The following is a 144,179-nucleotide window of genomic DNA, read 5'->3' as shown; positions in this document are numbered from 1 at the left end:
CGAAGGGAGTGCAGCTCCGAGGCACGCCCTTTCGGAAAGGCCCAGAAGGCGGGCTCAACTGTAAAGGTAGGTTTGGCCGTGGGGGCGCGTCACTGGTCGTAGGAGGGACCCTCTGGGTAGTGTCCTCGGATTGAGCTGTTGGACCGGCGTCCTTGTAGTTGGCACTTGGGTAGGAAGGGCCTGGTGTGGCGAAGGCCCTTGTTTGCGGTCTCCCGGTTTGAGAACGTTGTGGTTGATACAGGAGGGGGCCTGGTGTGGCGAAGGCCCTTGGTTGCGGACTCTCGGTTTGAGGACTTTGTGGTTGGTGCAGGTTGAGGCCTGGAGTGGCGAAGGCTTCACATTGCAACCCCGGTACTGCGGTGTTGTCACTCGGGGGTTCGCGGCCACCAGCCTGCGACGGGAGACGCCTCCTTAGTTGATCCAGGTGGCGTCTCCATTGGGATCCATCAGCCAATTGGATCCTAAAAGAACATGGGCCGGTCAGGGCAACGATAGAACCTGGCACCCATCTTGGTTCCCCCGCAAAGGACCGAGCCCACACGGAATCCCCTAACTTAAAGGACCGGGGAGGGAGAACCCCCAGATTGCTCGGCTGATCCCCTGAATAGAGCGGGTGAAGCCTATCCAGGGGAGTCCGCAGGCGCCGGCCCATCAAGAGCTCCGCGGGGCTTTTGTTGGTAGCTGGGCAGGGGGTGGAATGTTGGCTTAGCAGGTAAGCCGCCACCCTCGCCTGCCAGTCGCCCCGGTCCATGCGGCTCAGCGCCTCCTTTGCTGAGCGGACCGCCCGTTCTGCCCGGCCATTGCTGGCCGGGTGGTACGGGGCTATGGGCGCATGCCGGATCCCTTGCTCGGCCAAGAACTCCTGGAAAATGGTGGATGTGAACTGGGGCCCATTGTCCGAGACCATCACGTCCGGCAACCCATGGGTTGCGAACAGTTTCCGTAGAGCCCTGACCGTACTCTCGGCTGTGGTAGAGCCCATGAGGACTAGCTCCACCCACCGAGAGTAGGCATCCACCACAACCAGGAAGTTCTGGCCGTGGAAGGGACCAGCGAAATCGATGTGGAGGCGAGACCATGGGCCTCTCGGAGCCTCCCACTCACGAGCAGGCCCGGCAGGGGGGTTGGGCCTGGATAATTGACAGGTCGTGCAGCGGCCTACATGGGCCGCTATCTCTGTGTCCAGCAAGGGCCACCAGACATAGCTACGGGCCAATGCCTTCATTCGTGCTATGCCCGGGTGGTCCTTGTGGAGCAGATCCAGAACTAGTGGCCGGAGCGCGGTGGGGATCAGCACCCGATCCCCCCAGATGAGACACCCCCCGTGGAGAGAGATCTCGGCCTGGCGATTTTTAAAGGGCTGGAAGCCCTCAGCCACTTTGTCTGTTGGCCATCCCCTTAAAACCCAGGAAGAGACCTGGGACAGGATCGGATCGGCCTTCGTGTGGGCCGCCACGTCTGCGGCGGAGATTGGGAAACCGGAGGCGGCAATGGAGAGGACAGAGAGAGATGGGACGGGGGCGGTGTCCGTCTCCGGTAGTGGGCAACGGCTGAGGGCATCGGCATGCCCCAGCTGTTTGCCCGGACGGTAGAGCAACGTATACGAATACGCTGCAAGGAACTCCGTCCAGCGAGTCATGCGGGGGGATAGAATGGTGGGGGTCGGCTTGTCCCCCGCCAAAAGCCCAAGGAGTGGCTTATGGTCGGTGACAAGAGTAAAGTGCCGACCGTAGAGGTAGTCGTGGAACCTCTTATTAACATTTACAAACTTAAAAATGGGAGGTGAAAGGGCCTCATAAGTGGAATAGCCTAGGGCCTCTTTTCATCTAAATCCGGCCCTGCTTACGACAATGTTTTAGACTTAACTGATGTGAATTGTAATATCCTTTGGTTTGGAAGATACTTTGGGTTTGCAATTATTGCTCTATTCCTTGGTTGCTGCTGGTTGGATAAGAGAAAGCTATAACCTAGCAGGCCTCATTAAGCCCTTCAGATAAGATCACAGGGAATCGTGGGAGTAGTGTGTTTTTGAAACTGTAAGGATAGGAAGCACATCTAACATCAACATGTAAGTTTTAGGCAATTGATATATAATCAAAACCTTTCTGGTGATACAATACATCCTTCAACATTTCACACTGATGAAATGAAATATAATACATGAGATGGGTACCTTGGACAAGCATAAGATAACAAATGATCCTGTCATTTTGTAAACACAGTACAATATTTAATGCTCCCAACTCTAAGATACTAAATTAAAGCTATAAGATTATGTGGCATCCCTGAAAAAAAAATATAAGCACTATAAGCTTGCATTGATCTGATCTGAGTTGAGAATTAAATCACTTATTCCAATTAGATCAAAACCAGCTTCAAACTGATTTTATGTGATGATTGACACAAGATTAAATCCAAGCTTTTTGCCTTAAATATGTGTGATAACCATTACATTTTTGTCATCATGTTTCTGCAATCTGATACAATACATGAAAGACTTTTTCAAAGCCAGTCATAGTTTTTCAAAAACATGTTGTGTATTTTATAGTTTAGACCTGTGCTAATGAAAGTTAGTGCACATGGATATTCTCCCTTGTCTATTCTAGCACTAATATATATATATACAGTTTTCTTCCTTCCTTGGCTACCCAAATCCATTTGCTGGTCATGTGGAATTGGGAAGGGTAGGTTCCATGACCAGTCTTTTCAACTGCTTCCTTCCTCTGCTTTTAGCACTAATGTCATTATAAAGGAAGAGAATGGAAAAGATTATATAAAGGTTTTCTAATTAGCAACTAGTGGTCAGATGAACTTGGAAATGCCTGGCTGGATGAAATGAAGTCTGTTGAGCAAAATGTCAACAAATTTGCAGAGATCAGAGGCCAATAATTAATCAAGGCAGACTATGGGTAAGGCAAAGATGGGGTCAGCCTCACAGCAGAATACATATCTCTGCTGACTCTTATGTTGATATTTTGAATTTCTCCTAAAACGCAACCTTGCAACAACAGAGTGCCAGGTTGCTTTTTCCTCCCAAATACCTTTTGCTCAATAGAGACTCCTTAGAGATTTTCTTCTCACTCCAATAAAAAACAGGCAGTAGGTGGGGGAATTGGTACTGTAATGATAAGTACCAGAAGCTAGGCTGAAAAATTTAAAGATGGATAATTAAATTTTAGGGGTAATTAAATCTTTTTAGTGTGAGGGTAACCTAGGAATCTCCCTGTTCCAATCTCTCCTTGATAATAACCTCATCCATTGCTCTTAGATAAACCACTATCATCCATTCAGCCTATTCTGCTAGGCTGATGGGAGTTCTGAAGAGACTCATTTTAGGGAACAGGAAAATATACCCTGCAGGTTCCCATGTATGATTAAACAGGAAGGATTACTGAGATAATCTTTGTGAGGATTACATCAGAGAGTGCTACAATAATGTTTTGGTAATATTCTGCTGCAGGTAGAATTTAGAATTAAGAAGTAGATTCTTCTTTCCTTCCCTGGCCTATAAAATATTCCTATAAATAGATCTCCTTGTAAAGGAATATTTTCCTCCCTTTAGCTTATTCTTAAATAATCAATTTCTTACTTCATTGACTTTTACTTTGTCCTACCATATAACCAAATGAACTTAAATGTGCTAGTCGATTGTATTAGAAAGTGGGGCTTAGCTCAAATGTAAGAAGACATTTCTTACCCTATAAATTTTAGTAGGTTATGTGTTCTGCTAAAATAATTTCCTATTTTATTATAAAATAAACATTAATTTTAAGTTGATTTGGAATAAAGCCATTAGCTTTTGTGTAATTCAGAATGAAATTACAGAAGCAATCAAAAGTAAAATGTGGACCACTCTTTCTGCTTGAAAATCATCTTCCTGAAAGTGATGTTGTGATATATTAAACACCACAAGGTCAGCAATGGGGCTGAGGATAGGATCTTGCCCAGCTCTTCTATAGATCTGGATTTTCCACCTACTGTAAATATTCTTGTTAATAATTGATCTTAGATTTCCTGTTTACATTTTATATTGCAATACTACCCCATGTCCTGTGGCATTTGTCGACTAAAAAATTATAAGCCGAAAAGTGGTAAGTTGATATCATCTTGCTTGGTGTTCATGCCTAAAAAAATACCTCTTTGGGGTAACAGAACTTTCTTCAACTTGTTGCATTACCAGGAAAAAAGAGAAGAAGCAGGCAACACCCGAGGGGTGCAAACTACCACATTCCCAATGAAGGTCATGGAGTGAGTAACCAAGTATTTATTTTGGATTCAAGTAAAAAGAGAATATCTCATTCATTTAAACTGTACAACTGATGGAAGAGGAAAGACTATCTTGAATTGGGAGAGAGAAATGATTGCCTGTGCCACTTAACAATGAGGACAGTTTACCTGCCATATGAAGGGGTTACAATTACACGAGCTAATGCATGCTATGTAGTTTGGGCAGAGTACAAGGCAGTGTTCAGTAAGGAAGCTTATTGCACTGATCAGTTCTGCAGACACTGAAGTCTGTTTCCAAGGAGAGACCTTGCAGGCAGCAACAAGGAAAGGTATCAGTTCAGTTCAAGAACCACATAGGCTGATCTCTCTCACCCGCATTTGGATAACAACAATGGGAATGTCACCTACTGTGAGCAGTAAGATTTCTGTGCCTTGGCAAAGAAAATAATCTCCTTGGTCATAACCATACACAAATGAAACATTAAAAGTTACATCTAATTAGGGCTGCTTCAAGAGTTTTGCTATCTGAGATTAGTACAAGATCATACCCCCTCTGATTCATATGCCAGCTAGATTCATAATTGATTTTCTCTGACGAGGAGGTTGTCTCTTCCATTGTACAAACTCAACAGAGACGTGTAGCACAGGTTCTTCATTAAGCATCATCTGCTCTATTGCTTGAGGCAACGTCCTCAGTCTAATGGTGGAAGAGATCATGAGCTTCTTAATGATCCTCCACACCTTTCGGGCAAAATAGTATTCTAATCCAGTCTGTAAAGGACTGTTTTCAAACCACTCCTTTATTTACATTTGTGTTAAGAGACATCTCAGGATGATTGAAAGGAGATTCTGGGCCACAACCAGTGGTGAAATTCAATTTTTTTTTTACTATCGGTTCTGTAGGCATGGCTTGGTGGGAGTGTCAGGGGAAGGATATTGGAAAATCTCCATTCCCATCCCACTCTGGGGCCAGCCAGAGGTGATATTTGCCAGTTCTCCAAACTACTCAAAATTTCTGCTACTGGTTCTCCAGAACCTGTCAGAACCTGTCAGAACCTGCTGAATTTCACATCTGGCCACAGCTCTCATTTTTGTTTAAAAGCACTGAATGTTATTTCTTTGCTAAGCCAATGCTGTTTACATACCTGACGAACATCATTGCCATCAACCGGGTACAGTAGTAGTAAAGGAGTACCCATCCTATGTCTTGACACAGATGTGCCCATGGTTATTCATCCCAAATCATTAATACTTGGAGGGGGACCAAGAGGTATTTTACAGTGTTTACAAGCATGTGTTGCGAAGACCTACAATCTCTTTCTGAAGTGGAAACTCAGACAGGACTGTAATTATGGTATATACAAATAAATTAAGTGGAAAATGTTTAGCAGCAAGCAGGATGAGCATACACCCCAATTCTTTGAGCAAGGAGTACTGAATCCCAGTCATTCCCTCAGGGCAGCCTTAGCATGGGCTTATAGTGCTACATAACTACATAGCAGCTCAAGATGGCTAATGGAACACATTGTAATGAACTTCATCTATTTTTCTCTGGTTTTCAAAAATCTAGACTAGTGGCGAAAGGATGGGGAATTTGTTGTCTCCTACATTTTATCACTTCTGTTAGCCAGGCTGGTATGAATTAACACTTGGAAGACATGTCTGCCACTCCTTCTGAAAGCTTTTTGCTCATTCTTCAGCCTGAAGCTTCAAACCATTTCTTGTTCTGATTTTGGTTCTGTCCTCTAGAGGGCACGAGCTCCATAACTGTTGTTACAACTCACTAATGATGTTATGCATTGGGAGGGGGAAATACTCAGTAATTATTTCTAAGCTTCTGGACTTAGTGGGCCATGTAACCTGTCTCTTTATTTTCCTTTCATGGAAGTTGGATGAAATCACATGCCTGGCATCTTACACAGCTGAGCAACATGATGTGGCTGGCAAGGAATCCAGCCACTATTAGCTGAAGCAGCAGACAGAGCCACTGCTAAACCAGGCTAGGAGGAAACGGAAGCTGTCCGTAACAACTGATTTGTTGTTTATGATTTACTTGACACTTCCCTCTTTCACCCAGCATTCCTTAAAATTTGTAATTATTTGTACCTAATTCTTTCTCTTTAGTACAGGTAGTCCTCTACGTACGATCACAATTAAGCTAAGTGAGACATTTTAAAAGTGAGTTTTGCCCATTCTATGACCTTTCTTGCCACAGTTGTTAAGTGAATCACTGAAGTTGTTAAATTAAATCTGGCTTCCCCATTGTTTTTGCTTGTCAGAAGGTCAGTTGCCAAGCCTCTGGGTTTTGATCACATAAGTATGGGAGTGCTGTAATGGTTGTAACTGTGAAAAAAGGTCATAAGTCACTTTTTCAGTGCTGTTGTAACTTCAAAGTCATGAAATGAACTGTTGTAAGTGGAGGACTATGTGTACTACCATGAATGTGTTTGACAGGTGTGTGTTTGCTTTCGTTTTAGCTAGCATGATTTGGTGAATTTCCAATACTTTGCCATAAAATATCACAGCTATTTTCCGTTCATGAAACATAAAAGCACAGTCCTCCTACCATGTACTAAATTTTGAGCAGAAGCACAGAATCATAGACAGCCAATGGATCATCTAAAGGCCAATTGTTTCAACCTCAGAAGAAACAATATTCTCTACTGAAGCTTTTGCACAGAGCCCAGCGTCTTTGATTATTTCATTGTGGCTTTGAATGGCTTTGCTAACTTCTCCCTGAGAGTTTACCTGAAAAGCAGCATTTTGTGCTCGGAGTTTCATTAGCCAGGTTTGAAGCAGCAACTTAACCCTTTGTATTCTACAGTACCTCTTTTAAAAAAAACTAGGGGAGTGGGTTGTATTGCTTCTACTCTACCAGAGACCCCTTTTCTCTAAAATGAGAGAATGGTGGGTTATCACTAAGATGCCAAGGGAGATAATTATGAATTTAGAATGAGTCCCCTTTCTATTTAGTAAAGGAAGAGACTGGCTGCTAGATGGCCATCTGGTTCTAAATCAGAGATGGACAACCTGGATTTTTGGGGTAGTATGTAGCTGCCAGGCCTTTGTAACCTCTAAAGTTCCCTAAAATCAACAATAAACCTCCTTATAATGGCAACATATTTTTTATAAATTTACTTGCCAAATAAAATGTAAATACTAGCCTCTGGTAGATTTAAAGCACACATTTTATTTAACTTCCTATCTCAACAGACCAGAATGAGAAGGGCTGAAAAGCCCATCTCAGTAGCCTTCAGTCGTATTATTATGTCACTGTCAAGATTCTGTGGCTCTTGACTCAGCTGCCAAAAATATCTTGAACAAATTGGATGCCCATGCCTCTTCTCAGCTAAGTTTTAAGTTCAACATACAACATCCTACCTGTAGAGCATTGCTCAAAGGTTCTTTCCAGGCTACCACTTCTACATGCTCAAAATATATTTGGGGTTTTCTAACTACTATACTTTACACTTCTCTGAAGAACTTTTAAAATTTTCCTTTTAATCATGTGTAGCTTGGGTTCTTCAATGGTGTCTCTCTGTTTCAGGTCTTTTCTGCTATTAAGAGTCAGCTGTGTGATAAGACAGATTCATCATTTATGCAATAACAGATCTTTTTAATCACATAGCAGGAATGAAGTCATTCAACTATAAGTGACAGAACAGCTGTAAAAGCACTTTTGTATCACAGTTCCCTGTACTTTCGCCTTGGAACCTGAGAAAGTGCTGGCATTCTAGGAAATGGGATACCTTAAAACTTCAAATGGCTGTTGGTTATTGTTCATGCAAGTTCATCCCACAGACCAGGAAACTTAGAAAGCTACCCAACATAAAAGTTGAGCAGAGGTTCCTTCAGTTCCGCATTTTTATTCTGTCATTTAGTCACTTCTGATTCTTCAGTATGCCATGGACCTCATTTTGTCAAGATTGTCTACCCAGAATGGCAGTGGTTCTTCAGACCTCAGGTGAGAGTTTTCCAGTCATGCAGACTTCATTGTACATATTCAGTCATGTGAATGTTTAGGAATAAGAAATTAGAGTGAAATGGTCCAGCCAGTCTTCCACAACCTGGTGCCCTCCAACCGTGTGACTGGTGTAGTTGGTAGTAGCAATATGTGCTTCTTCAACATTGTTTCATGATCCTTTAACAACCATCCTTTACATTTTGTGCAACAGAAACATATACAGAAAGGAAGCACCTCTCATTCTTAGGATGTAGCTTGCACTGCAGGGGTGAGACTAACTGGATTTTTCCAACAAGGTGATGTGAGGTGTGCAAATAATGTGTCACCTATTCAAGGCAGCAAGCGGAGATGGGTTAGCATAAAATCTTCTAGAGTTGCACCAAGGATATTCAAATATTTTGATCCATTTTTACATTGCTATAAAGAGAAAATTCCAAAAAGAATAAAAAAAGCAAATTAATCTGTACTGCCCACTAGCCTATTTAGTCTACAGGAAAAATGAAGATTTATGTGAATTCAAGAAATGAAAATATAAATGAAAACACCCACTATAGGTAAGCGAGTTAAAAGTAACATTAGTCAAAATGACACTTTCCAGATGTATTAAAAGCTGGTAAAAAGAGAACGCCAAATACATGTATATAAAATTTAAATAAGGGGTTTTCCAGAATGGCACAACATTTGCTCAGAAAAGAATGGCATCTTTCTTTGAAGTTTTGAGCTCTTCCTCTTTTTACATATCCTTTTATTTAAGGATAGAGAAACTTGTTCCTGTTAGATTCTGAAGCAACCCCTCCCCCTCTCAATTATTCCCAATCCACTATTAAAACTTTCTCCCAGTTGCAACTGAGGTTTGGAACATAACAAGATCTGAACGCATCACTAGTCCTTTATCAACAGCCGGTACCTAGAAAAGAAAGGTCTCCTTCACAGGACTTGTCCACTGCCTACCCTGCTGTTGTGGCTGCAGGTTAGATGGGAGGTTGGAGGATACAGATCAGTGTTTCTGAACTTCGGCAACTTTAAGATGTTTGGACCTAGAATTCTCCTCTGGCTTAAAGTTGCTAAGGTTGAGAAATACTGATATAAAGAGAGATGGGGGGGGGGGGGAGAGAATTCATATTCTCTCTGGCTTCTTATTTATTTGAAGCCAGAGAAAAACTGGCGGAATATGATATTTGTCTCATTACAATATGAGGCACAAGAATCCATCTGGATTTGTGTTTCAACTTGAAGTTATATAATGTTTGGATTCACTATTAATTTCATTAATTAAATAATAATAATTTTATCCTATAAAAATAAATTACAATCTTTTCTTTCAGTAGACACTAACTCAGGGTCCCCAAATTTGGCAACTTTAAGACTTGTGGACTTCAATTCCCAGAATTCTCCAGCCAGCATGGGGAATTCTGGGAGCTGATGTCCACAAGTCTTAAAGTTGCCAAGTTTGGAGACATCTGGACTAACTGATCATTTCAGAATTTGGGAAGGAATTCCCAGGCATCTGTTCACATTGGTTGACATCTGTAGAATGGTTGCCTCTCTGCTCTTCTTCTTCTGACCTGTATTGTCTGCTTTCTGACCTTTTTCCACCTCACCTTTTACTTAGCAGTCATGGTTTCAGTGGATCTAAGTCAGGAGCAAAATTACTAAATGGAATACACGCTTGTAGACAAAGAGCACAATCTGTGGTCTGTTGCAACTCCCTTGGCATGTGTGCTTTGTGTGTTTACAACACTGGTCCCATACAAAGTGATAGTGTTTACTGTGCAACAAATAGAAGATATGCTCATAACATCTCCTTCTTTAGCGCTACCATTAGCAGTTAGAGTTATATACCACCCCATAGTGCTTTACTCTATGTACTCTGAGTGGTTTACAATGTCAGCCTATTGCCCCCAACAATCTGGGTCCTTATTTTACCAACCTTGGAAGGATAGAAGGCTGAGTCAATCTTGAGCAGGTCACAATTGAACTCCTGTTAGTGAGCAGAGTTAGCCTGCAATAATGCATTCTAACCACTGCACCACCATGACTCATTTTACTCATAATCACAATATTTAGTAAAAAAAAAAGTGTCCTGCTGACATCTATTTTTTCCTTTAACAATATAATAAACTTATAAAATCATGGATAGGAAGAATGATTTGGCCCCCACATATCTAAGTTGCACAAATGGACAAAATTTGAAGGTAGAATCACAATACATAGAGATATATCACACGTGTAGAGAGCATAGTCACTCCTGCTGTCTCCTTTCCATTTATGTTTACACAACAGTTATATACTTTCCAACTGGTGAACTTCATTCCCCAAAGAAGGTTTAGCCCTTTTCCCAACATCAACCTGTTATAATTTGCTGCCATCGGCAGATGGGAAAAAAAGCTACCTGGAACAAGCTTGCTTAGAGGCAAGCCTTCAATTCGTACACACACACACACACACACACACACACACACACACACACACACACACACACCTTGCCATTCAGCTAATGATTATTCCCATATGTGGCCTAGCAAAGTGAGTGGAATTCTATTGGCTGCAGAAGAAGGATGAAAGGCTGCATCTGGTCCATAGTTTACCTGTATCTGTTTATTAGATTTATATCCTGCCTTTCCTCCAGGAACTCAAAGCCGCATGCATCGCATCCCTCCTCCAGTTCTACCCCCTACTCTCAACCTCCTGAAGCAGGCTGGGCTGAGAAATTAAGTCTGGACTAAAGTCACCCAGTGAACTTTCATGTTCGAAAATGGGTGGACTCCTGGGGTCTCTCTGGTCCTTGTCCAATACCTTCACCATTACACTGACACGGGATTGGGTCATATCCACTAGCCTACGGTAAAGCAGTGTTTCTACCTTGGGAATCTTCCAAATGCACGGATTTAAATTCCAGATTTCTAAGCCAGGTTTACCTTTGCTAAGAATCTTAGGATTTGTCATTTATACATCTGGAAGGGACTTTGGTTGGGAAGAATGTGGTAAAGAAGTAGTAGGAATGTTGAAAGGTCAAGTGGGAAATGTGCTGCTACAAAATGGAAGCAACATCAGTCAGAGATGCTACCAGGAGAGGACTTCTGGTCAGATGTGCCAGGCACTGGAGAGCAGAATTCAGCAGGACTGGTTGCTGCAACATGTTTTAAAATGAAGTAAAACCAAGCAACTTATGTCTGCTTATGCAACTGCTCTCAGTCTGGCATAAAGGAAACAGGCACATAGCTTAACACTAATCTCATTTTCTGGCCTATTTTCTTCTGAATATCAGCTATTGCCCCCAATTTCACCCACATCCCAAGCACAGTTGCAAGTAGATGCTTGTCGACAGTGTATAGTTTATTGGTGGGATGGGGTGGGGGGCTGTTAAGGGAGAGCAATTCTCCAGCTGAAAGATTGTTTATTTCAATAACAGACAAACCAAGATCCAGGTTTGTATTGGGCTAGAGAGGAGGGAAAGAAGGAGCACAAGGAAGGATGGGAAGCAGTTGTGTTATAGGCCAAACCAGCAGGCACAGAGTAACTCTATTGATTTAACCAAGCAAGCAACTACCAGCAAGAGCTACCTTCTTGGTTATAGGCGAGCTCCTAGGAAAATGGCCACCATACAGAGGTGACAAGCATTAGTGGAGCCTCTGCCCTCTCTGTTTTCCCAGAAAACATGCAAAGGGTATATTGGTAGTGCCAGTGTCATCAGCTGGGCTAGATAATTGATGCTCCCACCTCAGTTTGTTTCCAGTGACCCCCCCATGAGAAAACTGGATGAGAGGATATGGAGGGAAGGAGGAGAGGGAAGGCTGTCATCCATAAAGGCTGCTTCTGTCCTTTATTGGCAAGGCTTAAAGTGCATAGGAGTAAAAGCAGAGTCCAAGGCAAAGTGAAAGGAGAGGGGCTGATGGCAAGGTCGAGCCCAGCCAGCTCCCTGAAGAAGGATATCCACCGAAAAAGGCCACTTGAGCTACAAACAGAGAAAAAGAGAAAAAGAAGCAGAAAGGACAGAACACTTGTTAGTGGCACTTAGCAAGGAGACGGCCTTTAGGGGAAAAGATGCAGGGCCACACATAGAAGTCCAAAAATCCCATCCACCATCTTCTAGCCATGGAACTGCCGGTGATAGCTGGGAAGCAATAGGTAGAAGGAAAGCAAGCACCCTTGTCTCCACCTGCCGTTTCCCTCTGGCAAACCACAATTGGTGAGTAGCAGCTCAGCAATGATTAGTAGTTTCCAGAATGTTTGATACCAAATTTTCCTGGCCTGGGAAAAGTATCTATCATTCTTCTCTTCAGCTTAACAAGGGTACAGAGCAGGAAGTATTACCCTCTGCAATAATTTGTTATCAGTTAAGGTGAATTTAAAAGCTTGTTGGTTAATTTGCTTCCTGCTCCAAGCATTCCTTCCCATCTAACAAAGAATTTCAGAATTCACTGCCTGATAGCTTCTTATGAATTCTCTAGATGACTTTGGGAAGTAGCTCCAAAGGGTATTACCTTCTGCCCATGTCATCACTCACCAACACAAGCAGTGCCGTCCTCATTGGGTTCAAAACCCCGGTTACAGCGCTTGTTGCTACGGCAACGGTACCCACCATATGTGTTGATGCAGATGGGTCTGCCTCTTGGACACACAAAAGGAAATTCTGCACACTCATCCATGTCTGTGAAGAAAGGAAGTGAGAGAGGGGGGGAGAGAGAGAAAGCATGGGAAATAATAAAAGACAGACTCAGTGCCAGCAGTCTCAGAAATCAGCCACACTGGTGGGCTTGGATACCAAAGAGCGTCATTCTACTTCAGGGAAACCAGGAAATGTCATCCCAGGAGCATTTGCTGATTTTTCTCTTGGTGGGTGACTCACCAACACAGCGCCCATTCTTGTGCTGAGAGAATCCTTGGCCACACTAAGAGGGGAAAAAGGAAAAACAGATCATCAGGAGACCATTGGTCTTTAATCTCATTTTTGTCATAGGTTTTTTAAGGGATTTATTCCTAAATTTGTGTAGTTGCAGTTTCTGCCTCAGACCATACAGTATCTAATACAGGAAGTCCTCGACTTACAACCATTCGTTTAGTGACTGTTCAAAGTTACAACAGCACAGAAAAAAGTGACTCATACTTACAACCATTGCGGCATCCCCATGGTCATATCCTCAAAATTCGGGCACTTGGCAACTGGCATGTATTTGTCAATCACCCGGGATGATCACCATTTGTAACCTTCCCAGCCAGCTTTTAACAAGCAAAATCAATGCAGGAAACTAGATTCACTTAATGACCACACGATTCACTTAACAACTGCAGTGATTCTCTTAACAACTGTAGCAAAAGGTTGTAAATGAGGCAAAACTCACTTGACTGTTTTGCTTAACAATGGGAATGTTGGGCTCAACTGTGGTCATAAGTTGAGGACTACTTGCATACAGCACCCAATCTTGAGGGGTATTTTTGTTATCCCTTCTGATGCTCTTGCACAATAAATGTAAAAGCCGGTGCTTCCTATGCAGCAGCAAAGACTTTGTATGGAAATCATGGCACACAGCAGATTTTCTGGATAAAAAGGAGTAGCAAGAGAAAAAAAATCTGCACTGGGCAAATATGCATTGCACTGTCAGTGCAAATTTGAATCTCTTCACTATTTATTGTGAATGTAGTTGATAACTCACAAACCAGTATTTGCAAATGGGAAGGTTGTGTTGTTATGGTTGGTTGTACATTCAGCCAGATGCGTAGACTCAGTTTGGGCTTTCCGTCTACCTATCAAGTTCTTCCCAAATGCCTCCGATAGCAGATGATGTTCTTCAACAATATTAAAGGTATTGTCACAGGCTATAAACTGCTCCAAACAACACCCCCACTTTTTCTGCCCCCATGTTCCTGGGTCTTTTTCTTTTCCCACCAGAAGCCCATATTTCACTATCCTGGGTCGCTGGATATCTTACTGAAATATTTTTGGAAGGTAAAATTGGATGGAAAATCACCCCTTTTATCTTCTTTTTTTAAATTATTGTAATACCTCCAGTAAACAAGCATGATATTGGTATCTTGTTTCTTGGAACCCATTTTAGTTTCATTGCTTTCATTATGGAGAACATTACTTCACATTTGTTACACTGAAACCCAACTTAAATTGGCTTAATTGTGAAGCTGACCGATGATCTCTGGAGAGCCAGGGATGGAGGTCATGCCTCCGTCCTAGTGCTCCTTGACCTCTCAGCGGCCTTCGATACCATGGACCATGGCATCCTTCTGCGACGACTGCGGGAAGTGGGGGTGGGAGGCACTGTTCTACGGTGGTTCTCCTCTTACCTCTCGGACAGGTCGCAGTCGGTGTTGGTCGGAGGGCAGAGATCGACCCCTAGGCCCCTGAATTATGGAGTGCCGCAGGGTTCGGTCCTGTCCCCCCTCCTGTTTAATATCTACATGAAGCCACTGGGTGAGATCATTCAATGGCACGGGATAAAATACCATCAGTATGCGGATGATACACAGTTGTATCTGTCCGCCCCGTGCCAACTCAGTGACGCGGTTGACGTGATGTGCCAGTGCCTCAAGGCTGTTAGGGTCTGGATGGGGGTTAACAAGCTTGTACTCAATCCGGTTAAGACCGAGTGGCTGGTGTGTTTCCCTCCTACTAATTGGCCAAGTTATCCATCTCTCAGGCTGGGGGGTCAAACAGTACGCCCCTCAGACAGGGTTCGCAATTTGGGAGTCCTCCTGGACCCACAGCTGACTTTCGAACACCACTTGTCGGCTGTGACCAGGGGGGCATTTGCCCAGGTTCACCTGGTGCACCAGTTGCGTCCCTACCTGAACCAGGAGGCCCTCACAACAGTCACTCGTGCCCTTGTGACCTCTAGACTGGACTACTGCAATGTGCTCTACATGGGGCAGCCCTGGAAGAGCATTCGGAGACTTCAGCTTGTCCAGAATGCAGCCGCGCGAGCGATCGTGGGTGCACCTCGGTTCACCCACATAACACCTATCCTCCGCGAGCTGCACTGGCTGCCTATTGGTCTTTGGATACGCTTCAAGGCATTAGTCGTCACTTATAAAGCCCTTCATGGTATTGGACCTGGGTACTTGAGAGACCGCCTGCTGCCAATTACCTCCAATAGACCGATTAGATCCCATATATTAGGCCTCCTCCGAATTCCATCCGCCGGCCAATGCCGACTGGCGACTACCCGGAGGAGAGCCTTCTCTGTGGCTGCTCCGACCCTCTGGAACGAGCTCCCCGTGGAGATTCGAACCCTCACCACCCTCCAGGCCTTCCGCATAGCCCTTAAAACCTGGCTGTTCCGACAGGCCTGGGGCTAAAGAGCTTTTGCCCCCCCCCCTCGAATGGTATGGTTGTTGTGTGCTTTTAAATTGTGTATTGTTTTGTTCATCTTTTTTATCCCTTATCTGTACCCCCTTCCCTGACTTGGATTGTGAGCCGCCCTGAGTCCCCTTCGGGGAAAAGGGCGGCATATAAATGCAATAAATTCAATTCAATTCAATTCAAGCTTACCTCAAGAGGAACTAAAATGGTGGGTGACCCTGGCGTATCTTTGGGGTAGAGAATCTGCAGTACGGAATTGATCTCAGTGCTCACTACAGCTCTGCTGATAAACTTGCCATCTGGCCAAGTCACTTCCAGGCTCTTGGGTTCATCCTGTCCTACAAGGAAAAAGCACAGGGAATTGTTGAATAATGGAGAAAACTGCAGCCCCCACAGAAAGAGGAATGGTTGTTAGAAACTTTCCTTCCTTCAGATTCGTGCTTAGTTTTCCTCCTCCCAAATTTTAATAGCTGTTCCCCACAGAGATGAAAGAACTTGAGATGAGATGGGGTTGCGTTGTTCCATCAACTACTCTGTGCAAGACCAGCAGGGATGTGGAATATTTGGGCATTATAGTCTCCTTGAATTTCTGGGCCACTTGGCTTCACTTACAGCACAATCTAACCTGGCAATGCCCCACTAAACCAAGCCACCTCAAGGATGCAGAAGAGTAATGAGGTGTGAAGAAATGCAGTGCCTTCGGCAAAAAAACAGCTGAAGGAGCAAACCAGGGCTTCGCTGTAATACAAATAGTCTACTCTCTGGGAATGCAAATTACTGTGAACACCCTTTATTCTCCTGAGGATGAATTAGCTATCATTAATAGATAAGATAATAACATTAACTTGCTAAATATTTTCAAAGAAAAGGATTATGATTGGGTAATAGGCTTTATTGCAGCAGTAATTTAGTATCCGTGGATCCCCCATAAAGTAGGAAGCTGCTAGAGCTCTTAAAAAACTTGCTGCTGAATTGGCAGATTTGGGAAAACATTTAAAAATATGAAATGTATTGTAATGAAGATTCTTCAGTATGTTTGCTCGACCTTAGCAGTATTGAAGGAATGTAGGGACAAGGCTCTGAACTGAAAGGCTTTGAAGGAATAGAAAGATAACAATATAAATTAGTGAAAGGACAGACCTAATGTTTTATCTAGTTTGCAATCCCAAAGGTGCTTTTTCAGAAGGAAACTGGACTTTCTTGTTTTTTTCTTTTGAAGATGTTTCACTTCTTCATCCAAGAAGCTTCTTCAGTTCTGGCAGGATAGTGGCGAAGAAGAAGCTTCTTGGATGAGAAGCGAAACGTCTTCAACAGAAAAAACAAGAAAGTCCAGTTGCCTCCTGAAAAACCACCTTTGGAGCAACCATGACCTGGATGACCAAGAATCTCTACAGACTTCTGGTTTGCAGTGTTTCTGGTGATGTTTGGTAAGTATTAGGAAGGATGAGAGACAAGGAAGATCCATAAAAAACCCCAAAGAACCTAATCTGGTCACAAGAAAACAAAATAGAAGTCCATATTAAGGCAATACTTTTCTTAAGTTAGGGTTTAGAAAATAGCATGCAAGCTTTTGAGTTTCCAAGAATAAAAAAAGCAGGGTGAAACAGAGTGGGGGAATATTAATTGAAGTTTGTTAATAATTGACCCATGTTTGCAACAATTTCAGGGTCATATGGCACTATCAGTTTGCATATGACCCTATCAAATTCAGAGGTGGTGTTAGGTTGCACCAGGTTTCTCTCTCTCAAATTTGATTTAGAAGAAGAAATAAGTAATATATATTACAGGTAACCCTCAGCTTACGACCACATCTGAGTCCACAATTTATGTTGCTAAACAAGACAGTTGTTAAGTCCCATTTTACTACCTTTCTTGCCACAGTTGTTAAGTGAATCACTGCAGTTAAGATAGTAACACGGTTGTTAAGTGAACCTGGTTTTCCCCAGTGACTCTGCTGATGATCACATGACCCCGGGACACTGCAACCATCATAAATACACACCATTTGCCAAGCGTCCAAATTTTGATCAGGTCGTTAAGTGTGGCAAACAGTCATAAATCATTTTTTTCCAGTACCATTGCAATTTTGAATGGTCACTAAACAAAGAGATGTAAGTCAAGGACTACCTGCTTTGGTCTAGTAGGCAGATGGCTGGAGCAGAAGAGACCTGGGGCCACACACCACTCTGCAAGCCCTGCCTCTCCTCCTCCTCCTCACTCACCCAAGCCGAAATGGGCAACAGGCTCCATCTCACACAAGTACCCAGACCCTCCATCAATGATGCGCAGATGGGCACCACTGTGCCGTGTGAACAGCACAACTTTAGCACCACGAGCAAATGCCCCAAAGCGTGTACGTGGAATCACCCGCAGCCAGTTGTTGCCAGCGCCCTGTGGAGATGGACAGACAGACTCAGCCAAAGGATGAAGTGGTCATGGAACTGAGGAAGGACTTTCATGCTTGTTGACATATAGATTTGACTTCAGACACGTTAAGAGAGGAAACTTTCTAAACCTACCTCATTGACTTTGAAGACTGAGAGTGGTTGTGCCATGGATTCCCCATGTGAAAGAATTAAATCCAACTTCCCATCACCATCAAAATCTACCACCACTCCTCCTAAAATGATATAATCTCAGTAAGGAAATGTATCTTTGGTCATCACTTTTGTGAAAGGGCCACATTACTTAACAGCAATATTGAATGATATAATGCCCGACGTGAGAAAACCAGAAGACAGTTTCTTCTTCTCTGAGCTTGATTCCATTCAGTTTCTCTGCAGTGGTATTTGCTGTGACTCTTTACTCCGGAGATACTATTTTCCCTAGTGCCAACTCCTCTATTAATAAGAGCCCTTTCCACTCCTGATATTCAGGAATTAAGTCTCCTGACTGTTGATAGGAATCACACACAAAGGTCATTCTCCTCTTCCTTCATATGCTTTAAGGGCAGCCAATCATGGGAACAACCCATAGGCCATGGGGTCAGGCCACATGGATGTTTTGTCTCTGAGCCTAATACAAATAATTATGCTCTTGTTACGATGCATCACAGGAACCCAGGTGAAGACTTGCCAGTCTCTCCCTTTCTCCCTCAAACACCTGCACTATTTGCATATGTTCATTGAGTGTTTACAAAACACAGATTTAATGCAAACTGATCATATAAATACACTGTTATTTTGAAACCATTACACTCACAATTTGACATTTCCTAACTGTGCCCACTGCCAACAACCCAGATATCTAGATTTTCCTGGCACAGAGAGGGGTCATTGGTGCACAATTCATCACTGGCAGAAGGTCTGTCCCAACCATTGCCAATAGGTTACAGCAACCTCTTTTATATCTGCTTTATTCTTGCTAAGTGATGCATGATAATCATGCTGCACAAAAGACATGACAATGATTCACCTGTGCCACGCCCCTCTGGTTCCACAGCATCGCCAGGGTTTAGTTCTTCAATAGCTGGGTCGGCATGTTCTCGGCGGATAACCCTGCAGCAGAAAAGGACTGCAGTAATGAATGTTGTCCTCCCTGAACAGGACCTTAATTTTGAAAGTCTATTTCTGGTGATCACCACCCTGTATCTACAGGCTCGATCTCTAGGCTGTATCTGCTTTTGCCACTGTTCTTTTCTCTGGAAGAGACCTTGCACATTTGCAAAATGATAAATTTGGCACGGACTCCCTAGACTTGCCATATGCTGCTGCTATCACTTTATTAGTCAGAGAAATGTAAGCAACTCTGTTTAACAAGCCATTGATTGCCTACAATTAATGGGAACTGTGCATAAGTGCTAATTAGTGAAAGCTAGAATCTCCAGGGATTGGTCTAGGAGAACAGACTGCTGTATCAGTAGTGAGATAGTCACAACATTGTCAACCGTATAAAGAGTGGCTGGAACTAAATGGGATATTTTCCGTTCTGGTGGAACCATCTCACTCCTGTGGATTATGACACAGGAGAGTAAATGCTGTTGTACAATGGATCAAGAATTACCCCTCCCAGCTGCCTCCTCTCATGTTCTCAGTTTGCATGCACAGCTTTTTAAAGACAGGGTGATTTCCACCAGACTCTACGGGGAAACCTTTCTTGCAGTATCCAGGGCCAAGCAAGATAGGGAGCCCACTGCCCTAGCCTCTGGTGGCCATGTGGCGCTCACCCACCGGAAGAGGCGGTTGGCAGACGAGCCACGATACGCGATGTTGTTGAAGAAGACCTCCAATTCCTGGTCATTGTCAAAATCAGCAGCGATGACGGTGCGGACAGGTGATGGCATGGACAGTTTGGGCGTGGCAATGTCCTGGGGGAAGGACGGGGATTAGTGGGGCAGGGCTTGGGCTTGAGCAGGACCAAGAGGAAGTAAAGATTAGGAATAGATTTAGGGGGTTGGAGACTTTGTTGCTGGGCTAAAAGTAGGAAGCTAATTGTAGCAGGCAATATTAAAAGTCTATATAGTTTCATGAAGGAGTGTTCTGCTGATGGATGGAAACCAAGATGAGGAAAATGCTGCCAAATCTACATTGCAAGAATAAGGAACATTCTTGAGCTGGGAGATAATCCTTAAAAATGGAATTTCTGGTCATCCAGTTGGGATATAGACATCAGTCTCTTTGGTGATTGGACCTAATCTACGTACTCCATTATTTCTTACATTATTTTATTATCAGAGTCCCCACATCCCCTTTCCCTGCTCAGAGCCCAGGACATTCCAGGCACATGCCGGTGTTGGACTTCCCTTTTCCAGACGACACTTACTCGGAAGCGGATACGCCCACCTGCATTAACCTGCAGATAGAGCCGGTGTGGTCCATTCCAGTTACCATAGATTAGGTCAACTTTGCCATCACGATTGAAGTCAGCTAGGGCCACTCCACGACCATGTTGGTAGGGATCATCCAACCCTACAGAGGATGACAGGGAAGTCAGCTGGATGAACATTTCCATGTGCTATACTGAACCGAATCTTATGCTGTTTTGGACAATTTAGGCTCCATGGTGGCAGAGGACAGAAGAGGGTTTTTTGGCAGCTAGTTTAGTTGAGTAGGCATGTGAAGGGCTGGCAATCTGCTTTTCACCTTCTCCCCCACCCAAGCTCCTTCCCACCAATGTGTTCCTATTCCCTTGATGACATGGAAAGAATGTTTCTAAAGAGAATAGTTGTCATCAGCAGCACGGCGGTGATGGATGCCAGGCTGACATTTCGTTAAACTCCAGTGATCATCAGCCAGACGCTAAATAACTGGTGGTTGAGCCTGGATGCACTTATAACCCCCTCCTTCCCCAGAAGTAGGGAGGCTGGGATAGGGGAAAAACATCTCAACTCTAGTAGGATTTCAAGTGTCCAGCAACTACATAAATCATTTTAATCTTATAAGACATGCCGCCCCCAACACCCTCAGCCAGGCTGCATACTCACCAGTGCTGGGTGCTACATCTATGAAGGTACCGTCGCCCTGGTTCTGAAAGAGGAAGTTGGCTCCATTCTCATTATCACAAAATATGTCAGGCGCAGCTTCACTGAGAATGGGACCCACTGCTATGCCCCGGCCCCCTGGGAACAAGAGGAGTGAAAGCTCCAGAGCACTCCAATCACCTGTTCCCCGTGAAGCAGTAACCGCACTGGAAATAAATCCTAGCCTGAATATAAGACCAAAACCCCAACAATGGATTCATTCTCCTATTTCCCATCTCTGTCTACAGTGAATCCTACAAATTGATAAAACACTGAAATTCATTGTGAGGTTCCCTATTTTACTCTGAAGCTCTATAATTCTCACAAAAAAATTGGTAAGAATTCAGGGCCTTTCAGACTGAATGCTGAGCCAAGACCTCTGAAGATAAATGGGACTCCAGTCAGAGACTGGCCCAGCATCCTGTGAGGCAAGTTTTCCCTCCATCTCAGAGGCCTGTTTCTGGGAGCCACAACTCAGCTGGTGGCTACAACTGTGTTTCCCTAAAGCAGCAGATATGCTGTTATGCCTGGGTAGTGTAGGATTTTAAGAAGGGAACAATGGAAGATTCTGAAGCAAAATGGAGAATTCTCCTTTCTTTCCTGCTGGAAGCCATTTTATTTTTTCTCAACAATGCATTATGGAATGGAGAATTTCAGGAAAAACAAAAATGGGCTGCTGTTCAGAGGAAATGGAAAAAAACATAAATTACATTCTATGGCACTAAAAGATAAATTTATTCTGAACCTTAGAGCAACACAACAAAGGAAAACCTCATGGAGGACATTTTGTAAGAGTTCCTTCAAACCTGGAGTTCATTCTGATAAAAGGTCTCCCCAGTTTATATCCTCAGGTCTTCTTCAGCAATATAGCAACTTTCTGCTTCCCTCATACCTGTGAATTTATTGACTCCAGCTTCTGCAGCCACATCATTCAGTGCCACAATGCCATGTTCTAGGTCACTGGCAGCTGTATCCATTTCAATGAGGGCATGAGGACCAACTCTTCCATTGGCATAGTTAGCTATGTAAATGGAATAGCGGCCAGACCCCTGCAGGAAGGAAGGGAGTAGAATCACTGAGAACCAGCGTTCCAATGAAGCATTCCCATCCATTCCCCACATTGGATACAATAGCTAGGTTCACATAACATAGGAACCCACCAAACCAGAGGAACAAAACACAATCCAATATTATGCCCAAATGTAAACTGTGATGGTATAACACAATAATTTGATTCATGAAACGGCTGAGTTTCCAAAACAAGATTAGGCCACGAAATATTCCAGCCACGGTCTGGCATATTGGATGCCTCCAGTGGATAGCAGTTCCACAGCCGTGATAAGGATAAGTCTGGTAAAGAAAACACCATGCCAGACCCTTGAACATACAAGCAAAAACAGTCCACTCAGACATGGTTGTTTTCTTATCCTTGCTAGGGGGCTTCCAAAAGGAACATGCCAGGTCTTCACGTGTCCATGTTTGCCCCAGGCTTCTTTGTCAGCCACCATCTGCCCCCTTTTGTTCTCCCATGGCGGCACCCTGATTTAGCAATAATCATTGGAAAACAAACCACGCAAGTTAGAGAGAGAAGAAAATGCAGGTGACAGGGGCATAAATCACCCAGACAGGCTGTGTTTATCAGCAGCACGGCACTCGCCTGGCACTGCAGCCCCTGATGGGAGTCCTGACAGCTGTGGGGGAGGGGGCAGAGCCTGGTCATAGGGAGGCTGGGTGGAGAACAAGGCCTCTCCAAAAACATTTTTTTTCCTCTTTACGCAGCTTAGATTACGCTTCTTTGGTTCCAATTCCTTTCTCCTGCATATATGCCAGAGACCAGTGATTCTGAGATGATACTCCCAGCGAGTCAACCTCATGCACTCACCAGCCTGTCTACGCATGCCACGGAACGCCCAGCAAACCGGCTTGCCACACCCCGGTTCACCTCATCACTCAAGATGTCCTCCCAGCGCCCGTTGCGGAACTTGAATAGTTTATCTGTATAGGTGGCTACGCCTGGGAAAGAGAGAGAAGACATCAAGCATCTTATGGCTTCAGGCTGTACTCCATCTCAGTACATTCTTTCTCTTGTCAAACATGGGTGTTTCTCTAGAACAGAGACGGCGGTCCCTTCGACACCAAGGGCTGAAAAGGAAGCGCAGGTGGGCACGCGCTTGTCTGGGCCGCAACTGGGAAGAGGCATGTGTGTGCTAGAAAATAAACTTCTGGTTTCTGGCACATGCATGTGCTCCGGCCAGCTAGTCTTTTGGTTACTAATGCGCATGCATGCGTGATGATCAGCTGGCCGCATGCTCACACCAGAAAATGGAAGACGAGCTTTTCCAGTTTTCGGTACTGCCGCACACACACAAAGGCCAGCTGATTGTCACACATGCATGCGTGCCAGAAACCCTGAAGAGGAACAGGCGACGCTGCGCATGCCAGGCCCCATGGCTCCATGTGCCACTTTAGGCATGCATGCCATAGGTACACCATCACCTAGAACCTCAGCTGAGTCCTTAGGGAAAAGGGCTCCAAGATTCCAGGGATCAGAGGTGGAAAGATTTGGCATAAGCCCCTCCTGAAACAACACAATTGCACTATGCAGGTGTGAAATTTGTATGTAGGTGCAGATTGTGCATGTGACTGTCAAACAATCCCTGTCCAACCTTGTCACTACAAACTGAATACTTTTTTTTTCTTGTCCGCTTTGAGCATCTAATTCCTGACTGTCAGCCTTCACAGGTTCACCACCTCAACACCCACCTTTGGTGAGTCTCTAACTACTAGCTAGTATGCAGGGCTGTGACTGGGACTGCACTGCCGTGAATGCAGCAACTCCAACAAAGCTTAAGTGTTGGTAAGGGAGGTCCAGAAGAATACATTCATTAAGGAAAAATGTGCCAAAGCAGCACAGAGCCATGTACATCATAAAGGGAAAAGGGAAAAGAAAAAATCGATGGCCAGACCCTGACGCCGGGAGTAATACGATTGGCTGATTTAAAGAGTGGGAGTTTTTGGTAGCAGCAAAGCTATAATTAGGTGTGTCAGGAAGACAGATAAGCAGAACCAAAAGTAGATCAATAAGGCAGGTAAAGGGCCCAGTCCAACTCTGGAAGGAGCAGGGCCTTGATGGTGTTGTTGTTGTTTTCTAGGGAAAGGGCCCCAGAAATCTAAAGAAGGGCTTTGAGCAAGTGGGGGTGGGGGTTATGGAGCAATCGTTTGTCCAGGGCTCCCACAAGCTATTCAGAAAGAATCTAGAAGCAGCCAAAATCCAGCATGGAATCTTAGCAGAAAAGCCAATGGTCAAGCAGCATTTCCCAGAAAATCCCACAAGCCCATCTGAAGCTCAGAAAAGAAAAGGGTCCTGTTATTCTCACTGCAATTCCTATTAAGCAAGGGCTAGGCCATAAAGATTTCACGGGCAGGGTACAGACGCGGACTAGTGCTACATATGTGACTTTGGCAAGAGCGTATCGTAAAGGAGTCTAGTGCCAGCCTAGCAGGCAGATACTCATCCTCCCAAAGGAAAACAATATATTGACGGTGGAGCCACAGAGGCCTAGATGCGTCAGAGGTTTGCCATTTTCCCTCTGTCCTATTCACCTCAAGGAACATTGTCCCAGAGGTGCTCCCTTCATCCCCTGCAATTCTAAGCCCTCAGAGCTGCAGTCACTGCTGGCAACTAGAGAACTGGCAAAACCCTGAGTCAGCAGTCAAGTCTCTCCCCTCCCCCACCCACCCCGTCTGCCAGCCCCACTGCTGCCAGGGAATCGACAAAATCACTCAGCTGGGAAATTAACTCCAGGCTTGAAACATCTCACCCTGGTGGCCAGTGAAGGTCAGGAAATGAACGCCAGTGGGACAAGGCTAGCAGGTGAGGTCCCAGAGTAAACTATGCAGAGGGCAGCCTACAGGACACCAGAAACAAGAAAGAAAGATGGCTGAACAGACTCCTGGTCTTCATCCAGCCACATCACTATGTATCCCCTCTGAGAATCACTTGTACGTTTCTGCCACCTCTTTTGGGTCAGCAAAACTAGTCAGCACTGGTCATGATCTACAATGGGATGATTTCCAGACATATGGTATGTTGTATATCATAGTTGGATGGATATCAGAAGATGAAGGGAAAGGCAAACAACATTAAAAAGGTTTGATGCGTTAATATGGTTGTCAATGGTAAGGTAAATGTCAAGGACGGATGACTTTGACACACACCAGAAAAGGCATTATTGGTGTTTAGGAAGTAAATTTCCTCCCATCCATCTCCATCAATGTCACAGGCTGTCACACCAATTGCATTGCCCTGGCGATCCCTCAGTCCATAGTAGGGGGAGCTGTGTTCATCCACTGCAAGATTTAACAGCCGGCCCCGTGCCTTGTCATACTTCAGCACCAGGTTGGGTCCGTTGTACCTAAAGGAGCAGAGAGTAAGAAATGAAGCAAGAGTGAGCAAGAGTGGTTTCAGATATTAGCACCTTCTCAATAGTTTTTTCTCCCCCCCCCCCCATCAAAGTGAAGTTTTCTATTGTTACTAATGTAGTTCCTCAATTAGGCAACCAAGCATTCCCAATATCTTCTTGGAGAAGAAAAAGGAGTGGACTTTAATGAAGAGAACAGTGGTGGGAACCAATATGCTTTCCATATTTTCTCATCGTTTGCACCGCTCCGCCTTATTAAGAAGCCAGTAACTCAGCCTGAGTTCTAGCACACTGGATTAATCACCTCCCTGCCTCTTTTCTGCCATAATGGATTTGTTAGATTTTAATGAGTCACAAGGCTCTCAGCAACTGCCACAGCTACCTTTCCAAAAAACTGTCCTATTTTGTGAGAAAAAGTCAACAGAGAAAAAGGAACAGAGTCATTGTTTTCCTCATGTCTGCTGAACACATCACACATTTATAAAAATGCTTTGAAGTAGAGATTTATTACATTAATCTGGTAAGATTTCGAGACACATAATTCACCAAAGTTGATTAAAACCCTTCATAGGACAAAGGACAAAGTTCAGGAGGAGTGATGCTTATGGAGTTTAGGATTATGTTTTTAAAAAATATCAGGAAAATCTGTTTTTTCATCCAATGTAAGACAAAGCCACATAAAAATGTTATGCCACTTATAGTTATGCATGTTTAAATCATTTTGTTTTACCACATAGCTTATACTGTTCCCTTCTTCAGATCAGTGAGATTCATTGGGAAAAATAGGTTAAAGAAGGAGGGCTGGATTTTGTGTTTCCTATATTTATAGAGACAGAGTTCCTTTTCTAAATCTTTTCTGACATGCTGAAGGATTTAGGGATTAAGTCAGGCACCACTGGGGCACCTCAGGAAAATGGAAACCAAATGGTAAAGGCCCAAAAGAAATTTCTTTCTTCTCTTATTTCAGACAACTAATGTATGCAAGATGCAAATAGAGGTTTCCCCTCCTATTCAGGAATCAGGATTTATCTGGGGCTGTATTGATAAAAGGCATATTACATGGACTTTGACCTAAAGCCCTTGTCGGGAAGAGACACTGGGAAGATCTCTGATGCAGCACTGAAAAAACCCTAAATTACTGCAGTATCAGATCAAGAAGACTGCTTTTATAGAGTACTTATCTGTCTTATTAATGGATTTGGCCAACGTATACCCTTCCTCTAGTTGTGTAGAATTCTGCTTGTTTGATTAAGGGAGAGTTCTGAATTCTTTGAGACATCCATCCATGTTAACATCACACAATGCAAAGTTGCAGAAACGCCTGAGTGGTTTCATCTGGCAGCTAATGATGTGTGACTCTAATGTGGTTAGCATAGAGTTTGCTAAGGCTGAAAATGTACAGCACAGAGAGAAAATACAACAGAGGAGGAGGGCAGGGAGGGGAGCCCTAGTAGCTAGTAATAAATGTAGAATTTGGTAAAACCTTGAGGGCAATATTTGAAAACCCAGGGGAAAATATCTTGTCCTCAAAGGAGATCAAGAGGGGAGCCTTTCAAGAAACCAATTCATGCAAAGGGCAAGCCTGCAATCAGAGCTGAATTTTATGTGTCAGTGGGTCTATGAAATGCCCTTAGTAACACATTTTGGCTACTCTTCCAAATGTATTTTGAAGTGAGGATTTTGTAATCTGAAGTAGGAAAACTGCCTTCAGAAAACATGCTGATATTTTAAGCTGTGTGTCTTGTTCACATTTGGTGCGGTCTTGTTGTCTTCGGGTCTTTTCCCGATTGAGATTGTGTTGGCAACATTTCAGTGAGGTCAGACCTGCATACTGTTTGTTTATTAAACGTATTAATACAAACATATTAATCTCCAACGGATTCCAAAGAAAAACAATTACCAACCTAATCCAAAGGGAGACTCCCTCAAAAACGGAGACACAGAACAGGACAACGGCATCACCCTCCTCCCTTACATCAAAGGCACCACAGATAAAATCAGCAAAATTGTCCACAAACACAATATCAAGACAGCCTTCAACATTGACCAAAAAATAGCCAACATCTTAAGAAATCCCAAAGACAAAATCCAGCTAGAAAACCAAGGAGTCTACGAAATACCATGCAAAATCTGCCCTGCAACATACATAGGACAAATGAACAGGAGAATAAATGCACGCATCGCAGAACACAAGAACACAATAAGAAAAAAAGAAAAAACTTCCTCCCTTTTCCAGCACCTTAAAGCTACAAGAAAGGAAATTAATTTCGAAGGAACCAGGTTAATCTCCAAAACTGAACACTTCAACAAGAGAATAATTATGGAACCTATCGAAATAGAGAAACACCCCCACAGCATGAATAAACACAACGATACCTCCTGCCTACCAGACATCTGGAAACCAGCCCTAATCAACAAACGAGCCCCACCCACCACCCAGGCTGTTACAACATGAAACAACAATGGACACACAGCCAGCACCAATCAGCACCAATCTACCAATCATGATACAACCACACAACCAATCAATCCACTTACTGAAACAAAGCCAGCACTCCACACACCCCCACCAAGATTTATAGAAAGACAGCAGCTCCAACCACGTTTTAATCCCAAAACCCAGGCTGAAGATGGTGAGTGAGACCTCGCTGAAACATTGCTAAGACAATCTCAATCTTACACGGGAGAAGACCCGAATACAACAAGACCAGTATATATGTATATGTATATGTATATGTATATGTATGTGTATGTGTATGTGTATGTGTATGTGTATGTGTATGTGTGTGTGTGTGTGTGTATGTATGTATGTATTCTTCACCCTTTAATAAAAGTAGATTCAGAAAACACTGTGATTTATATTATGGCTGAAATATTAATATAATAATTATGGACGGAAACTATTCAAGGAGAGAAGCAGCCTAGAACTAAGTACAATGAGAACAATGTCGGTGGAAATTTTCAGTCATCCAGGTCATAGTTGTCTCCTCAAATGTGCTTTTTCAAAAAGCAATTGGACTGTTTGTTTGTTTTTCTTTGAGGAAGAGGAAGAAAAATGTTTTGTTTCTCATCCAAGAAACTTTATCACTTGTGATGGCATGGGGGATGGAAGGATAAATACTGACAGTTGATGCCTTCTCTCATCAGAGGGGGAGGGATAAGACACCACCTATCTCCAGTCGACAACGCAACCTTTGCAACAGTTCCAAGAAGATCCCAAACCAGTTGATTCAAGTGACCCTGAGGGAAAGTGGCCTCAAGAGTTCTCAGGGAGAGTGCTAACAACCAGATGATGCAAAGAAATATAATCCTTCCATTTCTACCACCACTACCCCCATTCAGTCAGAACCTATCCTTCCATCCCCCCCGCCTGATGAAGTTTCTTGGATAAGAAGTGAAATGTTTTGTTTCACAAGCAGTCCAGTTTCCTTTTGAAAAAGCACCTTTGAGACAACAATGAGAACAATTAACCAGTGGAATGGCTTCCTTTCAGAAGTTGTGGTGCTCCATCAATGGAGGTTTTAAAAAGACTAGATGGCCACTTGTCTGGAATGGTATAAGGCCTACAGAGGTTGGACTAGAAGACCTCCAGAGTACCATCCAACTCTGTAATTCTGTTATCAGTTATAGGTGTGCTGAAATACACATTTGCAAGGCTTCTCACCTATAAGACTTTAATACAGGCAGTGCTATATAGGGTTCTTCATACCTGTTTTAACTGAATTTAGCTCTCCCATGATTAAAATCTGCTCTTATTTTTTTTTGAGGAATACATTCCCAACATAAATATCTGTATTTATGTTGCTGTAGTATTGTACAGATACCATTTTTTAAAAGAGGCAGTTTGGTATAGAGATTTAAAACATCAGACTAGATACTAAGCCAGTGGTTCCCAAACTTGGCAACTTTAAGACTTGTGGACTTCAACTCCCAGAATTCTCCAGCCAGCTGGCTGGAGAATTCTGGGAGTTGAAGTCCACAAGTCTTAAAGTTGCCAAGTTTGGGAACTACTGTACTAAGCGATTGTGTGTTCTAGTCCTCCCTTAGGCTGGGCGATCTTGAGCCAGTCATTCTTTCTTAGCCTTAGGAAGCATGCAAAGGCAAACTGCTCTCAAAATCTTGCCAAGAAGATTGCAAGGACATGTCCAGGAAGTCATCAGGAGTCAACACAGACTTAAAGGTATACTTACAAATTAAATTGGATTTAAGAATAAAAAATAAAGGAACAGTGAAAATAACTGACCCATCTAACATTCATAGCTAGTGACCTATTTTATTGTGCCTGAGTCCAAGTCCAAGTTGGCCATCCACCATGAACTTAAAAGAACAGGGCACAACCAGAAATACGTATTTCATTTAGTGTTGATAATCAGCCAAAATACAGACTTTGGCAATGTGTTCAAATATGTGAAACTTCACACAGCTCAGGCAGATCTAATTAATCTTGGAGATCATGCCCCATTACATTCAACATTTTAACTGCCAATCAAGAAAGGAAAATAACAAAACAGTTATTTTGTTTCTTGCATGCCAGACATCTGGGAAAATCTAAGGACCTGCTACAATTCCAAAAGAACAGCAACAAAGCCACAGGCGATCACATGCTTCCATTTTCTCCAGTTTTGTGAGAGAGAATGTGGCATGTGTTGTGTGTTATAAGCCAGTGGTCCCCAACCCCCGGTCCACGGACCGGTGCCGGGCCGTGGAGTACCTGGCACCGGGCCGTGCAGCGACCGGGGGCCATGATCACTGTTCCCTCTAAGGTGCGCGCCTGCGCGGCTGCGCACGTCACAAAAAAAGCCCACGCAGCAGATTCTATCTGCCGCGCAGAGTTTTCTGTAAAGCAAATGTGGGGAAGTCCTTTGCAGGCGGCTAGAACTGGCCGCCTGCAAAGGACCTCCCCAGACTTGTTTTGATGAGCTGCCAGTCCTCTTGCTTCTTCTCCTTCACCGGCAAAGCTCCCGCTGGCGCCCTGCCCATGGCAGTGGCAGTGCCTCTCCCTCCAAGCGGAGCACCTGAGCTGGCTCCCGCGTTATCCCTCCCCCTTCCTCCTCTGCCGTGCTTTTGAGGCCGCGGGAGCTAGTAGGAAAGCGGCGGAGGTGGAGGCAGGGATAACCCAGAGCCCAGCTGAGGTGCTCCGAGCGGAGGGGGAGGCACCACCACTGCTGCCATGGGCGGAGCCGCCAGCGGGAGCTTTGCCGGTGAAGGAGAAGAAGCAAGAGGACTGGCGGCTTTGAAATGCAACCCCCTGGTCCCGCTGGCCGCGGATTTGATTCGGCATAAGTGGGGGCCGAACGCATGCTGAGCCGACTTTGCGCAGTGAGGCGGAGTAATTCAACCCCCCCCAAGAACGTGTGTGTGTGTGTGTGAGAGAGAGAGAGAGAGAGAGAGAGAGAGAGAATTGGATCAAAATTGGTGGCCAAAGGAATGGAGGGAGGGAAGGAAGGAAGGAAGGGAGGGAGGGAGGAAGGAAGCCCTGCCCCCTGTGAAAAAAACTGAAGATGGAGCAGTGAATGAATAAACCATAAAAGCAACAAACAGTTAATGCGTAAGTAAGCTGAGGAGCAAGTTCTCAACTAAGGAAGCAATATAAGAAAGAAATATAAAAAGCTCAATATGCCAAAACACTTATTTTAGTCTTCATTTAATTACTTGTATTGTAGTCTGATGTAACATCTTTTTAAAGTTAACGTTAGTTAGAAAAGATAGGGTACAAAACTTAAATAATAAAAAAATTGTACATTCATTTTGAAAAATAAATGCAATACTTGATTAATTTCATATCTTTATTTAAAATAGTTTTGGTTTAATCAAAACAATCTGATATATAAACAATCAATGTGTCGTCGCGAACAACGCCCTCCACCCCTGCGCGCGCTCAGCGGGCCACGGTAAAATTATCAAAGGCTGACTGGTCCGCGGCGATAAAAAGGTTGGGGACCACTGTTATAAGCCACATGATACATATAGCAAAAGTGTGGAGAAGAACAGGAAACAAATTGTTCTTTGTTTCGGAAGTTAAAGTAAAAAACATTTAATTTATGTGTGGGTATTGCAAAGACCCCTTTGCTATACTGCTTCACAGAATCATAGGGCTGGAAGGGATTTTGGAGATCATCTAGTCCAACCAACTGCTCAATGCAGGAATCTTTAGACCATCTCTGATAAACATCTCTCCGCTCTTTTCTTTAAAACCTCCAGTGATGGAGCACCCCCCCCCCTTCAGAAGGCAGTCTGTTTTCCTGCGGAATAGTTCTCACATTCAGCGCATTCTTACTTACTTACAGTACTGGATCTATCTCTGCTAAGTTTCGATGCACTGATTCTTATCTTATCCTCAGATGAAGATAAATCCATACTCTCTGCCCAGGGGTGGGTTGCTGCTGGTGTTACTGCTGATTCGCTTCGCACATACCGTGAATTGCTTGTGCATGCGCAGTTGCCTGTAAACTGTTCTGCGCATACGCAGCACATTTAAAAATGACTAAAAAACAGGCATGGGCGATTGGGGAACCAAATTCCCACTACTGGTTTGCCCTCCACTACCTGGCAGAATGACTGTGGGGAAAAGATTGAAGAAAAAAACTACAGAAATTCTGCACAATATAACTGTCAATATCTAAGATTCCTTAGAAGATATTCCTGTTTACAAGAATCTCTAACATTGGAAGATGAAGATAGATGAGCACTTCAGTCATTATTAAGTCAGAAGGTTACAGGAACTGATCGATATCTATAGAAATATGACAAATAATCTGCCTCTTGGAATCTTCCAACTACTTGACTAACTTCAAGATCTCCCATATTCTTCTTCTAGAAAGATCAGTGGGGAAAACAACTTACATGTAATAAAAGCCACATGTCTGGATTAAAATTGTTTTGGGTTGTTCCAGCATCTCTTTCAGAATATTCTTTAATTTATTTAATCATTGCAAGATTTGAAATGCGCTATATTAGAAAACATAGCACTGGCAATCCTAGGGTGGGAATCTTCCCGCAAAAGATTGCACTTTGCGATGCAAAGCTGTCTAAATATGGGCAGCTGCAGCCCACGGCTGAATGAGATGCTTTGCTATCCTTTATTAAGAGCAATATCAAAAGGAAATTAGAAATACCAGGTATATTAGATCTGCAAATGATACTTGCAAACTTTGCATAGACCATCTTCTGGTGGCAGCAGTTCTAATATATTTCTCATTCTTAAACTAGGAAATCCAAGGTATGGGTTTTGAGTGCCCTGGCATGGGAATATGCTGCTACAGCTTGTAGGGCCTCCTGTGTGCCAGGCCTGCCCAGGTAGTATTCAGTAGTAAGATCTCCCCCTCTATGATCAAATGCCCCTTCCACAAAAGTGACATTGTTGTATCTTTTCACTACCAGATTACATTTTTTGCCATCTCAGAAATTTAGGTGACTTGTTTATTACTGTTATTATTTTTTTTAATGTATTGCCTTTTAAATATGTTATGATGTTCTCTTTTGCTTTTATTGTATTCTGTTCCAATTCTGTCAAGAGGCTTTAAGCCTAAATACCAAAGAAGTCATTGTGCCCTAAAGATGTATGTGTGCATGTTGTTGTTGTTTTTTGGGGGGTGGGTGGGTGGCAATTACAGTGCATCTAAGACCAAATGTGAGGAAGTGTAGTAAAAGCAGAAGTGAGTCCTTTTCAGGCTGCAAATAAATCATATCTCAGAGGGAGGCTCCAATTGCTTTGCTTGCTCCTGTTAAGATCACAACTAAAGAACTAATACAATGTTTCTACTTTAGTAAGAATACTAACAATGTGGTGACACTTTAGGACAGAGTGATGGAGATGTCGCGTCTGGAATGCACATCCATGAAGGAAGGTCAGAGGAACGAGGGGAATAAAAAGGATGGATGGATTCAGGTGAACATATAGATTAATGAGTTAAGTTTGCCGGGTAAAGTTCCCTTCTAAGAAATTGAAGCAATCAGGGATTAATCAGGAACAGGTTGAATATTATTCTTACCCAGAGGAATATCTTACTGTAAAAGCCCCACCCCCACTCCCTTTCAAGTGGATGATCACTTCCAGCATTCCCAGTAAATTTGGTTGAATTAGCATTCTGGTTAGCAATTCTAGGATTGTAGCTCATTGCACCTACACCCCATCTTTTGGGGGAAAGCTACAACCTTTCCCATTTGAGCACTCTCAAGATGTTTTGAATTATCTTCCCCATATTTTCCAATCATACGTTGAATGGGTCTTATGGATTTGTTATTTGAAATATCTAGAGGGGACTAAATTAAGGAAAACTGCAGGGTAGCTATCCTGTAAAGAAGTCTGCAAATCTAAGGAAACGTGACTTGGTGGTAATTAAGATTGGGAGAAATGCCTATTCCCACACTTAGAATTTCATATCATTTACAAGGATTATCCATCATCATTATTTTAAGTAATTGCAATATTATTAAATATGAAATGTGCAGCCCAGTTTTTAGTCTCCTTGTGTTAATGCATCACTTACAATCATTCAAAAGGGACCATTAATTTCTTTTCGTAATGTTTGAGAATTAGAATTGATTTCTCCAAATTTGGAGCCCTTATCATTCCTAACTACTAGGTGGAGTTAGGGGTGAGGCACTACAGCCCAACAATTGGAAGGGCAGCAAGTTGAGGAAGCCAGTGAGCTGGTCTACCTGTGACAACAGCTTAGTCAGAATAGTCAGTTCATTATCTGATACTTAATATGTTCTTGACAGGATTATAGAATTCCTAGATAGAGGTTATGAGGAAGGAGCTGGACTCATACCGTTCTAACATAGAGTTCCTTTGTGAGGGAGATGTGAGGTTTAAACAAGTGATAAATACATAAGGTATTGTTTCCTATGTGATAACTTGCCTCTTCTTAATGATACATTAAAGTAGCCCTGGCAATTATGAACACATTCCTGATTGTTCATTCATGGGAAACTTCCACTTCTCCATATCCACATTTGTCAAGGCATGCCCAGCATGATCACCCTAAAGGCAAAACATGCTGTTTCTCTTTGAGCAGCTGGCCAGGCTGGTTTCCATTTCCTTCTATCCTTCCTCTTCAAGGGACTGTCAGATTAGGGATGCAAGGAGCACACAGCTGAATGCCTGCTCACTCCTGTGCACCAACTCAAGCCAAGCACACTGTCAATAACGCGATGAAGCACTCTCTCACTCTACTGCAGCCAATTAACACAATGTCAAGGTGCACGCTGAGGCCGTCAGAAGAGGGAGAGAGAAGGTTGCCTCTCCTCAGAATGAGAGAAAGTTTGTTTTTCTTCAGGTCAAACCAGGGCGCTCTTCCACATGTCTTGACTTGCCTAAACTTTTCCTCACCTATGAGAAAGGCCTGTCTATCCACAGTTTTCTAGGCTTAATAAGATAATCTGAGTTCCAAAGATCACAGACTTTGTATAAAGCAGCATTCCCCAACCAAGTTTTCCAGTTACGTTGGCATTACAATTCCCAGGATTTCCAGGCAGGAAAATCCTAGAAGCTGTCATTACAACACAATTGAAGGCCATCAGGTTGGGGAAGATGAGCATAAAGAATTGAGAGGAAAAAGCTTCCCAAACTGAAAGCTTAGCTAATTAAGGTTTGTGTGTGTGTGTGTGTGTGTGTGTAAGGTTGGTGGTAAATAAATTGTGCATATGTATATGTGTGTGTGCACCAGAGTATAAGACACACCAAGATTTTGAAACAGTAAATTTAAAAAAAGTTTTTGCACTCTGCAGGCCTCCCAAACCCTCTGCATGCCCTGTTTTTCATGAAAGAGAGTTTGAGAGGCCTGCAAAATGCTCCTGAAGGCTGGGGAAGCAAAAACGAGCAAAAAATGGCCATTGTTTGCTCGTTTTTGCTCTCCCCAGCCCCCAAGAGCACTTTGCAGGCCTCCCAAACCCTCTGTGCATCCATTTTTATGAGAAATAGGATGCACGGGGGCGGGGTTTCGGGAGGCCAAAAATGCTGCATTCAGTGTATAAGACGCACCCAGATTTTCACCTTCTTTTCTGGGGGGGGAAGGTGCGTCTTATACTCCGAAAAATATGGGTACATACATCTACAGAGATTGAACACTCCAAAATAAGTGTTGATGGGAGAGGAGAGGTCAAGTCTTGTCTTGCATTCCTTTTAACATATATATGAAACTCTCAAGAGAGAGGTCATTCTTTAGTTTGGGGTGGGGTATTATCAGTACGAATATGGTTGTATGGCTCCACTTCAGCCAAGAAGGAGATATAGGAACAGCTTTGACCTGGTGCTTAGAGGCTAGAACTAGGTTCCAATTACAGGTAGTCCTTGAATTACAACCTCAATGGAGCCAAAAATTTCTGCCGCTAAGTGAAACATTTGTTAAGTGAATTTTGCCCCATTTTATTATCTTTCTTGCTGCCATTGTTAAGTGAATCACTGCAATTGTTAAATTATATGTTGCATGTCCTCCCCCAGGACATGAAAAAATGAATTTTTTTGCATGCTGTGCCCTGGTCTGGAAAAGCTTGCCTATCTAGTCTGGGTGGCTTCTTCTCTGTGATCATTCAGTAAGGCTGAAGACCGTTCTTCCATAGAGCCTGTGTAGCAGCATGTGGACTACAGTTTGTGGAGCAGTTTAATGTTTTACGGATATGAGCAACCTTTGAAGAGGTGGCATACAGATGAATCCAAATGGAAAACTGCTAGCCATGGAGATGTGAATCTGTTACTGAAAGATCCTGGGAGACCACTGAGGTTGAATGCAACTTCAGGGCAACTGAGGTCCCTAGCAGCCCAGTGGGGATGAAGGAGAAAAATGTGGATCCCTAAAACGATCCTAGTAGTCCATGTGTTTAAAGCAGGCTTGCTATCCTGTCTTTCTGCTATAGGGATGGTATGAATACATGGAAAACAACTTAGGAAGAGCTAGGAAAAAATGAGAAGGCTCAATGAAATGAATGTGGTTACGGAAACCATTTCCCTGTTTTCTAGGGAATCCTAGACAGAAGAGCTTTTCAATGGATAGATGTTCTTTCCAGCTCAGTGCAACTGAGACATGTTTTATGTCAGTCCAAGTTATACAAGCAGTGGCCAGCTATAAAGAGACCATCCTCTCTGGCCCCTACTTCCTAGGTCATGATTGCAGCCTGGACAGGTTGGGGAAGCTGGGGTGGGAGCTGAGAAGGCTACTGGCAGAGGCAGTTAATCAGGGAAGTGACCATGTGGGACACAATTAAGCTGTAAGCTTTGGGGATGCAACTGTACAGTAGTTCCACTGAAAACCCACATACACATCTGGAATTGAATCACTTCACAGATGCTATTTTTGGCTTATTCCAGACAATCCATATCAATCTTTACATGTCCTAAGAACAAAGTAGAGTATGAACATGTATACTTTTCCTTCCTTTTACAGCCTTCGCCAATTTAATGCCCTTCAGGGGTTTTCAAAGACATTTCCCATAGGTCTCAACCAGCAAAACCAGATCGCACTAACTGGGAATGTTAGTTTTAATCCGGAACATTTGTAAAATCCCACAAATGTAGCAGTGTCCAAGTTCTTCTGAGAAACAGGGTCTGAATTCACCCAATGTATTCAACTTTAATGTGATTTGTTTAGTTTTGAATTTATACAATATAGGCAGCCAGCCATTGTGATTATAAGGTGATTTAGGCCTTTTCTTACATGTGAATTGGACCATTATGGCTTGTTCAATATACCATGATGAAAATAAATAATAGTTCGGCATGGCTTACAAACAAATCTATATATTTGATTCTTACTGTATGGCAGTACACGTACTAATTCATATATTGGCAGTTAGCCAAACCTGCCCGGAGTTGCTTGAGATTGTGAGGAAGGCAAAATAATAATATAAATGTAAATGTAAATATAAATGTAAATATAAATAATGTAAATGTAAATGTAAGTGTAAGTGTAAGTGTAAATATATATATATATATATAAATATGGCAAGGGCAGTCCCAATAGTAATAGGCGCCTTGGGTGCAGTCCCAAACAATTGGAGCACCATTTGAACACCATGGGCATTGACAAATTTGCCATCAGTCAATTGCAGAAGGCGGCTTTACTTGGAACTGCTTCCATCCTGCGTCAATATCTGTAACACTGTCAAACATCCAGATTTGCCTATCCCAGGTCCTTGGTAAGGACTTGATAGGTAGACAAAAATGCCAAACCCAGTCTGAACATCTGGCTGACAGTGCAATTACTACTACTACTACTACTACTACTACTACTACTACTACTACTACTACTAATAATAATAATAATAATAATAATAATAATAATAATAATAATTACACTGTGTTTTTTACCTTTTGTATGAGACCAGCCTTTGGGATGTAACCATCTTCCTTGCATCCTGTGAACGCTAGGCTATTCTTTCTCCTTAAATATGGCTCCTTGTGGGGTAGCGGCCCCCCCTCCCCCCAACTTCCCATACATCTAGCAATACTTAGCATTTTTCTTGGTACCCACCCAGCCACGACAATCTCGAAGTCTCCATCCTGGTCTACATCGGTCACAGCCACACCATAGTTGAGCTGAGTCGGGTTGCTGTCATAGTCAGGGGGAAGGATTTGATCCGTGACTGCTGTGAACATGGGTTTACTGCGCTGGGATCCTTCACCAGGCCAAGGAAGAACCAGGCTCCACAACAGCAGTAGCAGCAACCTTGGCACCTATAAAGAGAAGCATGTGGCTACATCACCCATTCACTTACTAGCTGGGATTTCTTTTTTCTTAATGCAGGAATTCTGTAACAGATTATAAAACTAGGGAAAATAGCCATAGCACTTAGACTTAATTTACTGCTCCATACATACTGCTTTACAGCACTCTCTGATCGGTTTACAAATGTTGGCATATTGCTCCCAACAATCTGGGTTCTCATGTTACCAACCTCAGAAGGATGGAAGGTATCAATCTTGAGCCGGTCAGTATCAAACTCCAGGTTGTGGGCAGAATTTGCCTGCAGTACAGCATTCTAACCACTGTTCCAGCAGGGCTCAAAATCTAGCTTTCATTTCACTGCTACTTACCCATGCAAATAAGCATTGGCAGGGATCTGATATAACCATCTTGATAAATTCTTAGAGGTAGCATTGCCACCAACCCTTACAGAATCGGGCAAGCAGTTTTGGAGACTTTGGTATGGTTCTGAATTGGTCAGCAGTTGCCTAATGCTCAAGTACCAATAGAGAATGTTGTACTTTATTGTGGGCAGGAAACCTCTGTTTCTTAATCTTCTGAGCTTTAGGGGGGAAGCATTGGAATGCTAGATCTATGGAAAATTTCAACTATTATGAATAGCAGGATGTGCTGACACTATTGTTCATACCAAACATCTAATTTCAGGACTGACAGTCAATTCAGCTGTCTCAGAATTCACTCTGGGATGTGAAACCATATTAGCTTCAAAGTTACACATCCCTGCTGAAGAGAAACAAAAATATACTAGGTTAGACCATTAGATCTCACATTCATTCATCAGAATTAAAAGGAAGAGAAAGGACCTTAGTTCATTCCTTCAAGAAGAATGTCCCATCTCTCTCCTTTGATTCCATCAAAGAGTAGGAGTTGATTTTGTGGTTACCCTGAGCTAGAAGATGGGAGAGAAAGGATCTATCAAAAAGAACCAGGCAACATTGTGATTTTAACCCAAATGCAGTGATGTGAGCAAGTATTTCAATAGCGTCACATTTCTGTTTTAAGTTGATCACACTCTGCTTCATAACTTTCCAGTAACTTTGATGAAGATCAGACAATCCTGAGGGCCATCCAGTCTCTTTCCTGAGGTAGGATCTTTTCAACATTAAAGCACTTGGACAGAATGCCTGTTGATCTCTCCTATGGAGCAGTCCATGTAAAAAAAAAAAAAAGATGGCAGCAAAAAAAGCATCTTGTGCCAGAAATCAGCTTTCGGTTCAAGATAGACTCCGAGATATGATAGCCTCTTTTGCTTCATGAGAAGGCAATTTTGCAATGAGATTCGTTAATCCTTAAAACGGATGAACATCTCTTCCCCTCATTTGTAAACACAACAAGGGTAGTTAAAGCTTAGCAAGAAAACAGGCACTTTTTCATTTTGTCAGTATCCACATATGAAAACTCTTATAGTTTATGTTAATAACTATCTTTCCTCCCCCAGCCAGAGCTGTCAGTTTGGAGTATTCTTATAATCAGTATTGTAGGTTAGAATCAATAGTCCTTTTAAAGTCCCTTGGAATGAAAGTGTGAAGGGGGAGAAGCCCACCGTTTCATCATGTTTTATCCATCCTGATTGTGTGAATAAGAAGGCTGTCAAAAGGCATTATGGAATAGGTAATCTGTCTTGTGAACATTTCTACAGATAATAACTCATTAGCTCTATTATTGGCCTTTTGGGACTATCTTAACCTCTCTTCGCAGTACCCTGTGGTATTAACACTTCTACAAAACAGATCTCAAGGTAAGCTCTTGCAAATCTTCTTGCTGGCTCCAAACCCAGAGGTGGTCTTGAACAATTGTGAGTATCCACTCTACCTACACTGATAGGCAGAAGGTACTACAAATAGGCATGTCCTAAGCTTTTCCTCCTCCTGCTGGAAGATCAGCAAGCCTCCAAGACTTTCCATGACTTCATTGAAATCACCATATGCTCAAAATTATTCTCTGAAGAGGCAGTGGATGAAATTTATCTATTTCATTATGCTTTGCAATAGAATTTAGGGCTGCAGAATTCAGGATGTGGCCTGAAATATAAGAAACCTACCCAAAACAAAACAGAAAAGCCTCCGTAAACTTGGTTATTCCTGTTTATATAAGAGAGGAGGCCCTGGGTGCATATAATTACAATTAATAATGATTACTATGAATAGTTATGATGTAATAATATCAGGAGCTATCAGGTTTGGTCCTCTCATCAGGAAAAACTCTACCTATTCACTTCAGAAACAACGAAGGAGCCATTCATAGGTATCTATAAGTCAAATGACCAGGTAGGAAGTTCAAGAGCAAATGCATCTTTCTTGTGTTCTTCCACAGCAAAACAATCCATCATACGAGGCCGGTAGCTGGTCCTGGCCTCCAGTTTAGGCACAGATTAACTCTTCATTAAATAAGTTTCCATAAACATAGGATGGTAACAGGCGCCTGGTGACAAAGACAACGTGTTCTTCTGTCGCGCTCCCAGCATTTGGCTTGAGCTAATTAAACTCATACATCAGTGTGCATTTCTAGATAGATCATTAGGGAAATGGCCATTAATTAAGTTGCCTTCCTAAACACGCACAAACATGCACTCAGAGCTTGCACCTGTGCGCGGGCAGTGAAGAAAATGTACTTGATCCTTGTAACCCCTGCTGTTCCTCTTCTGGGATTTCAGCTTTCCCCTTGGACCTTGGAAGACCTGGTTTTTATGCTCCTAGCGCTTCAGATAAAGTTGCTGAACACATTACAAAATCCTTACATGGAAAATAGTTCTGTTTAGGCTTATTTTGAACAGTTTCCCATAGCCATTGAAGAAAACTGATTAGGAACCACGATCCTATATGTCATCATATGCTATAGCTACTATAAAGCATTTCATAAGAAAAGACATACAGATTAAAAATTAATCTTAACCCCAGCCCCAAATTTCATTTTTGCATTGGTCTACTTTTCTAATACAAACCTATTCAATTTTGTGCTTGGTATTTGCATAGCTTAGCCCCTCCCAAATATTGGAGCATAATTCTCATTAATCTTAGCCACCATATCTCTCTAGATTGGGATGACTGGAGTTTGGACGCCAATATATCAGAAGAATGTCAGATAGGGAAAAATCTGCATAATTGTTATTATCTCCATTTAAATCCATACGTGATCTAGTCCCAAGTCAGCTGGTGAAGTTTCTAGTTCTGGGTGAACAAAATGACATCCAAGTACAGGTAATCCTTGATTTACGACCTCAATTGAACCCAAAATTTCTGTTGCTAAGTGAGACATTTTATGACCTTTTTGACACAGTTTAAGTGAATCACTGCTGTGTTGGTAACCTGACTGTTAACTGAATCTGATGTCCCCATTGACTTTCTTGTCAGAAGGTTGTAAAAGGTGATCACATGATCCTGAGACACTACAACCATCATAAGTATGAGTCAGTTGTCAAGCATCTGAATTTTGATCATGACCCCATGACCATGGGGATGCTGCAACGGTTGTGAAAACAGTCATAAGACACTTTTTTGAAATGACATAGTAACTTTGAACAATTGCTAAATGAACTGTTGTAAGTCAAGGACTACCTGTACACAAACCAACTAGTGAATGCTTCCTTCAGTGCTACTGAGTTCCTTGACTCAGTGGATACTGCTATTTCTTTTTCAAGTGAAACATTGAACCAAAAAGTTGGCATATAGCAAAGCAAGAGAACAGTCTCCAGCATCATTCCTATGAGCGCCTCTGTCACCTACGATTTTCAAACTTAGAAAACAAAAATGCTAGGTGGTAGCTGAGGGCTTTGTTTAGAGAAGGACCTCCTGGACGTCCAGAATAATCTCGAAGCAAAAGTAAAGCTGGGCGTGGAACAGAGTATTTTGGATTAGAAATGGAGCCAAAGGAAGTGGCGGGGATCAATCTCACATTTGTCTTTTTTTAAATTGACAGTTTGGTGACTATGGCAGCCATTTTGTAATATTGTTCATGATATGACTCAAAATTCCCAACGTGTCTACTGGACTCCAAAGGTTGCCTTTCCCTGTTTTGTTCTCAGATTTCAAGAGTTTACTTCCTGGGTTGGGGGCGGCAATTCAGCAGACACCGCCGATATGCCTGCAAAAGTCACTATTGGATGCCCATGGAAAGGCTGCAAGTATCAAGAGAGCAGCATGACACAAGAAAGGAAAATCAAGGAGAAACTCTCCATCCCCATGTTCAGACAGGATTGCATAGAAAAGCAATGGACTAAAGCGAGGCGTTCATGTGCTGCCTCCTATGTTGTTTTTGATCGCTTCCCTTGCCTCTTCAAGTCGGCTCTGATAGTGGAAGATATGGATAGGTTAAGAGGATTCAAGATTGAATCCACTTACTTCTTGAACCAAACCAAGATCAGAAACACTCTTAGGTGTCTGTTAGAATTACAAGGGACGGATATGGTTTTCAATGTCCTTGGCAGCTGAAAAAAAAATAGCGGGCGCCATTTTGTTCTTGCTGTGGACATTGATGGAAATCATCTGCATGACTCCATGCCCTGTACCTTATGATCTTTTATTATACCAGGGGTCTGCTCTTACACAGAGAATGCCGTGTGGACAAAATGCCCATTCTGAACACACACACCCCCGCTGCAACAAATTTGCCCCAAAACACAAGACTGTGATAATAATCCGCTTTTTGTAGTTGTCTTCTAGTTTTCTGGTCATGTGATTCCAAATGCTGACTGGATGAAAAGCTTCTAAAAGAATAGTGTTTAGAGCAGGGATGTGTATTCTCCAACTAGAAAGAAGGCGCTTCAAGAGGGCATGTCTGCAACTGCATATTTCCATGACTTTCATGATTTCCTAGGGTGTGGCTGATCACACTGCTATTTGTAGCCATATTTGCAGAAACCAGTAGGGTTGGTGACAGCGGATTTCTTCTGTCGGAAAGAAATTGGGATTTGCATAACATTCTAACACTATGCAATAATCCGCTAATAAATGCATGCTTTGATTTCTTGCCATTGGTCAGAGGAAAGGATAAGAAATTGCATGTGATTTTCTCAGTTGACACGTTCGCCAGGCAAATCCTGTATTTTCAAATGAGTGGCCATAGCAGAACCAAACATTTAAGTGGACCATTGTTCTGGGTTAGCAAACAGTTTCTACTCCATACTTTCTGCTGTTTTCCTAAATGATAGTTGAGCTCCTACAGAACCACATCACCAATATAATATAGATGCTTTTCCAAAAGCCACACAGTGACACGGGGTTTTCTGTCTCATTGTAGACTAGTGACATCACTCGTTCACAGAGTTGTTGTCCAAATGCAATTCCTGTATCTTTCTCGGTGACATCATGTCTGTTCAGCCAATGACGTGTGCTGATATCAACCTAGTTAAGAAATGTCACAAGATGCCAACCCACCAAATTCTTGTTCAAAGTGCAGGAGGGCAAACGGGTTCAACCAATCAAAAGCATTGACATCATAAAATTCAGGTTTGAGCTTCAGTAATGACCAAGTATTGCTTCTGGTTCCAAATGTTGTTGTTGTTGTTGTTGTTTTCTTTCTGAAGCCACTAACAAGAAAAAGCTACTGGCTTTGTCTGCATTGCTGTTTTTCCAGAGTTTGCTATTCCCAGACCAGATCCTGCATTAATACTGCAGCCAAGTGATATTCTTTTCCCCCCACAAAATCAAAGAATTTGGAACCAGACCTATCAGATATTCAGGAAGCAGCCAGAACTCCGGGGCCCATAGAGTTACACTTCAGAGTTGGAACCATGCCTTTCCTCGGCCATGTCAAACTGCAGGGTATCAAGCCAACCTCAACACTGGCATTGCCACTACTAGCAGCTGCCGCCACCAGCAGCACTAGTGCAATCTGGAGAGCAGCAGTCACCTTGGCACTCCGTTTTTGCTCGCTGCCGGAGGCGAGCACTCCAAGAAACGGCTCCCTGCTCAGGAAGATCCAGCGTGCCATTAGACAGCCGATAGCGGTCTCCACGGCGGCTCTTCGGTGCATCCCCAACGCACAAAAGTGCTCCCCGGTCCCCATCACATCTATCAAACCTTCATTTCCACTTCTTCCTTCCTGGTTTCCGAAGCTTCTTGACACGGCCCCTCCCCACTACTCGATCCCAGAAACCCACCCCTCAACCCAAAATTCCGCCCGCCAGTCTCACGTGGCTCTCGACTATGCTTTACATAGCCTCCTCCCGTCCCGCATCATTCGCCAACTGCAACTTTTCTTCCCACCCAAAGTCTCCATCTCTTTGGGAATTTGGAAAAACTTTGCTCCGGTCGGCTTGGGCACAGCAGGGCAGGAAACAGTTGTACTCACCGGGCAAATGGATCGCTGGGGCAGCTCCATGCCTACCAGCTGGCCGCAAAGCATCCGGAGCGGGCAGGCGGGCGGACTGCCCTGTTCAAGTGCGGATGCTTGTCGCGTTAGTGTCCGCTCTCCGGCCACACCGCTCGTTCGGTCTCGGCGTGCGCGAATGTGTATCTCTCCGGCTCTATCAAGTCAGCGGAGCGAGCGCCTTCTTAAGTAAAGGCTTGTGCCCGCGAGGCGACCAATCGCTGCGACCCGAGCACAGCAGGCACCCAATGGCAACGCCGGGAGGTGGAGTCGCCTGGCACTGATTTACTACCTGGAATTGCAGGGGAAGCGCGGCCAGGCAGCGCCGATCAATACGGAGCCAAACTGTGACGGGCGGTGAAGCTGGGGTCTGTGTGTATGTGTGTGTGTGTGTGTCCCCATCCGTCCGGCCGGCCGTGCATGCATGGTATTGGGGGGGGGAGCAGCTTTCAAGAGCAGGCGTGTAACCTTTACAAGGGAGCAATACTGCTCCGACGACACCAACCTTGGCCACAAAGGAGAGCAGCCTATTGAGTGGGCGTGGGTATCGCAGGGGCCACCTGTCCTGCGTCTTCTGGAAGCCAATTTTGACCGGACTATCTTCTATCCCGTTTCTTTTACGTCAAGAAAATGATCAGAGGAAAAATGCCCTGGCTGGAAAGTGGAGAGGCTGCGTGCGAGGATGAACGAAGTAAAGCCGGGGACCCTCGCATCCCAAGGATGGAAGGGCGGATGGGCTTGACAAGACAAGAGGGCTATGGCCTTGGAGGGAGCAATGCTGGCGCCTCGTCCAGTTACAACCCCCTCCTCCCCTTCCCCAACTCCCAGGCAGGACCCTCCGCTCTGTCCAAAGTCCCCGGACATTCGCTCTCGTCCCCTGTTTCCCATTGATCCTAACACCCCTCTTAGATGCCCCCCCCCGATTATCTTCACCACCCATGACCCGATGCCGTGTGTCTCCACTGCCTCACAAGTTTGGTGGAAGATGAGAAAACCTGGCTTCTTCTCTGTTAGGGAGAGACAAGGGGAAAAGGTGGAAGGCAGGACCTTGGAGTTCGCTGAAGTTTCCATTCTTCCCGTCCCAGCTACTCCGAGGTTCCCTTAAGCAACAGGCAATGTATACATTTTCATCTTGAGGGCCAGAAGGGGAGATGCCTGTCTTCTTCCTGAGTCCTTACTTCCTTTGGCAGACCCTGATATCCAGGTTCTCAGCACTGTGCCCACCATGCCCAGTAACCAAGCAATATTCAGTTCCTTTATTTTTGGCATTGCTGTTTGGGCAGCCTAAGCACATTAGTTTTGATTCTCTGTGTTGGAGAGTATATTATTCAATGTCTCTGCATCATACTGTGACATGGTTAGGTGAAGGATGCTAGAAGCACACTTCTTCTATGATTTTGCATAGTTTGCTGTTCACAAAGTAGAAATGGTCACTACTGGAAGCACACTTTCCTCTTCTAGATGGGCAACTAGTGAATAGGAACATTTTCATCTTGAGTTTTTTGAAATTGTCTCCTGATGCCAAAAAGCAGCATGCATTCCCAGAGGCCACATTGGATTAAAAGAGTGTTTGAAGGGATTCTTTGAGGCCACATATGCGGCTACTATTGAAAAACCTTCCTAACCTGGCATCACTAGATGTGTTGAATTATGGCTGCCTTTAGTTCCAGTTGATGTGGGCATTGGCTGGCTGTACTACAACTGCTGCTGCTAGAGGAACTTTGGGGAGAAGAATGAATGCCTCTCCAGAATTATGTGTCCAACCAGTGTGGTGTGAAGTCTCTTTTGAAGACCAGTGGACTTCACAGAAGAAACAAATCAATAAAGAAAATGGCCATGATATAAAAACAGGAGAACAGATCCCTGATCCTTAGGAGGTTGGTTTGGTACCTAACTCATTAATTACACTGCAGCTTCTTCTTAATCAAATATGGAGTTTAATGAGGGACAACACCCCACATCTCTAATATCAATAGCATAGCAAAATTAACTACTGCTTTTTTCCATCACATAAACCATCAGACACCTTATTATATGCCTCATGTATTATAATTTCCCACATAAACATACAAAAAGCATTTTTATGTTTGGATGATTCAAGTACAGCATAAGAATTCTTTTTCTTTTATACATTAGAAATACATTGACCAGATGTGTAAAATGTCAGTGGCTGAATATATGCAATGGAAATAGTAACAGATCATTCATTTCTGAATATTGGAAGCTTTGAGTGAAATATAACTAGTATCTCTTTTGTAATACAGTTCCATTTGCAAGTAGTCAGCTGCCAATGCTAATTTACCCAAATTTGCTTCTCTTACAAGTATGCTATGTAAATTTACAATCATAAACACCAGATAATAATATGCCCTTTCAAAGATATCCCTGCAGTTTTAACCATATGCAGAGTCACTGATCTTCCCCCACTTCTAATCTAGCCATCAGACATTTCACTCTTATATATTATGATAAAAACATGTGATTACCAAGGGGTTAGCTCATTAATCTGCTGTAGCAAAAACAATAGTATTGTAGTGTTAGCTTTATTTAATTGACTATAGTCCACTTCATCAGATGCACGACTCTAGAGAAATAAAACTGTATGTCATGCTGTTACATGCAGAGACATAATAATTAAGAATAGATTTCTGATAACATGTATCTAACAAAGTAGACATTATGAGAAACCTTATGTTGTAGTATGGTAGTCCTGAAAATGTTAGAAGGTTTCTTGTTATCAATATCCATGAAATCTGTATGAATTTTGGATGTCTTAATGTTTTCTCCTTCAAATTTTCCTAAAATCAGGAAGATAGCAGCTTTCGATACCATCGACCATGGTATCCTTCTGCGACGACTGCGGGAGGTGGGGGTGGGAGGCACTGTTTTGCGGTGGTTCTCCTCTTACCTCTCAGACAGGTCGCAGTCGGTGTTAGTTGGAGGGCAGAGATCGACCCCTAGGCCCCTAACATATGGGGTGCCGCAGGGTTTGGTCTTGTCCCCCCTACTTTTTAACATCTACATGAAACCGCTGGGCGAGATCATTCGGCGGCACGGGATAAAATACCACCAGTATGCGGACGATACTCAGTTGTATCTGTCCGCCCCGTGCCAACTCAATGAAGCGGTGGACGTGATGAACCAGGGCCTTGAAGCTGCTAGGGACTGGATGAGGGTTAACAAGCTTGTGCTCAACCCAGATAAGACCGAGTGGCTGTTGTGTTTCCCTCCCACTAATTCGGCAAGTATTCCATCTCTCAGGCTGGGGGGTCAAATATTACGCCCCTCAGACAGGGTCCGCAACTTGGGAGTCCTCCTGGACCCACAGCTGACTTTTGAACACCATCTGTCAGCTGTGACCAGGGGGGCATTTGCCCAGGTTCGCCTGGTGCACCAGTTGCGCCCCTACCTGAACCGGGAGGCTCTCACAACAGTCACTCGGGCCCTTGTGACCTCTAGGCTGGAGTACTGCAATGTGCTCTACATGGGGCTGCCCTTGAAGAGTATCCGGCGACTTCAGCTAGTCCAGAATGTGGCCGCGCGAGCGATTGTGGGTGCACCTCGCTTCACCCACATAACACCTATCCTCCGCGAGCTGCACTGGCTTCCGGTCGATCTCCGGGTACGCTTCAAGGTGCTACTTACCACCTTCAAAGCCCTTCATGGTATTGGATCTGGGTACTTGAGAGACCGCCTACTGCCAATTACCTCCACCCGACCAATTAGATCCCATAGATTAGGCCTCCTCCGAGTCCCATCTGCCGGTCAATGTCGACTGACAACTACTCGGAGGAGAGCCTTCTCGGTGGCAGCTCCGACCCTATGGAACGATCTCCCCGTGGAGATTCGTACCCTCACCACCCTCCAGACCTTCCGCACAGCCCTTAGAACCTGGCTATCCCGTCAGGCCTGGGATTAAAGACTGTAACCAACCCGAATAGTATGAATGTCATGCTTTTAATGATGTATTGTCTTATGCGTCAATTGTTTGTTTCCCTCCCTTCGAGTTGTAAGCCGCCCTGAGTCCCCCCAGGGAAAAGGGCGGCATATAAATAAATTACTCTAAACTCTAAACTCTAAGATTTTAATGATCTAGTTGAATTAGAACAGGGATCCCCAAACTTAGCAAATTTAAGACTTCTGGACTTCAACTCCCAGTTCTGGGAGTTGAAGTCCAGAAGTGTTAAAGTTGCCAAGTTTGAAGACCTCTGGATTAGAATAACCATTAATACAACTGTTGGTGGAAACTAAAGCCTGAAAATTGCGTAAACTCAGCTATGGTTGATATTCAATGGTGGCCAAATGGAAATGTTTGCTTCTCATATTTTCTGTCCTTATAAGCTGAATTGCAAGCATAATGGACTACTCTCTTTTAGCAGAGCTACTAGAGAACAGAATTTTTCCCTAGTATGTCAAACAGCTGATTTTGCGGGGCAAATTTATGAACTCCTTCCTCTCAGCTAGCTAGAATACAAACACAGGGATGATTCTTGAGAAATTTTGGGCTGTTTTATACCAGGTAGAATTTCTTACAAAAATGTAGAGGGGGTTGAGAGATGGGATACATGCACATATGAAAACAGATGCCCCTGTAAGGGAACAGGCCATACTTACACTGGCCAAATAGGCATATCTGCTGAACTGCCCAATGCATTTTTATCATCTCTTACCTAATAACTATTTCCAAATAGAAAAAGGCATTTGTTAAAAGTTGTGGTTCGCATAGCACCTTATTTGCTTTGAAAGCAGAAAAGGTGATTGGTTTAAAGCCTTGAGAGAATACCCTTATGGAACACAGCTGGCACCATATACAACTTGTAGGAATAATTGAACTCATCTATGATGGGAAAGACTTGACTATACAAGTTCAGAACATCATTTCCACCACCTACCCAATTCTCCACATATGAATGCAAGTAGGAAGTCAGTTTGGTGTAGTGGTTAAGGCAACAGGCTGAAAAGCAGCAATGAGTTCTAAACCCACATTAAGCAGAGCCAATTTGGTGACCTTGATCTAATCTTTCTCTCAGCCCTAGGAAGAAGGCCATGGCAAACCACTTATGAAAAACCTTGCCAAGAAAATTGCAGGGACTTGCTCAGGCATGATTGAATGGAATTAAAAAAGGAACAACAAAACTAGTGCATTAGCAATAAATGTTTTGCCCTAGGTTATTTTTTCCCCAAAGTTAAGGATAACACATCAGTTCAAAGGCAACTCCAGATCTCTGTTAATCAATGCCAACTGTGTTCAAGAGCTGAGCTGAATTATTTCTCTCTCAGTTATGGTATATTTGAAACTATCATCACCACCACTGCCACCATTATCACCATCATCTCTATATCTGTATAGCCCATTTCCCTGACTCAAGACACCTCCCAGATCAGGTCTTTCAAGAATAAAATGGCTTAGAACCCTCCCAAGTCTTCTCATGAGGAGCCATGGTGGTGCAGTGGTTAGAATGCATTACTTATCTGTTCTGCCCCCCTCTGTCCGGTAATGAACGCAGACACAGGCTTAGCTGTTTGCCACTCTTTATTCACAGCAATTATAATCCTGTTGGCTGAAAGCCCAGACACGATTCACTGGCAAGATGTTGGCAGCAACCCAGACTCCAACAGACACGGGAACACAAGGCAGACCAGACAAGGAGTTCTCCAGATTATTACAGTTGTGTCCTGCAAAAGGACTCCTCCCAAAGTCTCTTCTTATATACTGTCTTGGGAGGGGCCAAGCCACAAACACCTGGGCTTGATTATCTCTTATGAGTCAGTCTCTGTAATTGCTGCCTCTGTTTCTCCACCCTCCATTGCCTGGCGTCAGGGACAAACTCTCTTTGATCTTCCCCACTGCTCCATGCCGCAGGTGCCTCCTGGTGGCCAACCAGCCTCTCTGGTCCCTGCTCTGAGTCGGAACCCTGCCCAGGGTCCTCCACATCTTCCATAGCAAACTCATAGGGGTCCTCACTATCGGAGTCCATCGGCAGCTCCAATGGCTCCTGCTGGGTCACAACACTTATCAATAGCACTTAGACTTATATACTGTGTCACAGTGCTTTAAGCCCACTCTAAGCAGTTTACAGAGTCAGCATATTGCCCCCAACAATCTGGGTCCTCATTTTACCAACCTCATAAGGATAGATGGTTGAGTCAACCTTGAGCCTGGTGTGAAAATGTTGGCAGCTGGTGATCAGCAGAAGTAGCCTACAGTTCTGCACTCTAACCACTGTCGGCTGTGACCAGGGGGGGCTTTGCCCAGGTTCACCTGGTGCACCAATTGCGGCCCTATTTGGACCGGGAGGCACTTCAGACAGTCACTCATGCCCTTGTCATTTCAAGACTGGATTACTGTAATGCGCTCTACTTGGGGCTGCCGCTGAAAAGTTTTCGGAGACTGCAATTAGTCCAGAATGCAGCCGCGCGAGCGATACTGGGTGTGCCAAGGTACACCCACATCATACCTATCCTCCGCGAGCTGCACTGGCTGCCCATTGGTCTCCGAACACGATTCAAGGTGCTGGTTATCACCTTTAAAGCCCTACATGGCCTAGGACCTGGGTACCTACGAGACCATCTTCTGCCACATACCTCCCTTAGACCAATAAGATTGCACAGGATGGACCTTCTCCGGGTGCCTTCGGCGGGACAATGCCGGCTGGCGGCGCCTAGGAGTAGGGTCTTCTCTGTTGCCACTCCGGCCATATGGAATGAGCTGCCCCCTGAAATTCAGGCCCTCCCCACTCTCATGGCCTTTCGCAAAGCCATTAAAACCTGGCTTTTCCGGCAGGCCTTCTGATTGGGTGTTTGTTGCGTTCTTTTTTAACTTCGTGTGTCCTATTGTTTTTAGTTCCTTTAATTTCTTTTTTATTTCTGTAAGCCACCCGGAGTCCTTCAGGATTGGGCGGTATAGAAATTTAATAAATTCAATTCAATTCAATTCACTGCTCCACTGCAGGCTACTTCTGCTGACTGCCAGTTGCCAGCAGTTCAGCAGTTCAGTTCTCACTGACACATGGTTGACTCAGCCTTCCATCCTTCTGAGGTTGGTACAATGAGAACCAAGATTGTTGGGGGCAATATGCTGACTCTGTAAACTGCTTAGAGAGAGCTGTAAAGCACTGTGAAGTGGTATTTGGAACGAACTCCCTGTGGAGATTCGTACCCTCACCACCGTCCAGGCCTTCCGCACAGCCTTGAAGAACTGGCTAGCCCGTCAGGCCTGGGGACAAGGATAGTTGCCCCTCCCGAATGATGAATGTATGTTGCTTATTACTTTTATTATATGTGTCTATGTCATTGTTGTATTTCCCCTCCCTGATTTTATGTGAGCCGCCCTGAGTCCCCTCAGGGAAAAGGGCGGCCTATAAATGTTAATAAAATCAAAATCAAATCAAATCAAAATCAAATATATAAGTCTAAGTGCTATGGCTATTGCTATAAGATAGCTGTTTGGTTGGGAAGGTTGTATACTACTAGATAAATGTTTGAAAAATGAAGAAAGGGTATTATTGAGATAATATACAAATGGTTATTTTCATTCTCCTTTTATGTGGACTTGGATAGGAGAAGCATTTATGATGCTATCAAACTGATGGCAAGAGAAGATAGAGCATTTGTTGCTATTGTAGTTGTTCCAAGCATTTTGTGGTTGGCAACAGGTTTTAAGGTACTCATAGAAAATCTTCTGAGGATGGAGGAATAGAAGCAGTTGGTGGTGCGGAAGAGCCCTACAGACTGTGATTTTCATCAATCTCATTTTCATATTCTGCTATTTTCATCTCTACTTCATTTGAGTATATTGAACAGGGGTATTTCTTATATGTTGGCTCTTATTACTTTTCAGTCAAAGGATGTGGTCAGTGGATGAGAGGCTTACAATATATGGATATTTTGGGGACACTTAAGGAGACTTAGAAAGGGCTTGAATATAATGGAATGGGGCAAAAAGAAAAATGTGACACAAGCACAAATCTGGAAGTGCACAAGCTTTTGTGGCGTGAATGACTCTTCTCACAGTCAAATCACAGAAAGAATAAATCAAAGATTGTGTATTTTCTTTCACTAACTTTGGTTAGTAGACATGGAGTTAGGTGAATCCCTCAACTTCAGGTCATTATTCTAACAAGAGTAAATATTTAAATCTTCAAAATATGCCCCAAATGTGGGAGGAGCATTTTAGCCCTATTGATTCCAGTGTTATATACATAGTTTCTTCTGCTAATTTCTTCGGTCTTCTGTTAAAAAAAGCTATTTTTTAAATTTATCAGCAGTGAGATCTGTGACCTTGAAAAAAAAAAAGGAGTCATGTTATTTTGCTGTCTATAAATGAAATACAAAACTGCATTGGAGGGGGCATATTTCTTAAAGCACTTCCAAATAAGTAAAATAAGTAAAAACTAAAGTTAATTCAAAATTTGCATCACTGGAATGCAGCCCTTAATTTCACACATAAAGTCCAGTATAGCCCCTAATCCACCAGACTTACTCTGATTTCCTGTCCTTGTTCTCTATGGCACTTTAAAAAATACTTGGACAGTGATACCTTGTGTCTGCTCAATCTTCTTTTCTAATAATTGACTATCTGAAGTTCTGGATAGCCTGAAAGTTCTTTCACCCTGTCATGGGGTATGTCATCAAGTCCCTGTATCATCTTCATTGCCTTCCTCTGAACTTGCTTTTATTTATCAATATCCTTCTGGAACTGTAGTATCCAGAATCATAAACAATATTCTGGCATGGTCTCATCCATGCAGAATAGAGGAGAATGAGGGCTTCTCTTTCTTTGATACAAATCATCTTCTAATTCAACCTAGGACTGTATTAGCCTTTCTAGCAGCTGTCTCACACTTCCAATTCATGCTCACTTTGTTGTCCTTAACCATATCCAAATCCTTCTCAGAATAGTGCTTCCAAGCCATGAATCTTCATCTTATATGTGTGTGCTAGAGTTTGCCCTCTCTAATTGTAATAGCTTAGACGTCTCCCTGTTGAAGGACATCTTATTCCTCTTATCTCAGTCTTCCAGCCTATCCAAATGAGATTGCCATCTTGATCTGTCATCCTGGATATTGGCCAGATTTCCCAATTGTGTGTCATCCACAAATTGGATAAGCAGCCCATGAATTTTGTTATCTAAGTTGTCAATAAAAAAATTGATTAATACTGGACCTAAGACATAACCTTGCAGGATCATACTGGATATTGCTGTCCAACCTGATGTAATCCGTTTGAGTGTGGTTAGTCAACCAACTGTAGAGTCATCACAACCACAATTTAACAACTTGTAAATGAGAATGTCATGTGGAATTCTGTCAAAGGTTTCGCTGAAATTGAGGAACATCCCATGCAAAACATTTCTCTAGTTCACTAAAGTACTTTTTTTTAAAAGAAGGAGATGGATGACAGATCCATGCTGACTCTTGGGAATCAAGCATTGTCTTCAGGATGTTTACAAATGGCTTCTTTTATAAATTGTTCTAATATAATTTCCTATTTCTTCTCCAATTCAGGTATAATCTAACATTCTGAATCCTCTTGTAAACTGGTCAAGGAATATGTCCAATGCTACCGTATCCCTATACAGAAATTAGCAAACTGCTCTCATGCAGGTATTTATTTTAAAGCTACTTGGACCAAAAAGAGGCCACAGAAATTGTTCTTGGCTCTCAGGTAGGGCCCAGTGACTTATAAACACATTTTTACTGAATTAGGAGCATTGCTGAGCAAATGATACAGGGTCTGGGATCTGGTGAAGGATGCCCTGAAAAGCATCTTGCTTGGGTTCTAAATTCACATTAAAGATGTAGAAGAATAAACAGTGCTAATGATATTGGCAGTTTATACTAAATTGGGAGGTGTCAGAATAGCAGAGAGTACAGCAAGGAGAGAGAGAGAGAGAGGAGTGACGATAGAAAGTGTAGCAAATGTCGGAGGGCAGTAAATGGAAATGCGTGACTTTTGTGAAGGCATTGAGACAATGGAGGTGCGGACCAGGGAGCTGGGAACAATGAACAGGATATTAGAGTTGAGCTGGCAGGCAGATATGGCCATGAAAGGCCTGGTAGAGCCTGATGGAAAGGTAGTGTGAGTGGTGGGGAGGGTGAGGGTTTGTATTTTGTGTTGTGCTGTCAGACCAAATATGGCAAGTGTATTGAAAGGCTGCATACATCAACACCGACAAATTGTAAGAACTGTAGAGATGTTAGGAGCTTTGTATGATTTAATTGTGACTCAAAAATGAAAACACCGTGGAATGGCAGCTGGGACTTGCAGTTTCCTCTTAAACGCGTTCTCACTTCATCACATTATGGCAGTGGAAAAGATTCTTCAAAGTATAAATATTAAGTTGGCGATAGTTTGTCAATTTAAATTGCTCCGCTATTTTCTTTCTGTAAGTGCAAATTAGTGCAATGAATATTCCAAGCTTGTGATATTTCAGACATTATTTTGCTCAAAACAGGACCATTTGTCCAAAATTGAAAATGACTTCACCTTACCAATTTATCTTATGATTTTAAAATAAAGTGACCTAATAATCATTTCTGTGCTGGGTTTTTAAAAAAACACACCAAAAAGTCACTTGTTCTAAAAATCAGTGTTTCTCAACTTTGGCAACTTGAAGATGTCCGGACTTCAGCTCCCAGAATTCCCCAGCCAAGTCCGGACATCTTCAAGTGAGAAACACTGTTCTAAATGTTGCATTTCATACTTTGAATAAACTGAAGGTTTGGGTACTAGAGAATGACACAAGTCAAGAGAAATCTCAGCTTGAACAGAAAAGGAGCAAACAAACATTCCCTTTTGGATTAGCTTGTTATTTTATCTCTCTGTCCCAAGATGCAAAAGACATATTAGAAATCCAAGCTTCAGGCTACTCCAAATGTGCTGAACCAACTCCCATCAGTCCCAGCTGATTGGCCATGGCAAGGGACTAGAAGAGCTGTAGTCCAAAACATCTGGAGGGTGCTACATTGCCTGCCTCCCCCTTTTTTTAAACAAGATGATATACTTCTGCATTGTATCAATATAGTCCAGATGTTCTTCATAGTGAGAGATTCAAAAGAGGCATTGGACTGTTGAAAGAAATGTCCTTCTGGGTTCGGCTCCAAGTGGTGAAAAAGACACTGGAGACATGGAGGCTGCTTGGAAAGATGGTTTTAATGGTGGGCAGGACCACATGGCTTGAATCCTGATCAGAAAAGGTGATCACATGCTTCAATGTTGGTGGAGAAGAAGAGAAGGGAAGGAAGGACTGAGATGCTGAGTCCCTGGTTTTATGCCCTCTCTGACCTTTGATCTTGAGCTTGTATTCTGATTGGTTGTCAGACTCCCATGGGGCAATGCAGGGGCAACTCTCTAGGCTGCGTTTTGAATCCAGGTTTGGTTGAGTTCTCAGATGCCATGTGGTGAGTTGGGTAAAGTGCCAATATTATCATGCCTTAATCCCATCCCCATGGAGCTGAAGTGGAGAACTCTTTATTATGTAAAGGGACTAGCTTGGCCTTCTTCATGGCCCATTGACAAAGTGGGGATGGGCAGGAAGCTACAGGGAGCTATTCTGTCTTTTGAAACATGTTTCTTCCTTTTCATATCCAGAGAAATATTCTGCCTTTTCAATATTTCCTAGGATATTTCATTTTTCTGGGAGAGGGCTGGGTGATAACTTCCTATTTCCTATTGCTATTTCCCCCATAATGCACATTAATATTAAACTGCATAACATGTTTTCTTCTCTCTTCCCAGAATGTCTTATTTTTAATGTTTTCCAGTTACTGTATTGCACAGATGTTCTTGAACAAGAAAAGCTACTCAGAAAGACATATAACCCATGGAAGAAGGTTATGCATATAGTTTGCATTAATACCAGTAACATTCATGATCAAGAGGAGAAAGAGACCTAACTGAAGTTTCCCAAAATCGCTATCAAAGAGACTTTCCTCTCAACGAATCCAGAACCTCGCTGTGTGTATAGGAGGCTGGGTACTTTGCCAGTACTCTTCGATTTCTCCTGCTTTTGTTCTGTTGACATGGCACACCTTGACCAAGGTTTAGGTAACCAGCTCTATCACAGTACAGGATTTCCCCCCCAATCAGCTAAAAGGGTATCATCCAGGATAGGTGCTTCTTAGATAGGTCTGCAGCACAATGAGAAATCATGTTCACTAAATGTATCTCTTTTTAGCAACTATTATAGGCTTGCTCTCTCCACTAATGCTACCCCAGCTTGCTTCTCTTCCATCTTATTCTTCTGCTTTCCCCGCCATGCTGCCCATTCCTCATGACTTGTCTCCCCATTGTTCCCTTGGTGGGCTATGCCTTGGGGAGCTATTTGAAATCTTCCTGTCGCCACTCACCAGGACATTGCTCAAAATGTGAATTATTCATTCTCACTAAAAGCCCTTTTTGCTGTCTTGCTTTTCTCGAGTATTTGCTATTGCTGTGTAACCGGAGCTACTGCCATACAGTCCCTTTTTCTGTGGTCACCTCCCCACCAGCTAACAGTCATGAGGAGGGGGCTGGGAGTATCTGGCCAGGCACCAAGGTGTGCATTTGCCTAGTTAACTTCAAGGTGATTGTTGACTTCCCAGGAATTTTAGAGACAGCAACAAAAAACCCTATCTCTCAGGAAGGCATAGGTCATTAAATGGAATGCCTTTTCCATGATGGGCACCATCATGTTGGATTTTCCTCAAAAGTTCCAAAGTGTTTCTTTTTGTTGATCTAATGAAGAATAGTACTACTAAAGAACTGCCGACGTGGGCTTGTCAAAAACAGATCATGCCAGACAAACATTATTGCACTCTTTGACAAAGTGACTAAATTAGTGGACCACTGAAATGCTATAGACATCTGTATACTTAATAAGGCATTTGACAAAATGGACCATAGTGTACTTCCTGGCAAGATAGAAAAAAGTGGGATAGACTGCATCACCAATAGATGGATTCATAATTGGCTAACCAGCTCTATTCAGTAGAATTACATTTACATAGAGGGAAGCATGCAGTGGGGTGTCCCAAGAGTCTGTCTTAGGCCCAGTATTCTTCAACATTTTCATAAACAATTTATACGAGGGGAGAGAAAGAGAAGTCATCAGATTTGCAGATGACACCAAACTGGGGGGAATAGTCAATACTTTGGAAGATAGGCTCAAGATCCAGAAGGATCTTGACAGACTTGAGCACTGGACCCTATAAAAATGCAATTTAGTGGTGAGAAAATAAGGCTTTACACTTAGGCAAGGATAAAACAAATGCACAGGTATAGAATAGGTGGTACCTAGTTCAACAGGAGTAACTGAGGGGGTTCTAACAATCCTAGTGGACAACCATGTAAGTATGAGCCAGCAGTGTTCTACAGATGCCAAAAAGACCAATGCAGTCCTTGGTCTGCAGAGGGATTGGAACAGGATTACATGAAGTGCTAGTACCACATTATACTGCATTTGTAAAACTATACTTGGTATACTGCATCCAGTTTTGATCACCACAATACAAAAAAGAAGTTGTTGCAATTCTCTGTACTCTTTTTAGAGCCTCAAAGATGATTAGGGGACTGGTTGAAGAATGGAAACATGAAGAATGGTTACATGACCCGGGTATGCTTAGTCTAGTGAAGAGAAGGGCTAGGGGTGACTTGATAGCAGTCTTCCAATATTTGAAGGGCTGCCACAGAGAGGAGAAGGTTGACATATTCTCCAAAGCACCTGAGGGCTGGATAAAACATAACAGTTGGAAACATATCAAAGCGAGATCCAACCTAGAACCAAGGAGAAATTTCCTGATCGTGAGGTCAATTAACCAGTGAAATTACTTACCTCCCAAAATTGTGGGTGCTCCATTCCTGGAGGTTTTATGAAGAAATTGGACAACCATTTGTCTGGAATGGTATAAAGTCTCATGCTTAAGCAGGGGGGGTTATACTAGAAGACCTCCAATGTCCTTTCCAACTCTGTTTTATTGCTTCTGAACAGCTCCTATCACCTTATCATACCATGATAAAATCAGCCTGGATTATGACCTTAAGATAGTCAAACTTCTGCATTTGATCAGCAGTTTGATAGCACCTTTTCCAATTAATGAACTTTATTAAAAGGTTTAAATGCACAAAAGATCATGCTACTTGGAAAAGGTGCTCCTGGACTCCCAGGTTGTTGTTGTTTTGGGCCACTAAAGGCAAAGTTATCTCCTTCTATCTACATGGGAAGTTATCTTCTGCACATGCTACATTTTGGGATGGCTTCACCTACGAAACTAAGAAAGTTTGCTTAGAGCACCAAGGACCTTATATTTGTTTGTGTGTGCCTACTACACTTGTGCAAAAAAGATTTTTAGAACCGCTTACCCAGATCAATAGTCAGTTCTTTCCTTTACTCTTTTACTCTAAAAGCCATGGCACACAATGAAAAAGGGATGCAGAGTAAGTAGCGAGAAAACAAGCTTGCTTAAGTGTAAAACCTTATTTTCTCATCACCAAAAACAAGCTGAAATATGCACAATATGCTTAAAAGTTATATAGTCAGTTAACCAAGAGAAGGAAAGATTGCTGCTTGGTTGCACTGAGGAGGGAAGATGGCATGAAACAGCCCTGCTCTTCCTCTCTCCTGCAGCACATTGGAGTTGGTATTGCTAAAGGCCAATTATAATATTAACTGAAAAAAGGTGGTTGCAAGCAATATAAGGCAAATTGGGAAGAACCGAGGAACACTGTGCAGCTGCCTTTTAAATATATTGTGGCCTATATCACGGGTGTCCAACGTGTCATGTTACACATCGTGACATATCACAACGTTTTTTGCCTTTGTGGAGCTGGGGTGGGCGTGCCCTGCACATAATGTATCCGGCCCATGGGCTGCCAGTTTGACACTCCTGGTCTATACAGTATTTCCAAAGCGGGCAGAGCCAAGCGTTGTGCAGATTCTATCCATAAGTACATGGAAAGAGTCTTAAGAATCAGCTATGCTGAAGCCCAAGCCTCAAATTTTTAAGAAGTGTCCAAATAAATATGGGGACCTGTTCACTTTCTCATTCCATTGCCATTCATGCTAGAGCAGTGGTTCCCAAACTTGGCAACTTTAAGACTTGTGGACTTCAATTCCCAGAATTCTCCAGCCAGCAGAGCTGGCTGGAGAATTCTGGGAGTTGAAATCCACAAGTCTTAAAGTTGCCAAGTTTGGGAACCACTGTGCTAGAGGGTTAGTATATGCAGGAGGAAAGGAACTAAAGGCCACCCTGGCTGAGGCAATGAGGTCAGGCTTTTGTTTCCTTCTCATATATTGGGATAGTGTTTGGGACAGGGTCTTTGTTTATAAACCATATTAAAAACATCGAAGTTTTCTTCGGTTTCCTTCCTCAGAATATCAGAAACCATGCCCTTAGTATCAGTAATTATGCCCAGAGAGGCGCACAAAAGAAGTTTGGAGTCCATTTGGGGCCATAGATTGTCCCATCTGTGATACACACTGTGATAGAAACTGCTAAAGACGAGGTATTTTTATATGAAGTTGCTGCTTAAAAAGTGCCGTTAGTCTATTTGCTGTGCATTGTTTGCCGATTAGCACTTTGTAGCATTTCTTCAATGGTTCCTTTAGCCCGATCTCTGCTGCAGTGTTAACATGTACAGTTATGTGGACTGAATGCATGATAAATGAATGTACAGGTAATGAGGAGTGAGAATCACCTGGCATGAATAAGCAGCAAGCAAATAGATGTGGGTTATGTACACATTAATGTAATATCTAAACACATAATGATTCCTTTATATGTCATATTCAGGACAAGTAATATTGTAGTTAGATAAATATTCTTTTTTTTTTTGCCTTCCTTTCACCCTAATTTTTTATATTCTGAGAATAGGAGTGTATTTTCTCCTTAAGAATTTCCCCCCTTTCTCCATGTGAACAGAACAAGGGCAAGGACTGCCATTGGAGATATTAGAAGAGGTGGTACATTTACTTCTTTTTCAGATATGCATATCTTGTCACAAAGTTCAATGCCCACTGACCTCTCTATACTACGTGATGGCCCGATTCCTATGCCAAAAAAATAATAGAGCTCTACTATATTAAATAAGGGGATGTGGTGGCTCAGTGGCTAAGTTGCTGAGCTTGTCGATCACAAAGGTCGGCAGTTCAGCTGTTCGAATCCCTAGCGCCCCGTTACTTGTCCCAGCTTCTGCCAATCTAGCAGTTCGAAAGCATGTAAAAATGCAAGTAGAAAAATAGGGATCACCTTTGGTGGGAAGGTAACAGCGTTCTGTGCACCTTCAGCATTTAGTCATGCCAGCCACATGACCACAGAGACATCTTTGGACAATGCTGGTTCTTCGGCTTTGAAACCGAGATGAGCACTGCCCCCTAGAGTCGGGAACGATTAGCACATATGTGCGAGGGGAACCTTTACCTTTACCTGTATTAAATGGTTAAAGGGATTAAAATGGGATTCTCCCAAAAGGCAATGAAAATGAACTGATGAAGACTTACTGTTTCATCAAGAGTCTTTTTATCAGGAAATTACGGGAGTGTGTTGGTGAGTTGGTGCCAGAGATAGCAAATTCATTCCAGGACACTAGAAATAAGGGGCAGCTAGTGGCAAGCTGTTGCTTGAGAATCAGCATTGGATCAGTGTTCATAATCCCATCAAGCTTCAGAGAATTTGGAGCCCACTGCAGGACTGTCACGTTCCAGCGTTCACGGTGCATACAAACAGAGATTCAGTTTGTTTGGTGAAAAACTTTTATCTCTATCTAAGAAACTACATGATAACCAGCACTAAATGACAATGATACAAAGGTAATCAAATCCAAGTCAGTTCTAACCAAGTTAACACCAGCACCCATCTATATATACCATTACACCACCCAGCTCCACCCACAACGCTACCCAGATGACACCCACCCACCATCACCAATCACCATGACCCACACCCTCAGCCACACCCCCACTCAGTGTCATCATAGCCTCTTTCCTGGTTAACCGCATCCCAGCAAAAGAGTTACATCAGAGTAGGCAGTTGCACCCGAGTAGAAGAGCCACATGCAGCTACAGGCTCAATCGACATCATGAGAGGCAACATCAACGTGGCAGCGTTAGTGGCGTATAAGCATGGCCGAGCGGACATGGTGATGGACAGGTTCCCCCTGGATGGCAGCCTGAGGGCTGACAAGGACATTTTCGTCAAAATACATGTTATGTGTGCTGTGATGCTGCAAGATGGCTAGCACTTCTCATGTTTGGCATTTCATTCAATAAATGAAATTCAGTACAGTATCTTAGTACTCTACAGCTAAAGAAATGTGATTTTGGGAGTAAGAAGAGCATCAGTGTTTGTCATGTTTATCAACGTATTATAGACTTTTGCAAATTAAGCTTGGTATTTTGAAATCTGCTTTTCATTATAACTTCAAGGAAGAAACTATTTAAAAAACGCAGGCTAAAGTTGTGTTTTGAACTGCTTCTGAGATCCACTTCTAATAGCAATAATTTCTTTATCCACGGAGAAGCCAGAATCGCTTGTGGCATGAAACAGAAATCCAGGAGTTGAGTTGAATTGCATGTGCTTACAGAAACCTTTGGAAAATGGCATAGCTAGAAGACACATGAGTTACCATGAAAGCAGGACAGAAATGACCTACTCACTGAGCTTCCCTTTACTGATCCTCTTGAAAGATGGATTACCACACAATAGATCATGTTGATTAATCATTTCCAATTTTTGTCTACCAATAATTTTTGGGTTTCAAATGGATGCTACCTGACATAACCGTCCCTCCCAGTCAGGGCCGGTGCACACTGATAAGGAGCATCTTTTTACCACTATCTGGACTGAAATGAGTGCAGCCAAATACTAGACATAATGCATTGTAACAATCTAACCTATCCCCTCCCAAAAATAAAGTCCATAGATCTGGGCTACATCAGTAATGCCAGTCGAATCACACTTGTTAACCCTTTCTGCAGCAAGGTCACAAGCACAATCTGAATTTGTGTGACTACATCATTTTTTACAGGTAGAGAAGACATTTCCAAAAGCCCAGTTTCCAAGTGCAAATATATTTACTGGTCCTAGCTCTAGATCTTGCCTAGATGAAAGCCCACAAGTTCTGCATTTCTCATGCTTGGGGTCTGTGTAGTCTTTCGTATAGAGTTGCTTTGTCACTATTAGTGTATTTTAAGATCTTGTTGTTATTTCTCCATCACGGCCCAGCCCATCAACATATGAGAACAGCTTTGAGACTTGAAACCTGAATTCAGAGAGGCTAAATACATCCTTTTGTGTTATTCTACACAGCTGCTGCTCTCATCTCCTCATGTGCTTGGAGCTTGGGAGTTAACCCTTTTTGCAGCAAGGTCACAAACACAATTTGAATTTGCTTGACAGCATCATGTCTGTATCCACCAAGATGCTCTAGGGATGTACTGGCCGTGATGTTACTTGGAGACAGTGATAATTAGCCTTGCTCATAGAATCTGCTCAAGCTCCACCAGTTGGTACCTACCCCAGGAGTCCAAAAAGGGAAACTCTTTGCTAAAGAAGAACTAAGAACTAAGTGTCATGGTTTGTACTAACAGAAGGATGAATGGCTCTTTACAGTCACAGTGAATAACAGCAACAACTATGTCTGAGAACATTCTATGACATTTTTTTTAAAAAGTATTTTATAAGCAATATAAAGTGATAAAGGTAAAGGTTCCCCTTGCACATATGTGCTAGTTGTTCCTGACTCTAGGGGAGCGGTGCTCATCTCCGTTTCAAAGCTGAAGAGCCAGCGCTGTCCGAAGATGTCTCTGTGGTAATGGGGCCAGCATGACTAAATGCCGAAGGAATGCACACCTTCCCACCAAGGTGGTTCCTATTTTTTTTTACTTGCATTTTTACATGCTTTCAAATTGCTAGGTTGGCAGAAGCTGGGACAAGTAACGGGAGCTTACTCCCTTACGTGGCACTAGGGACTGACAAACTGCCGACCTTTCTGATCGACAAGCTCAGCATCTTAGCTACTGAGCCACTGCATCCCTTATTATAAAGTGATAGTGCTGTTTAAAGGCATGACACCTCCCACATACCCAGAAACAATTATTAAACAAAACGAGATGACCATTGAATGCTAGAGAGGACAGGCTCCTAGCTGTTTCTATGATGTTTCCTTTGTTGAACCATACATCTTGCTCTGAGCCCTCTAAACCAGACCATTGTTTCAAGCACAATTGTGAATTTCACTCCTTTGCTGGTACCAGATTCGACAATATCTTCATATGAGATGGGAAATCGGCACCATTTTTGTCACCAACAACAAAATGACTAGGATCATTCCTAGCAACTGGAAGTTCAGCTTTTCATTCTAGATGTATTATCAATTTACTTAGGGAAATTGCTCTTCCGCTTTTGCTTTTATCTTTGGAAGTTAGGTTGGAATCATCCGGAGACAAGGATCTGTCTTTCTTTATATTGCTTTATCAAGAGCCATGATCAGAACATCAGTGTAACAATGAACATTAATTGGAGGCCTTTGTGTTACAACAAATCTTGGCAGATTAATCCCTGTAGACCTTGCTCGTAATTGGTTGTTCTTTTATTTTATCCTTGTTGAAAGTGGTCTAAATTTGCTAGCTCCAGATGAAATGTATTTTTTTAAAAATTAACATTTGCTTAAACAAAATAAAAGAGTGCAATCATGTTACAGAATCAAGGGGTGGAATTTAGCTGTCTAATCTGAGATGCTTTGAAATAAGAAAATCCAGATCTATTTCAAGAGATGAAAAAAGTAAATTTTACACAGCCTGTCCTAGGCATCTTTGTATACTGCTTCTAAAATATAACTTAAACTAGTCTCTCTCTCTCCTTCTTTTACTCTCCAAACTGATGAGAAGAAAGGCTTTGAGCAATCAGACCAGTGGAAGATCAAACATGTCCTAAGTCTAAACATGGAAATTGTGAGATGTTTTCTATTTTAAGGAATGACTTTAATTTCACCAGATACAGATAGTCCTCAATGTATGACCACAATTGAGCCCAAAATTTCTGTGGCTGTGAGACGGTGGTTAAGTGAGTTTTGCCCCATTTTACAAACTTTCTTGCCACAGTTGTTAAGTGAATCACTGCAGTTGTTAAGTTAGTAATATGGTTGTTAAGCCATTCTGGCTTCCCCATTGACTTTGTTCGTCAGAAGGACACAAAAGGTGATCACATGACATTGGGATATTGGAACCCCCATAAATATAAACCAGTTGCCAAATTATGATCATGAACAGTCACTAAACAAACGGTTGTAAATTGAGGACTATCCATAGTACCTTCAAAAAAAAAGACACTTTTCTTGCCATACAAAATTATTGTTACATTATATTTAAACAGTTTTTATTTTATTTTAAGGCACCTCCTCCTCATTGAAACTGCCCTGTACAATGCTGGAGAACGATGTTCTCAACTTAGAGCACTTCTGATTTGGCTATCTGACGGCTGCCCCTTTTCAAAAAAAAACCCAGGGGTTCCTGTTGTATTATGGGGCAATGGTTGATGGCCCTAAAAGGCCTTCTCAAACAGCGTAGCAAGACTGATACACTATATTGCCAAAAGTATTCGCTCACCTCCCTTTACTCGCGTATGAACTTACAGTATTTAACCTGTGATTATGTCTTCCCAACTGAATTGCTGTTAGTATTTTCCCCCGCTTTGGATTCATTGTTGAGTCACTGACTGCATTAGCGCCCATAATGTGGCTAGATATTTCCTTAGTCTACTCCATGCTTCATTCATTTTTATTATCCTACAGATGCATATCAGTTACGTATAACGTGACTTCTCCAAATTGATGACTTTTTCATTATTCTTTGTGCTAATTATAGTTAGTCTGGATTTTATCAGTCTGATTTTCATTTATCTGTTCTGTATTAATATGAGCATTGGGTAGAGAATTTGTAACAACATCCATTAGACATCAGTCAGCAGAGATCTGGAGCATGCATGCGGCATGTCCATATGGGAATGCATGGGGCAGGAGAGGTTGAGGGGAGCAGGTAGTCCTGCAAGTAGCTCAGTTCTATGGTATCTAAAGCTTTACAGGCAATAACCAGGAAACTTGAATTGCACCTGAACATCTATTGGGAGCCAATATAAGTTCATATGTGAGTAATTTTGTATCTTGGAGCGAAGGGAAGGACGCGACAAGAGTTAAGAGGAAAGTGACTTTATTCAGCTCATAGTAAACTGCGATTCAACGTGGCGTGTTTCGCGCCCTACATTTATACCCCCGGGTTTGAACGAGGAGCCAATGGGGCGTCGAGTAGTTCGGCCAATCAGGGCGAGGATTGAACCGGCTCCGCCCGGGAACCAATCAGGAAGGAGTCCTTTGTTCGCGCGCTAGTATTTCCCGCGCTAGTATTCAACACCCCTCCCCCCCCAGTCAAAGAGTTCTTTTGGGAAGGGCAAACATAGTCTTGTAGGTAGGCGGGGCGGTGGCGTTCTCGCCCTGATCTTCGTGGCTCCCCGGCGGTTGTTGACGGGGGGGGAGCCGCTGGCGGAGGCGTGTCCGTGGTGGGGCGGTGAACCTGCGGTTCGGGCCCGCGGGAGAGAGCTGGCCCCGGGTTCCCTGTCCAATGTCCAACTGTCTGGGGTGGCGTTTCCGTGGCAACCGGAGTGTCTGATTGCGGTCCCGTGCAGTCTGGTTGGGGTGTAGGTTCAGAGTCTCGATAAGGGCTTCGAGGAAGGGGGTAGCCGGTTGAGGCGTGCCTGTCCGGGAAGTTCGCATCGGCTTGCCTCTCGTTCCCCGGGTGGAAGCGGTCCGATGGGGAAAAAATCAACGATGTTGGCTCCTGGTGTGAGCGGGTGTCCGCGGGGCTCGGGCCGTCTGTTTCCGCGGGAAGGCGACGCCTTAATTGGTCCACGTGGCGCCTCCATTGTGTTCCGTCGGCCAGGCCGACCCTGAAGGAACAGGGGCCGGTCAGAGCTGTGATGGTTGCGGGAACCCACCGTGGATCCCCGGAAAAGGAGCGGGCCCATATCGGATCCCCTAACTTAAACGCGTGGGAAGGGAGGGCCCCCAGGTTGCTCGGCAGATCCCCTGCGTAAAGTGGATGGAGCCTGTCTAGGGAGGTTCGCAATCTCCTACCCATCAAGAGCTCTGCGGGACTTTTATTCGTCGTTGGGCAGGGTATGGAGTGCTGGCTCAAGAGGTAAGCCGCCACTCTTTCTTGCCAGTCGCCCTGGTCCATGCGGCCCAAGGCTTCTTTCGCTGAGCGAACTGCGCGCTCCGCCCGGCCATTACTAGCTGGGTGATAGGGGGCTGTGGCCGCGTGTCTGATTCCTTGCTCGGCCAGGAATTCTTGGAACGTGGTGGAGGTAAACTGGGGCCCATTATCGGAAACTATCACATCCGGTAACCCATGGGTAGCGAACATCTTACGGAGGGCCCTCACTGTACTCTCTGCTGTGGTGGAGGTCATGATCACCAGCTCCACCCACTTGGAGTAAGCATCTACCACTATCATAAAGTTTCGGCCGTGGAAGGGACCGGCGAAATCAATATGTAAACGGGACCATGGGCCTCTAGGGATTTCCCACTCGCGAGGAGCGGCTGTGGGGGGATTCGGCCTGGAATTTTGGCATATTCTACATCGGCCTACATAATCTGCGATTTCGGAATCTAACAAGGGCCACCACACATAGCTACGGGCTAACGCTTTCATTCGCGCTATGCCTGGGTGGTTTTTATGGAGTGCAGGCAGGATTCGTGTCCGCAGGGCTGTGGGGATCACTACCCTATCCCCCCAGACAAGACACCCCCCGTGAAGGGCGAGTTCGGCTTGTCGCATTTTGAATGGACGGAATTCTTCCGCTACCTTTTCCGTGGGCCACCCCCTCAAAACCCATGAAGCAACTTGAGATAGGACGGGGTCAGCCTTTGTGCAGGCTGCAACGTCCGCGGCCGAGACAGGGAGGTCGGATTCGGCGATGGACAGAACAGAGAGCGCGGGCACGTGGGCTGTGTCCGTCTCTGGCAGAGGGCAACGGCTTAGAGCGTCTGCGTGCCCTAGCTGTTTGCCCGGACGGTATAACAGCGTATACGAATACGCTGTTAGAAACTCCGTCCACCTAGTCATTCGGGGGGACAAAATGGGGGGAGTTGGCTTGTCGCCCGCCAGTAGCCCCAAGAGGGGCTTGTGATCCGTGACCAGGGTGAAATTCCTACCGTAGAGGTAGTCATGGAACCGCTTAATGCCGGAGACTGCAGCCAGGGCCTCTTTATCGATTTGGCTGTAGTTCCGCTCCGTGGAGGAGAGTGTCCGGGAATAGAAAGCTATGGGGGCTTCTGAGCCGTTCGGGAGGATGTGGCTCAGAACCGCTCCTACGCCATAGGGGGAGGCGTCGCAAGTCAGAATTAGAGGCATCCTATCGCTGTACTGGATTAGGACTGCCGATGAAGTTAAAATATCCTTTATAGCCGCGAACGCGTGTGCTTCGCGGCTGCCCCATTTCCAGGCCGCTGACCGGTCAAGTAGTCGGTGTAGCGGCTCAGCTAGTGACGCCTTGTGGGGGATAAAAGGGGCGTAGAAGTTTAAGAGCCCCAGGAATGCCTGTAATTCCGCCCTAGAGGTAGGTGCGGGCGCGTTTTTGATGGCGGCAACTTTGGAAGGAGTGGGGTGGATGCCTTGGGCGTCAATGAGGAACCCCAAGAATTCAACTCTGGGAACAGCAATTTCGCATTTACTGCGCTTTAATTTCAGTCCTGCCTCCCTGAAACGTGTGAGGACCTCCCGCAGTGTTTTCAGGAGTTCCGAGTGACTGGGGGCTGCGACCAGGACGTCGTCGAAGTAGGGAACGACGCCTGGGAGCCCGTGGAGCAACCGCTCCATGAGGCTCTGGAAAATCCCAGGGGCAACCGAAACGCCGAATTGGAGACGGCGGCAACGGAAAGCCCCGCGGTGGGTGACGATGGTCTGGGCTGTGGCCGCATCGTCATCTACGGGAAGCTGCTGGTAGGCCTGTGCCATGTCTAGCTTAGCGAAAATGCGGCCCTGTCCTAAGGAGTGGAGTAGGTGCTGCACTACGGGAACCGGATACGGGTTTGCCTGCAGGGCCAAATTGATGGTCGACTTGTAGTCGGCACATATTCTCACCGATCCGTCGGGTTTGACCGGAAGGACTATGGGGGTTTCCCAACGGGCGTGATCTACGGGCTCGAGTACCCCTTGCTCAATAAGTTTGTCCAGTTCTGCGTCTACTTTTGCTCGCAATGCGAAAGGAACCCTGCGTGCCTTTAGTCTAACGGGAGCGACCTGGGGATCGAGGCAGAGGGAAATGGGGGTGCCCTTATAACAGCCCAATCTCCCATCGAACACGTCTGAGAACTCGTCAAGGACGCTATCTACGGCGAGGGGAACTACCCTGTGTACCCCTTCTATGGTGAGGCCCAGAGCGGAGAACCATTCCAACCCCAGGAGAGCGGGCAGGTTGTTCCTAACGACTAAAACTGGGAGTTTCCCTTTAAAATTCCCGTATTCCACCCGGATGTGGTATATCCCGGCTGTGGGAATCCCATTCCCCTGGTAGTCTAGGAGGGAGACCCGGGCGGGGCGCAGCTTTCTCTGGGGAACCCCGGGGCAAAGGCGGGAGAACAAAGCCCAAGATAGGAGAGAACGGGATGAACCGGAGTCCACCTCCATTTGGCAAAGCTGACCTTCGAGCCGGACGGCGGTGCTTATTTTCCGGTGGCCAGCAGGAACGTGGGATGCCTGGTAGACCACGCAGTCAGCGCTGGAGGGCTGGTAGGTTGAGTAGCAGTCCTCAGTGCGCTTCGCGGGACGCGGTTGCTGGCGGCGTTGCGGCGCCGGGCGCTGGTTGCTGGGTTGCATGAACGACGGGGCTGGCAGGGGAGCCCGGCATACTCTGGCGAGGTGCCCTTCTCCTCGGCAGCGGCGGCAAACGGCAGAGCGGTACGGGCAGGCTGCGCGGCTGTGGCGGCCGCCACATCCGCGGCAAGGTGCGTTTGATGCTGGCTGAACGGGCGCCGGCGGTTGCTGGGGTGGCCTCTGCTTCGGCTGCATCCTCATCTGGCCGACGATTTCCTCCTCCTCCTCCTCGTCTTCGGCAGGGGAGAGATCGTCGACGAGGTTCGTCTGGGTGGACGGCCCCGCGGCGGGTTGTGCGGGGGGGTTTAGCTGGAGGCGTTCCATGTCAGCCGTGGATTGTTCGGAGAGTTCGGCTGCTCGCGCTATCTCCACGGCTTGCATCAGGGTAATCTTGTGATTCCGGAGTAATCGGCCGCGTAAATGTGCGTCGCGGACCCCACACAGAAACTGTTCCGCAAGATTCTCCTCCAGGTCTGCGAAATCACACTGGGCGGCCACGGTGCGCAAAGCCTCCAGGAAATGGCTAATGGACTCATTGGCCCTCTGTACTCGGCGGCGGAAAGCGAAACGGCGTGCAAACAGAGAGGGTGAGGGAGCGTAGTGGTTCCTCAGCCTGGACATCAGCTCGGCCCACCCAAGTTTGTAGGCTGGCCTCGGGGCGGCCAGGGCTCTCGCAGAGGCGAACATGGACGGCTCACAGCAAGAGAGGAAGAAACTGCACTTCTCCTCGTCGGTCTGAGCCTGGTTTTTCGAGGCGATCAGGTAGCACTCGAATCGCTCCATGAACCCGTCCCATGATTCTCCGGTGGCTCCGCCGAATGGCGCGAAAGGAGGAAGCGATGACGCCATCGTGGTGTGGAGCCGGAGAAAGAGAGAGAATGACGGAGAAAATTTCGCGTTCGCTGCCGGCGTTCTCGGTCCGAGGATAGCGTGCTAGCCGGTTCAGACGCGGTGGCAGCTGGCTGTTCTTCTCCGTGGTCGCGGGAATCGGGATCCCACCTTCGTCGCCAGTTTTGTATCTTGGAGCGAAGGGAAGGACGCGACAAGAGTTAAGAGGAAAGTGACTTTATTCAGCTCATAGTAAACTGCGATTCAACGTGGCGTGTTTCGCGCCCTACATTTATACCCCCGGGTTTGAACGAGGAGCCAATGGGGCGTCGAGTAGTTCGGCCAATCAGGGCGAGGATTGAACCGGCTCCGCCCGGGAACCAATCAGGAAGGAGTCCTTTGTTCGCGCGCTAGTATTTCCCGCGCTAGTATTCAACAAGTAAAGGCAGGTGAGCGAATACTTTTGGCAATATAGTGTAGCTCCTTCCTCGTGAGTGCTCATCCTTTCAGTCACCAGGTCCCTGAGGCCTTTCTAACTGCAGTTACAGATCAGCAGATAATGAGAGAGATAACAGCCAGCAGACCCAGAAAAGTCATCAAAACTGAATCAAGGGTACTCTAGAGCAGTGGTCCCCAACCTTTTTATCGCCGCGGACCAGTCAGCCTTTGATAATTTTACCGTGGCCCGCTGAGCGCGTGCAGGGGTGGGGGGACGTTGTTCGCGGTTTCGGTGGAATACGTCGATGACCAGCGCTAGTAGCGTAGCCTTGCGCAGGCGCAGTTCAGTATGGCTAGCGTAGATAGCGTAGCACAAACTGCGCCTACGCAAGGCTACGCTACTAGCGCTGTCTACGCTAGCCCTACGTAGCTGCGCAGGCGCTCTTAGGTTTTTTTCAGGAATCGGCCAGCGCTGAAGCGCTGAAAAGGAATAAGAAGGGCGGCGCTGGACACAGGGGGGCGGTGGGCCGCTGGTGACGTCAGAGTGCCACCAGCGGTCCAGTAACACCCCTTGTGCCAGTTAGCCCTAATTTGCATACAGAAAGAAACTATGGCCCCCGGCCGCTGCAGCGATCATGGCCCCCGGCCGCTGCAGTGATCATAGCCCCCGGCCGCTGCGCGGCCCGGTGCCAGGTACTCCACGGCCCGGCACCGGTCCGCGGACCGGGGGTTGGGGATCACTGCTCTAGAGAAGAACGCATAAGCCCTATAAGAGACACTCAAAAAGGATGGCATGCAGTGGCTGATGTGGAACATTCCCACCACCACAGATAGGACTCTATAAATTAGGTACTGTGGCCAATGGATATGGATAATTATGAATAGAATAGAAATAGGAATAGGAATAGGAATAGGAATAGGAATAGAATAGAATAGGATTTTGTTATTGGATGTGTAATTGGACACACAAAGAATTTGTCTCCAGTGCATAAGCTCTAGATTTCCAGGGGCAGAAAACTAGATTGCTAAGAGCAGAAACCAAGAGGTCTCCTAAACTATTATTTTAAATATGCTTTGTTGCATACTTTTCCAGTCTAATGCTCTCCAGATGTTCTTGACTGCATCCAGCTGGGGATTCTGGGAGAAGCAGTTGGAATAACTGGATGGCTGTTTTATAGAAATATATTTGAAATCATTGAATCCGAGGAAGCATATTAGGATCAGTTTTTGCCTTTAAAAAAAGGAAAGTCCTTGTCTCGGAAACATGATGACAGTCCACTGATAGGGAAGCTATATTAGACCGAATTCTCACTTCTGTGCAACTCCTAAAAGGATAGGTGTCTTCTTAGTGGATGGATTTGGCAACTCTGCTGATAGAATGGGGAATATCATTCCCCCTTCCTCATTCAAGGCCTTACTTGCCGCAGGAGATTCTGTTGCTGGGCTGAAATAGCTACATAAATCCAAGCAGAGTTTTCTCCAGGATCCATGAGGATAGAAAAAGAGTTGAAACTGGCATCAACCTTCCCTTCTGCAGTGTCTTCTGCTTAATAGGCCTTTCCTATCAAGTACCAAAAGTGGTCAGATTTACGGCATCATCCTTTACCCAAGCGGTCATTTTATTTAAAAAATTCTCATGCTTCAGGCTCCTCACCCTCCTTTGTGCCTGGATGCCAATGAATTTTTAAGTTTCCTTGAAATTCTTTAGAAGCAAAAGGTTTCCAGTGAGTGTGCATGGATCATGGAAGGACAATGGCCTGTGTAGATTGAAGAAGGATTGAATAGCAGTATAATTGCCCCCCTCTCTAGCTGTTCAGCACTCAGGATGCTACAGTGGTATTCAGAAATGTGAGGGAGGGGAGGGGAGAATCTGCATTAGAAACTTGGTAGTAAACAGTTATTCTGCTACTGCTGCTATGGAAACAGCAGCTAAAATCAGAATAATGTCCATAGTTGGACTGACAGGAGACCCCACAGTGTAGGCTGAATTGCCCGGGTCTTTTGAGGGCTTTGAGAGCTCTGGTAAATATTAATTCAAGCTTTTCTCCAACACGCCAGGTTGTCCTGCATAGCAATAGGGTGATGCTAAGAGTAAACCCTAATATTCCCTCTTTTCAACTTATCAAGTTCTCTCCCTACATACAATATTGGTGTTAGAACAGGCCTAATGATGGCCTACAGCTGCAAAATCCTTTTTTTCCCTTGCACTTTTGTAGCCACTTGCAATGGCAATTGCTAAAAATCAAGAACACGGTTTCCTGCCATAAAGCAAATCCTAAAAGAAGACTTAAAGGAAGCAGTTTGGTCTAGTGGTTAAGGCAGCAGATTAGAAAGCAGGAGACATGTGTTCAAGTCCCGCCGTAGTCACGAAAGCCAGCTGGGTGACTTTGGGTCAATCCACATCACAAGGTTGCTGTGGGGATGGGGAAAATAGGAGGAGAAAGATGTGTTTGATACATTAGCTACCTTGGGCTGTTTGTAAAAAAATAATAAAGGTGGGATACAAATTAATAAATAAAATACTGTAGAAATGTTTTAGAAATAACATTGTTAAAATTCCCAAATTCCCCCTCCCACAACTATAAGAAGAGAGGGGGGAAAAAAACTTCAATCATTGTCTACTCACATCCACTTTTGTTGCATCACTGCCCTGCTCAGGTATTTCTTTCAAAAATGTTGATGTGTGGCTCTATCAATACCAAAAATTTTAACTTTTTTCCCAGCAGTCTTCCACAATATTCCTAATGTAAGAACTACAGTAACAATTCTGGACAGAAGTGATTATAGAAGAGGAAGTCAGGCAATCTTGATAAGGTAGTATGATTGAAAAAGTGGTGTTTCCCTACAGGACTAAATGAAGGAATCCACCAGAAGTCGCTGCTGAAATTTCTGTTCACATGTGAGACAATGCTGATGTTAGAAGAAAGCCTCTTTTGCCTCAACTCACTGGATACGTTCTTTGATGTTTCTACCTTCAAACATGGCAAGTCAGATTTAAATGTGAAGGGAACATGTATACAGCAGCCCATTAAACTAATTATCCATTTAACACCAGCCCTTTCACTTCTCTGATAACCTGCATACATACCATCCAAACTATGCTAACATCACACGAAGAGATGATACAACCTGATTTAAACAAATATTGTTTGAATGCTGTCCCACTAAGATAAGATTTCTTCTATCTCTGACATCCATTATGAGGTCTCACAGAGAAAAGGAATGGCAACTTCATCTTTTTAATGACAGGAAGGGTTTATTCCTGGCATAATGGCCAGAGGTTAGAGGCCATGCATGAAGCAAAGGACAGGGGACAATTCCTAGCAGAAGGAGCATGGAAGCACAAATGTGTCTAAACTTCATGCATCTTGCACAAGACCAGGCTTCCAACCACTCCCTTAACCTCCATAAATCATTTTCTAATTTATAACATGAATAATTGATTTTGCCGTAGCAGCCTCAACGATAAATCTCCCATGCACACATGCATAAGAAAATAATAATCCCTCTTGGAGTGATTGGGGCTCCCTCTATTGATTACCTGTGCAGAGGGGTTCTTACGCACGATTCATGTTCCAGTACTCATCTTGCAGTACTGCTGGCTGATGTGTGGGGAAGAGAGAGGAGACAGATCTTGCTAGACCAGAAACACACTTACAACTCTCTAGGCATGTGCTGTTTAAGGTCACAAGATTCTCCAGTAAGGAAAAAAAAGTGGATGTCCAAGGGAACTGGGGCAAGAAAAGATCTTGCATTTTTGATTTTCCCAAGACTTTATTTTGGTAAATATTTGTCCCAGGAGATGCCTTTGCCCTAAATTTATATTTAACCTTCCATGGGGAGCTGGGATGGGATGTTGTGGGGCCATAATAAGGAGTAGGAGAGGCTGTGATTGAAATACGTGTGACCACCCTTTTTCTTTCTATCCTTTGCCGGAAGTCTACAATTATTGCAGAAATCTTTTCAAATTAAGCTGTTTTGCAGATTTTTCTTTAGCTTGAATTTGAGGCTTATGAAATGGGTGCTATCAGGGCCTCCTTTTGTTTGGAAATAAGCACCTGCTTTGCCCTTTAATTCCACGTGCTTGAGGGCTGTGTGTCTTCTTATTCATGATGGAAAGATAATTCTGTTCATAACCAATAGCATCATTGGTTATTATTGTACTTCGGTTCCTCACATGATATGACCTGGTGGTAAGAATGGACAACGGGACAGAACCCAATCTCACCTCACATATTTTAAACCTCTCTGATCCTATTCTCCTTTAATAGTAAGTTGAGAATTGGTTGTTCATTAAAAACTACTGGCTGGTAGGATAGTGCATGGCAGAGGAATTTCCAGTCCCCTGTCCTATTCCAAAGTCTTTGCTAACCTTAAAGTGTCAGAATCTTTATAATAAATCAACAGGGCAACCGCTTGCTTACAGTTTCTGCAAAGATACGGTCTAAAGTTGGTTCCTCAGCAGAATTCATCCTTTGTGCACACACATGCATGAGCACCAGACAAGCACAAAGCAAAATACAAGAGATGCATGCTTCAAGAAGCTTGGATTAAGATCCTCGAGAAAGTGAGAATTGTTTGAAAAATGCACACCAAGTGGCATATTCTATTGATCTCATTATAATGTACTCCCACATAAAGTGTGCTTAGAAGATAGCAGCCATGGACAGTTACTTCATTGACTGTTTCTGCCTTTTTTTTATATACATTTTCTTATTTCCTTTGCAGCATCCAACAGTTGCAGGTTCAGCAGGCAATTATATACTAACCATAATTTTAGAATTTTCATAGGAGATGATCAGGTAATCTTCTCTGTTCCATATCCTTTAGATTAACAAATAAATATTCCCTATGGAGCTACAATATCCCAACCTATTCTGCGAGTGCCCCTAAACGTGTTCTGGTGGTCTTGAAGGAAACAATCCACATTACGCATAAAATTTTCCCTTGCACATATGTGCTAATCTTTCCCGACTCTAGGGGTGGTGCTTCAAAGCCGAAGAGCCAGCGCTGTCCGAAGACATCTCTGTAGTCATGTGGCCGACATAAATGCCGAAGGCTAACAGAATGCTGTATGCACCCTGTCATTACTCTTAGGAAGAGGGTATAGTACTGGTGTAAATGTGTAGTACTGTAATGCTGCTTTTAACTATTCTGCCCCTCACTTTTGTTGTTGTTGTTGTTATTGTTGTTTATTCCACTTTAGCCTGTTTTAATGGATCCATTCACATTGACTAAAGTTTGGATTTAGAGATGTCCCTCTTTTATTTCTTGGCTTAATTGGATAAAAGTGTCAGGCATATATACGACCACTGTTTCCTTAGTTGTTGCAGGCAATCTTCATTCCCCATCCCCACCCATACACACACCTAATATTGTATTGAAGCAAAAGTTGTTGCAGATAGAAAAACATAGAAATAAACACAAATGGAGTAGTTATATAAATTTTAAAGCAGATGAGTACCCTTATCCCATTTAATTTGGTCCTCTACAGGGTTATGCAAAAGGACAAGTGGGAAGGGAGAGATTTAAAGCAGAGAATGGGTGGGCAGGTATGCGTTCTAGCTGGGCCTTTTTCCTTAAATTGCTTTTTCTCTCCTGAAGCTAGTTATTTTCAGTCATTAATGGCTAAAATAATTTCAAAAGGAGATTGAAAAGAAAGAAAGATGTGATTATGGGGGTGGAGAGGTTACAGGCATACACACCTGCTCATGTTGTGCTTTGAATCCTCCACTTCCTGCTTTGTGAAAATTCAGCAGCATCTGCTGCAACATTTTTCTTGTGGTGGCCCCAGTGTTCAACCTATTTGTCCCAGCATCCTGGTCTGTGTGCCTCTGAGTGCAGCCATGCATAGATGCTTTCATTACTTAGCAGAGGGCTCTCCCCCCTGCCCTTCCAGCCCAGGTCCAGAGCCCTAGAAAGTTGCAGCAATGTCACATCAGCCCTGCCAGAAACTAATAAAGCAGGAGAGTAACCGAGTGAATCTCTACACCTTTAATATGCAACATTAAAAGGTAATGGGAAAATCAATCCCAGCAACAGCAAGGCTCCCTATGTTGCAAGTGCAACAAAGACACAGGTAGTGTGCGTTGGGCCCTGCCAAGGGAGCTAGAGGGGCCAGGTGCTGTGTGTTTCAAGTTGTGCCAAGTTTTGTATCCCATGACTAGCTGGATGTTCATAAAGTGCCACCCCTTCAAAAGTGTGAACAATGAGGTACATAGCAGAAAAACATGTACCCATTTATCATTATTTTAGATACAACTTTTTTCCTGTTTACCATCATCTGTTAAATGGTGGGTGCCATCCTAAATTACACCCAGGGATGTATATTTGAGGGGGTAGCACTAGCAGGTGTTTCTGCCTGTTTGGAGGCACAAAGCTTCAATTGCAGGGTTAGATGGTAATTCTGCAAATCCTGGCCAAAGGAGGGAGCTGGGCTCTCTTTACTCAGCCCACCTCCCACTTTACAAACTTAGCCTGGTTTTGGAGCACAGAAGGTGCCTGTCTGACTGCTGTTGTTTGGGAGCTGTGCTTAAGAGTGTTTATTGTTTAACAACTAGCAGAATGATATGGACTGAAAGTGGGCCATTAATTTTTGCCAATTTCTTCCCAGAGAACCAGAAACTGCAAATCAGATATTCAGCAGTTCAGTTTCAGACTCATTCAAATTCGTTCAGAATTTATCCACAATGAAAGCCAGGATGAAAAAAATGACTTTGAAATTAACATGGGTGACTAGAATATTTTCTTTCCCTCCATCACTCCGCCTCTTCCCCTTGTAGGAATGCACCCATGTATCCTTGTGTCCTGACAAGCATTTGAAAATGCAAAGTAACTAAGAGTAGGAAGTATATTCATATTCCAGGGGTGAAGAGCAGGGATTGTTACTGTTATTACATCTTCCCTGGCCTAGAAGAATAGGTGGGCACTTATCATCTGCATCAGTAAAACTTCCCTGCTTAGTAAATTAAACACAGCAGAGAGCAACGCACCAGCTAGTATCGCCTGTGCTGGCTCCTGCCAAAATACAAGGCACAGCACCTGGTACCTACTGCTGTGTGCCCAGAGTGAAGCTTTTTTCTCCTATTGTGCATATTCTGTACATCCTCCAATAATATAAAGGAGCGTTAGATTGGCAATTCAAAAGAAATAAGTGAATATATCATAATAATACTGTCTTTGTTGTCTCAGCTAGTCGCCTACTTAAGACTTGTCTGTCCCACCAAAGCGAAATTTTCTTGGAGGCATTCTGCCTATCCCTATGAAAAAAAATGGGGCAGGTGAATATCTCCAGCTTTGATAAATTGATTATGTGCCATCAAGTCATTGTTAATTCTTAGCGTCCATATAGATAGATTCTCTTCATAATGACCTGTCCATAATCTGGTCTTTTAAACAATGGTGAAATTCAATTTTTTTTACTACCGGTTCTGTGGGTGTGGCTTGGTGGGCAAGGCAGGGGAAGGATACTGCAAAATCCCCATTCCTTCCCCAATCCTGGGGAAAGGATACTGCAAAATCCCCACTCCTGGGGGAAAGATATTGCAAAATCCCCATTCCCTCCCCACTCCTGGGGGAAGGATACTGCAAAATCCCCATTCCCTCCCACTCCTGGGGGAAGGATACTGCAAAATCCCCATTCCCTCCCCACTCCTGGGGGAAGGATACTGCAAATTCCCCATTCCCTCCCCACTCCTGGGGGAAGGATACTGCAAAATCCCAATTCCCTCCCCACTCCTGGGGGAAGGATACTGCAAATTCCCCATTCCCTCCCCACTCCTGGGGGAAGGATACTGCAAAATCCCAATTCCCTCCCCACTCCTGGGGGAAGGATACTGCAAAATCCCCATTTCCTCCCCACTCCTGGGGGAAGGATACTGCAAAATCCCCATTTCCTCCCCACTCCTGGGGGAAGGATACTTCAAAATCCCCATTCCCTCCCCACTCCTGCGGGAAGGATACTGCAAATTCCCCATTCCCTCCCCACTCCTGGGGGAAGGATATTGCAAAATCCCCATTCCCTCCCCACTCCTGGGGGAAGGATACTGCAACATCCCCATTTCCTCCCCACTCCTGGGGGAAGGATACTTCAAAATCCCCATTCCCTCTGTACTCCTGGGGGAAGGATATTGCAAAATCCCCATTCCCTCCCCACTCCTGGGGGAAGGATACTTCAAAATCCCCATTCCCTCCCCACTCCTGGGGGAAGGATACTTCAAAATCCCCATTTCCTCCCCACTCCTGGGGGAAGGATACTTCAAAATCCCCATTCCCTCCCCACTCCTGGGGGAAGGATACTTCAAAATCCCCATTCCCTCCCTACTCCTGGGGGAAGGATATTGCAAAATCCACATTCCCTCCGTACTCCTGGGGGAAGGATACTGCAAAATCCCCATTCCCTCCCTACTCCTGGGGGAAGGATATTGCAAAATCCACATTCCCTCCGTACTCCTGGGGGAAGGATATTGCAAAATCCCCATTCCCTCCCCACTCCTGGGGGAAGGATACTTCAAAATCCCCATTCCCTCCCCACTCCTGGGGGAAGGATACTGCAAATTCCCCATTCCCTCCCCACTCCTGGGGGAAGGATATTGCAAAATCCCCATTCCCTCCCCACTCCTGGGGGAAGGATACTGCAACATCCCCATTTCCTCCCCACTCCTGGGGGAAGGATACTTCAAAATCCCCATTCCCTCTGTACTCCTGGGGGAAGGATATTGCAAAATCCCCATTCCCTCCCCACTCCTGGGGGAAGGATACTGCAAAATCCCAATTCCCTCCCCACTCCTGGGGGAAGGATACTGCAAAATCCCCATTTCCTCCCCACTCCTGGGGGAAGGATACTTCAAAATCCCCATTCCCTCCCCACTCCTGGGGGAAGGATACTTCAAAATCCCCATTTCCTCCCTACTCCTGGGGGAAGGATATTGCAAAATCCACATTCCCTCCGTACTCCTGGGGGAAGGATACTGCAAAATCCCCATTTCCTCCCCACTCCTGGGGGAAGGATACTTCAAAATCCCCATTTCCTCCCCACTCCTGGGGGAAGGATATTGCAAAATCCCCATTCCCTCTGTACTCCTGGGGGAAGGATACTTCAAAATCCCCATTTCCTCCCCACTCCTGGGGAAAGGATACTTCAAAATCCCCATTCCCTCCCCACTCCTGGGGGAAGGATACTTCAAAATCCCCATTTCCTCCCCACTCCTGGGGAAAGGATACTCCAAAATCCCCATTTCCTCCCTACTCCTGGGGGAAGGATATTGCAAAATCCCCATTCCCTCCCCACTCCTGGGGGAAGGATACTTCAAAATCCCCATTCCCTCCCCACTCCTGGGGGAAGGATACTTCAAAATCCCCATTTCCTCCCCACTCCTGGGGGAAGGATACTTCAAAATCCCCATTTCCTCCCCACTCCTGGGGGAAGGATACTTCAAAATCCCCATTCCCTCCCCAATCCTGGGGGAAGGATACTTCAAAATCCCCATTCCCTCCCTACTCCTGGGGGAAGGATATTGCAAAATCCCCATTCCCTCTGTACTCCTGGGGGAAGGATACTTCAAAATCCCCATTTCCTCCCCACTCCTGGGGAAAGGATACTTCAAAATCCCCATTCCCTCCCTACTCCTGGGGGAAGGATATTGCAAAATCCCCATTTCCTCCCCACTCCTGGGGGAAGGATATTGCAAAATCCCCATTCCCTCTGTACTCCTGGGGGAAGGATACTTCAAAATCCCCATTTCCTTCCCACTCCTGGGGGAAGGATACTTCAAAATCCCCATTCCCTCCCCACTCCTGGGGGAAGGATATTGCAAAATCCCCATTCCCTCTGTACTCCTGGGGGAAGGATACTTCAAAATCCCCATTTCCTCCCCACTCCTGGGGAAAGGATACTTCAAAATCCCCATTCCCTCCCTACTCCTGGGGGAAGGATATTGCAAAATCCCCATTCCCTCCCCACTCCTGGGGGAAGGATACTTCAAAATCCCCATTCCCTCCCCACTCCTGGGGGAAGGATACTTCAAAATCCCCATTCCCTCTGTACTCCTGGGGGAAGGATACTTCAAAATCCCCATTTCCTCCCCACTCCTGGGGGAAGGATACTTCAAAATCCCCATTCCCTCTGTACTCCTGGGGGAAGGATACTTCAAAATCCCCATTTCCTCCCCACTCCTGGGGAAAGGATACTTCAAAATCCCCATTCCCTCCCCACTCCTGGGGGAAGGATACTTCAAAATCCCCATTTCCTCCCCACTCCTGGGGGAAGGATATTGCAAAATCCCCATTCCCTCCCTACTCCTGGGGGAAGGATATTGCAAAATCCACATTCCCTCCGTACTCCTGGGGGAAGGATACTTCAAAATCCCCATTTCCTCCCCACTCCTGGGGGAAGGATACTGTAAAATCTGCATTCCCTTCCCACTCCTGGGGCTAGCCAGAGGTGTTATTTGCCTGTTCTCTAAACTACTCAAAATGTCCGCTACTGGTTCTCCAGAACCCGTTGGAATCTGCTGGATTTCACCCCTGATTTTAGGTCTTCCTAACAGTGTACCTAATACCTCTGTCCAGCTTGCTGCTGGTCGTTCTCTTCTCTTTCCTTTCCCCATTCCCAGCGTTAGAGCCTTCCCCAGAGAGCTAAGTGTTTGTATAATGTGTCTAAAGGAAGATCATTTGAGGCTGGTCAGTTGTTCCTCAAGTAAGAACTCTGAGTTGATTTGTTTGATGATCCATTTGTTTGTTTTCTTGACTGTCCAACTGTATTCTCAGGAGTCTTCTCCAATCCCAAAGTTCAAAATGTCAATATTGTTCCTATCCTATTTCTTTATTCATTTCTATAGAGCATCTTAGGGAACACCACAGTTTGCCCAATTCTGATCTTTGTAAGTATAGACATATCACAACATTTGAATGTCTTTTCCAAGCCTTCATGACTGCTTTACCAATGTGCGAATCTGTGGTGTATTTCTTGCCTGTTTGTTCTTTTCCTATTGGTGGTTGGTTTTAAAAGGCAGAAGCTATGTACCACATGCCTCTAGCAATTCTCAGTCATCCTGGTCATGGTTATCCCAAAAGTGCTTTTCCAGGAGGCAACTGGACTTTCTTGTTTTTTCTTTAAAGACGTTTCATTTCTCATCCAAGAAGCTTCTTCCCTACCATCCAGTCAGAACTGAAGAAGCTTCTTGGATGAGAAGTGAAACATCTTCAAACAAAAAACAAGAAAGTCCAGTTGCCTCCTGGAAGAGCACTTTTGGGCTACACACCACATTGGCATCTTCATTATCAGTACTAATACTAGTTCTTCTACCTGTTGCCATTAGCTTGGTCTTCTTTATATTGAATTTAAATCCCATTTATTTCACTTTGCTTCTTGATTTTTATTACTAGAGCTTGCAGTTCCTTTGAATTTTTGGCTATCAAGGCAGGACCATCAGCACAGCACAGATTATTGATGTTTCTTCCTCCAATTTTCTTCTCATCTCCTCCAATCCAGCTTTCCTTAATATATAATCATTATAGAGATTGAATAAATAATGGCAGGTCTGCAGCCTTATCACACCTCTTTGCCAATTTGGAGCCAGTCTATTTCACCATGTTTTCCCCGAATTCTAATTTCTTGACCTATATATACATTTCTCATGAAAACAATGAGATGTTCTGGGATTCCCATTTTTCTGTGACGGGCACAATCAAGGGCCTTTCTATGATTAATGGAACCCATGGTGACTTCTTTTTGGCATCCTTTGGCTTTTTCAATTATCCCCCATGCATAAAGTGTTCCTTAGGCTTTTCTAAAGCCAACTTGAACATCTGGCATCTCTATTCCCATTTCCTCCTCTAACCTATGTTGGATGATTCTAAGCACTATTTTGCTAGCATATAAAATTAAAAATTTGGCTTTTTCAGCAAGCTGGCCTGGCCTGAATAGAATAGAATAAAATAAATTATTAATTTTAAATGGTCAATTTTAATTTAATCCTAAATTTGATGTAAATTGTCAATTGAAAGTTATTGGATTTCCTATTTAATCTTTTTAAAACTTTTGTCATGTGTGTTTTTATGTTGTACGCTGCCCTGAGTCCTTTGGGAGAAGGGCGGCATATAAATCCAATAAAACCAAACCAAACCAAACCAAACCAAACCAAACCAAACCAAACCAAACCAAACCAAACCAAACCAAAAATATTGTATAATATAGGCTGCACCATCTGCAAATCCAGAATAAATAACTGGCAATGTTCCTGATAGAAAAGTGAGGTGAAGTACAGTTGCAGAAATACTGAACAGGGTTGGATACACGTGGCATGCTCAGGACTATGATAATTACTATTTCATTACCTGAGAGACAGATTAATTAACTTTACTGCCTCTAGGAAAACTAATATGCACACATCGTCTTATCAATAGATCCTCAGATTTCAGCGATCCAGGTCATTTTTTTTTTACATTTTTGTGTTACTGGATTGAACAGTTTTGGGACCTGACATTAGAATACTAAAGCACTTGTAATAACAAAGGTGTGGAGTTGTACTTGTCTCTTCTCTCTGATGAGGAAGGGACACAGGGAGAAACATTTTACAATTTAATGATTTTTGACCTTAGCTACTGTCTTGCAATTGCCTCTGGTCGATGAATCAACAACATGATACAAGATTATTCTTGTAACACAGGAATAGGTCCAGTAATTAAGCATAAGTGGAGCCGATTCATGCTGGTTTCAAGGAGCATTGGGACTTTGTATGGTTCTGGGCCCTAGAGGCTGTCAGACATAACTATATAGTAGCAGCCTTACATTTTGCTTAGGACAAGACAATATGTCTTTCTCCACCATCCTTTTCTTATTAGTTCTAGTGTGATCTTGTTGGCACCATTTCACTGAGGCTAACTACTGTCCTATAGTTGTGATTAATTTACAGTTAAAATCAATAAAATCACAATTGTATAACACCAAACAAGAAGTTAATAGAATAAGAGCCAAACGATGTGTAAAATGAATAGACTTAGAAAATGAATAAATTAATGATTTCCAGTATTAAACCTGGAACTTTCTTGTGGCTATTACAATCCCACAAACCTTGGCAGCCCTCTTGCATGTTTCTGAAGATGGCTCCACTAACGAGAAGAAATTTTTGCTTTTTCTGACCAACTAAATGATTGACTAGCACAGAGGTCATTAATTCAGAGTACTAGGCTTGATACAGAGAACAACATATATATGGCATCAATTGCTTTAATGCAAAGGGAGATAGGCAAACTTGAGATAGCATGTTATATAACTCCCTCCACGAACCATTTTTCTTTTCTTTTTTCAGGAGAAGGCAAGAACACAGTCCTCCATTACCACAAATTATGTACTCAAGTTTTTCCACATTTGGGGAAATTGCATGGTTCTGTAGGAAGTTATCACCCAGCCCTCTTGCAGAAAAATGAAATATCCTAGGAAATATTGAAAAGGCAGAATATTTCTCTGGATGTGAAAAGAAAGAAACATGTTTTAAAAGACAGAATAGCTTCCTGTAGCTTCCTGCCCATCCCCACTTTGTTAATGGCCCATTAAGAAGGCCAAGCTAGTCCACTTTACATAATAAAGAATTCTCCACTTCAGCCACAGGAAAGCATGATAATATTGGCCCCAACTGACCATATGGCATCTGAGGACTCAACCAAACCTGGATTCAAAACACAGCCCAGAGAGTTGCCCCTGCATGGCCCCATGGGAGTCTGACAACCAATCAGAATACATTTCTTACACAGGAACAAGAAACAGAGAGGTGGGACTGAACAGGTTATAAAAAGCCTAGCAAGGCCCTCCCTCAGCCCTTCTCTTCTTCTCCACCAACATTGAAGCATGTGATCACCTTTTCTGTTCAGGACTCAAGCCATGTGGTCCTGTCCAACAATAAACCATCTTTCCAAGCAGCCTCCACGTCTCCAGTGTCTTTTTCCCCACTTGGAGCCGAACCCAGAAGGACATTTCTTTCATCAGTTCAGCACACTCACATTGTAATGAATGAGTCTTAACTGGAGAAAAAAAAAAACCTTCTTGTTCATGGTATTTCCCTTGTCAGCTAAGTATCTCCCCAAGCATTGATGTGTAATCAGTGTAAACAGGCAAGGTGATAGATCTACCCCATAAGCTGCCATTACAATTGCAATAACTTTCCTCCTATTTCACTGTAAATCTAGGCCAAGAACTTGCTTCTTATCTAAACAAGCTCCCTCAAACTTCAGCATCATCAAGTATTAGGCTATATACCAGAGTCATGCTTTGCTTCTAAGAAGAAACACATCTATCAGATAGAACTAGTTGGGCTAAAGATTCCTCTATAAAGGTTTACTCCAACTGGGAAAGATGTTTTATAAGTGTTCACAGAGGAAAAGCCAAATTGCAAGTGCAAAAGAGCACTTAACACATATGGGGAGACACAGTTCTTGTGGATTGAATTACCTCTAAAGCTCTCATGTCATTATCATTATAAAAGCAGGACTCTACTACACAAAGCATAAGCCTCAACATCTTACATCTGAGCATTTTGATTTCAGAATGATACCCACTACAGCTAACAAACTGAATTATGGCATTCCAGATCTTGGGGCTTGAACTATTGTGTACCTATACAGTTTTGGTCTCTTCAAAGTTGAGTATGTTTAGATGGCGGTATCTAGATATCCCACAAATCGTTTAACTTGTTCAGTTACAGATACTATTATGTGCACTTGTAAAAGCAGCTAGCTTGCCTCTTAGTAAATAAAACTTCTTGTGAAAGTGGGTGGCCAATTTTTCTTCATTGCAAATTGTTGCCAAGGTTGCAAGCTCTGGCCGAGACTCTTGTGTGTCAGAGATAAGATGTCTACATCATCAGCCTAGAGAAGGAGAGTTCGTGGTTTATTTTCTGACTTCGGGTGAAATTTATCATTTATTTATTTAACAAATTCATAAAGCTGCCCAACTCACACATAGGTGACTCCAGGTGGCTTACAACATTAATTGCCTGTAGTGTGCCATGACTGATTCTGGATAGCTTACAGTCTTCCAAAATGATAAGGTTACAATTAAAATTAGCAATATAAGCATAACAATTTAATAATATAACAGGATAATAAATAACAACTTCCATGCCAAGTAACAAGATTGTCTAAAATGATTCCTAGAGCCCCAAAAGGTTTTAGTGACTGTTTGAGAAACCAATAGAGTAGAGAAATGAAGTTCCAGAGAAAGGAGTCAGAAATTGGGAAACTTGGTTTTAGACAGAGCTTGAAGGATAGCATTCATAGAAAGTTGAAAAAGGAGACCAAGCACATCCTTAATAACTTTCCCAATTGGTATTGCCAAACCTGCCAAAGGTGCAGGTAAACTACGGTACTTTACAGTATATAACATTACAGTTCTTTCTGCCAATTTCAACCATAGGTTCTCCGTAGCTATTGAGCTAAAGATTGCCTTCAAATTAATGAAAGTGGCATACACTGGGGTTGGCTAGATTACGATGCTGAATACTGAGAATTTATCTGAAACCTTTTCCACAAAGCTCTTCTTGTAAAGGTGTATGAGATCTTATAGAGCCAAGTTAAAAGCCTCTTGCTCAAATACACCTTGGCACGGAAAACAAAGCATAACTTCAGCCTATGCAGTGTCAAATTAGGCAACTATCCAGTGGTGGATTCCCAACTGGTTTACTATCGGTTCGCTCATGCTCACGTGCACATTCACGTGTGCATGCAACACTTCTGTGCATGCACAGAAGCGTCTGGGCAGGTGGGCAGAGCCTCCCGCCACTACCACTTCCAGTTCAGCTAAACAGGGCTGAATCAGAAGCAAGCCACCTCTGCAACTACCACCTCTACACACATTTCTCAGAGGAAACTGAAACTTAATTCAGTCATAGAATATCTGCAAGACCAAAATATGCTGATAAACTTGGAAAAGATCCTGGAAGGGGAGCAGAGTTCTGGGAAAGCAGAAGAAACTTCCCAGAAATAAACTCTGTTCAGGATATATACGTACTGGCTCTGTGCTCTTTCAAAGCTGCAATGTCTTTGTAGTTTGTCCCATTACCTCACAGTTATACCATAATAGCCTCAAATGATACGTGCTACCCAATGAAATTCCAGATTGCTCTATTGCTCAATCACATGTATATTCTAATTTACCTACAATTGTAAAGAAGGACTGTCCCTCCGCTTTTCTTTAAGCCTGTATTTGCCTCTAGGGCTGTCCATAAAGTTATTTGTGTTGCACTGTAATGTGTCCTGGTCTCCAGTTCAGAGGGAGATCATGACAATTAGATATTTTATTATAAAGAAAAGCTGAACTAAATCCCTGTTTATTGGCTTTTAATCCTTCTGACTGAAATATCAACATATTTTGGGTAGGAAAAAAAGAGAAAAAGAAGCAGACGCAAGAGGGGGAGAAAGGATGGGTAGAATGATAGCTACTGCCACTCATTGTATTGCCTTAACAGTCTTCATTGCTCTACATCATATTTACCCTCACTGTTCCTAATATTATTATGTTTTTATTAATTGCTCTAGCTGAGAGGTGGGCTACCTATGAATCCTCTAAAGCCCTAATTATTGGCCCTAAAGGCTGAGGTTTGTGGGAATCATGGATCAACAATAGTTGGAGGGCACAGGTTTCCCAGCCCTGTTTCAATCTGAGCTGCAAGGGTTGGTGGGTTGTGGCGGGGTGGTTGGAGAGCCAAGTTTTTCTTTCCCTGTATAATTTGTATTCCAAATCTACAACTCACCCTCGAATGATGTACCACTTGTTTCCAATTATGGTAATTTAAAATTAGTTTACTGATGATAGAAAATGTAATTGGATAGGATAGGAGAAAACCAACATTAAGTTGCAATGTAGAATGAAATAAAAATCCAGAATGGGACAAGTATGCAAATCTTCTGGTCTGCTGACAGAGAAAACAGTGAAAGCTAGGATTTCTCATGCTGTAGATGCCTACTTCACTGCACTTCTGTTCCATCATTGGAAAGCATACAGGGCTTTTAACCAGGCTTTTGTTTTCAATTGAAATATCATCCCTGGATTTGTAAATGTTACCCATCATACAGCCTTCCGTTTCTTAGCTTCAGGTGAGTCTCATTGCTCCCTCGACTAGCACAAATAAGTCACTATTGACCTTCCTTCATTAGCCTGACTCCAGACTCTGTGAGACACAAACAAAGGTTGACCCAAGACACGGCTGCCAGAGGAAAGGACAAGATGATATTCTGTCCTTCCCATCCATTTCCAGAAGACGAGGATGGCAGCTCAATCAGAGTTCAACTCTAACAAAGGAAACGGATCATTCCCCACATCTGACAATGACAGCAGGCGATTTTAGGGGATGAAGACTAGACCATGGGGCATATACTGCTTGGTGATCCAAGAGATGAAAATGGCCTAAGACCACAGAGAGACCACAGAAGAATCATCGCGGTGGATTTCATTGTTGTCGTCCAATATTGGCTGCCTGAAGCAATAATTTCACTTTGTCTAATGGCAAGATGAATACACCACACCTCTCTCTCTCTCTCTCTCTCTCTCTCTCTCTTTTATTTTTTGAAGCAAGAATAATTTAGGACAAGCTTGTTAACATCTTTTCCGATTAACACAATTTATTAAAAGGCATATGCTTTTGTGATGCTCATTATGATAAAGGGAACTGCACATTATAAAAATCTGTCGCTATTGCATGATGCCTCAGAAGACTGGCAATAGGACAATTAATATATTTATAAACTTTTAGAAGTGGTTGTGATGGAGAAAGGTCAGGGCAAGAAAAGCTTAGGTTTCAAAAGATATCCCAATGCATATTGGCTTCTTTCTAGAAGCATCTGAGTCTCTGGAAAAGAAAACATCCCATCAGGGCATCAGCTAAGGTAGGCATTAGACCAGGATGCTGCCTGCCAGAAAGTTAATGAATTATGATATAATGACAGTTTTATTGCCTTTTCTTTGTGATATTTTTGATGAACATGCCAGAGAGTCAATCTCTTCAGAAACAAACAGCCTGACAGTGATTCAAGAATAGATGCCTAAGACAGGGCTGGTCCCTGACAATAAGACAGAAATGGGAGGAGGCAACACAAAACACAATAAAATAGATCTGGTTCAGAATAATGGCAAAGCAATATTGCCCATAAATTGATTTATGCTCACCTACATCCTAACATAGAGATTTTTGTTCAGCTTTTCACCTTAACTATTAAGTGGAAATGTCAATTAGTTTGAGATTTAGGATTTCATATTACCATTTTTTTGCCACAATTTATAGAGATTCTTATACTATGATGAGAATCAGGATTATTGTTATGTATACATGTGAATAAGCAAAATTCAAGACCAGTGCTTGTTATGCTGTTAAATCTTTTCACAGACAAAAGGGAGTTGTTCTTAGAACTTAACTCCTAGCAACCCAATGGTGCTAGGAACAAGCAGACAGTTTTTTTGCAAACAATACAAAAATGCATTTCCATTTCCTTCATCTGGATTTTTTAAAATTCTCAAATCTAGCTGCAGGCCTAGAATTATTTTGGACTTTCTTCTTCAACTGCTACCAGGCAGGCCCCAACTTCTGAGCCCAGGCAAGACCAACCAGTTGCAGTCACTTCTTTTGCAGTAAGTGCAACATAGTTTCTGCTTTGTACTGGGCTAAATTAATCAAATTCCTTGATTTGCTGTCATTCCATTGGTATACAGTACAATTAGCTGAGTTTCTTAATGACACTGATTTTTTACTTCCTTCAACTAAATCCTTGCAACAGATGACCTTCTATAATTGCCATTCCACCACTATTTGCACATCTTAAAATTTCTTTGTCAGTTTTTCCATATTTATTTCATATTGTACCCTGGTGCACAATTTCAGCAATTTGCTCTTGTTCTTTTTGGCACTATTATACCCTTAATTTTATTTGCATTTTCTAGTAAAATAAAGCTACCTTGGTCTTTGATAGGTTAATTTTCAGATTCATCCTTCTGCTTGCAAGAGCGATGGTGGTGCAGTCATTAGAATGCTGCATTGAAGGCTAATTCTGGTGACTGCCAGGGGTTCAGTCCTCACCAACTCAAAGATGACTCAGCCTTCCATCCTTCCAAGGTCAGTAAAACAAGGACCCAGATTGTTGGGGGCAATAGGCTGACTCCGTAAAGCATGCTCACATTTAGCGACAATGAACTTCCCAAACTTTGCTCAATGATACGGCTCATACCATTCTCAGGCATATTTAAATCAATTCCTGTCTTCCACCATATTGGTGAAATTACTTTCAGGTAAAACCATGTGAGATAATGAACTTGTGCTGAAATCTTACTAGCCATGCTGCTACTATTTTAAAAGCAGATCTGAAACTGAACTTAGCAGTGTTATATATGATCCACAATCAATAATCATCTGCTAACCACCATATAAATAATAGCTGCTAATTATTTTCCATATTTAAATTATTGGCTCTTTATGCGTTTCTATTGCCTTTCTAATAATTATGCAGATTTGTTACAGTATGCCAAGATGCTGACATTCACAAAATCTATTTTGGATTTGGCTCTTGCTCATTAAGTCAAATGTCCTTTCATGTTCTTTAACTCTTTGAGTCTCATTTGTCCAATTTAAGTGTTCCTACACTGACCAATTTATTTTATATACTCTCTCAGTTCTTATATGACAATTTATTCTTATTAGAGATAACTGTTATTATATCTTGTCCATCAACCCAAATCCTATTTGGCTGTTCTGATATTTTTCTTGCTTTAATAATGTTTTTAACTGTATTCATTATTTATAAAGGCATATTATAGGTGTTGAATTTCTTTTGGTTTAATGGCTACATCACTTATTCTCAAATGCAACTCATAATATATAGAGCCAACTACAATGAAAATATTCATAGTAACACTTCATAGCACTTAGATTTCAATACCACTTCACAGTGCTTTACAGCCCTCTCTAAGCGGTTTAAAGAGTCAGCATATTGTCCCCAACAATCTGTGTCCTCATTTTACCAACCTCAGAAGAATGGAAAGCTGAGTCAACCTTGAGCTGGTCAGGATCAAATTTCTGACTGTGGGCAGACTTACCCTGCGATACTGTATTCTAACCATTGCGCCACCGGGGCTCTTACTTCTAAAGCATAACATAATCACCCCTCCTCCCCAAAGGATTCCTACAACCCACTTCAAAAACTGAGGAACAAACAGGTGATATTTTCAACCACTCACATATTTCCAAGAAATGAACAATAAGCTCCTCTACACCACCCAAGACATCATGAATCCTAAGATTCATAAATCTACCTTCTCCATTGTGCCCATTGTCAGCAACATCAAATCACCCATCTATAGATATCATTGTATATTGAGAAACATCTCTAATATTTATTTGGAAAATAGCTCGTTCTGTTAAAAAAAATAACTAACCAACATCAAAGCATTTCAGTGATGTCTTTATAAAACTGAGAATGACATTCTGGTGCGGTTTACATTCTTATTTATCAGTAGATTTAGTATCCCTGATCCACCAGATATACACATAATAAAGATATCACACACTAGTAAAATAACACATTTGCCATGGATGTGAAAAATGTTATGAACAAAAATCTAGAATAGTTGTGGGAATGCTGTTTTCACCAGGGTACCAATGCCATTATGGAGATTTTGAGCAGTTGGCTTTGGAATGTAACCATATACAGCCCTTTTATTGGCTTACTGTGATACATTGATGATCCTTGCATTATGTGGCAACATGAGAAAAGGGAGGTAATGAAATTTCTAGACTACCTAAATCAGTGGTAGTCAACCTGGTCCCTACCGCCCACTAGTGGGCGTTCCAGCTTTCATGGTGGGCGGTAGGGGTTTTGTCCGATACTGAAGCACTTTCCTTTTTTAAAATTTAATTGACTTTTTAAAAAAATGTCATAGCATTATTTAAAAAAATTCATTAGGTTTTCATAAAATCACCATTACTGTGGAACCGGTGGGCGGTTAGAAAATTTTACTACTAACAGAGTTACAAAAGTGGGCGGTAGGTATAAAAAGGTTGACTATCCCTGACCTAAATGAACGAACCAAGTCAATAACATTCATATAAAACTTGAAAATAATGGGATTTTATTCTGGGATTTTTAAAATGAAGATGATAATGAGGGATATCAAATGTACAGAAAGGAGATACGTACAGACAATTGTTTCAATGCTTCAACACAACACAATCCTCTATAAAATGACCTCTTAGTTTCATAGACAGCTATTCCCTTCCCTTCCCTTTTTATCATTTGCTATTTTAAGTCATAATCTTCCAAACATCATGCTTGTCACTAGACAAGCCCATAGATCTTGGCTACTTCCACCAATCATAATTTACCTTTTGTAAATTAAAATGTTAACATAATTCTTCTTATTAAGCTATGTAAAAAGTTAATAAAATTACAGCTTTGTCATGTCTAGACCATAATACCCAATCAGATCCTGGAATGTTTTGGCTAATAGGGCAGAAATGCAACTAAGGTCCAGTTTTACGCTAAGTAACTTCACATTATTCCACTCAAACTAATATCTTTAATCTAAACACTATGTTATACTGCATTGTGAACATCTCATCAACTGGGAGGAACATGTAGTATATTGATACACCCAGGAATGGTGCGGTATTTGGATATTGCAGAAACACAACAGTTATCTCTGTGTGGATATGTTGTCCCCAAAACTGGGCTCTTGCTTGGTGTCAAAGCCGATAAGCCACCGGACACTAGATGTGATATAGAATTGTACTTTTATTTTGGTACCAATATATAAGGACCCCGGTTTGAAAAGCTAACAAAGGCCAAGACTAGAATCTTATAGCAGTTTTTATAGTCAAGGGATGGTCGCGTTCAACCCTTTGCCCTTCCCCTAATAATGCATGCATAACAGATAATATTGATTGGTTATTTGGATTTCACGTCATTTGTTTTTCACCCCAGGTCACAGGTATCTTGCAAAGTGTGCCACCTCTATGTGGGTTTTACGGTTTTTCTTATAAGCAGCTATTCTTGTTCCTAATATCCTGGCTAGTGGTTTTAAGGTACTAACTTTTGTTTCAATGTTAATGTGTTGCCCCCTTCCTTCCTATTGTAGAGCAGAATAAAAGAACAAACAGTTTTTTCTGAGGCAGCTACCATGCGACCCCCCTCCCTCTTTATTGAGAGACAGGAAAGGAGCAAAGTTCTTAATTGTCAAGGCAAAGAAATGAAGACAGAGAAAATGTTTTATCAGAATTCATATTCCTCACTCTTATGTCCATTCCATCCACAGCTGGGTCTTATTTCCACATATGACCCTTCCTCTGATCCCCAGGGCCTCACCTGGACATACATTCCATCATCTGCTCCTTCAGATTCAAAATACATGCCATGTTATAGCAATGAAGGAAAAAGCTCATGTGGATTATCCCAAATTCTACAGGAAAAGATTTTGCTACTTGTGTTCCCAAATTAAGTGTTCACCAATTAACTGTCTATGGACATTTGATCAGATGTATTTACATAGTTTTCAGAATAGCCAATCATCTATATAAGCAAATTACAGAGTGAGATTAACAGTTTTAACATTGTTATTTATAACTCCCAGAATTTCTGGGCAAATTATATGGCAACTTTCTACCGACTTAATGACAAAAATCTTCTACCCAGAATCCTAACTACACTAAGAGCGTGACAGCAAATTTTCACTGGATGTTATTTCTCTATCTGTCCTCCCCATTAGCTCTAGCTTTACTCAAAATATGTGCATTTTCAATTCGGTCAGTGTCTTGTTATCAGCACCAGCCTTCTAGCGTTGGCATTTCTCAAGAGATCCTGCTGGTTGGTATTTCTGACATTGCAATGTGGTACTGCCATTCTTCAGTACCACATGAATACTCTCATCACAATCAGATAAGCAGCATCAAACAGACACATTCAGACAGAAAAGGAGTCCAGACAGAGCTCCTCTTCTGAACATGAATACCTGGGGATTTAATAACCTAGCTGGGTCAATCTTTTATATCCTAGTTTCTATCACCCATGCACTATCATGAAACTATCTAGACTGATTGCCTGCAAAAGACAGAACCACCAGTCTTTGACATATAAAGTCAAAGTCACTACTCAATTCCAGCATCCAAATTAAAGTATCTCTGACATATGGCTGCCTTGATTAAAAGAGAACACTTCTGTGAAGGAGAAGCAGCATTTCCTTGTGTAAATAGTTTCATTGTCAAATTGCTCTTATTATTAGGAAGTTTTTTCCCCTTATTATTCTATCTTTCCTTTAACTTTTCCATTATTCCATATCCTGAATTCTGGAATAATGTGGAACAGATTTCTGTCTTCTATATTCCATCCATTCCGTTATTTGAGGATTGCTATCATACTACACCAATATAATGGTGTTCATATTTGCTATCCCTCTCCATTCCTGTACTTGCATATTATGTTCCTTCCACCATGTCCATTATCTCATACCTTGACATTTCTTGAGGATCTAATCAACTGATCCCAACATGACTTTTTTGGTCTTTTCCTTTTTCTCAACCCATTTCCCTTTTTCCTATATTTCTTCTGAAATTCATTTGCTATTGCTTGATCAAATTACCTCAACATACTTTTGGCCTGGTTAGGTACCTTTGTATTTAATCCACATGCATTCAACACCCATTTCTGATTCTATGTTTTCTTATTCTATCACACACACTTCTTCATCATCCAATTCCTAGTGCACCCATCTCATATTTATATTTTTTCTGATATACCAACTGTTATCTTCATATAATGAAGTGGGAGGAAGCACACTCTAATACCAGCCATTTTTCTTTCAACAATATATTTCCTTGCAACAGACTGTGTAGTACTCACTATCTGTCTATGTAATACTATCTCTAACTATCTTTATCACATCTATCTGTCTATCTCTCTATCTATCAGCATTTTCACTTTTTAATTCTTAGTAATTAATTAATCTATTTATTGGGTTTTTTTGCCATCCATATTAACTTGCAATTGCATTTTTCAGATCCATACTCTTTGTTGCATTATATAATCTATTCAATTTTTGCCACAAATAATTCAGATTGTTGTAGGGCATCATTTGAATGGCATAATCTGTATACAAGAATATGTACGTGTTCATGTCCCCAATAATATATCTTTACACTATACAAACTTTCCTTATACATTTATTGCTAAATACATTAAACAACCAAAGGGAAACAACCTTGTCTTCTCATTTACTCAGTGTTCAACCATTCACTAATCATTCCAAGTAATGTGATGCATGCTTTACTTCCATGTTATATTAACTTTATCATGTTCAGCAACCAACTTTAAGCTGCATATTTTATGCAAATGTTCTACAATTCATGTTCATCAGCAAATTTACAACAAATGATGTTTCTCATATATATATATATATGTGTATGTGTATATATATATATATATATATATATATATATATATATATATATATATATATATATATATATATATATATATATATATATATATATATATTTATATCTCAAACAAATATCCAAACAAGAAGTGATAATAAAAATATAATAAACAAAAGTGGAGTTTCAGTAGGATATCATTCCTTTTAATTTCCAGCTCTTCACTTTTGAAAGATTCCACTGAAGAATATTCTTGATCAGCAAGTTTTTTTCCAAGAATTGTTAATACACAATTGTGTACATAAAATTATTCAACTGAGAAATACATTCTTAATCCTTGATTTTTTTAAATGATATAAAATGTAGTTTTAAAAAGCCATTAAAATGCAGTGAATGAGAAACCATACATAAATATAACCATAATTATTATCTTGCTTGCCAACAAAATGTAAAGGCTTGCAGAAAGTTTGAAAATCTAACCTAACCTATCAAGATAATTTGAATTTTATTTCTACTTTACAGGGTACTAGCCATCTTGCTCAATTTGGGTCAAACACTAATGTAATAAGCAATCTGTCTACTGTACAACTTCAATAACACATCATTAAAAATGATGAAGAGTGCAAGATGCAGGACTGAACTATGTTTGAAGATTCATTGATTAATATCTGAATGTAATATTTTTTCCAGCCAGATATGCATCACTTAGAATCACACAATCAAAATGGTTTATTTTGGTCACTGAGTCCAATTCGGTTTAGTGACAGAGTATGAATATGCGGGTACATATATTTATAATTTTTTAAAAAAATCAGCAGATGGCTGTCTAATTTGTGCTTCAGAACTTCCAGTCAAGAAAAGCTCATACCTTCTGTGGAAAATTTGTTCCACTGTTGACTTGCTATGTAGTGTGAAGTTTTTCTAACATTTTAAAATATTATTTAGAATTTTATTTTATTTTTTCAATAAGGAGGAAACAAAATAAGGACTAAAGGTTTATATTGTGAGTGGAATATAAAATTATCAATATCACTAAAAATAGTTCTAGATGCCTGTTGAAATTAAGAGAATTCAAAGGTATGTCTCTAAATCATCAAGTTGAGCCATACGTGAATTCATCAATCTCAGTGTAGAGAGGATTAACCAAATGTCCTTCAGTAAGTTGAGCCATTGCAAAAATATCACAGAAAAGCATATTCATTTCATTCATTTGAAAGTATTGAGGCAAAAAATAGAATATATTGAGAACTTATTAGCGCAGATTGTCTCAATCTATATAGTCTACTGTAGTGGCTTGGCCTGTCAGTGTGGGTGGGGGTAGTGTTAGAGGTTGTTTTGTTGGGCTGTTTTCTGTTGCCTGTTGATAGAGGTACTTTTTATCTGATTGTTGGTCTGATGTTAATCTTGGAGTTAATGTATGCTCATCAGGGTGCTGATTGCGGGTGGGGAGGTGCTTTGTTCCCTTTTTGGTTTGTTGATTGTCATTTTTGAATAGTATTTGGATATTATGTATGTGTCTATGGATAGCTAAGTTGTCATAGTGCCGGGCTTCTAGAAATTCCCTAGCATTTTTGGACTTGTTCACAGTTTCCCAGTTGAAACTATGGTTACCTCTGTCCATATATTGTGAAATTAGAGTTTTCATCATGTCTTCTGATTCTAACCGGTGTTCATGGAGGTGTTATGCCAGTCTTCTGCCTACAGTGGCTATACAGGCTGATTCCATGTGGTTGCAAAAGTCTGTTGGTTTCTGAGCTATTCTTGATGTATTGCAGTGTTATTCTTTTTAGAGCTTGTATTGGTTGTGCTATGTTGGGTTGAGTGCTCAGGCACTTTTGATAAAATTGTGTGGATATCCATTTTGATGAAGATGTTGTATAGATGCTCTGTTCTTTTTCTTGCTGTACAGGGTTGCTGCAGTGAGTTTATACTCTTTAAATAAAGTTCTTACATAGTGCCTCTTAGTATGCGTGCGTTTCTAGTTTGTGGTCTCTGCTGATCAGGATGTCCAGGAAGGGTGTGAGTTGTTGTTTTCTTCTTCTCTGATAAACTGGATTCCTTCAAAGATGTTGTTGATGTTTTTGAAGATGTTCTCTAATTGGTCCTTTTTATTATGGTGAACGTGTTGTCCACATATCTGATCTGTATTTTGGGCTGCACTTGTAGAAGTGCTATCGCTTCTAAATGTTGCATAATGACCTCCGCTATAAGTTATCTTGAGGTAAGATGGGCGGCATATAACTTTAATAAATAAATAAATAAATAAAATTTAAAAGTAGTGACCTCATAGATGTACCTTTGTCTATAGGTTTGCCTGTCAAATTGGAACTCTGGTTAGACAGAGGTTTATGAAATCCATAATCCTGGATGTTTCAATGTTCATGTATTTGGTTAAGTCAGGTGTGCTGTAAAACAGTGTGGTCATAAACTCTGGGCTAGTTTTGGATCCAGGGAAGGGGTTAGGATAGGGTTGTCAAACTCCCGGCCTGCGGGCCAGATGCATCACACGCTGGCCACGGCCACGCCTGGGGGGGGGGAACAAATGAGGGGGGGAAAGTCCAATACATCACGTGATGCTACCATGAGGATATGAGTTTGACACCACTGGGTTAGGACATCAAGTGAGAATATGATTTTGTCCTCATCTATAATCATATCTCTGATTGTTTTAAGGCACTGTACTGGGGAGTCGATGGACTGTTTGCTTCCTCTTGTGAGCTTTTTTGTTAATTCTTTTGTGATATTGTAGGTAGGGGGCCCTTGGTAATGATACAATTGGATGGAGAGATATGTATCAAGGTTGTGTGTTTTGGGACATCTATAGAAGTGTGGAGGATGGGTCCAGTGTTTTTCATCTATTGGTAATTTGGCCTTTCTTGGTTAGGTCACTGAAGTTTGGATAGATCAACAATCTCCCACTGCCTTCCCAAAGAATCCGTGTTCTAGGGTTTACTGATCCTGAAGATAATGTGAGTTTCTTACAGAAAGAAAATGCAGGGGAATAAGAGGGGATAGGAGCAATTGATAATTTTCAATTTATAATTTTTAATACATTTGTTGAGTTCCTCAACTTGTGATTCTGAATTCTACACTTTGGCTTGGGTTCAGCTATTAGGAGTAAGAGAAAAATGCACAGAACATGTAATGCTCATTTCAGAATGGAAGGCAAAAAAAAAAAAATTCCTATGTATTTTCCATGCATTTTCTATTTCACACAGGTCATACAATGGATGGGGAGATATGATGAGCTATTTCGGAATTTGAGAGCCAAGGTGGCGCAGTGGTTAAATGCAGCACTGCAGGCTACTGCTAGATCAGCAGTTCAGCGGTTCAAATCTCACCGGCTCAGGGTTGACTCAGCCTTCCATCCTTCCGAGGTGGGTAAAATGAGGACCCAGATTGTTGGGGGCAATATGCTGACTCTCTGTAAACCGCTTAGAGAGGGCTGAAAGCCCTATGAAGCGGTATATAAGTCTACTGCTATTGCTATATTGATGGTGGCATTCATGCTATCAGATTTTCAAAAAATTAAATATACACTATATTGCCAAAAGTATTCGCTCATCCATCCACATAATCAGAATCAGTTGTGAGCGAATACTTTTGGCAATATAGTGTATCTGCCGATTTTAGAATGTGGCACTTTATCGGCGCCAAGTAAGAAATGAATCTTTTCCTGCCAATTCAGTAAGTACAGGGGGGGGGGGAACGGACATTGTTGCGCATGTGCAGAGCAGAGAGCTTCTATTCCTACCACTAAGTACATAATGTTGGTAAATGCAAGGAGAGAATCAGCCCGTAAACTTTAAGCCGTCGCATGGCGGGATTCTTCAACAAGGTTAGAGAATGTCCCATATTCACCGGATGAACGTAACAGACTATGCAAATCCAAAAGAAGAATTTCTTAAGGCGCTTAATTATGACTTTTCTTAGAACGGCTAGATCGAAAAAAGATATTTGAAGGAACGCTAAATTAAGAGGGTGACTCTCGGTACTACATTTCCCAGCGGCCCTTGCGACGAGAACGCATTAAACACAGGATAGGGCCGGACGGAACTAGTGAAGGCGGAAGCAGCTGCGTTGGAGTGGTCCTGTTTGTCCTCGGTAATAACTGTTTCTTTTCTCCCCTTCCCGTGTTGGGCTTTGCAGGTGTCTCCCTTCCTTTGCTTTCCATCCTCGTCCCCTCGTTTTCTGGGTGATGTACGGGGTCCTTAATGCCGTTCTCTTCCTTTTCGCTTGTTCCCCATAACCACAAAGTGATAGTTGATGGTCCCCACCAATTCTGGTTGCTCTTCTTGGACTGGCGATAGTACCGCTACAGTAGTTCACATTCAAGCAACAGTTGGGCAACAATTAATCTTCGAAAAGAAAGACGCTATATAATTTTCTATTATAGAAAATTAAAGTTCATGATCAGATTACGCTATATAATCATGTCATAAATCAGCCTCAGTTTTCTCGAACTCCGCGCGACGCTGGTCTATAATTCAGTCTAAAGTACATTCGTGGTGCGGATGTGTTGTATTTGGGAAAACATGCAGCATACTGTGCCATAAAGGTACAATTAAAAAAAATGGAATCCTTAACACTGTCGTTGAGAGGATATTCCATTTTCTGTGACTTTAGGAACATTCATCCTTTTCCTATAGGGTGCATTTCTCTAATACTAACGCTGTTTTACAAGGTAGTCTTAAATATTTTTGTTACATATTTTTATGACAAGCTTCAAGAAGGATGACATAGGATTGAGAAATGCTTGTTTAAGGATTCCTGGCTGAACCACATTATGCATAAAATGTACATTGCTTTGATTCATCAATCAACAGATTAGTACCTTTCTTCCCTCTTTAAGTAAAACTAAAACTATGATTATATGTGAGTAAATTAAAACAAATACAGTTTGATCCTGTGAGGAAATCTGCTTTCCACTTATGAAATGTTGCATTGCTTCTCAGTCTGCATGGAGCAGTAAAAAATGTATGTTTGAGAGAAAATGTTGAAAGACAAAGGGCTCTTAAATATCTTTTTTAGGCTTTCAGTTTTTAAGGAATGAATCCTGACATTCTGATTTCATTTCAAGCCTATTATCTGGCCTAAATTAACTCTTTACTTACAATTATAAATATTGTTAATTCCATTATTTAATACCACTTGCAAGCTTTCAGAGTATTAATGCACTATCTTACATAATCCGTGCTTTTGGTTGCTAAAAGAGCCTTGCAAATACAATCTATACAAGAGCTAGAGAGAAACTGGGTAATTTTTCTTATGGTTCAAGGATAAAACTTCAATTTTTAAAATTTGTTGAACTTTCCATGGTTTGAAGGCTTGGTGACATATTTTAATGTATACATAAAAATAAAGATATGCAATTCAAATTCAAGTAAAACACTAATAATATGGGAAGCCTAAAATGCTTAAAACTTCCAATTCTTTTTATTGATTACAGGTATTCAAGTGCTATTGATTTTTTAATTAATAAGTTCAAAAGCAGTGAAAGAAAATGTAATGTTAAAATGAAGATTTAAGAAAATTATATTACACTTTTTATTTGATATAAATCAAATAACTAATAGTATACATTTTATTAAAAGTAGGTTTTTTTTTGCAGTGTTCTCAATAGAAAATAGTATTATAGAACTTTACTCAGTGCAGATATTCAAGGTAAAAACTTTCAGACAGATGGTTATCCACTATCCATTTGAATATATTCAGTGACAGAAAAACTTTAACCTCCCCAGATAACTGATTCCTGCATTGAATTGCATTTATTTTGAGGATGTATTATCTAACATTGTCAAAAACGTCCTTTCTTAATGCATTAGTAACTTAAATGTAACTGCAACTGCAACTTAAATGTATTACTCTGCAACTTAAATGTATTACTCTAGGTCCTTCACCTTAAATTTAATGATACCCATTCAGGTATTTCGAAGGTACTATCAGATTTCCATAACTTTTTCCAAGGACTTAATGTAGCCTACTCATTCAATACCTTTTATATAGGTTAATTTCTATTACCCTGACCATCTTCACTGACATTCTGTGAACCTAATCCAGTTTTTCTGATTTTTCTCTGTGTCAAAGATTACTGTTCAGAACTAGACACAGTCCTTCATGGAGGGGTCTGACCAGTTAAGTACTGTTACTTTCAATAACTTGGATAATATATTATTCATAATACAGCCTAAAATTACACTTAACATTTTGTACTCTTAGCACACTGTTTACTTAAATGTTCTTTGCAATCAGTTACTATTTCATTTTTTTATAAATATGAAATTAAGTTCCCCATATCATTTTTTTATTTTCTAAATAAAAAATTTGCTCATTTCTTCAACTTTTTTCAGTTAATTTCAGCTAATTTCTCCAACCTAATAAACTCAATTTCAATTTTATTTGCATTCTGAAGAATTAGCAACCTCACCCATTTTTTAAATTCAATAAATATTGTATCTCCATGTCGTTAATAAAAATATGAAAGAGTATAAAGCCCAAGATAAGTATGACATCCCATTTGATACCTCTCTTCAGTTTGTTGAATATCCTATTGAGCAGGGACGTGCAGTCAGGGGAGGTAGGGGAGGCAGAGTCTCACCACTGTCATCATGAAAAGAAAAAAAAAAGAAAAAGGAAAAAGGCTGAGCTAGTTGCTGCCAGAGTCACAGTGGATGACTCTGCTTAGTGCTTAACTGTTTAAAAAAGCCTCTAAAAAACTACAGGAGGAGGCGGGAGAACGAGGTGCCTCATCTAGTCTGACTTTGTGATCACTCGAGCAGAGCTAAGCAAGGGTTAAAAGCTGAAAAATTCCTGACATAATGAGGCATGTGATTCTCCTGCCTCCTGTAGAGGGCGTTTTTTTAGAGGCTTTTTAAAATAGTTAAGCAGAGTCATCCACACGGTGACTCTGTCAGCAACTAGCTCAGCCTTCAGCTCTTGTCTTTTTCCTTTTACATGATGGCAGGCAAGAGCAGAGTTGAAATCCTCTTTGAAACAGCTGGAAAGGATATGTGATTGCATGCAGAGCTACGGTGCCTTTTCACACACACACACACACACACGGATAAAAGTATATAAGCCCAGCTTCACTGATTACAAGTTTGAAAAGGCAACGTGGCTCCATCTGCAATCAAAGGCTAGGATGGGAAGGCAGCAGGGGAATGGAGGGGAGGTATGGCAGAGGAGCTGCTTTCAAGCCATTGGAAAATATATCCAATCCAACTTCTGTTGTTTGTTTGAGATTGAGTGAGTGAGAGAGGGATCCAACTTCTCTGTGTGCGTATGTCTGTTTGAGAAAGGGGGAAGGGAGGGAGAGAGGGAGGAAGGAGGGAGAGGGAGAAGAAAAAGAATGATGGAAAACTTTTTTGCAAAGGAGAAAAACAAATGCTGTTGCTTTAAATCGGAACTGAGCATGCCTGGCTGTGGAATTCTGGGAGTTGAAGTCCACAAGTCTAAAAAAATTTGAAACCCCTGTGTCAGTGCCTCACCAGCCATAAATCTCACCGCACGTCACTGCTACTGAGTATGATTTTTGAAACAGCTACATTCCCATTTAATTGTGATGCTATCCAACCCACACTTAAGTACTTTGTTAATCAGTATTTATCAAATATATTTCAGATGTCAAGATATATTATGTCTCACAATCTGTTAAGAAACTTACCCACTCAAAAATGAGATAAAATTAGTCTGGAAAGCTGTGTAGTATCACATTGATTAATAAGAACTTTGGAAGCAATCTCTTTATAATCTGTTTTAGAACATTCCTAGTATCAATGTCAGAGTAGCTAGTCTGTAGTTTGCTGGTTTTTTGTGAATTTTTTGCTGCTTCAAAAAAGCAGGTTTTTAAAAACTTTTGAAAGGGATCCACACTTAATTGGTTAGATGACTGATCCCATGGCAGACATCAACAATATTGCTTTTATTTCTTCCACTACTTATTTTAATTTAGATGCTCTCTGCAGCATTGTTAAATTGATTTCTTTAGATTTCTAAGCAGGAGTTGATATTTTAACAGATAGTGGAACTCCTCCCCTTTCTATGGTTTCTATTCCTTTTGAATAAATTGTTTCCTTTACTGCTGTTCTTCAGTTGGGAGTCACTATGTCTCCATTAAAATTAATAAAGCATATTAGCTTTTCTGTATCCATAGTTCATATTCATCTTGCTTATATTTTATATTTTGAGTATTAGTGTATAGTCAGTGAAGGTCATGAGCTTCATGAACCAGTGATCTTGCTGACTTTTATTTGAATGGTTTAAGAGGCTCCATTACAGAAACACTCCCACTTTCTATAGTGCAGTTTTCCAATTCTTTTGCTTCTGCCCATCATAGGATGCAGTTAAAACCCTTCTAATCAAGTTTCACATGCTTTGGTCAAACACTCTTTGGAGATATAAAACTTGTCTTGTGACAGTGGTTCATCACCTCGTTCAGTGTTTCTCAACCTTGGCGACTTTAAGTCCTGTGGACTTCAACTCCCAGAATCCCCCAGCCAGGACTTAAAGTCGCCAAGGTTGAGAAACACTGACCTAGATTACTGAGACCATCATCCTGGAGATCAAATCTCTCCCACTGAGCCAATTTGTGTAGCCAGATATTGAATTGAAGTATCTTTCTTTCTCTTTTTAATCTTTTTTCCATGAACTACAAAAATAGATAATACCATCTCATCTCCCAGAATCTTTTGAGTTTTGTTCCAAAGTTTTCAAAGCCATTCTTTGCAGTATTATTTCTCCCCTCGCATATTAGCAGAAAAAAAAATGGAGGGCAAGTTGGACCTGATAGATCTTGGAAGTTCCTGATTCTCACTCAAGGCAATTGATGGGTCCAGTTGGCATATATATGTTTCAGTTACTTATTGTGCTTGAGTCTTCTGTTTGGCTTTTTATAGCATACAGTTGCATCCTCTCCACCTTTTAACTTCCTCCATCCTGTCTTCCATTCTTCAGCGTTTCTTTCAGCTGTAAGAGTTAGAAAATGGTTACTGAGTTCCAGCAAATAGTACATCTTTTACATCTCTTGCTATTGCTCTAATCCATTGAAGTTATTCGTCTGTTTGGCTGTTTCTTCATGGTGATTTGTTTCCACTGTCAATTTCTTTTACAGCCTATGAATTGATAAATCCTTAATTTGCTGCCCCTATTCTTTGAATCTCCTTCAAAAACTGCTACCAGCCTGCGTTTATTGTTAGTATTAAATATTATCCCCTTCTTGTTCATTTCCTATTATATAAACAGCACATAGTCTTAATATAATTATACCCTGTTAACAGGTAAAATTACCTCTCTCTCTCTTGCATTTAGCAGACCACTAGTTTGATACCATTGAAATAATGTCCCCAGTGAAAAGGCATTCTGTAGTTATGATGAAAGGATCAAAATTGTCTTCTCATCCTTTAGTTGTGTTGCTTAATGGATAGTGAAGAAAGTTAGCACCCACCCCTCTTAGAAAAATGAAATATTCTGGGAAATATTAAGAAGGCAGAATATTGTATTTCCCTGGATGAGAAAAGGAGAAACAGTTTTTTAAAGACAGAGCATCTCCCTGTTCCCAGCAGATATTTGGTGAACTGGGCCAACCTACAAAACAAAAGACCTCAGCGCCAAGGTGATGGGATTAAGACATAATAGGATTATCTAGCCTACCACATGGCAAAACCAAACCCCTTAATTACATCACCCAGCAGGATTCAACCAAACTTGATTCAGACAAACATGACTCCACAAGGGAGTCTGCAATCAATAAGATACATGCCCTTGCCACAGGAACAGGAAGCTCAATTTCAAAGCCCAAGAGAAGCTATAAATAACACTCACTCTCCACTCCATGTGGTCAGCTACCAGACTTCACACCCATGTGGTCCTGTTCACCATTAAATCATCCTTCCAAGCAGCCTCCATGTTTTCAGTGTCTTTCTTCCCACTTGGAACTGAACCCAGATGGACATTTCTTCCAATAACAGATAACTAAAAAATTCAGGTAATTTGCAACAATGCATAGATAGGTGCAGATCTGGGCTCAATTTTTAAAGGCCTTATAAGCATAAATCAGTCTGGAAAATATTTGTACCTGGTAGACATGTAATATCACTTAATTCAGTTTTACTTGAATCTTCTAAACAGTTTTCAGGAATAAAATATAATGCACTATATGAGCCAAGCTTAGTTTTCATTACTTTTGGCCAAGTGATATTTGATTATATTTGTTGAAACAATCACTTCTTCATTCTATTTAAGTACGCATACACACTTTGGATTCACTGAATAAATGCATTTTCTATGAGAAAGATAAATAAGATTCTCTCTTCACATTTAGTAGTCTTCGCTTAGTGTGCTATTTCCACATCCTCATGTTCCATTTTGTGTGGGATGTGAAAAGAGAAATATCTATGACCAGCTCTTGTAATATATTAGATGTAATGAACTAGTGTTGAAAATCTTTGTGCTATTTTACAAATTATTATTCTCCCATGTTTTAATGAGAAAAGGGTTAAGACAACCTAGAAATATAGTAATTTGGAAAGTTTCTTTTTCTTTCTTTCTTCATAACATTTATAAATCAGTTCTCAATATGAATTGTTATTCCATTACAGAGAGGAAAACTTTCTCATTGGTTCCAAGCCATACCTATGTGACTGTTAGAGGAAAAGGACACAAAATGTTTAGTATAAGATTACATGAATTAATTATTCTATTTATAAAGTACTTTGGAATTTTTAAATTCCAAATTGAATCCTTCCAAAGTGATACGCGCAGAATGAATAAAATAGTGGTATATTTAGAAGGAATTGTGTTAAGAAATTACTTTGGCATATACAGCCATCCTAAGAAAGAGAGCAATAAAAAGTAAAGCACTGAATGTTCTCTTAGTCCTCTGCTAAAAGTCCTTAACGGAAAGAGATTGCGCAATGGGCACTGACAGTGAAATTGTCCTGGCTCTGCTTGTGGACAGAACTGATTACTGATTACAGGCAAAAATAATATACAGGTGAAGTCTGTGCTTAAGAATATCTTGAAGCCAAATTGATAGTTCTTAATACCAACAAATTAGCCACTGTAACATGCCTTTCGCATAACAAATGGTTTGTTACCAAAAAATTTCAGAGGGGCTGACATGGTCCCACGTTTAATTTGTCTGGGACAGTATCAAACTGTTATCACCGGTTATGTAAAAATAATTTATATTCCCATCTTTGACCATCATGTGGTGTGGCCTAGAGCAATTAAAACAAAATGATGGAATATAACACTTGGTAAAGATGACAATTTTTTTTTTTTAAACTGACAAGCAAAACCTATCCAATAGAACATTTTTTTGTAGGACAAAACAAATTGTGACTGTTTGACAGAATGCAGAGGGCTTTCTTTGAATTCTGGTAATGCTTTATTGCCGCCCTCAGAATCTGGGAGCTGATGCTGCCTTTGGGGAGGATCACTAGTGCCTACTATCCAATAAGTCCTTTACTTGTGCATATTGGTCTGGAAAAATTGATGTGAGAAGCAGTTGTCGTCTTCTGGGTACGATGGATGAACCATAGTAACTGCTGGGACTTTATTGAATTATAAAGAGATTCTATTTATCGGAATCCGTGCAAGGGGGGAAGTTATATGGTGTCCCTTGCTAGTGCTCTGCAGCATCTCCTTCCTCTCTTGGCAAACTTGCAGTCCCAGGCACTTGACGCCTCATTAAACATATATCCTTTCATTTCCAGCCTCCCGGCAATGTTTTTCACTATCTCCTGCCAAAAAATGCCATAACTGCTATTCTTTATCATGGTTGCTTCAGTTTCCTTGCCTATGCGCATATTGCTGCTAGTGAGCAGTAGTGTGACGTTTGCTTTGGAACAAGAGTCACATTTGTCCTAGGATTTAGAAGGGTAGGGGATTTGGGTTAGGATTAGGAGCAAAATAATAGCTATACTTGAAAAAATGTTCTGTTCCTTTTGCACCAACAGCATATTTATTTTATTGTTTATTATTATTATTATTATTATTATTATTATTATTATTATTTTATTAAATTTACTATCCATCTTGCCGCATATGATCCAGCTGATCCAGTCAACCAAGTAGTAAACATTTTTTAAAGCCATTCTAGCTGTTGCAGATGAAGATGGAGAACAATATTTTCTGGGTATAAACATTTCTTCTCTGAAAAAGGAAAAAAAATAATCTGCAAAATCCAGATTGGTGACAATACCACAGCAGGCACCTCTTGGGAAGGAGGCTTATCTAGTTCCACTCCTTTCCTCCACTTTTCTATCCTGCACAGAATTATGGAGGGAAGATTTGAAATGTAAAAAGTATACAGTCAGATTTTCTAGAGAAGGCTTTTTTGTGGGACCATTTTGTCATCATATTGGTAGCAAGGTTACCTAAGGGACAGTTGGTTTGGGATTAAAATGAATCCTGTCCTTGCCACTTGACTGAGCTGTGTAATCATAGGTCACATCCTATGCATCCATATGCATTGTTCATGCAAACAGAGCCATTCTGTCTTCAGTAGAGAAAATCACATGATTAGAGAAAGATAGGAGCATAGGAAGATTTTGGAGAATGAAGTGGCAGAAGGAGGAGGGCCTTCTCAGCAGTAGCCCCGACCCTTTGGAACGAGCTCCCCGTGGAGATTCGTACCCTCTCCACCGTCCAGGCCTTCCGCATAGCCTTGAAGAACTGGCTCGCCCGTCAGGCCTGGGGATAGGATAGTTACCCGCCCGAATGATGAGTGTTTGTTGTTTGCTATTTTATTACATGTTTTGTCCTACTGTCTGTATTCCCCTTTCCCAGTTTTTGTGTGAGCCGCCCTGAGTCCCCTCAGGGAAAAGGGCGGCCTACAAATTCTAATAAAATTCTAAAATTCTAAAAAAAAAAGTTAAGAAATCTGTATTTTCAGTTTTCTGCTACATTTATATAAAGAGACTTCTTTGAATGCCAGTAAATGAGAAAAGTTTAGAGGATGTGCTATCAGGATTTGGCATATTGAAAGCAAAGGGTACTTTTCATTTTATGGATATAAATTATTTGTATGAGTGTTAATACTGAGGAGAGGACAGCTATGCAGTCATTCTACCTCTTATTCTAAAGCCTGCTCTTTTCCCCACAAGCTCTTCTGCTGATTGTATTGTTTGCCCAGTTTGAGGCCTAATATGATGCAGTTTTGGCTTGTGGGTTTGAGAAATTTATACAAACCTATTTACAAGGAGGTTTCTTCTGGGTGCACTCAAGGAACCACCTTGATTGAATATAGAATAATAGAGTTGGAAGGGACCTTAGAGGTCATCTAATCCAACCCCCTGCTTGAGCAGGTGACTCTATACTATTTCTGATAAATGATTGTTCGGTCTCTTTTTGAAAGTCTCCAGTGATGGAGCATCCATCATGTCTCAACGCAAGGTTGGTTTGTTCTCACTGGTAGGAAATTTCTCTTTTTTAGATCGTGGAATTCCACTTTGGATTGAATGGAAGGAATGGCGATCAGAGAGTGTTGTTTATTATTTCCTAGACTAGAGGAAGAGTTTTTTGGGAGAGATCATGCTGCTCCTTTTTGCTTCTACTTAATTTTACTCCACTGTCATGTCATTCTTTCTCAGCTCCAGCCAGGGTGCTTTGGGCAACTGATCTTCCTGATCATGGATGCGTCCGGTCTGCCATTCCCCCTTCCTTTGGGGCGTGATATTTCTGCAGACTGAAATAGTAGCAGCTCTTTCATCATTGTCAGCTCATCTCTACTTTGCTCTCATCCTTTCCAGGTTTCTGTCCCTGTTCAGTGTCTGCATTTCCTGTCTCCAAAAGCTATGTCTTGCTTGCCTGAATTGTATTTTATATAACTTCACTCACTTTCTTTCTTGTTTCCATTTTCTTGTTCTTCATGCAAATTTAGTATTATCTGCAAATATAATTGCCAGGCATTTGGAAATTAAAATTTGAGAAACTAACCTGAAAGACCAATTGCATTGAATTATAATGGTGCTTTTCTCCCCAGCATCATTTGATGGCAGTTTTTGATAAAGGCTTATGATTTTAAAATCCTGATCATAGATGATTCCTTCGCTGTCTAGAATGAATGCAGCCTTACAGTCTTATATTCACTTTCCCCGATATAAAAGTAAAGGTAAAGGTTCCCCTCGCACATATGTTCTAGTCGTTATCCGACTCTAGGGGGCAGTGTTCATTCCATTTCAAAGCCGAAGAGCCAGCGCTGTCCGAAGACATCTCCGTGATCATGTGGCCGGCATCACTAAACGCCGAAGGTGCATGAAATACTGTTACCTTCCCACCAAAGATGGTTCCTATATTTCTACTTGCATTTTTACATGCTTTCGAACTGCTAGGTTGGCAGAATAAAAGTATATCCCTGATATACATTTTCTTTATAGCAATCCTACGTTTGGCAGGAGCAACTTTCTAACTTGCAAAGCTACAAATGCTGGAAATCAGACCAGATTTGTGGATAAGCTGCCACAAAAGCAACCAAATCTACCCTTTGCTAAGCTTTCCTCACTAATGTCTTTTAAACATTCATTAATTATTCAGAATCTATATATTAATTAGTTAAACTTGCCTAGTTTGGTTAAACTTGCCTGTAATACTTATAGTTGTAAGTGTCTAGTTTTAGTAGCATATATATACATACACATACACATACACACACACAAACACACGTATGTATGTATGTATGTATGTATGTATGTATGTATGTATGTATGTATGTATTTTCTCAAGGCCATTCCTCTCCTCTTTGTCCCCTGGTTTTCAAGACAGTTTTAAATAATCTTATTCCTATTGGACTCCTTGTTAATTTCATCTCTTTTGTTATTTATTGATGTGCTTTGTAGCAGGGCTTCTGCCCTTGATATATCTATACAATCCTACCTAATTCCCTTAGTCCTTTGGTCAGACATTAATTCACTTTTTTTCTTTGTTGTCATGTCTTTTTTTAGGCAAGTTTAAATGAATATCATTGACTCCAAGCTTCCTCCTGGTATTGAACTGGTGTTAGTAGCTGTGCTTATTCTAAGGAAACTGAAATGGGGAAAAATGAACTGTTTCCTCTGTTGTGTGTTCTTTTATTTTTTAAGTGTTGTCTTTGCATGTTTAGAATTTCCTTGTGAACTGCAGTTGATTCCTTGCTCTTTGTGTAGGTCTTTGTATTCTATTAGAGAGAAAAATGAGAGGGTTTCTTTTTATTTTCCAGAAGGGGCTGTAGAATTAGGTAGCTGGTAGATATTGAACTGGAGAAGGGGTCATTGGTCAAATAGATGTGAATTTCTATGGTTCTAAAAGATGAAGGAGGATTAGGGCAAGGGTAGGATATGGATTTCTTGCTATCCACCTGGCTGGGTTCAAAGCTATTTACTGGCTTATGACAAGTGTTACAAGCATGCCTAAGGTGCAATTTCTTCTTTTGGTTTTATAAAGAGATGTGTTAAAGTTTTGAAATAGCTTCTGAAAAGAGACGGAAAATGAAAAGAAATCAAATTCTGGAGTAGTGTTTAAAGAGATTAAAGATCAAGATTGTTAAAAGCAAAGGGAAGGAATATAAAGTTGATTTATTAGATCAAGATTAAAATATATATGTTGTTGTTTCTGGTAGCTTTTATTGGATTTTCATTGACCAGGACTGGATGATGAGGCTGTAAAAATTTGTTTATAGACAATAAGAGATATGGGAAGAAGATAATTTTTATGGCAATATCAGAGAAAGTGATAAGTTACTAAAATTGCTTATGTTTGTCATGAAAAGGAAAGTCATTTCTTTATACTGTATATCTCTTTTTCATTTTTCTTAGCATCAGGAGTTTTGTCCATGCATGTAGCTACCAAAGTCCTGGTACAACGGCATATAATTGTCCTTGTTTCTACATCTCAGGGTTAAAACCATATCCCTACCTCCTAAACTGGGACATATTTTACTATTTGGGATGATTTAGGAGTGAAAAGATACCTTTTTTCCCCTCGTAACAACTCACAGATCCCATCTCAAACAATTGAACATAGTGCTGCCCACTCCTTAAACATCTAGACCCCATGCCTAATGCCCCTGGGAGGTCAAAAAGATTTAACCTCAGACCCTAATTATAATAAGTTGCTTACTCTTGGCTCACTGTCCCAACTTCAGATGTGTAGCTCTTTGGAGAAAAGTCCTTAATTTGCAGGAGGTGAGGGATTATGTATCTGTCTCTGGGGAGGGGTGGGGGGCTATAGGACTTACTACTTTGAGCTACATAACAACAGAGACATTTGGGAGAGATGCAGTCCCAGTCATATTGTACCAGTTTAGTATCTTGGGGTGGGGGGGGTGGGGGGAGTGCAGATGGACTCTGGATCTCTGTTGGCAAAGTCTTCTATTGATGCTCTGCAGAGTGGGGAGAGGCACTGTTTTCATGTGCCTGGAGACTAAATGAGTAGACCATTCCAAAGGGGTTTCTAATTCAAGTTGTTAGGAGTCTCCTTGCACCTCTCTCTCGTTACTAATACCGTTATTTTATAAGAAGTTCCAGTTCTACAGTAGGCCATAAAGAGTGACATTGCGTATGTATGAGTGCTAAATGACACATGGTGCTGTCATGCAAGGGCACTTTGCTGCTCCCTGAGCACCAATTGAGAGCTGTTCCCTTTGTGCAAAATGAGTGAAAGCAGGTGGAAGGAGAGATGGGTTTTGGTCACTGCCAACCCCAGGGAGGGTGGAAGCTGAGTCCCCGGGGTCAGGAATAAAGTTGACATATGCCCCACCTATGCAGTACTGTGGGGCAAAGATCTAGTGCTTTTGTCAAGCCAAACGGGCTGTTATTTTTCTCCTAAGATCGAGGTTCTAAGGTAAATATGCTATTGATGGATTGAGTGGAATCGGAAACCTCAAAAAGCTAAAAATACAGTTTGTTGCCAGGAAGCAATACCAGCCGCTAGAAGCTCCTGGGTACCACTACAGCCTTTACTACTAGCAGCTGTGTTTGTGCAGTTATTGGAGAAGGGTTTTGTACTCTTAGGGCACAAACTCTTAGAGCTCATGCTCTGACATCTCACTTGACTCTGTTTTCCTTAAAGGAATGGACACTTTACCCAAAATTAATTGCTGAATCTTGTCCCTGTGAACACGCTTCATTTGACATGGGCTGTCAAGACTAGAGCTCCAACAGGAATATATTCTAAAGTTGTCTGTAGGAAGAGCCCAATTGCAATTATAGTTTTTTTTTAAAAGAGGCAAGTTACATTTTGATGGGTTGGTTCTTTTAGCACAATTTGGGGATATTTTCCCCTCCCATCTTTTACCATCATGCCACTGTTCTGGGTCTTGTTTGCACTTTTTCTTGAATTAGGCAGAGCAACATCTGGATCTGAGCACTGACTGCAATCTTCTCTTTGACCCTTTGTGACTAACTGAGGGATTTCAGATTTCATTTGCTTAAGGTCCTTTCCCATCCTTTTGTAGATACCTCTACAATAAGGCTTTAAGAGGGAGCTGAACATGCAGAATATCTAAGTCGTGCTTTTCTTTGTAGATTCAACAACATATGGAAGAGTTGTTACCATCTCTAGGTTTGCAGAAAATGCTAGACTAGACTAAACTGGAGCTGAGTTTCTTACAGTTCTTTGTCTTGTGCAAATCTAGTTATTATCTTAACGTATCATTGAACGATATCACATTAAGCCATGCTACAGTTTAATTTGGGAGGTGGCATAGCATATTATGTAAATACAGCTGTCAAATGAGCCAGGTTTACGGTTTAACCATCTTGTACAAACCCAGCTTCTCAATTGTATCAGTTGCTAGAAAAGTGGTACTGTAATAAAATAAAGCAATGAAATCAAGATACATAGAGCGAGGGGAACAGACATACTTTTGATAGTGGTGGGGAGAGAAGGATCCACTGAAGCATCTTTCAGACAAAGAATGAGAAGAAAAAAGAATAACGAGGGGACAGAGAATATTCTGTGGACTTAAGGAAAATTAATATGGAGCACTAGAACTTTATTTCAGGTGCAGAAAAAAATGGAGAAAATGGTATGAGAGAGATGGAAAGAAAGCAAGGCTATGAGGGGAAACTGCAAAAAGAGCAACATGTTGTGAAACAGAAAAAGAAGAAGAAAAGCTAACAGATGTTTAAGAAATATAAACATGCCAAGAAAGAAGAAATCCTGCTGTCCAATGCAGAGAGGAAGAAGGGCCAATAGACAAGTGTACACAAAACATAGCTAAACTTCAAATCAAATCTTTGTGTTGCACTTTGGAATTATTAAATCATTGAAAGTGTTCTTCAGAATAAGCTGAATATCATGTCCCTACTCTAGAAGCTGTTTGCTGAACTCTAGTCCCAGACTTTTGTTTTTGGCTGGACATCCTGCCTAGTTTTGAAGTTAAATAATTCCTTGTGTTGTTTTTCAATTTTCTTGTCTTGTGGTATAGATTAAAGGACCTGCTACAGAAGTTAGAGAACAAGTTAGAAGTTGTGTTGTTCAGCATAGTGTGAAAAGGAGACACGCCAAGGGACACTGATTCAATTCTCTAAGCATGAAATGGATTGGTGCCGAGGCGTGGCGGGGGGGGGGAGCATCTGATGGAGTGTGTAATAGACTGCGGATACAAGGGAGATACAAGATCTTGAGAAATAAAATTTGTGAGCTGTACTTCCTCCTGTTCTCTTTGTTTTGCATCTTGTTCTGGGGGGAAAAATCCAAAATCTCTGCAGAGGTCGATGCAGTAGTTAGAGTCTAGTTAGACTTAAAATATCACAGAATAAAGCTTTTGAAGGATATCAGAAGTGGATCAGACTAAAGGCACATCTAGTCTTGTCTGTAGTTTGCAGTTCCCAGACATAATCTCTGAGACACATTAGGTTTCCACTATTTATAACTTACAACTGACCAGAATCTTCTAAATTGCCTTTTTCAATATTTTTAACTCTTTCAGTATCTTTGATCTGAGCTATGTTAAATTATCTCTAGCCACCACAGCCATTGGTCTAGTTATGCTGTTTGGGAATTATGGGAATTGTAGTCATAGACATCTAGAAGCCATATGGGAAAGGGCTGCTCTAGTCTTTCAAAGCCAGCAACTAATGCTGCATTTTGTGACAGTGAATTCTCTGAATAAAATGGCATGATATAAATAACTTTAGCCTGTTCTGAGCCTGTAGCTAATTAAATTAATTATGATCAAATATGTCTGTCTATTCTTTCCTCATCTCTGCAACTTTCAAACACTTTAATTGAGTATTTGAGCATTAATTGCTTCTTGCTTGAGCATTTTGTTTCAAAATTAAAAGTCTCATCAGTGGGTTGCTATTGTTTGGGTGTTTGTTTTTTTTTACTGTTCTGCAATTGTTTACTCCTGCAATACCATTTTTTATATGTAACTTAGCTAAACATCTGTGAACTGGGTTGCCTTGGAATCCTTGTATAAGAGATCCTGCAAGTTTTACAGTTAGGTTCATATTGTTTAAATTGTTAATACCACTTAACTAACTTAATTAACATTTTATATGGTTAATACCATATAAAGTGTTAATACCACTTTATAACGCCTTGGTAAGGCCACACTTGGAATACTGCATTCAGTTTTGGTCGCCACGATGTAAAAAAGATGTGGAGACTCTGGAAAGAGTGCAGAGAAGAGCAACAAAGGGGATTAGGGGATTGGAGGTTAAAGCCTATGACGAACGGTTGCAGGAACTGGGTATGTTTAGTTTAATGAAAAGAAGGACTAGGGGAGACATGATAACACTTTTCCAATTTCTCAGGGGCTGCCACAAAGAAGAGGGAGTCAAACTATTCTCCAAGGCACCTGAGGGTAGAACAAGAAGTAATGAGTGGAAGCAACTTAGAACTGAGGAGAAATTTCCTGACAGTTAGAACAATTAATCAGTGGAACAGCTTGCCTCTAGAAGTTGTGAATGCCCCAACACTGGAAGTCTTTAAGAAGATGTTGGATAGCCATTTGTCTGAAACAGTATAGGGTTTCCTACCTAGGCAGGAGGTTGGACTAGAAGACCTCCAAGGTCCCTTCTAATTCTGCTATTGTATTGTTTGTATTGTATTGTGTTGTAAATACTGTATAGTCTTAACCAGTGATGAAATTCATTTTTTTTTTTACTACCAACTGTGAGTGGGGCTTGGTGAGCATGGCAGGGGAAGGATACTGCAAAATCCCCATTCCTTCCCCACCACACCTTACATGGAACACCAGCATCCTAGCCACAACTGCATTTGCTGTAGAAAGTATGAATCTTCTCAGGGTGGCAAGGAGAATCAGAGGTTGTTGAAACGGCTGCAAATTCTGACAGCAAGAGAGGTTTAATAGAAAGTGTGACTGGCTGTGGCTTTTCAGACCGTGGCACAGTGCAAGTTGTGCTGCTTCATGATGACAAATTGTGGAAAGATTGTCTCGGCATAGATGAAGGATGGCTGAATGGCTGTCAGGGGAGGTGGTGGAGTGGACACACAAATTGTTCTCAGGAAGACTTATAATTTTCAAATCCAGTCTTGCTCAGCACAGGACCTGTTGCTTCAAGAGTCTAGAAACTTCTTTTCCTTAAGGCTATATTCTCTGGACTCACCTTTCCAAGCCAGCGCCCTTCATTCAGGTGGGAATTGATTATGATTGATTATGTACCATCAAGTCACTATGAGGACTCTTAGTGACATGTATAGATTTTCTTCATGGCAATCTGTCCCTAAATTGGTCTTCCAGATCTTCCATCAGTGCACCCATTGCTGCATAACTGAGTCCTCCAGTTATGACCTCCTGCTGGTCATCTTGTTATCTTTCCTTCCATCTTTCCAGCCTTACGGCCCTTCTCTAGGGAGTTAAGTCTTCACATAATGTGTACAAATCAAGTTGGAATACAGCTTTCATAATCTTCTGTAAAGATTGGTCATGTTAGCTGGGAACTTTGGAGACTGTAGTTCTGCACAAATGGAAGGCTGTAAGTCTGGGAAGTCCACTCCAAATGATTAACTCATTTGGCTTCTTGGCCTCTTCATGTCTGGTCAATTAAATCAACATCATCTGGCAGAGAGGGCTTCACAAACATGGCACACACATCATCAGACGATGCAATAATTTTAAGAGTGACAGATTGGCAGTGAAACCAGTACATCTGAAAGTTTTTGCATTTTCATTTTTAAAAAAATCAGACCATTTTGACAATGTTCCTGGGGTCTTAAAAAATTCTAGTTCCATCTCTGCTTCCAGAAGGTCCTTAAAACTTGATTTTTTTTCCATCAACCTTGGGATCCCATTGTGAGCCTTCAAGATGGTTATATGATGTCAAATGATTTTTGTATTTCTGCATTCTTAGTGATATATATGTGTGTTTGTGTGTGTTTCTGTGTGTGTTCATTTTTTGGTTTTAAATGTTAATATGTTTATATGCCACCTAGAGTAACATTTTGTGAGATTGGTGGCTATATAAATCTAACAAATAAATAAATGTTTGTTTTTGGTCAGTTCAGGCTGCCAGTGGGTTAACTCCAATTTAGGCAAGAGAAACTCTCCCTAAATTAATTAAAATCCTGACACAGAACCAGAGATGTAGAATATATATTTTGTTTATGTTCACTTGAGGTTTTTTTTCCAGGGTTCCCTGGTATTCATTTTTGAGCATTCAGATTCATTTAAGCGCTCTCTCTCTCTCTCTCTGTCTCTCTGTCTCTCTGTCTATCATATATATATATATATATATATATATATATATATATATATATATATATATATATATATATATATATATATATATATATATATATATATATATATATATATATATATATATATATATATATATATATATATATATATATATAAATAATGAATATGATCATGAGCTAAAAAGCACTGAACAGAATCTGAGAACCTCTTTGTTTCAGCAACTGTGGTTGAAAGGAAGTACTGAAATCTGCAAATGTCAGCAGGTTTACAATAATAAATATCCCTAAATTTATTGTTGTCATCATGCTTTTGGACTCTGATTGGCTTGAAATCAAGCTCAGTAAACTTCCAATTCTAAAAATTGCAATTATATTTTTAGAAGCCAAATTGCATAAAACCAGTTATACATCAAACTAAGTGCAGGGTGGCTGAGCAGTGAATGTGATGACAAAATCTTGTGAGCAGATACAGCCAACCAGAATAACTTGTTAGTTATTCTGGTTGTGTTCTCTTTCTTTAGAGCATATCCATATATACTAAGCTTGGTTAACCAAACAACAAAATCCTTATTATCTGATGAGCAAGTACAACTGGGTGAATAGGGCATGTTTATAGTTTATTATCATTTAAATGTATAACTGCTATTAATTTCTAAGGACAAATATACATTTTTAGGGATCAAGGCAATTGTGGGACAAGGACAATTTTATCTGGAAGGCAACCATTAATTCAGCAAGCCTAAATCTGAATTGTAATATTCAAAGTGTGCAGTGATAGGCAACTTGGTTTTCTCAAGGTGTTTTTAGATTACAACACCCATAATTTCTTACTATTAACCTGACTAGCTGGAATTGAGCTGCATTGTAGTCTGAAATGACAGGAGGTCACCTATTCCTGTTCTGTCTAAAGAGAAGAAGTAGTTTCATTGGAACTGCAGAAGAGGCACAAATCATAGGTTTAAGAAGAGATGTACCGTATTTTTGGAGTATAAGATGCACCTTTTTCCTCAAAAAGGGGGTTGAAAATCTGGGTGCGTCTTATACATAGAATACAGCATTTTTGGTCTCCTGAAGCCCCGCTCCCTTCACCAAAATGGCCATGCATACCCTTATGGAGGCTTTCAGAGAGCTCCTGGGGGTTGGAGAGGGCGGAAATGAACAAAAAACAGACCGTTACACCCCTCCCCCAGTCCCCAGCAGCACTCTATAAGCCTCCATAAGCGTGCATGCAATTTTTTTTGACAAAAAACGGACCCATTCCCCCTCCCCCAGGAGCATTCTGCAAGCCGCCTAAGGCTATTCATGCTTTTTTTAAAAAAACAAGCAGGCCCGTTTTAGCAAAAAATGGGCCGTTTTTGGGGAGGTTTGCAGAGTGTAAAAACTTTTTTTTTTTTACTTTTGGAAAGCTCTTTAACTGATTGATGAGAATTACATTGATCAAGTGCTGTGCGAGCAGAAACACAGTCTTAGGTGCTGCAGATTGTCAGTGATTTCCTTCTCCAGCACATGGATAAATACACCTGGAAACATCTATCTACCAACCTACCTACTCTCTCTCTCCCTACCTACCCACCTACTATATTTCTCTCTCACACACATTCTCTATATCCCTCTACCTACCTACCTACCTACCTACCTACCTACCTACCTACCTACCTACCTACTCTCTCCCTCCCTACCTACTGTGTCTACTGTATTTCTCTCTCTCTTTCTATTTTTTCTCTCTATCCTTCTACCTACCTACCCCCCTTCTCTCTCTCCCTACCTACCTACCTACCTACCTACCTACCTACCTACCTACTGTATTTCTCTCTCTCCTCTCTCTTTCTCTCTCTCTCTCCCTTTATCTACCTACCTACCTAACTACTCTCTCTCTTTCCCTACCTACCTACTGTATTTCTCTCTCTTTTTCTCCCTCTCTCTCCCTCTATCTACCTACCTACTTTTTTTAAATTTGCCTCTTCAAAACCTTGGTGCATCATACTCCAGTGCGTCTTATACTCCGAAAAATACAGGTAAGTTGCATATTGGGTAGTGCTTTAAGGAGGCTTCTTGTAGAAAAAGGAAGCTGTAGAATCTTCTCTGGAGATTGTAAGAGATGGCTGAATATATATATATATATATTCAGTTATATATATATAACTAGCCCTCTGGAGAGCCGAAACAGAAACCTCCTACAAGACAGACACACACACCAACAAACTCCACAGACTAGAAAAATAACAGAAGCCCAACCCCCTCCACAGCAACTCATGAAACAAACAGTACATAACATATTAGACAGAACCCTCACCACAGCTGAAGCCAATGTCCTTTCCAGAGGATTCAATTTTGCAGTCGCCCCTAAACACATCCCCACTGAAGACATCATATGCAGAGTTGAAGCTACACTCACCAAAATATTAGACGAGGGGGCAGACCTGGCATGTATAACTGAAACCTGTCTGGGCCAAGAGGGAGGAATCCCCCTCTCAGAAATGTGCCCAGATGGGTTCCAGGTGCTCCACCAACCATGACACCAGAGAAGGGGTGGGGGAGTAGCAATGGTTGTCTGGGAGTTGTTAGTTCCCCGCAGGAGCCCTGCCCCGGAGATTGTGAGGTGTGAGTCTCTTCTCTTGAATTTGGACCTAGGGCTTCAAGTGGGCTTGTTCTTGACGTACCTACCTCCCAGCTGTGTCACAACAGCCCTGCCTGTGCTGCTAGAGGCAGTAGCCGGGTTGGCGGTAGAGTTCCCCAGGCTAATGGTGCTGGGGGACTTTAATCTACCGTCTCTTGGCGAACACTCTGAAGGGGCACAGGAGTTCATGGCCTCCATGACAACCATGGACTTGACCCAAGTAGTTCAGGGCCCAACTCATAGAGCGGGACACACACTCGACCTCGTATTTCTCTCGGGGCAGTGGAGACATGATCTGGAACTAAGGGGAATAGAGACCTCGCCCTTGCCATGGTCAGATCACTCCTTGCTGAGGCTTGACTTCAGGACACTACTCCCCCACTGCAGGGATGTGGAACCGATTAAGTGGTTCCGCCCCAGGCGCCTGATGGAGCCGATGGGATTTCAGAGGGAGCTTGGAGAGATACATGATTCCCTTGCCCGCAATCTGATCAAATCCTTAGTCGCTGCCTGGAATGTTGTGGCGACTGAGGCACAGGATCGGATTGCGCCTTTGAGGCCTCTCCGCGGCCTCAATCTACAAAAAACCCAATGACTCCCTAGGAAACACCATCTACCGGAAAAAAACACACACCAACCGCTACTTAAACGCACAATCCCATCACCACCCTGCACAGATCAACTCTGTAGCCAAGACCTTCATCTCCAGAACCAAATGCCTAGTCGACAAAGACCACCTGAAAACTGACTTACACTCTCTCACAAATGTATTAATCTCCAAAGGAGTCCAAAGAAAAACAATTACCAACCTAATCCAAAGGGAGACTCCTCCAAGAACTGAGACACAGAACAGGACAACGGCATCTCCCTCCTCCCTTACATCAAAGGCACCACAGATAAAATCAGCAAAATTCTCCACAAACACAATATCAAGACAGCCTTCAACACTGACCAAAAAATAGCCAACATCTTAAGAAACTCCAAAGATAAAATCCAGCTAGAAAACCAAGGAGTCTACGAAATACCATGCAAAATCGGCCCTGCAACATACATAGGACAAACGAACAGGAGACTAAATGCATGCATCACAGAACACAAGAACACAGTAAGAAAAAGAGAAAAAACGTCCTCCCTTTTCCAGCACCTTAAAGCTACAAGAAAGGAAATTAATTTTGAAGGAACCAAATTAATCTCCAAAACTGAACATTTCAACAAGAGAATAATTATGGAAGCTATCAAAATAGAGAAACACCTCCACAACATGAATAAACACAACGATACCTCCCACCTACTAAACATCTGGAAACCAGCCCTAGTCAACAAACAAGCCACACCCACCACCCAGGCCATTACAACTCAAAACAATAACGGACACACAGCCAGCACCAATCAGCACCAATCTACCAATCATGATACAACCACACAACCAATCAATCCACTTACTGAAACAAAGCCAGCACTCCACACATACCCCACTAAGATTTATAGAAAGACGGCAGCTCCGACCATGCTTTAAGCCGAAAACACTAGCCTGAAGATGGCAAGTGAGACCTCACCGAAACGTTGCCAAGACAATCTCAATCTTACACGGTAAAAGACCAGAATACAACAAGACCAGCATACCTACACCCGTGAAAATCTACAAAAACATGTTTGTGTGTGTGTGTGTGTTTGTATGTATGTGTGTGTGTATATGTATGTATGTATGTATATATGTGTGTGTATATACATACATACATACATACATACATACATACATACATACATATATTCCATGCATAGTAAGCTTCTCAAAGGATTGCTAATTGCAAGAGATTGATACCTGAAGAATTAGGTTATTCTGATTCTCTGACTACTATTTATGGAAAATAGGATGAAGAAAAGCACAGTGGGCTGATAAGCCAAGAAAATATATGAAGGAAATAACAGGGATCTAGAGCTGATAAAAGTTTGGAGTGGAAGAATTAGAACTCTCTGGCGTTAAGACTTTCAGTTAATTCATAATGTGATATTCAGCAAGACTAACATACTGTATGTATTCATTTTGCAGGCACATTGGCAAGGGCATATTTTCCTCTTTCCTAACATCAGTCCAATTATCTTCACAGTCCTCCTAATTTTCTCGTAAATTGCTTATTGCAGTCTTCTCCAACCTTGCACCTCCCAGATGCATTGGACTATAACTCCTCCTTCCTTACCTGTCATAGCTGTGCTGACTATGAATGATGGAGGTGGTAACCTGACTTATCAAAGTGTAGGCTGCCAGGTTACGGGACGCTCTTTTGTGGAGTCATCAAAGATGCACTGGGAGAACCTACTTGTTCTTGTGGTACTCCTTGGAGTCCCTATTTAACATCTGTGTTATTTTCTTTCCTTCTTGGGAAATTGCTGTTTACCATAATTCTGAGTTTACAGCCTCTTTTTAATTGTAGTGTTGCTCTACTTTATACTTGTTACACATATGATATTTGAAAAGTAATTATGAGCAGAGCTTTGGCTTGCTGTCATTAGTGTTGTTGCCATGAGATACCTTGAGAGCACCCAGTTTGTGGAACACAATTCTTCCTTCACAGTGGGTGTGTCTATTCTGAAAGAAATGGATTATACTTTGTGCTGAAAAATGACTCCTTTGGGCCGAAGCTGTCTCGATGATACCTTTTCTTCTCACTGAGTCAATAATGATGAAGGGGACCATTCTGTTGGTTAAAGTAGCTTATTGGAAAATTTTTAAAAATCCAGTGATTCTATCTGTATCATGGTCATGAAATAGTCTATGGACTCTTTATAGAATTTGCCACGCGTACCATGGTTTCTTAGAGCTTCAAATAAAACATTTTATTATGAGGATGCTTTTCTAGTTCAAAAGATTGGCTGGACTCTATAAAGAAGAGCATGAGTAGAACTCTTTTCCCTATATTTATGCTCTTTTCTAACCATGGCTCCTCTCCAACAACACAATCCAGGTTCATGTTTTAACTACTTAGATATTTAACCATTTACCTGTCTGTGGTAGATTGCAATGAGGTTTCAATAGGCATAATGGTTGATCTAGTAGCCTTCCTTCTATTCCAGGGGTGTCAAACTCGATTTCATTGAGGGGCATATCAGGGTTGTGTTTGATCTCAGGGAGCCAGGATGGGCGTGGCCAGCTTGACGTCAGTCTTGTCAGGGGCGCTTGTGGTGGCCCAAGTGCTCTGCCAGTGAAAACGGGCTCCCAATCTCCGTTTTCGGCTGCAACCCTCTGCCAGTGAAAACAGAGCTTGGGAGGGCCTCGTGGCAAAGGGTTGCAAGAGGCTGTCCCAGCCAAAAATGGAGATTGGGAGCCTGTTTTCACTGGCAGAGGCCCCACTGGCCATCCTTTGCCATTTCCAGGGCGGCCCTGCAGGCCAGATTTAAGCACCCCGCAACGGGCCAGTTGCGGCCTACAGGTCTTGAGTTTGACACTCCTGTTCTATACTCTTTGAGGGCATCTATGTGCCTAGATGACACTGAAAGGCTTTTCTTAGTTGCTTTGCTGCTGGCCTTTTCTTCCAGATCCCGTGTTACCCTTCAGGTTATCCTGGGTGAATTGAGTGGTGATTTTATTGCAAATCAAGAATGGGGAGAAATGAAAAGAGAGGAGCTGGGTGGAAAAAGTAAAAACAGCCTCACGTACCGGAGGAGCTGCGGAAATGAGAACCTTGGATGAATTTCTGGTGCTATTGATTGGTAAACAGTTTATACATCCTGACATTCATAATCTTGGTGTGCTGCTGATAGTCCAGATTAATGGACCCAGGGGCTGTCCATCCGTCACTTCCCATTAATTACTGGAGAGGTGTTTTTTCCAGTGATTTACCTGACAGCGGGCCATGATGAATACCCCTAAACCAAGTGGGCAGTGATTAATCATGTGGCCACGCCCTTCTCCAACTCTTTCTTTGCCTTTACCAGAGGACAGACCCTGAAACCATCTGTCTCTATAAACGTGGCCTGATGCATATTTATAGGGGCCTGGGACCTGGCAGAGAGCAGCCTTGGCTGTTTGTGCCAAAGCTTTATAAAGAACAAATATCCCCCTGGCAGAAGGGGGCTGCAGGTACCTGGGGCCATGGGGTAGTGGTTAGGTTTCAGGTAGAGGGGAATTGAAAAGAGGAAGCAAATATAGCTGTTTCAGTCTTGGAAGGGAATATGGACTTAAGGTGGAGAGGGCGACTGTGCCTTGCATTTCTTTGGGGGGGGGGGGGGGCTTTGAATCATGGGAACATTTTTAAACTTAAAAACAAGGAGCCAAGAGTGGTAAACTAGCCGGCTGTAATCTGTTGCAATTGTAAATTTGGCCACTCATCCATGGTTAAACTAATCAAGGAGAAATCTCCTAACAGTGAGAACAATTAATCAGTGGAACAACTTGCTTCCAGAAGTGGTGGGTGCTCCAACATGGGAAGTTTTTAAGAAGAAATTGGAATTTCTTGGATTGGAAATGTAAAGAGATTTTCTTTATATTTCCAATACTTTGGGAATCCTCAAAGCATTTATATTAAGTTCCCTGCATGTCCAGAGTTCTTTGTTCTCTTTCTTGTTTGAAAATGAGTTTGATCCAGGACAGGAAATGCCATTTGGTATTGTTATAGATTGCTGGCAAATGAACAAGATTCTGCGTGGGTGTACACTTTATGATAAATGTATATCTAACATTTGCGTATGTTTCCGAAACTCTTCAAATGGAGGAGAAAGAATGGTAGAACCTGAGGGTGGAGTTAAAAGAGGAATCAACCTAGAATCGCTATGTAGCCACACACAGACTAAGTGCAACCCCTCTTGTATTCCATTGACCCTTATCTACTGCCAAAATATTGCTAAACATTAGTTGAGTAGATTCCTGTGCATAGGCATGAATAGTAATACATCCGTTTAATGTGGACATGATCTTTTGCATCTGACATTATATCATTTTGCGTTGGTATGGCTGGGATTAGCTAAGGTAGGCTTAGGCTCACTACCAGTTTACTCTAAACTTTGTCAACAAAATGAGTGCAAGGATAATTGTATCTTAGTTAATATTGATATCCATTAATCTTTCCAGCAGTTAATCAAGCAAGGTTTCGTTTATTTTATTAGTTCTTCACTATTCTCTAAAGAGCTCCAATTCTTTCTTGGAGGACTGACTGGGTTGGGTTAGAAAACTTACCCATTTTGACTGGGTTTATGGTGTTGACATATTTGGCCCTATGGCAAATAGGGATTTATAGGTGATTACGGTATCCAACATCTTAAATTGCTTAAACCTGAACAAGCTCAGGGTTTGGGAGATTAAAATGAATCTTCTCCTGCCCTACTCCTTTCTGAGCTGTAATATTCTCACAGTACACTTACCCCATTGTTGAACCAGAAAAGCACATTGTGTAAATACCGCCATCCTGCCATAAATCCTGTCTCGCTCAATAACTGTTGTTAGGAGATACAGATAAATGCATAAAACCGAGCTCTTTATATACCTGTGGTATGTTCAATACAGTATCTTTGCTCTTGCCTTATTAATGCGTAAACCATCATTTAATACCATATATGCTATATATTTTTGGAACATGTGACGTTTTATAGTCTGTCGATCTTTTGCTTAAGGGGCTTAGATCTCTCCCTTAGGAACCTGTCAGTTTAGAATATATATACTGTACTTCTTAAATATCCAGGCGAATGCAATTGCAAAAGAGAAAAGGGCACAGCAAAATCCCCTCCATGGCATTTGGAGAGGAGGAGGTGGGGAAGGGGAAGGAGGGAGAGGAGGAGGAATACTCTGATTCCTTTTTCCTTTGTAAAGCTTAGTAGATTTAAGTAAGTATCCATTTCATCTCTATGTAGAGGCAGAATGTGTTAGAGACGTGCTCTTTTTAGACCCACACAGCATCTGAAAGCATCTAGACTTGGTTTTTCAGATGATACAGGTAAGTGAGCCATGGAAAACTCCTTCTTCATCTCAAAAACGTATGTCAAAATACGCATGTCATCTCAAAATGTCTTTTTCATTCTTTATACAATACTATCCTGCTTCCATAGCTTGTTTCCTATTTTCCCCAAAGAATGCTGAATTCAATTTAAAAAAACAACAACACACCTTTGGGCAAGGAACCTCCATTGCATCCTTTTCAGAAGTAGGAAAACAGGAAGTTTAATCTGTACCTGGCCATTTTATGCTGTATCCAGCCAGTATTGTCCACTGAAACTGAAGTAATTCTTTTGACCAGAATAGCAGAACTCTTTCCTATCACTTTCTGCATGCAAAACATGTAGTCTTACCCAGAGGTGGGTTACTGCCATTTTGGCCCAGTTCGGCCGAACCAGTAGTGGAATTCAGACCTGGGTCATAGAACCGGCAGCAACCCAGGCCTGCTGGTTCCGGTTCCCTCACTGCCACTTGGGCGCCGCCATTATTAATTTTAGTGACTATGCATGCACAGTTCACTGTAAATTGTTCTGTGCATATGCGAAGAACAATTTACATTGAACTGGTTGCAAACCGGCAGTAACGTCGGTAGCAACCCACCCCTGGTCTTATCCTTGAATTGTGGTCTGCTCCCTGGTCTCTCGGGCAAGGACATAAGCAAAAATTATAATAAGGCAGGTTCTCTATTGTTCCTGAACTTTGTGGGTGCTGTGTGTCATGCAGAAATTGGTAAATGACCGAGCAGAACCATTATCTTACCACCCTCTAGAGCAGTGTTTCTCAACCTTGGCAACTTGAAGATGTCCGGACTTCAACTCCCAGAATTCCCCAGCCAGCAAATGCTGGCTGGGGAATTCTGGGAGTTGAAGTCCGGACATCTTCAAGTTGCCAAGGTTGAGAAACACTGCTCTAGAGATAGTTCTGCTTTCTTTCATTAATTGCTCCAAAATGTATACAATTTCCTATACATCTATAAAAGCAAATTTCTTCAAATCTGCTAGTTTGGCCAGTCAGTTAATATACAACGCATTTAAAATGTGATAGGGTAAATAGAAATTGGGTGCCTTACAGAAACGTGATCAAGAATTGGTTTGTTCCAGAATTTTTTCTCCTAGGCATAATACCTGAGGGGTTTAAGAAAGATGTACTTTATCTAATTATACATGTACTACCTGTGCCGCGCATAACTTTTGCGCAGTATTGGAAAAAAGAAGAAAATACGCCATCAGAGCTAATCAGAAAAGTGTTGGCCTGTGCAGAAGCAGATAGGCTCACTCTTGAACTTAAAAACAAAGGGGAATCAGAATATATTGAAGTCTGGAACAGATTTTATGATTGGTGTAGGACTGTGATGGCAAACCTATGGCATGCGTGCCAGAGGTGTCACACAGAGCCCTCTCTGTGGGCACGTGTGCCGTTGCCAGCTGCTCTTCTGGTTTCTCGTGTACACATGCTGGCTGGCCAACTGGTCTTTGTGTATGCCGGAGCACCAGAAAATGGCCTAAAAACGGCCAAAAAACAGGCATGCATGCGCTGGCCAGCTGGTTTTTTCGGTTTCCGGTGCTCCGGCGCATGTGCATTCACGCACATTCTGGTTTCGGCACTTGGTGCCAAAAAGGTTCGCCATCAGTGGCATAGGACAAGGTGACAAGACTGGAACAAACTGGTAATACTGTGTTTGGACAGAAGGATAGATAATGTATTGAGTAGGCTAATAGTCAATGGATGAGACTAATTGCATATAATGTGATTGTATGGTCACTTCGACTTTGCGGTACTGCTTTGTTTTAAATGTAAAAACAATAAAAATATTTTTTTTAAAAAGAATTGGTTTGTTAATTAATAGAAGAGAATCCCGACTGATTTTTATCCTGGAGATTTGCACATATTCTTTAAATAAAAAGAAAAGCAAATTGCCAGTTGTGAAGAGTTTAGGTTAATAAATCTGGGTATGTTTAAAAAGATTTTTGTTTCTCCCACACTAGAGAAGAGACAATGAATGATATTTGCAGCTGCTTGAGCCTTGAGGCTAGAGACTAGAATTACAATATAGAATAAAATTGCATACCTATTGTACTTGCTGTTTCACCTATCCTAAAACATACTTATTCTGTAACTGTCTTATTCTCAAAATCTTTTTGAACAAAAGTATTCATAGAAACTTTTGGTTTTGGATAGAGTTTGGGGCATGGTAAGGATAGCTGAGCTTATGACAAACGCCACTGTGATTTTCTATAGGATAGTGGCAAAGCTGATAAAAACCCTGAGAGGAGTTTGATTAGAGTATGAAGCAGCTGGGATTAGGGTACCAACATGCAGGAGACAGCAGGTTGAAGCTTACTTATACCAGTTTTTTAAAATAACAAGCTATACTAGGTTCCATCGGATGAACATGATTTATATCTTTCTTTTTCTTTTTGTGCCTAGTGCAAAATTACTGTGGTTTATTCAGGCTTGATTATCCTCCTTTCTTGAGAGCAATATCAGAAAATGTTTAGCAGTAGAGAAAGAAACCACAAAGCAGATCTGATGGCCTCAAAATCTGATGCAAGACCTATAAGAAATGCTCAAGTAGTTCATTGATCAAAAGAATAATCAAAATGCCAAAGTATTTAATCAGCAGAGCTTTTGGTAGAGGAATGTCAGCTACTGGTGCTGTTTTGTGTACAGTATTGTGCACAGCCAGCTCTGCTTTACTCTCTGGTTCTGCCTCTATGTTTTCCTTACTTCAGAACAATTTTTTTTAAGGTGCTATCACCTCAAACTTGCTCTGATGAATTCTATTTTAATTGGTACATTGTGCTAATGGACTTAACTGCTGCTGCATTGAACTGATTGTCTGTCTCTCTTTCTTACAGATATTGATAATACCATGCAGCCAGATGCAGATAAAACCAGGGTACGAATTAGGAAACCGGACATGGTTCTGTATGTCCCAAGAGCAAGACGTGAGATGGCAGTCTCAAAAAGTGACCCTTCGGCGGCCACCAAATGTGGGAGGGAGAGTCACTGCTCCACCACAGAAAAGGAGAGGGTTAAAGCCTGTGAGGCAGGACCAAACCCTAAAACTAGGAAAGGGCTGCTTCAGAATGACCAGGGAAATGCCAGGTCTCCTCAGAAAGAGAGAAGAACTTTTCCCCAGGACTCAAGCCATAATGATGCTTTCTGCCAAAGGAACCAAGACACAAAGGCTCAGGGAGAGAAGAGTCCAAAGTTCCGTCAGAAGGCTACATCACATCACTTGTTTCCTTCCTCCAGCTTCCCGGACCCAACTCTTACTGGAGTGAATGAAACAGAGACACACGAGTGCTGTACTGTACAATCAGCTGCCTCGGGGGAAAGAATGGCTGATTTCCAGCCAGAGATTAGTGGTGTTAACATCTCATGGAAAAATGAGCCTATCTGCCCATCAGAAAGGCAGGTCACCGACAGTACCAAGAGTGCAGTAGTTGTCTCAGAAGCAGTAGGAACGGGTGAAAGTGGTATGCAGGATTCCTTGGAACAGAAAATGCTAAGCAAAGATAGCAAGTTGCTTTTCAAGAACAACAGAACAAAGCCTTTAAGTAAAGGTGGTTCAGAATTGACTGGAATAAGTGAGAACAGTATATCTGGAACTGCAGACCAGAGGATTCCGGATAACATAGAGACACATAGTTCATCCATCTGCAGAGAGGAAGGAAACTCTGATTCAGCACACATAAGTAACTGTGATTTGCTGGAGCACATTGATAAAAGCAACCTCTTTCCTACGGAGATAACCAAGTATAATAGATGCAAATGTACAGAGCAAAGCAACTCCAGTCAAACGGCAATGAGTGACACTAGCGTCTTAGAATGTGCTGTGGTAGAGCCAAAGGAATGTAGTAGAGTTGAAGATGAAGAAGAGGGTGTTCCCACTTCAGCTCAAGCAAGGGAGCATGGCAACAAGAACAAGAGTCCAGTTAAATTTATCTCTGATCAGGTTGGAGTGGCTGCTGATAGTCATGAGAACATTTCAATTCAGGCGGAGACACATAACCTCATGGAGAATGCAGAGCAGCCTCCAGATAATTCAAATGTGTCTGTAGGTTTTAGTTGTTCAGACAGGACCTCTGAGAAGATAGATGATCTACCCAATTGTGTCTTTAGGGTAGCAGGTGATGAAAAGTTACAGGCAGGGGAGAGAGAACATGATAAGGAGAAAAGCCTGTGTCGTGAGGCAGGCCAGTATGAATTTAATACATTTGAGGCAAAAGCTGCACTGACAACAGAGGAAAGCATTTTGGACTTGGTTGACCAGAGCCCTGAGAGCAGAAGTTGTGTGGAGCCAATTTGTCCTTCGAAGGAGGCTGCATGCTGGCCTCTGCAATCTGCCTCTGAGAAGACGTCATGTTGTCCAGTAAGCATACTGGAGAGAACAGGAGCACCCTTAGAAGGGGAAAAGCCAGCTTTAGGGGAACTTGATACAAGCTTCCAGTATCCCTCTGAAGGCAAAGGAGAAGAACCACCCGCAAATCGTGTGCCATCCAGTTCGGAAGAGGCCACTAACACCAGCACTGATCCTGTAAGTCACAGCGAGGCTGACAACATGGCAGATGAGAGCTGGGATGCCCTGTTTAATGATGATGGGGATTGCTTGGATCCACAATTACTGGAGCAGGTGAGTATTCTGGGGTTTTGTCCCCAGAGTTGAAGCAAAATGGTAAGAACTGCACGCATGTCAGAGGCATGTGACATGGCCACCTCGAATCTAGAATCCTTGTTTATATCAGTGGTTCCCAAACGTGGCAACTTTAAGACTTGTGGACTTCAACTCCCAGAATTCTCCAGCCAGCAGAGCTGGCTGGAGAATTCTGGGAGTTAAAGTCCACAAGTCTTAAAGTTGCCACGTTTGGGAACCACTGGTTTATATCAAAGCTAGCTCAGTCTGGTCACTTCCTGCTTTTTAGTGGAAGATCAAACCAATAATCATCACACATAGAATTCTCTGCAGAAAAATTCAGACAGTGATGCTGAGAGTAAACTGGAGAACCATTCAAAATAGATATACGTGGTTTTGTAGTTTTGTATTGTTTCTAAAACATTTTTTTAAATCCTTGCATTATCTGAATATTATTGGGAGGTGAAGAAGAGTCAATACCATTGGAAAATGATTATACAGGGGTAGGAAAATTGGCAATTGCCTTCATAGGAAGGGGGAAAAAACCAAAAACAACCAGAGCCCAATAACCCCTTTTCTGATAGACTTTATTAAAAGGCACAGACTCATGCCTCGTAATAAAATATGTTAATTGGAAAAGGTGACTCCTGATTGTTTGCTGTCGTATATTAACATGGCTCTCCTGCTGCAGTACCTACAAGAAGCAAAAGGAAATTCCAGAAATAATAAAAACTGCAAAGCTCCAACTCTTATTGGTGAAAATGTACCCTATTGCTTGAACGTTTAGTCGAGGTTTGTATTATTTCCCACATCCGCTGCCCATGAGGGTTACTGTATTTTTCGCAGTATAAGATGCAACCTTTTCCCTCAAAAAAGAGGCTGAAAATCTGGGTGCGTCTTATACATTGAATACAGCATTTTTTGCCTCCTGAAAACTCGCCCCTTTCACCAAAATGGTCGTGCATAGTTTTTAGAAGGCTTTCAGAGAGCTCCTGGGGGCTGCAGAGTGCAGAAATGAGCAAAAAACGGCCCGTTCCAGCCCCCAGCAGCACTCTATAAGCTTCCTAAAAGCTATCCATGCCCCTTCTTTGGGGGGGGGAAACGGGCCCATTTTCGCGAAAAACAGACCACTTTTTGCTCATTTGTGGCCCCCACCCCACCCCCCAGGAGCACTCTACATGCCTCCTAAGGGCTATTCATGCCCCTTTAAAAAAACAGGTCTGTTTTTGTGAAAAATGGACCATTTTGGGGAGGTTTGCAGAGTGCAAAAACGTTTTTAAAAAAATTCTTCAAAATCTTGCTGTGTCTTATACTCTGGGGCGTCTTATACTTTGAAAAATATGGTAGTAGTTCACCCAAAAAAAAACTCTTATCAGGGATGTGCATTAAATAATATTTTCGGGCTACGTGCTTCCTGTTCTCTTTGATAAATTGCAGGGAAGATCATGTATGGTCTGCCGTGGGAATTGGAAGAGAATTCTGCCTCCTGCATGGCTAGCTTGTAGCACAAACATCGGCGATGAAATCATAAAACAAAGAGAAGCCCCGTGAATGATTATTTATAAATCCCAACACCTGCAGTGGGCTAAAGCTCAGCAAGGCCAGGCCCTGAGACGCAATAAAGAAACATCCTCCATTGACAGTATATAAAATGCATGTAATCAAGCAGGCGGAAGTGCTGTGCGCGGAGCCTGCGCTGCCATCGAGCAGCTTCAGCATGATGAACACCAGGCATGGAAAGATGGACTGTGAAGCTTCATGAAAATGGCAGCTTTTTAATTGGCTTTGGCTTGTTAGCACATTGCCCTGTAAGGGTAGCGCTGAGCGTGTGGAGATGAGAAGCACAGCCCAGGGAATGGGCTGCCTTGCCGTCAGTTTACGAGGAAATCTCCATGTTGGCTGGATGGCTGAGGACCCTTATTAAAGCTTAAATCAATATTGCAGCCTTGTTCTTACAGAGTGACGCAAAGGTACCTAAAGTAACAAAGTATCCTAATATCGCTGCAAACGGCATATAGCCTGCTCAGGAGTCAGGGTTGATCTGAGTTGATTCAGCTCGCTAATAGCCCCTGCAAACCACTGAAATTAACTAAGCGGGCTCATTACCAAGGCTTAGCTCATACGCTGTCCTAAATTCCCTGTAATGGAATTTGCTGGAACTCTACAGGGCCCGCTTTGACGGGAAACGCCTGTGGATTCACTACTGCTTATTCCACTTTTTTTTACGGTCTAGAAATTAAATCTCTCTTACTTAAGCAGGTAATCTACCAGATCACATAGGTGGCATTTAGGGCTGAAAAGAGCTCTCTACCTTCCTGTGTTTTCCGCAGACACAACAGCTCCCAGGACAGTCTTTCTTTCTCAGAACAGGAAGATCAGCAGGAATGCAATTGCTGTGTATGGATCGGGGGCACTGGATGTCTGATTCACAATATAGGCAGGCCTCAGAGGCACCGGGCATCCGTCACCCATGCCCAGCAAATGCAAATGAATCCTTGTGCAAGGGAGCATCTTACTGCATTTACATTTTTTCTGCAGCTATGATAGCTTGCTTGGTCCTTTGTGCTGAAGAATGAGCAAAAGAATTATTTGCATTCATTCATTCATTCATTCAATTACTACAGCCCCCCCCCCCCATCTCAATCAATCACTGGACAGTTTACAATTAAAAAAGTATATTGCATGCTGGTAGGCATCGGGAAAGGAAAACAGTTTAGATTATCTCTCCTCGGATTATGTCCTTTGCTTTCTATAAGGTTTGGTCTACTCTGTTGGTATTGTCAGAGGAAATTGTTGTCTACACTTAACCAGAAACAGTAAGGGTATCTCTTGCTCCAACCATAAAGCCAGTGATCGCTCTGCATTACTATGAATTCAGCATTGTAGAATATTTGTGCTTGGTTGAACTAAGTCTGTGCGAGAATTTATATCAATGCACATTTTGCATTAAATCTTAAACTTAGGGATAATTTCTTTTTTCCCCTACATCTTTCTTTTTGCTTGTCAGAAAGTGCATCTTCCCTAGCTGGGAAAGTGGAGGTAAAATATTCTTTAATATTTTAATTATTTGATTCTTTCATAAAAACTGGGTGATATAGCTTGTCAAGGAAGCAAGCTCTTGACCCTTTTTCAGTAGGCTCACAGATTTCTTCAATTCTAGCAATTGTGCCATTGCACTCAGAAAAGAAAAGGGCCAGCAGTTTCATGTGCCACAGACACTTGAAGGAAAAGCAAAACAGGGATATAATCTTTAAACCTTGAAGGTGGGATCCAAATGAAAACAATCCAGTGATCTTTGTTAGGAAGATCTCATGGGCGAATCTGTGAAGTCACTGATTTAGGGCAGCTTCCCCTAAAACTGTGAATTGCAGCTTCCTAGGACCAATCATCAAAAATGCCAGAGGAAGAAGTAGAGCCCAAAATATCTGGTTGCTGCAAGTTTGCAGCACATCCAAACCAAGATTTTTGTCAGATTACATATGGCAGTAAGCTCCACTTTGCCTGAATTGCTCCTTTGAGAGTCTCTACCACCATTGCTTGCTTACCAAATAGGGTATAGGTGTGTGTATGTGTGTGTGCAGTTTGGGATTCTCATATTTTCTTTAATGAACATGGAGCTCTGTGTGTGATTGCATCAATAAGACACTTTCCCAATCCATGTTATTAGATTTGATTTCTCTCCCCTCTGCTTACCAGAAAGGACCTTTCATCAGGCTTATGAAATAACAGAGCTCCAGGATCATGAAGCAGGTGGATTTACAAAGATTCTTTTAAGAGGGTCTCACAAAAGGGTGCAATGCCACAAATTTATCTTAAAGAAGAAAAATATTGTGTTAATAAAAAGAGTGAATATGGGACAATAGCCAGGAAAACGAGTTCGTGTAAGACTTCTGTTGAGACCAATTACCCATAGTATCACTTTAATGAGGTACAAGATTTTATGTGGATAAAACAGGACTTGAGATGCACACGGTGACAGATCTTGGGCTGTGTGTGTGAGCTGTATCCCTTGTTCACGTGGGAAAAATCAGTATTCAAGCATTCCAAAAATTCTTAGTGGGCAACCTAATTGAACAAAGGGAGAGTTCACACTAGCAAGCAAGCACTACCTTAGTGTTATGTTCACTGTGAGATGCACCCTGACGTACCCCTATGCAAAAATAAGTTTGCATATGGTTACTGTATGCGATCTTTGCACACATTAAAATGCAATTCATTTAATCGCCCATGGAAATTTCCTGTAAAAGGATAAAAGGTAGAATTTGGCTTTCCTGCAGCAGCTGTAGCCTTGTTAATGCAGAGGTGCATTTATCCATCTCTTTCTGTTTGTGCTGAAGAAAGAATAAGGTGAGATAAAAAAGAGGATGAAAAAAAAAACAATCCTTCACAAACAATTCATATCTAAATAAAGCAGGATCTGTGCTATTATTTGCCCCAGTGAGTTTTCTAAGGTCAGTCTAACTCATTCTGTTATATAAGAGCAAGGTTAGGGAGAGAGGGTTATACATGGGAAAAAGAGAAAAGTGAGGAAATTTCGGCATCTTCCAGAAAAAAAATGCTTCTAATGTGCTTAAAGGTTGTATGTTAGGGCTCTAATGTTTACACATGAAGAAAATAGGAGCATCGTGCTTAGTCTTCATCTTTGTGAGTATTGAAGTGTGAGTATTGTGTATGAGTATTGAAGTGAAAGGAAGGGAAACCAAAATGTTTGTTTTTTCTTTGGAGTGAGGGAGGAGCTAAACGTAGGTGATATATGTGAAATTAGGATTTGTGCCCTGTACTTCCCAAAGCTTAGCCGTTCCTATAGTTTTGGATCACAGTTCTCATCATTTCAAGCCAGCATGCCTAGTGGCTGTATTGAAAGGGCTGAAAATGGGGACGACTCATATATGAGTTTAAATGCTGCTGTGATCTCATCTGTCTGGTGAAAGCAACAAGATTTATTCACTTAATTTAGCATTTGGGTAAATGTTTTCATTTAGCAAGGAAAATTAGGATTTTGCTCTGATATTAGACCACTTGATTCTTAACTCTAAAGTTTTGGGTGAATTTTTTAAATTATCATTCTACAATCTGAATTTGAAAATTTATCTAACCTTGTTTCTTTTGGCTGCCAGAAAATCATTTTTTCCTTCAAGAAAGATCATTTATATTAAGTGATACCAAAATCTTTAATTTCCCATTGGGAGTGAGGTTTCTGCAGCCTCTGCTACTCGGTTCTTTACCCTACTCTTCCTTCCTTCCTTTGTTCCTCCCTCCCTCCCTCCCTCCCCTTCATTGCCTGAACATCCACCTTTCTCACCACAGGCATGAGTATCTTTGGAAAGGAGACTTTCAACCAAAAGCTGAGGCTGACTTTATGCACAGTTAAGTTCATAGCTCCTTATGCAATTCATGATCGGAAGTGCCAACACTAATGGGCTCACACTCTCATTATGTATGAAGCTTTTTAAACATACTTGTAACAATACAAAGCTATATACACACCACATTACCTGATGCACATATGCATGAGCAGCTGTCTGTCTGGCTCATAGTTCACAATTAAATTGCAATTTATACACATGGAAAGTTTTAAGAAACTTTGTCCTCTATTTCCAGTGGTCCCTGGAGGCAAATTCTAATCTTTGCATTTTGTGGACTGTCCTGTTTTGACTTGTCATCCTCCTTGCACCCAGTGGTTTGTGAAGGGCAGGGGTGCTCATGCAGTATGCATTCCACAATCTCAGATAATCTTCTATGCCACTTGATATTATGAGCACTCTGCTCCATCAAGCATGTCTGAGGCCCGATCCTGCTGGGCCGTAGTGTTGTTCATTTGAACTCTGGCTGCTCAGGTTCATGCCTTAGTTTTATTAAACCCAGCAAGATGCATCCTTCTTTATGTTCCTATTGCCACTGTTCCACCTCTTCCTCTCTGGATTGCTCCTACCGCAAATCCACTTTCCAGGAAGAATGATCTGAATTATTGTCTTTTATTGACTCGGGAGGTGAATTTGTAGTCTCCCGGTGGAACCATAGCTTGCCCTGGTGCGGATGCTTGAAAAAAGAAAAATCTGCCTGAGTTATAGGCTTCCTTGCCAACAGGGTATGTGCTGATGTATGCCATTAAAAACCCAGGACAAGAGTTGTGCCAACAGATCAGCAGCAGCAGCAATAGTAATCAGCATCCATCTGTCAATCACAACACAGCCAAAATAGCTTGGCATCCTTATTGGAAGAGACGCGTCTTCGGAACAGAATGGAATGGCCAGAACAAGGCAATTTGGTGCAAGGATCAATGTCCGTCCTGTTACCGTGAGGCAGATTTGGTGGCCATATCAAATATTTCCTAAGAAGAGCCCTGCCAATTCAGAGGTGCTCATAGAAGCTCTGTTCCTTCCCTGCAGAAGTAAAAGTCAGGCTTGGGTGACCTTCCTGATTTAGGGTTGAAAACCACGTCAAACACGTACTTTCTTTGTGAAATATAACCATTTTATGAATGTATTTACAAAACATTGTTTTGCATTGTGTTGAATTCCTGAGAAGATCACCAGGCCAAAAATGAGCTATAATCAAAACTAGAGCGCCTATAAAAAAATTAAAGCAAAGCTGATCAAATACAGCAGCAGGCAAGATTTTAAAAACACTGAAGACAACTTAACTCTCTTTTTGAAAAAGAGCCTGCATGAGGCGTGGGCTCCATAGCCAGGTGCTGCCACTGATAAAACCTTGTAATGCATCTCTACCATTTGCCCTCTCTTGGCAGCAGAAAAACTGGACTTGACAAGCAAGTGCAAGGATAACAAAGTGTTCTGGTCTCAAATCATTTTAGACTTGGAAGATAATAATCAGCAGTTTGTATTAGACCAGAAACCGTCAGAAGTCAGTGGAGTTTAAACAAGAACAGGGCAATGTTTTCAAAAAAGCAGGTCCAAGAATTTTGGGGGGGAAATAGCTTTACCTTCTCGTGTTACATTTAATTACTACTGGCTGTAATTGCCATTAACTCTTCTGCATTAATGTGTTAATTTATTTGGACACATCTATTTAAAGATGTTTACTAGGACACATTCCAAGGAATACGTGGGCTCAGATCTTCTCCTTGTGCCACAATCTTCATTTAGCATTTTATCTCCTATCTATTCTAGCCACATCCGGTCACCATGCGGCTTGCCATAGTTGCTCTACTAACTGCATTTTGCAACTATCTCAGGTATTGGTTTGGATGCAACTAATGCAATAGCAATAGCAATAGTTAGATTTATATACCGCTTCATAGGGCTTTCAGCCCTCTCTAAGCGGTTTACAGAGTCAGCATATTGCCCCCAACAACAATCCGGGTCCTCATTTTACCCACCTCGGAAGGATGGAAGGCTGAGTCAACCTTGAGCCTGATGGGATTTGAACAGCTGAACTGCTGAACTGCAGTCAGCTGAAGTAGCCTGCAGTGCTGCATTTAACCACTGCGCCACCTTGGCTCTTCCTGCTGGATGGATGCTTACTGAGGCAGATGTTCATTCCAGCTTCCTCCTCTGGAAACAGTGAGGGGAAAATCCGCCTAGGTCTGGGGAAAGAGCATGCAAGCAGCAGGAGGCACCTAATCAATAACTCCCAGTCTCCCATGGATGATCAATCCTTTTCCAGGGCTGAGTCTGTGGCCCATCAATCAGCTAGTGCACCCATTCCCAGGCTGACATAAAGGTTTGTGATGAGACCAGACTGAGGCTGTCGTTTCAGGGTTGGGATACGAAATTAGACAATGGAGTAGATCCCTGAAATAACACCTGGAATCTACCTGTGGCCAATGCTGCTTTTAAAAAACAAAAAAAAAGGATCGAAACAAAAGACAGTTTTGCTGTGTGTCCTGCGCTTCCTGCTTATAATTAGTCTCTGCCGTCCCTCCAGCTGTCTGCCTGCACTCTCCGTGGCACAAAGCTACAGGAGCCGCATTTTGATTATTACAACTATTCTCCAGCTGATCAGGACATGAGTGACTCTGAGCTGCCACATGTCATTGAAATCTATGACTTCCCACCAGAATTCCGCACTGAGGATCTGCTGTGTGTCTTCTGCCATTACCAGTAAGCAGTTTGGTTCTGTTTCTCACCTGTGTTTTCTAGCGTAGCCTTGTCCTCTGAGCTGAAGTGGACGGGATGTAGCATGTTGGAACTGCACCCTTTCAGTGACTTGTTTAAGAGTCACCGACCGGCTGCTTGCTCGCTTGCTTTTATTGCAGCCACCCCCTGCCTCAGGGCCATCATTATCAGCTTTTTCTAATGAGGCTCAGGTTTGGTATGTTATTGCCACCCATTGGGGGAATATTATATTCCTCCCATCCTCTAAGGCAGTGTTTCTCAACCTTGGCAACTTGAAGATGTCTGGACTTCAACTCCCAGAATTCCCCAGCCAGCGTTCGCTGGCTGGGGAATTCTGGGAGTTGAGGTCCAGACATCTTCAAGTTGCCAAGGTTGAGAAACACTGCTCTAAGGATTCTTCCTGTCCTGCAGTGAGAAATTTAAGTGAACACACATCCGTTTCCTACCTGTATATTTTCTTTGAAGCTGCACCTAATTTGATGGTTTTTGTTGGGTTTTTCACTGCCAATTTTCCAGCTTTCTTTCTTTCTTTTTCTTTCATCAGGAAAAAAGGCTTTGACATTAAATGGATAGATGACACACATGCTTTGGGTATCTTCTCCAGTCCCATCACAGGTATGACCTGCTGCTTCTGAGAACCAGAGCTGCTGGGTGTGTCTTTGGATGAAAGATGACAGCATTGGTTGAGTAGAGGGACTCGGGGCTCCTGTCCACTCGCTCTCATTTCTCATCTGACATTGCCTTTATTCACCATAGCGCGGGATGCTCTCAGTACCAAACATCTGATGGTGAAAACCCGTCCCCTGTCACAGGCTACACCAGCTGCAAGGACCAAAGCCAGAGCTTATGCGGGTAAGTCCAGAAAGATTCAAAGAAGCTCCTGGGTTTACCTTTTTCTAGCTGCTGAGTCATACCTGTAACATATATCAGGGGTGGGTTTCAACCGGTTCACGGCGGTCCCCGCAATCCGGTTGGTCGCCGAACCCGGAAGTAAGTAACTTCCGGGAACGGCGAAGCCCCCCCCCCCCGCTCCCGCGCCCACTCCTTACCCAGTTTTGCCGAATTCTGCGCTTCCACGCATGCGCAGGACGCATACAGCGCCTGTGCGATCCTCCAGGAGCAGCTGGAGCATCGCACAGATGCTAGTACGCATGCGCATGGCGCGCGTGTGCTCGCACGCGCCACACGCATGCGCGAGGTCGCCGCCGGCCTCGTTCTAACCGAAACGGTTGGAACGGGGCGAGAAACCCACCCCTGACATATATATAGGGTTGGCCAAGTATTTGATCTGGGTTATATATATTGTCTCCCTGTAGGTATTAACTGAGGCCATCTGATTTTAAACCAGGCTTCAAATGTCCGATCCACCTTTGCTCAGAGCATGTCATAGATGGATTAGTTCTGGTTCTCAGTGCTGATAAAAAATGCCTCCTGATCAAGAAAACTGTTCCATTGGAAATATCCATCATTTCCTCTTAAATTTAGAATCCTGTGCACGCTTCTTCGGTGAAAGAGCTACACTAACATCTGTTGCTGGTGTCCTCTTAGCATTGAACGGAGCTTTTGCAACATCAACAAGGATCAATCCTATGAAATGCTGGGTCATCCCCTCTTGAGTTGCGGTTGGCTAAACTAATTCCCAAGACTCCTTTCAGGCAAATGTGATGTGCTGCTGCATGTTTTAAGTAGTAAACACAGCAAATGTTTTTTTTTAGTTTTCCAATCCTGTGTTGTCAAACATCTGTGAGCCTGAAAAGTGAGCAGCACAATGTTAACACTGCCGTGTATTGTGGTCTGTTTTCAACACAGTATAATGGCGATAGAATTAATGGAACTGAAGAAACAGCAACCCTATAGTTCTGCTAGCATTTGTATATTTGGCCAGTGGTTTTTTAAGTTCATTGCCTTTAAGTTCATGTCCTCTTTATTATTTTTCTGCCCCCCCCCCTAGTTTCATGGGAAGATCTATTGCTACCAATCTTTCACTCTGTTTTGTTATATTCGAAGTAGAAAGGAATGCCTATGTTCTGGGGAAGAGAGCCATCTGTTAATATTTAAAAATGCTCGTCTTCCCACCCTAACAGTGGAAACAATAACTCCAGATATTGAGACATCTGCTTTTCCCTCCTCTTAGAATTCCTGCAACCTGCCAAGGAGCGTCCTGAGACCTCAGCTGCTCTGGCCAGGAGACTGGTGACAGGTGCCCTTGGTGTGCGAAGCAAGCAGAGCAAGGCCGAACGCGAAGCTGAACGCAAGCAGTTGCAAGCAGCTCGAGGTAAGCTTGAAGGAGCAGAGACATTGCTGTATTGGAGATGTGTGTTTGTATGCAGAGGTGGGTGGCACATGAATTAACAACCAGTTCACCCAGTACCGAAAATGTGAGTGAACGCACGTGCCACCCGCCCATGCACCCAGCCTTCCACACGTGCGCTTAGCGCATGCGCCTTGGACATATGCGTGCAACATAAGGTGAAATAGGACAGCATAGCACCGGGGGATGGGGGAGGAGGCAGGTCACAACTACTGGTTTGCCCAAACTGGCAGCAGCCCACCATTGTATGTATGGAAGAAGTTGGGAGAGATAGGAATGGCTATTGTACTTCTAGGAGTACCAAGTGTCTAAAATGAAAAAGATGCAGTCTGCAGTAGCAATGAGAGAAATTACATCATTTCTCTGTGTCTCGGTTTCAAGCTACCCTGCTCTCATTTACTATCCACATTCAGGAAATCTATCTGGCCCAAGTATCTGCTTCAGTGCAGAATGGTAAGTGAGCCAAAACATTTTTGTTATCACTCTGCCTGAGTACCGTAGGGAACTTCTGAATGGCCAGTGATTTCCCTGTCTTGGGTTCAGCAGAGAAACTTAACTCTGCTCTCCTGAAATATACAAGGAAGGAATAAATATATAAGCAAGGAAGAATCAACTGGACTTCAGTCCCCTTTCTTTAACGTTACTAAGGTCATTTTCTGCCTAGCCTTCATGTGCACCAACCAGAGAGCGGTGATAAAGCTATTGGCCTAGCCAGGGGAAGGAGAGTTTTCCATCCTATCTGGCAAATTGTAATGAAATCAACAAAGTATTTGTAGATTCCTACTGTGGTAGAAGTAGAAAGAAGAAAGAGAACCAGCCATTTGCTGCAGAATAGCTTGTGGATATGAACTCCCCCGTCCTGCAGTAGTGTAATCTCTTGAGTAAAAGGTTAGTTTAGTCTTTAGTTTATGCCCGTGTCTATGGTACTGCCAGTCTTCTGTTTATGGTGGGCATCCGGATGCATGTGGTCTTCAAAGGATTCTACCTAGCTTATCTCCAACTCCTCACCCTCCTGGATGGCCTAAAACTGAAACTGAACCCACATGTTCAACAATGCAGTTTTTTGCCCCTAGGGATGTAAAGGACAAGTCATGTTGAACGACTAGAAAATATAGCATAATAAATGTATTAGTTATAAAAGCTATTAGAAGTCTATTTCCTCTTGTGAAACCATAAATCTTCTGAACCGCCTCTGTTCCCATCTCATAAACGTGGGCTAGAAAATCACATAACCAGAAATTCAACCTGTACACTTGTTTTCAATTTAACCAGAATTTCTGAGATTTTGGAAGAAATGTATTATTTATTTTATTTATCTGTTAGATTTCTGCCCAGCTTTTCCATTGTGGCTCAAAGTAGCTTTCATGGATAAATCTTTTCCATATTTTTTTTAAGAAATCCTGCAAGATAGATTGGGCTGAGAATTAAATTTGATTGGGTGAGCTGAATCCAGATCTTTGCAGTCCTAGACAGAACCACTGAGAAAGATGGTTTTTTTATTGTTTTTGTTTTTTGGCCAGAGCTGGTGAATATGGAAGGCAGAGCTGAATCTTGTCCAGATGGGCCAGAAATGATAAAAAATGAGGATGAAAAAAAATTGAATATATAAGCTATGGATTCCCTCTTGGAAAAGAAAGGGTAGAAGTTAGTTTTACCGGCACCATGATCTTTTATGAAAGTGCTGTATTTCCAGCTCCCTTATCATTCAGGCAGCATTGAAAATCAGATAAGAAATAGAGGTCATTAACAATGCAAGTATTTTATTTGTAGCATTTTTCTTTAACAACACGCTTTACACTTCCGGAATATGCTGACAACTTTTTGTCAGTTCAAATGATAAATCTCCAGGTGGTTCCATTTTCTAGTTTTGCCTCTTCTCTCTAATAATTCTGGTAAACGCAACCCCTCTATCTTTCCCTACAGTCCCTCCCCTCCCCCATTTTTCTGTGGCAGATCCTGAAGCAGCTATTTTGTAGAGTATTTGTTGACCTTCTTCAATTGTTCTTTTGAAATTGGAGTATGAGTATTGATTATTCAAGTTTTTAGACATTATTATTGTAACGAACGGTTAAATATTGCTTTTTTCTACTGGTTTGACTATTTGACTAGGATATGCATCCAATAATCACAGACATTTTAGAGAGGGGAAAGCATCAACATTAAATATTGGTTTATGTAGCCTTGTTAATCGAATGCCTTCATTGTACTTACTAAGATGTGCCTCTTTGAATCCAGGCAAGGAGTAGGAATTCTTATTTTCTCGTCCTTTTTCTTTAAGGGCATTGGAAGAGAACAAGGATTCCCTCGAGCAGCAGCGAGATCAGTTTATAGCTCTCATTAAGTGCCTTGAGGGAAGAAAGCTGTGGTATATCCAGTCCCTCTAGGAAAAAAGATATATGGGAAATGCGATTGTGTCAGGTCTTCAATATTCAGCTAAGGACGCTAGGTGGTGCTCCAGTTCTGTTTACTGTACTGAACAATAGTACTACTCCGGAATACAGAACCCCGAGCCAGGCTGAGCTTCAAAGGAGTGAAAGTAAGGCTTGCATAAGAATAGCTAATTTATTTTAATTCTAGCTACCAAGTCAGTAATTTGCTACTCTCCTCTGCTGAGTAGGCTTTCAAGTAGATTACAAGCAAATTCTCTAGGCTGATCTCAGGTGAAATGCAGCTCCATAATACGTTGCATGGATCTGTAGGAAGAGATAAGATTCAGGCGTGCTGTGCAGGGTAATTGAGTGAAGACTTCCAGTGTGCAAGGATGTGAGCATGTCCACAGTTTGCTTAGGCGGCTCTTGGTCTCTGCACCACCTAAGCAGAGACAACAGCCTTCTAAGTCACGAAGGATATCAAGAGAGAATGCATGCACACCAAGGCTGCACTTAAGGGGTCACCAAGGCCCTTGAAGTTGCTGCTCTGATCAGCTCTATTTCACGTGGCCACTACTTCCCTGATCCCATTTTCTCTTGCAGAGCGGAAGCTCTTGGAGGCCAAGCAAAAGGAAGATGCCTGGGAAGGTCGGGAGTGAGTCAGCAGCCAGTGCAAGAAGAAGGAAGTTGATCAGGCCTGCTTGAAAACCTCACAGAGTGGAACTGACAAATGGCAGCTTGTGCTTACAGCATTGAGGGACTCTACCATCCCCTTTGGGGGAAGCAATAAGATACGGGGAGTTGGGAGTGCATTGGAGTATCCAGACATGCCAGGGTGAGTCATGTGAACTCAAGCTACTGGGCTGACTGGAAGGCTGTGACAGAGTGGGACTGGAGTCTGGCAGTATCTCAGGAAGAGCTGCTGTATTGTTAACAGTCCTGCCAGTGCTGTTCCGAATGCCATAGAATGTAATCAAAATGCACTCATCACATTAGTTTAAGGCAGCCTGGATGCAGGGCCTATCTGTGCTCTGGGTCACTGTGCTCAGTGGGATGGGACTGAACCGTGATAGCTTTTAGATCAGGCCCACCAGGATGGCCAGGTGCCCAATGCTGAGCTTGCTATTAAAGTTGATTTGATTTTATACGGTGTCGTGTGATGCAGGCAGCTTTACTGCCTCCAAGTAACTCTATGAATCTTCAGCACTGGAAAGTAAGCAGAGGTATGATAGCAACTCAATGAGTTACTATGGCTGGACTTGACTCAGACTCTCCTCTTCCAGATCCTTTAGAATGGAGGTCAACAGAAGATGCCCAGAAGGAAGGGGCTTCTCTCTCACAAACCCATTCCTGATGGGACCCTCGTAGGTTCACCTGAAGAGCTGAAATGAAAGCAACTCTTCCCCTATGGGGAAATCAGGGGAACTCAGGCTCCAGCTGGGAGACCCTGCTACCCAAACAGACTCTGGACCTCCTAGCAGAACCATTCCTAAGAGCCTTTATGCACTTGTGTGGGATTCCCCTCCTTGTGGCAGGAACATGTTGGCAGCAGTCCTTGCAGCATGTCACGCCTACCCTGTAAAAACAGGCACAAGTAAAAAGCAAGCCAGCTCTGGCCTGTTGGATTTCACTTTACAGGCATTCTCTCCCCCCTCCCCCCGCTGCCGCCCACTCCCCAGGAATGCATCTCAAAA

The 144,179-nt window shown here is 42.3% G+C and overlaps 2 protein-coding genes across 3 annotated transcripts; one reads left to right on the top strand and one right to left on the bottom strand.

Moving 5' to 3' along the window:
- Window positions 1-7,822: 7,822 nt before the first annotated feature.
- CRTAC1 (cartilage acidic protein 1) lies at window positions 7,823-44,567 on the bottom strand. Of its 2 annotated transcripts, none has more exons than XM_014076487.2 (15): window positions 44,375-44,567; window positions 37,853-38,055; window positions 25,180-25,376; window positions 22,844-22,974; window positions 21,854-22,010; window positions 20,926-21,060; window positions 20,265-20,410; window positions 19,673-19,809; window positions 18,918-19,000; window positions 18,023-18,123; window positions 17,726-17,894; window positions 15,693-15,841; window positions 13,041-13,083; window positions 12,699-12,842; window positions 7,823-8,608 (listed from the first exon to the last, which is right to left on the bottom strand). In XM_014076487.2, the coding sequence occupies exons 1-15, from the start codon at window positions 44,426-44,428 to the stop codon at window positions 8,601-8,603; spliced, it is 1,857 nt and encodes a 618-aa protein (XP_013931962.2). In that variant the 5' UTR covers window positions 44,429-44,567; the 3' UTR covers window positions 7,823-8,600. The 2 variants fall into 2 exon arrangements, with proteins under 2 accessions (XP_013931962.2, XP_013931961.2); XM_014076486.2 differs by lacking the exon at window positions 7,823-8,608 and adding an exon at window positions 8,633-12,146.
- A 54,415-nt stretch (window positions 44,568-98,982) lies between these two features.
- Window positions 98,983-143,630, top strand: R3HCC1L (R3H domain and coiled-coil containing 1 like). Its single transcript, XM_087725707.1, has 8 exons — window positions 98,983-99,241; window position 99,550; window positions 127,947-129,727; window positions 137,615-137,790; window positions 138,350-138,420; window positions 138,562-138,657; window positions 139,940-140,080; window positions 143,089-143,630. The coding sequence occupies exons 1-8, from the start codon at window positions 99,167-99,169 to the stop codon at window positions 143,142-143,144; spliced, it is 2,397 nt and encodes a 798-aa protein (XP_087581833.1). The 5' UTR covers window positions 98,983-99,166; the 3' UTR covers window positions 143,145-143,630.
- Window positions 143,631-144,179: the final 549 nt, after the last annotated feature.

The sequence above is a fragment of the Thamnophis sirtalis genome, unplaced genomic scaffold (assembly GCF_051295495.1).
Source record: "Thamnophis sirtalis isolate CommonGarterSnake01/CBP01778 unplaced genomic scaffold, rThaSir2_p1.2 scaffold_11, whole genome shotgun sequence".
NCBI classification, from domain to species: domain Eukaryota; kingdom Metazoa; phylum Chordata; class Lepidosauria; order Squamata; family Natricidae; genus Thamnophis; species Thamnophis sirtalis.
Note: the sequence above shows the minus strand (reverse complement) of the source record. Positions and strands in the feature narration are given on the sequence as shown.

Bases quoted from the DNA above. Each gene is read 5' to 3' on its own strand.
- CRTAC1 (XM_014076486.2), bottom strand. From the start codon at position 44,428: ATGCTTTGCGGCCAGCTGGTAGGCATGGAGCTGCCCCAGCGATCCATT. The intron at 38,056-44,374 runs GTGAGTACAACT...TTCTCTTTATAG, and splicing joins CCCAGCGATCCATTTGCCCG to GTGCCAAGGTTGCTGCTACT. The intron at 12,147-12,698 runs GTGAGTGATGAC...CTCTGTTTGTAG, and splicing joins GGACGGCACTGCTTGTGTTG to CTCAAGTGGCCTTTTTCGGT.
- R3HCC1L (XM_087725707.1), top strand. From the start codon at position 99,167: ATGGTCCCCACCAATTCTGGTTGCTCTTCTTGGACTGGCGATAGTACC. The intron at 137,791-138,349 runs GTAAGCAGTTTG...TTCTTTCATCAG, and splicing joins TGTGTCTTCTGCCATTACCA to GAAAAAAGGCTTTGACATTA. The intron at 138,421-138,561 runs GTATGACCTGCT...TATTCACCATAG, and splicing joins CTTCTCCAGTCCCATCACAG to CGCGGGATGCTCTCAGTACC.